Here is a 111,706-nt window from a genome sequence, read left to right as displayed (position 1 = left end):
AGGAGTGAGGGAGCTCCTGATTGTGAGACCTTTACTTCATACCAAGAGGGCAGAGCGGCCTCACGCCAAACATTCAGCTGCTCAGTTTCTTGTTGGGACCGCATGTGGTATTTGTGGTGGCTGCTTTGCATTCCCCAGTTCCCACTGCCTGTGGAGAGGCAGTGTGTTTTGTTGTGATTTTGTGTCGATTTTCCTCAGATGCTTGACCATCAGGAATGTGCCATTTTGTTACCTGTCATTCTACATTGCAGATGTCATAAAAGGCAGCAGATATTTTAACTTCAGCTAAATCTTTCCCAGTGCTGCTGTTGGAAGCAATGCATTGTCATGCTTTTCCTCGGATAAATAAGTGGAACTTTTAATTCATTTTAAATTCATTAACATCGTGTGCAGAAACTGGAAACCAGTGCCTTTTCAATTGCCCATGGGTTACGGGGAGCGCATGACACAAGGTATCGGGGCAATTCGGTAACGAAAGGGACAAACAGAACATGAAAGGGACCACAAGAGGTCTGAACACAGGCGGGTAGATGAAACAAGAACTGTAATTGAAGCTAAACTAAACACAAGGGAAAAAAACACTGAACACATTCAGCAAACCACAAGCAAGAAAAAAATAGATGTTTTATTGATCATGAAGGAAATGTAGGCATCCATTAGCTCAAATATAAGCAAATACACACAATAGCACACATAGTAACACACACAATAATCGAATAGCACTCAGGATTGCACAGGTACAGAGTGCGTCTATGGATGCCGTTCAAGTGATCAATACCTTGGAGAGCTGTATGGATCAAAGTGATTTTCGGTGCAAGAATAGTAGTTGCTACTATATAAAAGATGTGAATTTTAAAAATACAAAAAATATTAAAATATAGAATTATCTTTATACTATTATATACTGACATGGACAAATTTGTTGATAACCTTCCACAAAAAAAAAAAACCACAACTCTCTCTGAAATAACTTGAAACTGAACAAAAGTTTAATAGCATCCCTTATTGTTTATTCCATATCCAACACAAATCAGACTTTGCTTTTGATTATTGATTCAGTTGAACATTTTATACAATTAAACAAATGAAAATGGCACGGACAAAAAAGATGGTACCCTTAATGAAATATTTTGTGGCACCACCTTTTGCACCAATCACTGCCAACAAGCGATCTCTGCACTTCACAATGAGACGTCTGCATTTGCCAACAGGTAGTTTGGCCCCCTCTTCCTGAGCAAATTGTGCAAGCTGTCTCAGGTTTGAAGGGTGGCGTCTCCACACTGCAATTTTCAGATCTTTCCATAGATGTTCAATAACATTAATACCTGGGCTCATGGAGGGACATTTTAGAATAGTCCAATGTTTTTTCTCAGCCATTCCTGAGTGCTTTTAGCTGTATGTTTTGGGTCATTATCCTGTTGGAGGACCCATGACCTGCGACTGAGGCTGAGCTTTCTGACACTGGGCAGTATGATTCACTCCAGGATGCCTTGGTAGTCTTGAGACTTCATTGTGTCCTGCACAGATTCAAAGTGCCAGATGCAGCAAAGCAGCCCCAAACAAACACGAGCCCCTCCATGTCTCACAGTAGGTATGGGGTTCTTTTCTTTTAAAGCTTCATTTTTCCTTCTGTAAACATAGAGCTGGTGTGACTGGCCAAAAAGCTCCAGTTTTGTCTCATCAGTCCAAAGGACATAATCTCAGAAACTTTGGGGCTTGTCAACATGCATTTTGGCGAATTCCACTTTTTTATGTTTTTCTGTCAGTAGTGACCCCTCCTGGGTCGTCTTCCATGGAGCCCGTTATTGTTCAAAATGCAACGGATGGTGCAATCAGAAAGTGACATACCTTGACCTGGGAGCTCAGCTTGAATGGTTTTGGGTGGTTTCCTTGGCTCTTTTTCTACCGTCCACACTATCCTTATGATCAACCGGGGCTTGCATTTCCTCTTGCATCAATGTCCTGGGAGGTTGGCTTCAGTCCCATGAACCTTATACTTTTTAATAATATTGGCAGCTTTGGTCACAGGAACATGAAGCTGCTTGGAGATGGTCTTACAGCCTTTACCTTTAGCATGGTTATCTATCATCTTCTTTCTGAGCTCCTCAGACAGCTCTCTCCTTTGCTCTCTCTGGTCCATGTTCAGTGTGATGCACACAATGATACCAAACAACACAGTAGCATGTTCTTTCCCTTTAAATAGGCTGAATGGCTGATGAAAAGCTTGAAGGCACCAATGATGCTAATTAAGGTTAAACAATTAGTTTGAAACATGATTTTAATGCAAAAGGATAAATAGCCTCTTTAAGGGTAAAAACAAATCTGTCCATAGAATTTTATCATATCTTTGTAAAAGAAACAACATTATTTTCACAATTTTATTGGTTTACTCTATCACATATGAAAGGCATGCAGGTATACATTAGCTTTTAAATGAATCACTTTTCAGGAGAAATTAAACATTCTTTCAATGAGCTGTAAGGGTACCAACAAATTTGGCCACATTTGTATAATATCTAAGATATAAATATATAATACTATAATATCCTCCTGAGACCCAAGGAAAAAAGTGTCCTTCAATTGTAGGTTATTTGTCTTTGGAGGAAATAAGACATCTTAGAATTTAGATTTTTTCAAATTTATTCTTATTTTAATTTCACAGCATGTCCTCTTTAGTGCACAACAAGAATAAATACGTTTCCCAACATCAGTGAAAAAATAAATGCAAAAATACAATGTCCACTACAATGGACATAAATTAATAGGTCGGGTTTCAGGAGGTTATAATGTAATATATAGAATACATAAAATGTAAATATATCTGAAAAATATGTAAAATATAAATTATATATACACTCACCTAAAGGATTATTAGGAACACCATACTAATACGGTGTTTGACCCCCTTTCGCCTTCAGAACTGCCTTAATTCTACGTGGCATTGATTCAACAAGGTGCTGAAAGCATTCTTTAGAAATGTTGGCCCATATTGATAGGATAGCATCTTGCAGTTGATGGAGATTTGTGGGATGCACATCCAGGGCACGAAGCTCCCGTTCCACCACATCCCAAAGATGCTCTATTGGGTTGAGATCTGGTGACTGTGGGGGCCATTTTAGTACAGTGAACTCATTGTCATGTTCAAGAAACCAATTTGAAATGATTCGAGCTTTGTGACATGGTGCATTATCCTGCTGGAAGTAGCCATAAGAGGATGGGTACATGGTGGTCATAAAGGGATGGACATGGTCAGAAACAATGCTCAGGTAGGCCGTGGCATTTAAACGATGCCCAATTGGCACTAAGGGGCCTAAAGTGTGCCAAGAAAACATCCCCCACACCATTACACCACCACCACCAGCCTGCACAGTGGTAACAAGGCATGATGGATCCATGTTCTCATTCTGTTTACGCCAAATTCTGACTCTACCATTTGAATGTCTCAACAGAAATCAAGACTCATCAGACCAGGCAACATTTTTCCAGTCTTCAACTGTCCAGTTTTGGTGAGCTCGTGCAAATTGTAGCCTCTTTTTCCTATTTGTAGTGGAGATGAGTGGTACCCGGTGGGGTCTTCTGCTGTTGTAGCCCATCCGCCTCAAGGTTGTGCGTGTTGTGGCTTCACAAATGCTTTGCTGCATACCTCGGTTGTAACGAGTGGTTATTTCAGTCAAAGTTGCTCTTCTATCAGCTTGAATCAGTCGGCCCATTCTCCTCTGACCTCTAGCATCGACAAGGCATTTTCGCCCACAGGACTGCCGCATACTGGATGTTTTTCCCTTTGCACACCATTCTTTGTAAACCCTAGAAATGGTTGTGTGTGAAAATCCCAGTAACTGAGCAGATTGTGAAATATTCAGACCGGCCCGTCTGGCACCAACAACCATGCCATGCTCAAAATTGCTTAAATCACCTTTCTTTTCCATTCTGACATTCAGTTTGGAGTTCAGGAGATTGTCTTGACCAGGACCACACCCCTGAAACACATTGAGGGGAACATGCAGGAACAAAGGCAATGCAGCACATATGCACAATGAACCAATGAGGAACAGAGCAAGGGCAGGCAGATATAGGCTGAGTCCGAATTCAGAGGTGGCATCTTTCTAAGGCTGCATTTGAAGACTGAACGCATCATGGCAGTGGGACATGGTTGTCCCATTTTGAAGGCTCCTTCAAATGCGGTCTAGAAATGCGTCCTCCATCTATCAAGTCCAAGGTATCCACCCGATGGATCCTTCGCTGCCCAACATATCCCAAGATTCATTGCACAGAGGTCAAGTGTGTGTATCCCGGCTAGACTATAAGAGGGGCGCTTCGTCACTCCTGGGGATGGGCAGGAAGAGCTGGTGATGGCCAGACCGTCCCATTTGACAATGCTTTCTTTTTGACTATCGAAGAACGCAGCCTACAAAGGTTATGCCTTCCTAGACCTCTTCCTTTGAAGCATGCAGTCCCAGACACAGCTAATGAAGGCTAGACAAGAAAGAGGTGCAGGCCATTGACAATTAACCAAACACTGGAGACACAGGTGAGGGTCATAATCACCAATACTACAGACTCAAACACTAAGAAAGCAATGCACTAGGAGATAGTAGGAACTGGGATTACAGAACATTACTACAAAACTAGGAACAGTGAATGTAAGACATCAGTGAAAACTAACAGGCACAAATAAGAAGCAACAAAAATAATGTGAACACAGAACTAACAATTTAAAACTTAAATTGCCCAACAAGTCTAAAGCTTGCCTCTACTCAGCCTCAAACTCAAGATGGTATGGTTCTCAGTAAGGGAACACACTAGGGATGGTGAAAGGATCTAAACACAGAGGGAATGGGATGGCCAGTGACCCCTGCTGGTTAACAAGGACACGAACAGAGCAAGAAAGTACCCTAGGTCTTTGTTATTTAGTATCAAAATCACAAATAGGACACTATAAAATAAAGGTAACTATTACTACACTGAGCAAACTGAATATTTGCTTGTAGTTCTCATCCTGGCATCAGTTGTTTTTTGCCTAAAGCGCTCTTCTGCTTTTTTTTTCCACCTGAAGTGTTCTTTCAAGAATTGTGTTGCTAAATATTTGTTATGAACATGTTGCATCTTGAAAGTAACAATTTTTCGTGATGGTTTTCCTAACCAAACGAAACAGCGCGTGTTTATAAAGTAAAGAAGTTAAATATCCTCCTGAGACCCAAGGAAAAAAACTGTCCTTCAGTTTTAGGTTATTTGTCTTTGAAGGAAATAAGACATCTTACAATTTAGATTTTTTTCAAATTTTTTTTTATTTTTAATTTCACAGCATGTCCTCTTTAGTGTACAACAGGAATAAATACGTTTCCTTACATCAGTGAAAAGATAGATGCAAAAACAAAATGGACATAAATGAATGGGTGGGTTCTCAGGAGGATATATACAAGTCACTGGCCTTAAACGCCTTTAAACTGACAATGCGGTAGAATGTCCTCATTTCAAGTTCTTGGGGATTGTTTTATAATCACCACCTTGTGAAGGTCAACAAAAAAATCATTTACAATAAAAATGGAGGTCCATGTATTTCTTTGTCCTCTACAAATAGCTGTAGACAGCAGGTCTGTGGAGTGATTTCAAGACTGTGGCAACTCAGTAATCAGATGTGACAGCTCCTGTGAGCTGTACAGTGTCATAATTGAAATTTTCTGAAAGTTAGCATATGTTTCTGTACTGCTATTTGTTAAGATGTCTAACTGGGTAGAGTATAGTCAACACCAATTCAATCTGCCTGTTGCTTGATTGATTAACCAAATCTATGTGTTTTGGCCATTGCGTAACAATTGAAGGTGTATTTAATAGCCCCTCTCCAATGACTGGCAAATCCCCAAGCCATTTTGAGTTTATGAGTTTAGGGCAAGCATTCAGGTTTGACTCTGTAACTGACATCCCCATGGAGATGTCATACTGATTGATGTCTGTGCCGTCCATGTCGACAAGGAATCTCTGGATCTCCTACCATTGAAGGGGGTGCAGTCTCAGAGTAGATTGGCACAGTTCCAGATGGATATGGGTGAATTCATGTGCATACAGAAGAAGCCTCAGATATAATATTTGAAATGCACAGCACTGTGACTGGCAGATTAATGTAGATGTAATTAGGCTGTAGAGAGTAGCATAGTGATTCAAGACCCATATTTGTATTAAAACTGAAACTAAATTAAGTTTCTAGATGTGGCCTACTGCAGTACGTGCAGAACAAATCAGGCATGATTTATTGCTTTTATACAATCTCCCGCTTCAAAGATGGGTCATGTGGATTATTGTAAATTTTGCAGGCTATGAACCTGTTGTAGCGAAAATAACAGCATGGTATACTATAGTTATTTGAAACTACTGCAAGCAGGAGATAAAGAAGATGAGGAAGATGGAATAGAAAGGGAAAATATCCATGGAGATAATCTAAGGCATATCAAGGGAGACCAGCCAGGAAAATCTGTCTGGAACATTCTGCAGGTGTTGAGGAATAGATAGGCTCTTCAGCAGCAGAGCAGGGTCAGTCAGATCAGCATAGCGATGTTTTCAGGATGTGGCAACCATTAAAAGATCATAAAAATTAAATGATTTTCCGGGGATATGGTTTGGGAGCAGTTAAGAATAATGACTCAGATGTCAATTCAGGTAATTTTGCTAGTCAGAAGAATGTTTGACTTTCCACATAATACTTAATTTTCCTTAATATTTGTATTAGATTTTACCTTTGATATGGTGTTAACATTGCATTTTAATAATTGTCCTTTAACTCACATCAGTGTGTTTCTATTAGAGAACGTGTTGGATATTTCTAGAATAAATTAATTGAAAACAGAAGTGTGAATTACTAGTATGTGCTTAGTTCCCAGACAGTACACTATTTCTACAGCCAATCAAATGTCTTACGTGGGACATTTCTGCATGGATTCCTTTATCCTCCATCTACAGCTTAATTTTTTCTCCACTTGAAGACCTTGGTTGTTTGGACCGCCACAACATTTCCCTTGTGCTATAGCACAGCCACTAGGTGAAACTAGCTCAATAGTCTATGCAGGCAGTGATATTTTACTTGGAAAGGAAACGCTGTTTATTCTTGGTCCATTTCACTGACGCCATATTTTTTTGGTAAATGGGCCCAAACCTTTATAAGGATCTCATACATCTCAGGCCTCTTATTTAAATGTAAGAGAGGATGAAGATGTTGAGTGAAGCAGTGAGAAGACACAAGATTCCATGCACTTTCTCCCACACGTTAGATTTGAATGGGATGCTGAGAGCTTGGAGGCAGACAGGGACACCAGGAGGGTGTGGTTTTGATTCCCAAATGCACCATGTATTTATTGAACCTTAACATGCTGCAAATTTCCTCAAATGACAATGTGGGTCACAAACCTCCATCTACTTCTTCTGTACGTTTGCATGAAGCCTGGAGCCTCTCCCCAGCAGCAGTATTTACCACCACTCCTTTGTGTGGGGCCCCCAGAGTTTGGGCCCCCCCTATTGGCTACAAATAGTCACTACACTAAATATTAAATTACATGCCTTATTTAGATTATACTGAAGCAGCGTGTTCTGCTAGCCAGCAAGCTAGCTACAATCTTCTTACTCTTCTTCTTCAATCTTCTTACTTTTTGAATATGGCCCCAGAAAGCTCCGTGATACACAGTCCCATGGGACTGCAGGACTGTGTAACATGGAGGAGACATGCAAACATCTCCAAACATCATCTCACCATCATATTAAATATATGACTATATTAATATATTAATGGGTTCTTTGTGTTTATGCATATCAACACATCAAGAGCCAGAGAGTGACATAATTAAGATTACAAAAAAACACAAAACCATTCTTCAGTAAAGCCAAATTTACACCAAATTGAGGCCTACTCACACTTCACTAAAGCAAATATTTTGGCTTTAATATTTTGGCCATCATTCGAAGTAAACACGATAATTTCCCACACATTTTCTATGTTTTGTTCTATCTGCCACGGGGAATAAAACCGGTATTCATGTTTTAGGTGGCCACAAAACGCTTTTTCAACGATGAACAGCTGTGGCGTAAATTTTGTGAGATAATATGCTCAACGCGACAGAAATACACTGCACCTAAGTATTATGCGCAATTACAAGCGGTATAGTGGTCCCTTGCGGCCAAGAGGTGTCAGACTTAAATATAAAGAAGAAAATGAGCGCTTTACTAACCTTTTCTCAGCTTCAATAACAGAAATATCCTCCACGTAGCACGTACCTTATTCCTTAAATGTAAAATTTTGCGTTAGTTATCAAATTCGTGTTTCCTAAAAAAACTATTGTTGCAAAAATAAATATTTCTGAATGTTAATGAATGACTTATGAATTCTGGATGTAAAGGTTAGAGCCTTTTGCTATTTTTTTCCCTCTTTTAATTGTCAATCTCGCCATGTATTTCCGAGGATATTTAAGTCAACTAAATTTTGATAAGATTAAATTTATAGCATTAATTAATTATAAGGTGCCCCCTAAGCAATTTTGTTTTAATTATAATTAATTCGATGTCCTACATTCTAGTCTTCCTGCATCATTAACTCCGTAATGGTCAAGGACAACTGCATATAAATTACGAAGAGGCAAATTAAATCAATATGCTACATGCAGAATCCATTCCTACTTCCATGGTCCAGGTTTTCCTGGAAATAATAGGAACTTACTTGAAATTGAAGCCTACAAAAAACTACTGTTGTGCGGATTTTATTACTCGGTTTGCCGTTGAAATGTGGAAAAACCAAAGCCTACAATGAAAATCATGACCTGGAAATTCCATAAGAGAAAGTTGCATTTGGGTTCACGGCAATATTGATATTACCCTCGTGTGTGATTTAGGAAAGCAGACATTTTTAGCCCTGGATTTTTTAACAGGGAACACGGAGTCCTGGGAATGCCCGTTTTGCGGACTGTTCATTGAATGCATATGTGCGGCTGCGGTCGTGGAGCTCTCCCTCCTGGGCATGCGCGGTACATGTACAGGCGTTTAAAAGTTGGGGCAAAGATCTTTCAGCTTTAACTTAAGAATTCTTTCTTCGCAGACAACTTTTCGTGCCATTAGGCTGGACGATGATATCAGTGGTGCTGGCGACGGCGCTCGCCGGATTTGCGGCCGCCCTGGTCTTCCAGAGGATGTTTTACCCCTTCTTTTGGGATGATTTGATTTATTACCTAAAAGTTCGGCAAGTTGGAGGACTGATGAGGTTAAGGATGAAGAATGGTGTTGTCACTTTCATCGACTGCTTTGTTCACCAGGCGAGGAAAATCCCCGATAAACCCTTCATCCTTTATGAGGGTCAGGTTTTAACATATCGGGAGGTAGACATAAGAAGCAACAAAGTGGCACAGGTATTCAGGGAATATAGTGGTTTGAAAAAAGGAGACATCGTCGCGCTCCTGATGAACAATGAGCCCGATTTCATCTGCGTTTGGTTCGGACTTTCCAAGCTGGGCTGCGAGGTCGCATTTTTGAACTTTAACATCAAATCCAAGTCCATTCTTCATTGCTTCCAGAGCTGCGGTGCAAAAACTCTCATCGTAGGCAGAGGTATTGGAGAAGAGCATGTATGTTGTTCTTCACGCTGGCGTTAAGTGTCCTTGTCGCAACGTTGTTCTTGCATTGTCGTGCGCTGGAGCGGATCAGCGGAGCTACAGCAGAGGCGTGCTACGTGCAGCTCTCTGCCTACATGCGGGGGTGTCTGTGGTGCGCACGCGCGCGCGGGTCTTTAAATTTAGAACCGCGTGATATTACTTTGACATGTGTATGAACATGCGTGATGGCGTAAGACAATTTTAAAAATGTGATAAGTACTCTGGAAAGTTTACGGGCGGAGTGTTATTGACTGTTCTCTCGAAACTAGGGCTGCTTCTTTTTTAAATAATAGGCTAACTGCTAAGTAGTAGACAAAATTAGTCATTATAATGTATCTATATCAGAGCTGACAGCATAAAAATAACTTGCAAAAAACAAAGTATGAATTCTTATAAAATATCCATTGAAACAAAATAACATGATTATACAGAATTCTATAGAATTTAATGACCATACCAGCTAATTTCGTTGTCCAGGCAACTGTACAATGACAATAAAAAGTCTTGAAGTCTTACATTTAGCTGTATTGAAGATTATTACCTGCAGTGTCTGCACAATGCACATCTGATTGTGGGTCTGAATCTGTCACTTAATGTGCAGTATTCCATGTGCATGACAAAATGACTATATGCCATTAAGGAAATGTATCAGTTAAAGGGGCCTCGGTGCTAAAGGGGTTACAAAGGATCCATTGAGTCTATCACTGTACCATTCTCTATTGTGTAGTGCATGCATGCTATAAAATATCATATCTGGGAGCTCACGGTGCATTGTGGGATGGGTTGTGGCTTCAGGTGGTTTGTGGCTGCTGTTTCATCATGGTGTTTCTCTTGGCTGGGGATAATACTTGCTGGCACAAGCCTGGGTGCATTATTTTCAGTATCATGATTCGTAAACTTAACTCAGTCCTGGATAAGCTTCCATTTCCCATGGCAAGTTTACTTTGGGATTCTGGCCAACGACATTAAAGCAGGATTTTGTGCATTGGTAAATAACCGTACTGCATTTTGTATGGCCTGCTGAAAAATGCTGGGTGTGTATAGTTCACACTGCACTAATCCTGCTGTGCTCTAAATGGCTTTAATCATAAATGTCTATAAGCATTTTCTTTCTGAATGTATTCATTAAAAATATGTTAAGATTAAAACCACAAATTGCTGAAAGCAAGGACAGAAAAAATAAAGGTAAACCAGTTCATTTTGCAGTAGTCAGGGTTTTTTTTTTTTTAATAAATGTATTCAGTGGCCACCAGGGGGAACCTTTTGCAGAAATGAAATGTGGCTTCTTCCGTTACTGAATTATTTATAAAAGCACCATGTAGCTGTGAAGTGTAAAAACTCAATTCAGAAATGCAGCAGTAATAGAGTAATAAACACGATTACCATGAGAGCCTGAGACAAAGGAGCTTAAAAATTATTTGCATATCTATCCGTAGATTATTACCTTGAATGTAACAATGTAGATAGATTCAAAGATATAAGAAAAAATATGCAAGGATAAAACGCAAAAAATTGGAAATGTTTTAACTGATGTTACATAAGTCTTGCGAAGTTTAACTCATATTTTATTCTAGAAAGCGAGGGAGACGGTAATAATTATTGAAGCAACCCAGAGAGGAAGGCGTGCCTAAGACCTTTTGAGTCAGTGAGCAGAGCATCCTGGGAGATTCAGTCTGCCAAAATCATTAGCATGGAAATATCTAAATGATGAATTAGTGAAGCAGTACCCTGACAGCCTTAGGGCTGATTTTGTGCCTTTAAATTGAAAAGCAGCATTGCAGGCAATTTGTCTATTAGAATTATTAAGATTAAATAATTAGGGAATAACAAGGGTGCAATACAGACTCATAATAAAACTGAGTCAACCCTGGACTGCTTATCCTTCCCGGCTGTATTCATGAAGCAAGCTTGGGGAAATTCTGTAGCTTTGACCTTGTCTATCTCAGTCCCGTTGGGACAGGAGCAGGAAACAGCCATTGTACACAGGCTGTCTGCCCCTTTCAGGCATGTAGGAAGAATACTGAGTTTGGAGAATCCGTCACATTGAATCAGGTCATGTTGAAACAGGCTTTTTTTTCTCTCACCTGTCTGTCTGGTTTTGACTTAGCTGACTGTTCATGGCGCAAAGAGGAAATTGCTTTCTGAAAATCTCGTTGCGGCTGCGTACGCTAATGTTTTTAAAAAAGTTCAACAATAAATTATTATGTGCTGTGTTCTATCTTCCCCCCAGACTTGGTCATGTCCCTGGAGGAATTGCTGCCCTCTTTACAGAGCAGTGGGGTTGACTTGTGGGTTGCAGACGCCAGCTCGCCTTGCCCGGGCGTGAACACTTTACTGGACAAGCTGGAATGCGCTTCAGGCGAGCCACTTCCCGTAAGGGGGTTTCCTCCCGCTGACATCATGTCCAACTTCCTGTTCATCTTTACCTCAGGAACTACAGGTATACAGTTTATGCTTTTTCTGGGTGGGTTTTAGGTAGGCGCTGTGATCTGCTGCAAGGGACCTTTCAGTCAAAACTGTGGCTTTAAAATTGTTTGGGGTTTTCTGGCCGGTAAAATATTTGCACTTGCAAAAGTCATCTTATACCTTTTTTGCCCATAAGATGGATTTAGAATGAATGAATGAATGAATGAATGAAACTTTGTTGTCATTAAACATTCAGTACAATGAAACAGACTGAAATCCAGGGTTAGGGGGTTATAACTATGACCAGAGCTGGCAATGTTAAATTTGCCATATTAAATTTGCTGACACTCTGTTATCACCTTTAAAATGTTTAAAATACTCCCCCTACAGTGCAGAACTGCTTCCTTGGTTGCTATGATCATACATATTCACATTTGCAATGGAAGCTTTTGTTATCTTTAATGATTGTCTTCACAGTTATTAATTCGAGTTCTCTGTTTGTTACCTTGTGATTCAAACTGTCACTGTCCGTAGGGCATTCACAAGCAAGAGAACTAGCTATTCCTGACTGCCGTGTTCTTGCCTTTGCAATTGCATTATGCTTCATGCTGCTGGTGTGGCTGTGTGCATCATTGCTAGGGGATACAATTGGAAGTGATTATTTGCATCATAAGCAGAATGCATTTTCACCGATGTCTTTATCCATACATATCCACTTCATAAACTCGATGTCCTTCGTCCAAACTGGCTGGAATAAGCAATGTCTAACCTGTACTGGAGGATGGTCTGACTTCATTTTCTTCACTTCACTCCTGTGTGTTTTTTTGGTAACACTTTCCTTGACTCAAATACTTAAAGTAACTCAGTTAAAACTGATGAACAAATCACAAACAAAAATAGTAGCTACTTCAGATAAAAGATGTGTCGTGATTCATTAATGATGAACAAATATGAGCACAGTATTTCACTTGTGTTATTCATTACTTGCCCCTTCAGTAGTTACTTAGTAGTTCCTTCACCAGTTCCTTCAGTTGGTGACAAAGGTTTACATAATTAACAGATATAGTAACAAATATAGTAACTGCTTGAGATAAAAGATGTGTCACAATTCGTTAATGATGGACGAACATGTGATCGTTTTTTCACTTGTGCTATTCCTTAGTGGTTCCTTCAGTAGTTCTTTTGTTAGTTAATTCAGTAGTTCGCGAAGGCTCACAGAATTAACAGAGACAGAAACAAATATAGTAATTGCTTGAGAAAACGTGTCACGATTCGTTTACGAGGAAAGAACGTGAGATCCGTCTGCAACTAGGACTTAGTTTGAGGTAAATTAATACATAAGTAATCATAGTGCTACATTATTTGTGCCCCTTCAAATAAAGTGTTACCATGTTTTTTACTATGCACTCCCTTCAGCGGTCAACCGCCAATGCACGTAAGGAGTCTGACAACATGGACGTATAGAATACGCTTTATTTAATGAAAAGGTTAGCAGGAGCTAAACTACATTTTATGTGCCATGATATACTTTCTTGCTATTCAGATATGCATAAAGTCTTATAATGTTTTTGTAGGTTTTACACACAGAACATTAGTACATAGTACGTTCCATAAATGAACAAATGTTGTTAGATGTGTTGTACAGAACATACAGCGATTGGTGGAAATCAAAAGCACTGCAATAACTGGAGTGTCATGTATCTCCACAGCGTATGAACAGTAGGGTTGCGAAGGGGTGGAACATTTCTGGAAACTTTTCGGAAACTTTCCATTCCATGGGAAGTTGAGCTGGGGAATTTTACAACTCTAATTAACACCGTGGACAGAAATGCTGATGGCTTTTGTTTACCCTGAAATACCTGTGCTGTCTTTCAGGCCTGCCCAAGGCGGTCCGTGTCGGGCACCTCAAAGCCGTCATGTGCCAGTGCTTTCTGAAGATATGCGGGGCCATCGCCAGTGACAATGTGTACATCGCTCTCCCACTGTACCACATGTCGGCCTCCCTGCTGGGAATCGGCGGCTGCATTGAGCTGGGTAGGGGGCTGAAGACAGATGGCGGTCATGCGAGTAGCTCACGTCCCACCGCTCGTGTTGTTTTTGTTTGATCTGGTTAAGACGTCCTTCCACCTGACAGCCATCCAAATTAGGGTCCCTGGTAATGATACAGGTGATCTAGAGCCTATAACTACAGCATACCTACAGTAGGAGAGGGATTTACGTTTACTTAATTAACAGACACCTTTATCCAAAGTAACATAGAATTGAGAAAGCAGGTTCTGCCAGCGTCTGGAGCAGTTGGGGTTAAGGGCCTTGCTGACGGGCCCAACAGCTGCGTGGCACGACAACATGGATGGACCCATGAAAAGTTCTACCAAATGGGGCACCTTCCTTCTCCGGACCAAAGTTACCATTATCCACGCTCACAAGCCCCTTTCTCTCCCCCATGGTCGGGCCTACCCAGTGTGAAATCCCTCTGCTGAGAATGGGATTTGAAACGGCAACCTTCTGATCACAGGCACAGGGTCGTAACTCACGAGCCACACACCACCAAAAACAAAAGGGATGCCCATGACTCACATATACTGTGCATCAACTGCCAGCAGTTTTCAAACACCAATAAATCTAGTCTTTGTACCAATTGCCCAGGCAAACAGCATTTGGCCCATTTCATTCCAGAACCTTGTTTTTGCCTCAGGAGCCGCATGTGTTTTGAAAAAGAAGTTCTCTGCAAGCCAGTTTTGGAAGGACTGTCAGCAGTACCATGTGACTGTGTTTCAGTACATCGGGGAGCTGTGTCGCTATCTCGTTACCCAGCCCAAGGTAAGTCGGCTCCTCACGTTGGCGCCACGCGTGAAGCTGCCCGCCCCCCTGTCATTAAGAGCTGTCAGTTAAAAATAAACAGTGAGACCTTCTAAGGGGCCATTAATGGCCCTTTTTCAGAGTGGATAATGGCGGCCACTCATGCAAGAGGCAGCTTTGGAAAAGCCTGGCAAATCGAGTAGTTTATTTAATCTCGCAATTAATTTAATATGGCGGGATTACAGATGGTTTCCACATGGTGCCCTTGTGCTTTAGTCTTATAAAGGCCACTTGTTGCAGCGCCACCATGTGGTTTGGTATAATATAACTATTACAGTTACAGTTAATTATAAATAAAGGCAAGGGTGAGTTTGTTGGTTTGTTGTTTCTGGGGTCCCACTCAAAAAGTAATTTCGAGAACCCCCCCCCCCCCCCCCCCAAGACGTTTAAAAAATAAAATAAATAGCTAGTGAGTCAAGTCAGAGGATTGTGGCTAGTTAGCTGGTCAGCAAAACATGCTGCGTTAGCATCCCCTAGATAATGAATGCATTTGTTTAATTTTCAGTGTAGTGACTGCTGGTGAATGGCAGTGAACACTACTGCGGCAGAAAGGCGAAGCCTCTTTCACTGCTTAGTCTCACTGGATTTTAGTGTGAATCATCACGTCAATCTTGGGCGGGGTGGGGGGGGGGCAAGTCATGCTGTCTCACAGTTGCAGTGAATCATGGATCCGGGGGGTGGGCCTGTTGGTAGGGTGTCGAGGAGACAGCTCACAGCGTGCGACTCGCAATCGGGAGCGGACTGCGGCCGGATGTGTGGAGGGAGTTTGCCAGGCGTTTCGGGAAGATTCGCATTTACGAATCGTATGGCTTGACCGAGACCAGCATCGGCTTTGTGAACTACACCCGGGAGGTCGGGCCCATCGGCCGCGCTGGATACTTCAACAAGGTCAGATCTTACCACAACATTGATGCGTTTTAACATCTAAATAGCATCATTTCGTATAACCAGTTTGGAAATGCTAGATTTGAACCCTTTTCAGCTGATCAAATATGCCACTACTGCCAGTAAAGGGTATCAGCAGTTAACCCTTGTTTTATTTGCTTTTGATGTCATCCCATTAAACATATATGTCACAAGAGGGTTAATGAGACATGCCAGTGATCAAGAGGAAATCGAGCAACAATGTTGTTCATGGGAGTTTTACTTAGACAAAAAATGTTCTGAGGGCAGAATGAAAAATGATTGGTTCAGAGAAATAACCAATCAGATTGTAGAGGAGGTGGGTCCAAGCAACTAGAGGAGGCAGGACCAAAGAATCCTCTAGTTCACAGGTGTCAGGTTTGGATGCTGTACAACCGAATAGTTACTTCAGCATTAGTTCAAATACAAGAACTCGTGGCCATAGGTGGAAATTAGCGGGAGAACATTTCAAACTGGATTTAAGGAAGCACTTCTTTACACAGCGTGTAGTCAGAGTATGGAATAGTCTTCCTGATAACGTAGTGCAAGCTGAATCCTTGGGTTCCTTTAAATCAGAGCTAGATAAGATTTTAACAACTCTGAGCTATTAGTTAAGTTCTCCCCAAGCGAGCTCGATGGGCCAAATGGCCTCCTCTCGTTTGTATAGTTCTTATGTTCTTATGTTCTTATGTTCTTATGTTCCAGTCCTGGAGGGCCGGAGCCCTGCACATTTTTGGGTTTCCCCTCGTTTAACACACCTGATTCAACTTCTTGTGCTAATTACCACATAGCTGTTGAGCTGAATCATTTGTGGTGGAACAGGGAAAGAACTAAGTTACACAGGGCTCCGGCCCCCCAGGACTGCAGTTTTACACCCCTGCTCTAGTTGCTTGGACCTACTTCCTCCACAGTCCAATTGGTTAGCTCTCTCAACCAATCATCTGTCGTTATGTCCTCAGAGCATTTTTGCACAAGTAAAACTTCCATGAGCATCAATGTCTCCTGCACCTTACTTTGAACTCTGATCGCACAATTTTTAAACAGGTGTTATTTGTTCTTGTCTTTAATGTCTTATTATTGTGTCACATAGCACTAAAGAGCCTACTATCTTATTTCATTTTGTGTTGTGCAATATACACTGAAATTGACTTGGACTTTCTGACATTTATTTTACAGAGGAATTTGCCCTTTGAGATCCTGAAATATGACCCTTTGACATACGAACCGATCCGAACGGACGTGGGGCGCTGCGTGAGAGCTAATAAAGGTTAGGTCTATGACACTGAAATCCATTTTCTCAATGTCTGCCATTTTTGATTCTGTCCGTGTCCCGCCAAAACGGTGTTCTGTTGGGTTCTGAAGGAGAGACCGGCATTTTGGTCGCCCCCTTGTCGGCCACCAACCCCTTCCTGGGCTACGCGGGGAACCAGACGCAGTCAGAGAAGAAGCAACTCCGGCATGTCTTCCAGGAGGGCGACCTCTACTTCAACACTGGGGATCTCATGGTCCAGGACCATTGGGATTTTGTGTATTTCCAGGATCGGATAGGAGACACCTTCAGGTACCACAGTCAAGCTTTGTTTTTTCAACTTTTGTGAAAGAAAAGTGTATAGGATTGGGGAGACAGTTGTTGAACAGGGTCAGTTGTTGAACAGACGTATAATAGACTTCAGCAACTATCCCCAGTTATAAGTGTCTCCACTTCCACTTGCTTAAGGCCCCTAGCAACAACTCTGATGCTTATGAAACACAGGACACCAAAAGCACACAGATTAATGAGTAAATATGTGCCAGATTTGATTCAAATTGTCCCCAGTCTCCTCTACTTGGCTGATATTTATTGAGTTTTTAGGGGAAAGGCTTCCATGAATGTTCTTTATCTCCATGCGCTGCTTACAGACCAATTCTGCAGTGGGAATATATTTCTGCGATGGTTCATTTTCATGCTCCTTGCTTCTGGTCTTCCAATCAGCGTGCTTGCAGCTGCTGGCGAGGTCCAGTAAAGTCTGGAGGGGAACACCGGTCCCTTATCCCCACCACAGTGTGTGAACCACCTTTTTGTTGGAGCAGAAGCTGAGACCCATTCAGACGGGGGGGCGAGGGGGGAGGGTATTTGTGAAAGCCTCCGCGGGAAGAAAGGAGGCCATTTCCCATTCACAGCAGCCCGGGTGACGCGGGACCTGCTCCGGTGACGGCCTGTCAGTGACAATGCAAGCGCTTCAATGGCGAGCTAATGTGCTCACGGCGGAGCCGGACACATGTATGCGAGGGCCGAGCGGGAAAGGCCGAGCGCCACTGAAAGCCGTTGCCACGGAGGGGAGCGTAGCCAATGGGGCTTTCCATTGAGGGCGTGCCAGCAGGTCAAACGCTTGTGCCCAGGGAGATGTCTGACAGTGGCCAGGGTCATAATACAGACAGTGTGCAGGCAGTAAGTACTTCATTACTGCTTTGTAGCACCTCACTGTGGCCCTTGCAAGACGCACGGCTCAACTCGCCATATTTTCCCACCAGGTATTTGTAACATCGAGTTAAACACAGGAAGAAATACACTTTACACTTAAATTTATTTTTGTTTAGTACACGCTTAAGTCCAAAGCACCGTGCAAGTGAGGTGAATAGCACAAACATGTGCCATCAAGGAGCCGACTAGATATACAGTAAGTGCAACTAGGCTGAGCGTCTAGTGAACGTCCAGGCACAAGTGTAAGCAGTATTGGAGTAGGAGCTACACGACGACATAGAAACAAAACAAGAATCTAAGAAGACAGCTATTCAAATCAGCAGAAAGTGAAGTATTAAGAACATTAAGGGAACAGGTGGCTCTTGAGGTGTTTCTGGATAGAATCTGATGAAATGCAGCAGTGTTTCTCAGTCCAGTGCTCGGGGAGCCCCAGTCAGTCCATGTTTTCGCTCGCTCCCAAGTCCCTGCCAGACAATACTGAAATAAGACGTATGTGTTCCCTTGAGATTGCTTCTCTTTTAAGGGTTTAAATTACAGTGAGTCTTAAAATACAAAAATAACGATTCAAAAGACCTAGAAGGAAGGCAGGGCAGTAACCCCTTCACATTCGCAAACTCTGTATTGTGGTTTTGGTTATTTGCAAGTTGGCTGTGGACAATTAAACGGGAATACGTTTGGCGCTTATTGAAAGGCCGCAGAAACTCGCAGACGACGCTTAAGCCAAAAACAATACTGAAAATGATTTGGATCACATAAAATCACATGATACATGTACAATATATTAGTGATACATATTTGTTAGTGTAAGTGTATACTAGGCCTATATCTTTAATATGAAATGGTTTGGCTTGAGCAAACCGCGCATTTTTGTCTCGTCAGTTAGCCGCACTCATGCGTTAGCTGCCTTTGTCACTGTGGAATCTCACAGTAACTCAAACTTTTCAGTGCCGTTAATTTAGCATTTTTAATAATGGATCCAAAACGAAGTGCTCCCAGTGCATACAGTAGTAACTTTGTACATACAAGGGCATAGCTTAGATGTTTGTATATTATACAAAAAGGTCTATATAGGAAATGAGAATGCAATTTAACATGCAAAGTGTACAGTACAGTACTGTTTGTTTAGAAATTGGGAACAAATAGACTTATGTTATTGCTAGCAGACTGTTATGGTTTGAGATTGGGGGGCCAAGTATGATTCCTGAAGTGTCACGTTCGCGGGGATCTTCCACCCCTAACCCTTGCTCATGTGAAGGGGTTAATGTATTGCTTTGCATTTTTATTTATTTATCCGATGCTTTTATCCAAAGCAGCACCCTTTCCTGTAGAAATAACTGGGTCAAACAGTGGAAATATACTGAAAGCACTCTTTCAATGCTGGGATTTGAACCAGTAACCTGCCGGTTATGGGTACAGCATCCTAGTCACACACTGCCCCATATTCATCATGAATGAAAATGAATATGAAATCTAATGCTATCAGCTGATTATGAGTGTCACGGCCTTTGGTGACGTGCCGTTTCCTTCTGCACAGGGACATGCATACAATGGCAGCACCAGGTTTGGGCTCATGAGTCTTAAGCCGTGAATGTTTTTTTCAGTCATGTTTTGTTTGTTATATGTTTAATCTATAATGTGTTTTTTTTTTGTATAGATTCACAGCCGCAGTGGAGACAGAACTAATGTATTTTGAACAGAAAAGACAGACAAAATCTTATCCTTTTTTAATCTTGAATTCTGACTCATCGGCAGGGTTCTGGGCTAAGCCTCAGATCTCCTCAAACCTTAGAACCTTCCCTGCCTACATCCCTTCGTTCGCAGTTCCAGTTCCTTCATCAGTAAACCCAGTGGACTCTGAGGGTTCAGTGTTTCCCTGACGACCAGGCGTTTGCTTTTTATGCTCGTCTGAGCAGCTCATGTGCTGCTGAATAACTCCATGATTGGCACATTATCCGTTTGCACAATCCAGCTCCAAAACCAAGGGTTGATCTTTGAACACACATGTAACTATCTCGTGACATCCAAAATGTTCGGACATATGAGTCCTGTATCCTTAATACCCACCCAACACCCACAAAAATTTGCTGTATTTAAGAAGCGGGCGGGGAATGACCTACCTGCCTGCTGTCAATGTGATTATACTTAACAGAGTTTATTTCAGTTCCTTGCGCAGTCTCTTGTTTCATATGCAAACCAGTAGCGCCATCTAGTGTTCAGTTTGCGACCTGTTCTGAGAAACACAGTCGGGAATGGGAAAACCGGCCTCCCTCAGCGGTCTCGGTGATGTACATTCTCCGTTCCAACGAAGCTTTGAAAAACCCATTCGTGACTGGACCACACAAGCTATTCAAGTACAAAATGGAGAGAGGATTTTCAAAAGTCATTACCTCATTCGGGAAATGAAATATGATACAAAAAATATACTGTTTTATTTAATGCTAATCCCAGAGACTGTCAGATTCGATTTGAGGGATCTCCTATTGTACACAAATGTGACATAAATGTATCAAAAATACTAGCTTTTTAATAGCTGTAAAAGATGATGCTGTTAAATGGAAAAATGCTTTAGCTTTCTGTCTCCCTTAGGATAACAGCAACTGCTAAGAAGAAAAATTATATAGATAAGCGGATGAATGGATGGATGGATATACTGATGGTTTTTATACTATACATTCAGGTGGAAGGGAGAGAACGTGGCTACGACAGAGGTGTCGGAGGTCCTGGGTGATGTGGATTTCTTGCAGGAAGCAAACGTGTACGGCGTGACTATTCCAGGTGACAAAAGTCATTATGAATTTCATCGTTCAGTGGAAATTAAAGAAACTTTTTAGCCAGAGAATAAACCACAGAAGTGTTAATTGTAAAATCTGTGCTTTTCCCTTTCCTTCATTGCTTGTTTTGGTTGCCAGTCTCAAGTTGTGTTTTGTAGTCTGGTAACTGTAACATCTGCCCGTCCATACTTTTTAGATTCACCCTCCTTCGATACGAGCCACGTTAAAGGCTGTTTGCTATGGGGTATCTCACGAGGGGGCTAGCTGTACCTAGTACAGGTTAATGCTTAGATGGCAGGTTCTCAGCTAGGCCCTGAAAGCATTTAAAATGGCTGTAGGGGCTATACGACATTTCACATGGAAGATCAGCACTTGCCTTACACGATTTTACGCTAAATCAGACACAATAAAACTGTTCCCTTGTAGCCGGTTAGCTATAGCTAGCAGGATTACGCGGTATAGCTTGAGCCAAGCAAAACTTGTTACGATGTTCTTTCCTGGGGCCCAGGGTACGAAGGCAGAGCCGGAATGGTGGCGGTCGTCTTAAAATCCGACCAATCGCTGGATGGGAAGAAGCTATATAGTCACTTGTCGGAAAGGCTGCCTGCATACGCCTGGCCGCGGTTTCTGCGGGTTCAGGTAAGCGTGTCATGGGGGGGGCGGCATAATCCCATAAAACTGAAACGAGGCTATTTCTCCGCTGAAGAAAAAGATACTTTTAGAGAAATGTTGACTCTTCATAACTCGAGACCAAACATCAAACCATACTGTGGTCTTTGGTGAACCCTTTCTGCTGATTCATAGTATCTATTCACATAACAATATAGCGATTGGTTATGCTGTTTGTACCAAGCGCATTATTTTTCAGTAGACAGAGATGAGTTTCACAGTGCTATTTTTGTGCCAGTCTGATAGAATAGGTGCATCATTCCAGCTCCCCTACTAGACCATGGCTGTATATTCCATCAGATTGCAAACATTCGACTCATCTTTTCATCTCCCCCAAACATCTGGGAGACATCTGCAACCCTCATTGCAGTTGTAGCGGATGAAATGAGGGAGACTAGGCTAATGCCGGCTGGAGCGTCCTTCTACGGAGAGCGGAACGTCAGTGCTTCTCGCTCGCCAAGGATTCGCGCTTCTATTTAGGAAGGAGCTTGACGAAAACTGGGGTGATTTGGGCCAGATGTCTGCCTTGGCGTTTCAGAGTCGTTAGGGGTCTGTGTGGTCAATGGTAACAGGGTTCTCAGCTCTGTGTCCTGACCCGCATGAACTAATAGAAGCCTGGCTGAGCTGTGTTTTAATCTTCAAAATAAAGACTGATGTTCTTGGTCGATGTTCATAGTGTGTGAGATTGAGTATTTATCTCTAGTGCTGAACCAAAGTCTATTAGCAGGGGGCGCTGTACTGTTAGTTCATATTTTTCTGACTTTTTTGATGGGAAACATTAAAACGTTGTCCCTGTCTTCCCCATGCTCCTCAGGTATCCCTGGATGTGACGGAAACATTTAAACAACAGAAAGCAAAACTGGTCCAAGAGGGGTTTTCTCCATCCATTGTTCAGACGCCCCTGTATTTCCTGGACACGTCCAAAAAAGATTACATTCCTCTCACCGAGACTGTGTATGACAGCATCATAAGTGGAGAAATAAGACTGTAAAACAAGCTGTAAAAGAATATAGCTAAAAAAACAGGGATCCATTCATAAATGAGTAATTGTCTCAACTTAGAAATGATTTTGATAATAATTATATAAGACATTGTCTTATATAAATTCAAAAATATAATGATGGGAACAGGTTTTAAACTTAGCAACTGAATGAATAAAATTAAATTAGCTCATAGGGATTGTTTTTCTTTTTTAATGGATTTATCCCAGCATGCATTTGAGTTGCTCTAGCACTTTTTAGGTGTTTTTTTTTCACTTTTTTATGGTTTATAGTTATATTGTTGCTGACAGCCTCAACTTGTGCTGCAGATGAACGGAACGGTGTTTGTCCATCTCATTTTGGCAAAAGACGACAGATCACATGTAATTCGGGGACCTTTGATGTCTCTTCCAGCAGATTTTTAAGGGTTTTTGTTGAGACGTGTTCACATATAGATAAGATGTATACTATACACACACATGTGAAATGCGTCAACTGGAGAAGCATTTCACTACATTCCATCAAATCTTCCGCGTGAAGTGTAGCTTAGCAGCGTAGCTTAGCAGCGAACGCCGAGCTGGAATTCGTTTGCTGGATGATTTGTCTGAGTTTTTTTTTTTTCCTGGGGCTGCATGTGCATCTGCTTTAGGCTCAAGTAAAAATCTTATATTTTAACTCTTTAGTATGTTACCATTCACACTACTTGCAAGTATTTAAATGACTGTTGAAATAGTTGTAATTCATCTAAATTTTGTAAACTTGGTTACGCATTTTCCATCTGTATTTTGCTAAATAAAGGATAGTACAAGTTGTGCGATTATGAATTTCTTGACCACTGTTTTGATGAAGTTTAATTATGTCTCCTTCATAGCTTCTCAGTTTGGAGTAATGTGCCAGAGCTTCCCAACCAGAAAAAGATCATAATGAGGGAAATGTCCCCCAAAAATTCAATTTTTCATTGACTGGTCGTCATTGGAATGAGTCAAACTGGGAAGTGTGCAGAGGCCAAAGGGTTAATAAGCATTGTCTGACATCTCACCTGTGTTTTTGGGCACCCACTTCAAACACCAGTGTGTTGTGCTGTGGAGTTTTCTTTTTAAATACAAGCCATTTGTGACCCATTTATCTAATACCATGTCTCAAAACAGAATTGTGAAACATGTTGTTCCTGTTTTACTTGGTCACTAAGCTTAATGTTTCATTTTACTGCTGTGATCTTTTTTGAAAACCAGAACGAAAGAAAACACTCTTAGTTTACTTACATAAATGTGATCACTAAAAATGTTTATTGTCCACTGTGACCCTGTAAGTCGTCACATAAATGTAGTTGTTTACTTGGGTGAACTGCATTTGCGTTTCACCTCAATCACCTTTTTCTTATAGACTCACAGTCACATGACCTCCACAGGGCACTAGAGGATCATGGGAGTTGGGTTCTGGTTGGCCGCGTTAGGGTAACGCTACAAATGTTTATTTAAATCCACAGAATGGCCACTTTGAAGCTGTGTTTGCGGACGGCGACGACGATGATTTTTACGATGTTTAGCCGTCTTCTGAGGTCCCTTGAGGGTATAGGTGTAATAGGGATGATGAGAATAATCAGCCGAGATGGGCCGCTGCGCATAGGCGGAGTTTCACATTTTTGCCTAGGGGGGGCACCTACCGGTTGACCACGAACTCAGTTTTATTTATTTATTTCTTCTACATACAGTATACCATATTTTCCACTTTCAATTATTTGTAGCCTATATAATTTATTCTTAAATTAAAATACATTTTAAATTAACAATGACTGGTAGGCTACACAAAGAGTGGAATAAAAACTTATATCTTACCTAATGTATAAGAATCCGCCTCTTTTACCGATTTGCGTAGATGTCCACTATCTTCTCTCCTGATAAATTTGTAATCAACTCGTTTTCTATGTGCAGTAGGGAAAGATCGGAAAATCGGTCCTGAGTCATTGCAGATCGGAGCCAATTTCTGATTCTTCTCATCACTGAGAAACGTCTTTCTGAGGCAGCAGAACTAACGGGCAGTGTGAGGGCGAGCTGAAGGAGTCGGTAAAAGTTTGGATATTGATCCTTCCGCACTTCATTTGTAAGTTTTTCAAGGGTGCTCGGCGATGGGATAGCACATTTAATAATGTCCATTTCAGCTGCCACTTTTTTTTTTTAATTAAAATTAATTTTGCCATAATTTACTCATTTAAATTATATGATAATGCAAATAAAATGAGACAATGTGAAAAAAAAGATTTTTTTATTCATGTTTGACAAAACTGATTGTCTCTGGTCTGGGGGGGCAGTGTCCCCCCCGGCCCCCCCTAAACTCCGCCTCTGCCGCTGCGGCAGTCTAGCAGTCTGCTTGGAGACCCCCTTGAGTGTCATTCATATCTCATGCTCGCCTCATGCATTAGCATTTGCAACAGTCAGTGGCTCCAAATTTACAGACTGTAGTCTGCTGAGTGCGTTCTGTTGGCTGCAGTCAGTAAGTTACCAGACAGATATGCTCCCCAGGGGCCTGAGTCAAAAGCAATTACAGTAACACTGCATAAGTTCCATGAAATATAATTACAGTTTGCAAATCTTCCCTTGGTAGAATATACTCTGTACTGGAAGGTTTAAGGTTTGGGGCTTCAGGTATCGTACTTCACCGCTCGTGAGCTTCAAAACCATTGATATACTTTAATTACATTACAAATAGTCACAATCAATACATATATATAGACACACACATTATATACAATTGATTTTTTAAAGTCCTAACGAAATCTCATCCAATGATTATGAAATACACCAGGGGCCAGTGAAACAATATCTTTTCTATTATCGCGATGTACAACTGAGGAATTGTTTTATCTCCTACAGAGAGGATGGATGTTGTGCAAACATTTTTTGTCCTTGATATGTGGTGCCAAGCTGGAGGGGCTGATATTAATTGATGTCCTTCTACATGAATGAAGATCTCATATCTTTGCCAAAGAATTACTACTTTGGGACTACAGTGATCCTGACTTCTCAAAACCAAATCCAGACCTCCGTGGCCCGCTGGAGCTACTCATCCCAAAGGGATCAGGGATGATTCTTTCACACACAGCTCACCTACGGGGTCGTCGGCACCCTTTCTCTGTTTTGTATGAATTTTTGTTCATCTGCAAATACAAAGGATGAAGGAATTTGCATGGGGACTGAGTGCGAAGGTACGGTATGCGGCGAATCTGTCCCAAGAAACTTCTCCCGTTATGCTCGACACCAAGCCACTGCCGAGGGAGGGCTCCTTCGGTTTTTTAAGCGCAAGCTCCAGCAAATTTGCTCAGCCTTTTTGATCAGTACAGCTGGGCCCTATATTAGCCTGTGAGTTACTGGAAAATACTCAAATGCAACTGTTCTCAGTTTATGTTTATTTTTTAAATATTTGTTCCTAATTTATATCAAAAGTTACATTTTAAACTGTGCTACTGCAATCCACCCTATACTGCCAAAAAAAAAATTACAGTTCACTAGTTTTTTTCACCAACATAAAATTGGACAGTCCCTCTCTTTTGGGGGATAAAAGTCCTAAATCGTTAAAAGTCCTAAAACGCATATACGGACCGCATAGAGTTGATCACCTATCGTATGTATGCATGTGCGTGTGGTAAGCATATTGAAAACACATTTAGCACAATCTATTTGCATATGTGCTGTTTTTTCTCTCCGAAGAATACAATGGGATGTCCCGCAGGCAGCATCCGTGAATCGTACCCACATCTGCGAGGCATTACAGGGCCATACCTCTATGGGATTTCACTCTTCGCCTCTGTCATTATCCTCCTCATTTAGCCAAGCAGTAACTGTGTGACATGAAACTCGCCTGAGCCGACAGAGCAACCCAGAAAAAATAATTTAAAATGGCTTTTATAATTGGTCTACAACATTTCAAGTATTTTCTTCTGCTTGACGACTATAGGTTCTCCACTTATTGTCTTCCAATAATCATCCTGATATTCAATATGAATTTATCAAGCAAATATAAACCTACTGTGTTTCTCAAAGTTGTTGGATGTATACAGCATTTTTTTTCAGTAATGTCCCGTCTTCTTTCTCCTGGCACAGTTACCAAGAAATTTAACCAGATTTATGGTAGTGCAAAGTAATTCACTCCTGAGTATGAGAAAGATTACTGGATCCATATGAAAGGCTCAGAGCTGGTCTTAGCAAGTTCACAGTTGATTTCTTTACAACACAGTCTGTCCCGTTACCACGTAACTGATGCATTCCTGAAAAAACTAGCGTTCACTAAAATTGTATACTAAAATACACATATCCAATGGGAAAATGGGAATACAGTGGTACCTTGGTTCTCGAACTCACTAGAACTCGAATTTCTTGAAAGTCGAACAAACCAGTTTGACCTAGAACTCAATCTCAATATCAGAAGTCGAACCGTGAACGCTGCCCTAATATAAATTGTACGCGCCAGGAAATGAGTCATACTACAATGCAATTCTTACTTGAATGCCTTCTTCACAGACTGGACGATTAACCAAATAAAGCAGCGCAACATTACAGTAACTAACAATAAATAAACCACTAACTTACATGTACTATTACACCATTTATGACATTTATTTTTACTTTATTTTACCAGGTAAATTAACTGAAAACCAGTTATCACTGCTTTACGTGATATTCGGGAGAAATAGCAGATTATGCCAAGAGGGTCTAGCTGCAGACGCCTGTAGAGTGGAGCTCCACAGGAAACATGTGATCTTTAAGGATGTAAAGTGGAGCTCCGGTTAGGGTTAGGGTTAGGGTTAAGGTTAAGGTTAAGGTTAGGGTTTATTCGCTGTGACACAGAGTTGAGGCCACGTGTTTCCTGTGGAGGTGACATATTTCCGGTGGAGCTCCACTCTACAGGCGTCTGCAGCTGGACCCTTCTCGATTATGCATCGGAACTGCCTGGGATACAAATGTCATGCATGTAACTAAACTCTTCAGCCAATAAGGGTAAAGGTGTGTCGTCACGGAGGCGGTTCCAGTTTGTGCAACCGGGTGCGAGGTCGCAATGCATCTAACCGTAATGCATTGCGTCAGGATCAGAATGCGTTGCTTTAAGCCAGTGCTGTAAGTAAGTCGAACGCACCCAATGACCGGACGAGGACTTAATACACAGGACTAATGACAACAACCAGAAACAGCTGATCACATAGGGATCCCACACGAGGTTAACGAGGGGGCGTGGCACACGGAAGGAGCACGATCGGGGCAGGACAGGCGTAATGTTGGGATAAGATCTTTATCGTTTTGGAAGCCATTAAGAAAAAAATGCTCTTCTTGTTTATCCTGTTCATTTTGTGTTTAAATGCTAAAAAAATCAAAATATTTAGGTGTAATTTTGGGGGGCTGGGAACCAATTCATTGGTTTTCCATTATTTCTTATGGGAAAAATTCAATCAGAACTCGAACTTTTTAGGATTTGATCCGTAGTCCAGAACGGATTAAGTTCGAGAACCGAGGTATCACTGTAAATGGTATTATAATACATCAATAAATTACAGTGTATCATAAACATCTCCTATGGGTTTTCTGAGTCTCAAGAGAATTACTTACTAATGGTGTTGACCAAAGCTGCCAAACTCACTAACTTGTCGAATGCAACGGCCAAAACGACACTTCGTGAACCATTTGCTGTATTTTCTGACCCCACTAGGTGGCACTATTAGTCGGAAGTAGTGAACTGCAGCCGTGCAGCTGGGCATGCACACTACACAAAAAAACGGATCACGGTATGTGGAGGGGCACTGAAGGCAGCACTGCTACAGTCAGTCTACGAAAGTTAATGTAAGTTCAAAGGAAAGTTTTGTTCAAGTATTGGACATCACTATCATTCATTTGGAAAGCGGCAGTTTTCCATGCAAGCAATGTGTCTCATTAAGACCATATCGCTTTGTAGCTGGCATAGTGCTTTTCTCTCCAACTGAAAATCTAGCAATACACATGCGATTTGGTGTTGTTTTGAACCTGGATACTAATACATCAATCATGTTACAACAGTTTTGCAGTGTGATATCACACGTAGTGGCAGGACTGACTGTATAAGCAGAAAGAAGATGCATCAAACAAGACATCCAGCTATAAAATGCTGTAGCTCCTACAATTTCAATTGTCTCAATGTTAGTCATTTTCATTTAGCTGTAAGATGTAATAAATTAAAACTAACAAAAGTTAAAATAGTATTTTGCGACATACCGGCCAGATTATGACAATAAAAATGCACAGTAGTATTGAGAGCCTAATATATCCCTGTCGTGTTGTTTGCAGAACCTTCTGTATCAAAATTCATCAAGGATTTGTGTGAAAGCTACGTTTGATAATCAACTACCATAGGCCTAGTTTAAAATACAGGAAAAGCAATGTAGGCAGCAGTCCTTGTGTCTGCTCAAGTACTCAAAGCAAGTTTAAATTTGCATTTAACACCATGGTTTAAAATCTGCATAAGGTGTTTGCTATTTCTCATTATTATAATTACAACTGTAGGTATACCACTAATTACCGTGTCAGCAGCAAACATTATTTACTAAACTCTGTGATACACCACATCGTGCCAAGCCTTCAGTGATATAACCGTTTTCAGAAAGAGTTTTCCTCCAACACTGAAGGAGCATTCCTTGGGAAAATTTCCATGTGCGCTTCACACTTAAGACTGGATTCCAGTTACACCAAATCAATGAAATCTAGCTCAAACTTTTTACAATTTAGACAAGCACACGCTCAAAGAAGCAATTTAGCATCACCCATTCAGCTGAGCAACATGATTTACCTCCCAGTAGCAGAACTGTGGGAGTGCTGTGTGGGTTTATGGGGGCAGGGGGGGTCGGGGCTGATTTGGTCTCTACTGGGACGTGTGGTGGTGAGGGGGGGGGGGGGGCTGAACATCTGTCTCTTTTGCATGAACAATTTACAGTACCTCCCTTCCGAGTCCTGAGTAGGATGAGTATTTTGAAAGTGTGACACCTGGTACAGTGGTACAGTTAAAGTTTTCAGTTAATATAAACTCACCTAAATTATTATTAGGAACACCATACTAATACGGTGCTTGACCCCCTTTCGCCTTCAGAACTGCCTTAATTCTATGTGGCATTGATTCAACAAGGTGCTGAAAGCATTCTTTAGAAATGTTGGCCCATATTGATAGGATAGCATCTTGCAGTTGATGGAGATTTGTGGGATGCAAATCCAGGGCACGAAGCTCCCGTTGCACCACATCCCAAAGATGCTCTATTGGGTTGAGACCTGGTGACTGTGGGGGCCATTTTAGTACAGTGAACTCATTGTCATGTTCAAGAAACCAACTTGAAATGATTCGAGCTTTGTGACATGGTGCATTATCCTGCTGGAAGTAGCCATCAGAGGATGGGTACATGGTGGTCATAAAGGGATGGACATGGTCAGAAACAATGCTCAGGTAGGCCGTGGCATTTAAACGATGCCCAGTTGGCACTAAGGGGCCTAAAGTGTGCCAAAAAAACATCCCCCACACCATTACACCACCACCACCAGCCTGCACAGTGGTAACAAGGCATGATGGATCCATGTTCTCATTCTGTTTACGTCAAATTCTGACTCTACCATTTGAATGTCTCAACAGAAATCGAGACTCATCAGACCAGGCAACATTTTTCCAGTCTTCAACTGTCCAATTTTGGTGAGCTCGTGCAAATTGTAGCCTCTTTTTCCTATTTGTAGTGGAGATGAGTGGTACCCGGTGGGGTCTTCTGCTGTTGTAGCCCATCCGCCTCAAGGTTGTGCGTGTTGTGGCTTCACAAATGCTTTGCTGCATACCTCGGTTGTAACGAGTGGTTATTTCAGTCAAAGTTGCTCGAATCGAATCAGCTTGAATCAGTCGGCCCATTCTCCTCTGACTTCTAGCATCAACAAGGCATTTTCGCCCACAGGACTGCCGCATACTGGATGTTTTTCCCTTTGCACACCATTCTTTGTAAACCCTAGAAATGGTTGTGCGTGAAAATCCCAGTAACTGAGCATATTGTGAAATACTCAGACCGGCCCATCTGGCACCAACAACCATGCCACGCTCAAAATTGCTTAAATCACCTTTCTTTCCCATTCTGACATTCAGTTTGGAGTTCAGGAGATTGTCTTGACCAGGACCACACCCCTAAATGCATTGAAGCAACTGCCATGTGATTGGTTGATTAGATAATTGCATTAATGAGAAATTCAACAGGTGTTCCTAATAATCCTTTAGGTGAGTGTATGTGTTCAGTAATACTTTATTTTCTCTTCTATATAGTGTTCAACGGGCAATAATGTATATAGAATGGTATCAAATTGAGATTCAACACACTGAGATGATTTTTCCAGAAAGCAAATTTTCAGAAAGTGTCCCATTTTAACAATATTCACCCTGCGTCTTTTCGAATTTTACCGATGGGGATCACGCAGGTCAGCAAATCGTATCGAGTGCCCAGTGTCCATCACTGATGATCATGCAAATGAGGGGATCCTGTTCCGGTTGACAAATTTTACCAAGTGCTAGTTTTTGAGCACAGGTGATTTATGCTAATTTTACCAAAGAGACCCCGCCCTGATTGGCAAATTTTCCTAGTTGATCACTTGCCCCTTGAAAATACTCTGTACAGCTCAGTTTCCTGATAATGCTGAAACAGAACCATAGCCTGTGTAACAATTCAAAAGTAAACAAGCCCAATGCGATGAACTGGAATCTTAACCAGGCTGCCCCCTGCTCCGCATTCACTACAGCTGTGTCGGTCTCCTGGACAAACAGCTATGGAAGAGCGATGGATGGAAGAATTGGTGGGAAAAAGAAAACATGCAAAACATAAGAACATAAGAAATTTACAAACGAGAGGAGGTCATTCGCCCCATCAAGCTCGTTTGGGGAGAACTTAACTAATAGCTCAGAGTTGTTATCTAGCTCTGATTTAAAGGAACACAGGGTTTTAGCTTCCGCTACACTAGCAGGAAGACTATTCCATACTCTGACTACACGCTGTGTAAAGAAGTGCTTCCTCAAATTCTTTTTAAAATGTTCTCCCTCTAATTTCCACTTATAGCCACGACTTCTAGTATTTAGACTAATATTGAAGTAGCCATTTGGCTGAAAAGCATCCAGACCTGTTAGAATCTTATATACCTGGATCATGTCCCCCCTTAATCTCATCTGTGGGAGGCTGAACAGATTCAGCTCAGCTAACCTCTCCTCATAAGACATTCCTCTAAGACCAGGAATCATTCTTGTAGCCCTATGTTGCACCCTTTCCAAGGCGCGCAATGTCCTTCTTAAGGTATGGTGACCAAACCTGCACACAATATTCTAGGTGGGGTCTTACCAAGGAATTATATAATTGTAGCATCACCTCCCTTGACTTAAACTCCACACACCTAGAGAAGTTACCCAACATCCTATTGGCCTTTTTTATTGCTTACCCATAATGGCGAGAGTGGGACATGGAAGCATCAACATACAAACCGAGATCTTTCTCATAATCAGCTACCTTTATTTCAGTAGAACTCATAAAATATCTGTACTTTATATTTCTGCTCCCTGCATGGAGTACCTTACATTTATCTATGTTAGATTTCATCTGCCAGGTATCAGCCCAGTGGCTAATTAAATCAAAATCCCGTTGTAGCCTCTGTGCTGCTAGTTTAGTATCTGCTACACCACCCATCTTGGTGTCGTCTGCAAATTTAACCAGTTTACTGTATGTAGGCTATTGGTGTCAATATCATTAATGTAAATTAGGAACTAATCGTTTAATTTTATGTAATTGGAACCAGTGCAACGCAATGTTGAACCGTAAAACTCTCAGTAAACCCTCGAGGCAGCAGGTAGATTGGTGTTTATAAGAGATTAAACCGGGACAGCGTCGCTGCATCCCCCTGGAAGTACACGAGCTGAAAGCCGGCCGCAGATGTGTGCGGGCCGTCGCCTAGGGGCTGCACGGTAATAACGGGCCGGATAATCCCGTAACCCGTCCCCTTCCCTCGCCGGAACCATACACGTGTGTAGCGGAGAATTTGATTTGCGGCCACTGACTGGCAGCAGAGGCTCGGAGCGCGTCTGTGCGCGGCTCTCCTGCGCTGCTCCCTTCTGCTTTTTCTCTCTCTGTATTTAATTCCGTCCGACCTCGGGGTGCTTCGTCAAGCCACTTAATCACTCCATTGGTTCTCTGCTGTTTACGATGACAGCGGAGTCCTTTAATTCCTGCAGGGAATGAAAGTTCCGTTTCCGTAAATATTTATGTCTTTGATGTATGCAGTTATATTTTTTTCAAAATTGGGGAATTCCGATTGTAGACTCAGCCTTCGCAAAATGCACTGCTTTTGACAAACTGTGAAGCTTGTTTTCCAGGGATAAATAGATATATATATATATATATAAATTAATCTAAGAAAGGTGAACAGAGGAAGCTGTTCACTGGAAGCCTTCTCAGGATGGCCACATGGATTTTTCATTGCTTGGTTGCATACACGATGTTTTCAGGAGTTTTTGTAGAAAATGCTGCGGGACAGATTCCGGTAAACCAGGCGAATGAGGGGTCGCAAGGCGCTTCGGGCAGAGTGCGGAGACGCGGACGGCAGGAGGATCTGAGAGGGTAAGGGGACCGCAATTTTATTTGTGCCTCTTGCTTTGTCTACCTGATGAAACATCCCCACAAAGATTTATTTCTTCTCATTTCTGCTGCGAGCGGTGTTTAATAAAGAGCCAAGCATATCAGATGTTTATCACCCAAATCACGTATTTGTTCAGGTAGCCTAAAAAAGTTCAAACCTACCGCCGTGTATATGTTGCCGTTTACTGTTATGCAACATTACTTTCCTTTTTGAAGAAAAAAAAAACTTTGAAGCGTGAGAAAATAATTAGCCTGAATATAACACAGATTAAGCAGTCTAAAATTTGTAAAAAGTAACTATCCATCATTTTTGCTTTTTAATGTAGTCATGTAGTAATGAAACAACATCAGATCTAAATGTATCCATTGGCTTTCTCAAACGTAAGTTTAGCAGCGTACACTGTACAGTATTTCGTCGGGGAATTATTGTTAAAGTTTAATGGTCTAAGTCCCGAGCATCAGACCTCTTCGGGTGTTTTGTTTGGCTGTATGATTGGTGTGTAGCTTATTCATCTAAAATACTATAATTGGCTGCTACAAAAATGCAAAATTAAAGGTGGAAGCCAGAGCTAACGAATACTCTTGCCAGGTCACATGTGGAATGAATTCACAAACCTGTTTACAAAGACATCTAGCGTTTCCTCTGTATTGCAAAAATGATGGATCAACGCCGACCGAATATGCTTCCTCACAATTAATCACATAGTTTCTCGTGTTTAGCGGGCGTCTTAGATGCTTTCGGTCTTTTGCTGTTTCGAAATAATTCAGCACCAATTTTTACTCCAGCAAGGCTGGATCATGCGTACGAAGAAAAAATGTTTATCCGCTAGTTTTAGGGGGCTGTTAATACACCACCACGCTATCCAATCAGGCTTTAATTAACACAGTTTCTTATATGTTTCCGATTGTGGCTTTCCTGGATCTTACTTCCTAACGTAAGTATGGCATTTGCATTTGGCCAATTTTGCATGGTTAACCCCTCATAAAACCATTCGTTTTTTTAATTACCGTTTTCGAAATGAGGTCTGCCGCTAGTCCTTTGTGTATGAATGTCATCAAATAACAACCGTATGTTTCCCTAACTGCCATGCAGGCCAAACGTGTGCGGATCGCGGTTTCATTCTTATTGCTGCCCGGGATGGAAAACGCTGCCAGGAGGCAACCAGTGCATCGTGCGTAAGTATACTGACAGATTCTGGCAGGAGAGCGCCGCTCTGTTGAGGAAAATGTTAGATCACCGCCAGTGGGCACCAGTCCTTACTGTGGAAGAGTTTCATTAAAAGTGATTAAAATATATTCACCGAGCATCTATTTGCCTAGCTGGGGCAAAACTAAAGATGAAAAATCCTATGCTTTTCCTCTCTAAACTCTTGATTGCATTGGTATATAAATCAGGCCGAGCATTTTATTAGCTAATATTTGACGTATCTAATGAATTGCTGTTTATATGAAATAGATGCTTCGTGTTGGTCGAAACAGATGAGGCCCCCCAGGCTTGTTTAATCTTACAGGGTATAAAAACACGCTCAGGCCGTGGGTCTGAGTGAAGGCAGCTGCCCGGTGAGTCGGGTGACAGTCGCGGCCTAAGTGCACAGGCGTGGTGGTACGTCGGCTTTTGTCCTGCTGCTGAAATGATGGATTATGACTATTGACGTACGTCTCAAACCGTTAATCACTGGTCCATGTCAATTAATCTGCACTTTTGGCGTGCCAGTATAAATTGTGATGCCTAGCTAAGCTTGCAACCGAGTCTGAAAAAGCACTGGAAGCAGCGATATGAAATATTCCCCGGGCCCCCTGCAGCGCTGTGGAGCTCGAGGTGGAACCACCAGAGACTCCCTAACTCGTAAATTACCGCGCGCTCTGGATGCGCTCCAAAACGATGCAGGTCTCGCGCGTAAAGCACGAGATACACATTTTTTCGTCTGTTTTGTCGCGTGGAGGATGGAGGTGGTGAGCCGTAGAGTTCACATCGTACAGTAGTTGACTCACATATCCCTTCTTCTCACCCGTATTTCTTTTTATTTGCAGCGATTTGTCGCCACAGTTGCGGTGACGGATTTTGCTCTCGCCCGAATGTGTGCACGTGCTCCAACGGGCAGATAGCGCCGACGTGTGGGGCAAAATCCGGTGGGTTACCCCCGTCTCCGTACCCCAGGCTAATAAGCGGCTGACTCAGACATGTTATAACCGACAATGTTCGTCATCTTACCGTTAATACCACATGACAGCCAAGCTTTAACCGAAAGTACGCAATTCCTCATTTTTATTGATTTATTGTTGTTAGTCAGCACAACTGCATAATATCCACTGTTGGTAATTGTTAGTAAGGTAGGCTACTAATGAGTAATTAAAACAAACGTGACAGGGTCACGGAAATAATAAATACATTTATTAAATGCATTGAATTAATTAATTTATTCATTTAATTTTCCTTGGTGTAGTTTTAACGGGAGACTTTTGAATGTTTCTTTTGGTAGTTAAAGATGCGGGTTAAATCAAACGTCGTGTTAAATCGCATGCTATGTTAGCTGTTAGTCACCTTTTTGTGTTGGGATGGGATATCAGTGGTTTTCTTTTCGATCCGATTTCAGCTTCATCCATGGTTGGTGTCGCTGATACCGACATTAAGATAATACTGATAATTTAAATGTTCAAATTACTGCAGGGAGCAGAATAGTGATGCGCGGGTCGTCTCGTAACCCGCGGACCCCGCGGGTAACCCGCGGGTCGGGTTGGGATGGGTAAAGAAATTGTCACTTTATTTGCGGGGCGGGCCAAATAATTTCATAAAAGCGGGACCCGCGGGTTGAAAAAATACCCGACCCGCGCATCACTAGAGCAGAACATGTTCTACTGCCTCCATCCATAAGGGGGGGAGGGGTCTGGACACTCGGGAAATGGAACATAAATTTATTTTTGCAGAACACAGAAGCAGATTAATCAAGCTTGGAGAACCAAAAAAATAAGAAGTATGACGCTAATGAAGAAAAGGACTTGTCCCACAGATTTGTAAAATATGACAAACATGTATGCACTTAAGGTAATATATATGTATATAAGGTAATGCAGAAGCCTATGAATATAAAACTGAATCCTTTATGAAAAAAGAAAGTTCTTGAAGTATATGTTTTATGTAACCTGCAGTAAGTGCATGGGCAATTCCAAATATTTAGGGGTCTAAGCATGCAGTGCTGGAATCCTATTGTTTTTACAATTGTTTTAGTTTTTCCAAAATTGATGAATCTGTCATTTCCATTCAACTGCAAGTATACTTAAACCTTATCGTGAATGTGCTTGTCACCAATTAACAAGATCAACACAAACCATAACACCGGTCCAACCCTAACAATTATATATACACTCACCTATAGGATTATTAGGAACACCTGTTGAATTTCTCATTAATGCAATTATCTAATCAACCAATCACATGGCAGTTGCTTCAATGCATTTAGGGGTGTGGTCCTGGTCAAGACAATCTCCTGAACTCCAAACTGAATGTCAGAATGGGAAAGAAAGGTGATTTAAGCAATTTTGAGCGTGGCATGGTTGTTGGTGCCAGACGGGCCGGTCTGAGTATTTCACTATCTGCTCAGTTACTGAGATTTTCACGCACAACCATTTCTAGGGTTTACAAAGAATGGTGTGCAAAGGGAAAAACATCCAGTATGCGGCAGTCCTGTGGGCGAAAATGCCTTGTTGATGCTAGAGGTCAGAGGAGAATGGGCCGACTGATTCAAGCTGATAGAAGAGCAACTTTGACTGAAATAACCACTCGTTACAACCGAGGTATGCAGCAAAGCATTTGTGAAGCCACAACACGCACAACCTTGAGGCGGATGGGCTACAACAGCAGAAGACCCCACCTGGTACCACTCATCTCCACTACAAATAGGAAAAAGAGGCTACAATTTGCACGAGCTCACCAAAATTGGACAGTTGAAGACTGGAAAAATGTTGCCTGGTCTGATAAGTCTCGATTTCTGTTGAGACATTCAAATGGTAGAGTCAGAATTTGGCATAAACAGAATGAGAACATGGATCCATCATGCCTTGTTACCACTGTGCAGGCTGGTGGTGGTGGTGTAATGGTGTGGGGGATGTTTTCTTGGCACACTTTAGGCCCCTTAGTGCCAATTGGGCATCGTTTAAATGCTACGGCCTACCTGAGCATTGTTTCTGACCATGTCCATCCCTTTATGACCACCATGTACCCATCCTCTGATGGCTACTTCCAGCAGGATAATGCACCATGTCACAAAGCTCGAATCATTTCAAATTGGTTTCTTGAACATGACAATGAGTTCACTGTACTAAAATGGCCCCCACAGTCACCAGATCTCAACCCAATAGAGCATCTTTGGGATGTGGTAGAATGGGAGCTTCGTGCCCTGGATGTGCATCCCACAAATCTCCATGAACTGCAAGATGCTATCCTATCAATATGGGCCAACATTTCTAAAGAATGCTTTCAGCACCTTGTTGAATCAATGCCACGTAGAATTAAGGCAGTTCTGAAGGCGAATAATCCTTTAGGTGAGTGTATATTTTTTGTCAAGCCTGGGGGGACTAAGGGTGCTGGCAGATAGATCATTCCATTTCCCTAGTGTCCGGACCCCCCAGTTTCTCCCCCCGCATGGATGGAGGTAGCAGTTCATGTCCTGCTCCCTGCAGTAATATGGATATGTAAATTACTAGGTAAAGTCGATACTTTTCTGTTAAGCAGTTTTTAATATGAAATCATCCAGTTACAAAGAATCAATATTTCAGTATCAATTTGTATATCCCTATTGTTGTGTCCTGATGCCGCCATTCTGATGAGTGAAATGCTTTTATCAGGGTCAGACAGATGATGGTTAGTGAAGGCGGTTTATCGTGGTGTTACAGCCGCTCTCTGTGTGTGAATGTGCCCCACAGGCCTGCAGTGTAAAGTCCAGTGCATGAACGGGGGAATCTGCACTGAGGATCGCTGCCAGTGTCTGAAGGGCTACACCGGAGCCCTCTGCGCCCAGTGTGAGTCAGCCTCGCCGCTGCCTCTTCCAGTGCATAACCTGGTTGCCCTGTCTTGGCGTGGCAGGGTCTGAAAGCTGACACTGGTTCACCTGAGTTCCTGTCTGGCTCTCCAGGAACATGATGATGAATAACCCTGTAGTAGTGAGAGCTTTGTAGGTACCTAAACTCTCTCCATCTATTGTGATGTCCATGTTGGTGGTCCTAGGTTGATCGACGGTTTGTGTCTCTCTAGGGAAATTCCTTTTTGACTGAGGATCTTCATAAACTCCATCCATCTATTTTCTGAGATCACTTGTCCTATTCAGGGACAGAACCCATGTGTGCAAGAGCTTATGGGTGCAAGGCAGGGAACAACCTAGGATGGGGCACCAAACCCATCACAGGGCACACTCACACACAAGCACAGGCAATTTGGTTACTCCAGCTAACCTCAGTATTTTTCTGGACTGTGTGGTTGGGGACAGGAGTACCCAAAAAAAACCCACAACAACATGGGAGAACATGCAAACTCGACACACAAGGAACCATGGCGGGGACTTCAACCCAGGTCCCAGAGGTGTGAGGCAACTGTGCTAACCACTGTCACACCGTGCCTCCCCATTCACAATGTCCATTTATTGGATTCCATGATGTATTTTGCTTTCCAGACACAGGAAGAGCCACTCTCTGGAAGTTGCAATCTGCTCTAATGTGGCCTGTAAGGGTAAAGAGCTGAGTTTGGAAACCATTTGGTCAGTGGAGGGTTGGTCATCTTAGTACCTGCAAGAGACACTGGTAGTGCTGTACCTGAGCCCAGCAGGTGTTAAAGCCACATGCTGAGAAGTCCTGCTTTGAAGGTGGTGGGAGCGGGGCAGGGGGGGGGGGCTGGGCAGTTTGCTAAAGGACACAGGGGAAACTCATGGCCAGGGTGCTTTGAAGGGGTGGCGATCACAGTGTGGAAACATGGTGTGGTTGCCTGACCAGCTGGAAGACACCCGATTCAGCCTGGTGGACCTCCAAGGCCTCCCCGTGGCACATGGTGTCACCCACAGCCAAAATCACCTTAAGTGTTCCGCTCCCTCGGCTTGTCTTAATTAGCTTATCAACGGTTCCTGTCATCTACATTGGGCTCGTCACACGGGGAATACTTCAGGAGCCGTGATGCTGATAGCGGCGAGGTGGACCTCACTGCCGACCCTGATTGGCTGTCCTCTTTCTTTGCAGCTGTGTGCGAGACGGCCTGTCACAATGGCGGCCGCTGCGTCGGGCCAAACCGCTGTGCCTGCGTCTACGGCTTCACGGGACCCCACTGCGAGAGAGGTAGGGCGGGAAATGCCCCCACCCACACTCTGACCACACCCTGACCGCACTCTGACCACACTCTGACCACGTGACCACCACTTACCGTGTTTTTTAGGACGGGACAAAGCACAGAAATAAGTTGAACTCAGGTTTAGGGTAATTATCTGCCCATCAAATTTGGATAAACACCTGAAATACGGTTTCTTTAGGAACATGGTGTAATGCTTGCTGTAGACAGACGGTAAGGGCTGGAAACAAAAATGACCACACTCGCCTCCTTATCTCCTAGCTGTGTGAGGAGTTAAGTGCACCCACTGTGCCCACGGTATTTGTAATTAAAAAATGTTGGAACACCCCACTCGTAATTCCGTTACGCATCCCTGCCACGAGTCTGACTTATCCTTTCGTTCTTATTGCCTTGGACCGTTTCGGTTTGGCTGCAGAGTAATTGAGTTATTAAACAGATACCAGGCTGTTGAACCGCAGCACGTTCTCCACATGCACGAGAGGCTTTTTTAGGTATTTCTTTTCAGCAGGTTCCGGTATGTTGATTTGATCTGACTTCCCGTGGACTGCTATAGATGTTTGAGAACAGGATGTAAAGTGATACAGCTTCCATTTAATTAATAGTAACAACGACAACATCGTATATGTAGCTGAAGTTTTTTTTTTTAATAACCTGGTGCATGATATACATTAAGACACCTGCTTGACAGATGATAGTTGGTGAACCTGAGATTTCATCACAGCTTGGGAGGATGTTGAGGAAGGACAGATGTGACCTATCCTGTGTGACTGGTGACACGCAGGTCCTGTAATGACTTCGGGAAGGGATCCTATATTCTAGACATTGTTGTCATTTTACGGATATATTTGTCCCTCCTTTCGTTTTTCAGCCAGCTCCCCCCTCTTGCACCGACACACTGATTTCCTCCCTGCCGATCTCGTCTTGGTTCTGTCCCCAGGCGACAGGCTTTCCGGGGCGGCGCCCCCTCGTACCCAAAAGTACCCATTGCTCCCTCGGCCTGTCATCGGATCCACTTTAATCAGAGGGGGCAGGAATGCCTTTTTGGTTCTCCCTCTGAGCTGACTGAAATGCTGAGGCCACTTGATACTGGCCCAGCATCATTGGCTTTGTGAATGACTTTCTCTGTCACAACGGGTGGCTGTTGGAAGATATTCCTGCAGTCTTATTTCAGGAGAGGAACCTGCGCCCCCCTCACCCTGCCGGTCTCGTCTGTGTGATTTAAGAAAGAGGATGTGTTGGTTCACAGTATTAAGGGACTGTGAACACTGGGGCTGGGATATTTTATATAATATATTTTTATTTTTTTCATTATGGTAGCTGCAGTCACTCTGGTGAATTATTCTCAAGGAACCATGCAGAACATCTTCTTTGGCACTTCCAAGTAGCCGGTGGTCTATGCTGATTCTGGTCTGTTTAAATCAGTCCGGCCTGAGTGTAATTTAAAAGCAGTCTGGTGTTTTCTTTTGCATCTGTGAAAGTAGCCACAGTCTGTGGATTGTTCTTTCTGAATCCCTGGCCTGTTTTTTATAAATCTACCCCAGTCGTCTAGTTCAAACCGCCCACCGTGTTCAGACAAATTCTGAAGTCCTCTGTGCTTTTTGACAATGGCGGGTGTTTATTTGTCTGGGTTAAATTTTTTGCAGCTTGAACTGCAAGACTGAAATAAGCTGATGAACAAATTAATACATTTCACGTGTGTCTGTTTGTGATCAGAATAATCGACCGTTTCCAGGCATCACGTACGTTGGATCGGAGAGGTGAAGTTTAGTTTAACTGAGAACAGAGACAGAGCATATTGAAAATAAACGTGTTGCCCAGTAATGTCATTCCCTGTCTAATCTCATAAGTGTTTATGTATTCAGTGTTTGTCTCAAAGCATACAGCACAACTCTGGTTGCACAATGTATGGCATATTTGAATCAGAACATTCACCGTGTATTTCTGTTTATTAATTCCATCTCATTTCCTCAAGAATCAGTCTGTCTTTACAGAAACCCGGTGACACCAAATATGCGTGAATCGGTCCCTAATAATCAGCTCAGGCTCCATCCATCTATCTATACATCCATTCATCCATCTTTCAGCCTCTTATCCAGTATAGTGTTACAGGGAGGTTCATAACACAGAAATTAGGAACTCAGTGGTGTGATGCAATTTTCATTAATTACACATGTACCCCAGTGTCCTCCCCCAAGCAGGCCTGGATGTTTTTGGATTTATGGGATGCTGACGTACGTTCACATTCTCCACTGTATGTCGGATGAAAGATTTTTAGCTACGGAAAGCGATACCCATGGATGAGTCCTGGGCTTTGATCCCTGTGGAACACTCGAGGGTCATTGTTGCACAATGGAGGTGCAGTGTGGTTAAGTCGTTTCTGCTACCTGCCAATAATACCCTCCATTCATTAATCACACTTCTACCACAATGTCAGGAGATTAACTTTTAGGGTTTACTGTTGGTGATAGGATCAGACACCATGTGGATAAGCATATGTACTCTCTGGAGTACTTGCAAGGACAAACTAAACCAAACCACGTGACACAGACAGATCAGAACCAGACCCAAACTCAAAACCAGGCTGGTATTCAACTGCTTCCCCTTTTTAGGACAGCTAAAAATACAGAAATTTAATAAATGTAGAAGAGCCAGTTTGGCAGGACTGAATAGTCAGGCACTCACTCTACACTGTTCAAATTACCTGTGGGGCCACTAGGGATAGGTGTAACAAATAAGTACATGTAGTTAGACTCTTCATCCCTTCCCCCTCTTCTCCAAAAATCCATTTGTGACACTGTAATGTTTCTAGAGCAAAACATCAACATTATTTTGGAGCAGACCAGCAACGAAAGGCTGTGAGGGCAAATGGGTTGGGATAAGGAGGCTGTGAATCACAACCTGGTTACTAACACAGGGAAAATCCTAACAAAACGGACAGTGAAGAAAGATTTCTTAAAAAATGATTAGTTGCTTGTGGGGACTACTGATGAGTTACTGGGAAGAATTTAATGACTTTTATGACTAGCCAGTCTGGCACTGAATTTCTTTATGAATTCAAATTCTTCATAAAGTAATCAGTAACCATATGACTGCTTATGTTGTCAGATTATTAATTATTGTCACTTTACTCAAAGTATTAAGTCAGTCATACGTCTGAGCAGGTGGCTGGCATGCATAATGTAATGTACTTGAAGTACATTAGGCATTTATATCCAAGGAAATTTACAGTTTGGTAAGCAGGGACAACCTATCCTCGCAGCATTTAGGGTTAAGGGCCTTGTTCAAGAGCTCAAATGATGAAATCACTCTGCTGACCAAAGGGCACAAACCAGTGGCCTAAGTGTAAACACAGTGTTTGAACCCATGGAGTCCCATACCATAAAATGCACATGCAAAATATGCTCTGAAAGTTTACCTGGGGGTCTTGTGGGATTAGGAGCATGTAGTGACCCAACATACTCTTTATTTGTAGCATTATTTACTAGTATTATTCTGATATTTAGCCAAGAGGTCCTTGGTTCCTGAGATGCTCCTGTAGGTGGCTGTGAACATACCTCTGCTGGCAGAAACTGTGAGTGTAATTCAGAGTAATGAGGAGCACATGTGCCGTTTACGGTTTAGCTGGAATGGACCACGGAGGGGCTTGGGCTGCAGTAGGAAACGGAGGCTCGGACTGGCCATTCCCGTACACTCATTTCCACTCTGTTGTCAGCAAACTTAGGACCAAGACTTGGGACGTAAAGAATTACGTTACTGTTACACTCATAGAATTCTCAGGAATACGTCGTGTATCAGCTTGGAAAAAGTGAGTAACGCTCAAGACGGCAGCGTGCCAGAGGTGAACTGGGGCATGAAACCCATTGGAGGAAGACTATTAAGAACTTGTGCTTTTGATTAAGCTGTACATAATACAGACGACGCAAAACTGGTAGCTTCTTTGTCGCTAATGCTGTAGCTGGATTTTGTTAAATCATGGACGTGTTTACTGTTGTTTTCTTGTCTTTCTGGATGGAGACACATGGAAAACGAATAAAACTCTCTATGTTGCTATTAGGAAAATGTTTTTGTTTACAGTTAAACCATCTTACTGGAAAGCTAGTATAGGGTCATGCCATGTAACTCATTTCAAGGGCGAGAAATCAGATATTAAGAATGCTGACTGATCTCTTAGGACAAGCTGAATTGCTTGCATATGTTTGGTGTGTGTTAAGTTGGCAATGGCTTGAAACCTGAAAATGAATAAATGGTGTTGTTTTCACATAGTTGCAGAATATATACAATTTTTCATACATGAAATACTGTGGCTTGTCTCAGTATTGTAAGTAAATCAAGACATTCCTTGATTCTTCCCATCAATAAAACATTCAAAGTTCATTGAAGAATATCCCATAATATTGCCTGGGATTATGAACCTTCTAAACCTTTCAAATGAGAGTATGAGAGCTGGTCAACAGGTTTCAAGAGTCTCTTGAAACGTAATTAATTCCCTCTCCTTGCCAATGGCTGGTAAGTGAGCCACAGTAAAGCTTATTCCAGTCGGTTTAATTGTTGCCTTAAAAATACCTCCAAGATCAATTATCAGTAATATTGTGGGTAATGAGCAACTGCTGGACAATGTGGGTGTAGTTTGAGGGAAGCGGAATGTGAACCTGGACACCATGCGCGTCCGGGCCGTTATGGGATGCATCCGTGAGGAGGCTGCACTGAGAATGCGCAGATATGTGGCACAGTTTACGAACAAACAAAAAGGCCATTGTGCTTGCAGCATTGACCGGATGCCTGCAGACAGCCGCTAAGGTTTAGCTTTTGTTCTGGAATTTGCATTGATTTCATCGAACAGTGATAAATCAGATGGTTGATTAAGTTGCTGGTTTAAAAGTAGCTAAGAACTTGCGTAGATTTAGACTCTTGTGGGTCATGTCATCCAATGGAAGTCATTTTCACAAACATCGCCATCGCACCTAAAATGTGGGGATTAAAGCTTATTAAAGCCAACGTGGGAGTAAAGCTTTTGAAATCTATTTGTCTGCTTTTTTGGAAATTGTTCAGTGTCCCAAGGAAAGTTTATTTAACAAACCACATCTTTGAAACAATCTAGCTTCATGTATTAATACATCAATTTCTCCTTATGTCCAAACAGCAATTAAAGTGTCAGTTAAAAGGAGTGTTCGGCTTTTGACTCATGAATGCTGCCTTACAGCCTGATACAGATGGACCTGGCCATTTTGACAGTTTTGATCTCACAAATCCCTGTGGAAATCTGTCTGATGATGAGAAGAACTTGTGCTATTGTTTACGGAGCTAATTAAATGTGTAGCTTTTATGTTGACATTTACAATAGGGTGCATAAGCAGTTATGTTAACCCACGATTGACAGGTTGTTCCAGCACCCTCCGGTGAATTATCATGGATTCAATACAGACGATCTTTAGACCCTGGACCCTCAGCTTTGACAAAGGGCCTTCTAGCCAGAATGCCTGTCTTTCCTGTTTTCCTATTTTATACAGTTGGGTAAGCCTTGAGGTACAAGAAAATATCCTTGTTTGTAAGATGAACCTTAAGGATTAGCCAGTGCTGCCTTCAGGCTACTCATTACAGGTACAACCCTTAATAGTGCAGTAATTTGGGAGAGAGGAACATAAATCCTGCAGGCAAATTAGAACTAACCTTGGCAAAGAAGTCAGAAAAAAAGTTTGAAATGAAATCCATTGACTGACCACAGCCTGTCTCTCCAGCAATGGAAACCTTAGCCCGAGAAGATGAAAATTTCATTAGTATTATAATGGTTTCTCCATATGAAAAGCACACAGATTAAATTAAAATGATAATCTAGTTTATAAAAATCTGTTGACACGGCGGTGAACTCTACTTATGGTGGCCTGTTAGGATTGAGGCGCAAGACTTTATCACACCAATAGAATGCCAGTCCTCTGTACCATCATTTCATGTGGTTGGCAGATACAATACATTCCTTTATAAATTTCCATTCACAGACACACATGGTTCAAAATTTGATGGACTGGAAGATTATTCAAAGTCATTGTGGATCAATTATAGCGTATGACGTTATCCAATTGGTGCAGGTGATCACGAGTAAAGACCATTTGTTGCTTGCTGCTTCCCACTGGCATAGAACTCAGTGAGGACAAGCCCACAATGAGCTGGTAATTTTCTCAGCATTTTAGGAATAGTATGAGTCTGAACTTTGATCATGATGATTTACATTTTTCATTACAAAAATTTGGTAACCTGGCCACAAGGTATTTCTAAGGATTTAAGTACTGATGTTTTAGATTACATACCATATTTTGTGATGAAGATTGTTTATCTTCTAAATTGCTAATTGGTTTGGAATCAAAGACAAATTTGAAGCTTTCCCAGACTCACCAGCAATGCATTGCGTGTATCCATGCTTTCCTGCTAGTGTCTTTGCACAAGAGAGACCGCGAGTTTCACAAAAAGGGTAGAAACCTGCTTTTCAGCCCTGTTGTTGCTGACACGCCATTATTCTCTGCCTGTCTCTGTGTATGGGTACATGTGTGTTGGAGCCTGGAGGCTCTACATGAATTTCTCCTTTTGGGGTAGACATGGTAACACTTTCCTCATGCCAGCAGTGGATGTCAGGTTTCCAGACCCTCTTCTAAAGCTCCTCGATGTTGCTCATCATCACTGTGACCACATTGTCAGCATTAAGAAAGAAATAATATGATTAAGGCTCATTTACTACATGACGATGACCTGTTACTTTACGAGAAAGATCTTTTCTGTGCACTAGGGTATAGGAGAGAAACTGGGCTGGTTTGTCTGCTATTTACATGATTCACTTGTGATTGGCTGTTTGAAGGAGCGGGCTGTTTGTGTTAAGGACCTGATGTACCTAATACACTGGCCACTGAGTACAGTATATATGCACATTCATCTTCAATACCACGTACACTGCATGTGTGTGGGAGGAAACCTGCATGAACAATGGAAGGAGCGCAAACTCCGTGCCCACAGATACAAGAGCTGAACCCACTCCCTTGGAGGTGTGACGACATCACTAAGCAATAATTTGTCATGCCTCCCCATACAGTATATGATTTTGGACCAGTTAGCATTGTAACATCGTAACATTGTAACATTGTTTACCAGCTACAATGAAGTATTTGTTTAGACTGTGTTTTTGGTGTGACAGATGCCTCCCATCCCGCATTGGGCCATGAAACCCATTTGCGCGTTATCTTTGTAAATGTTTAGAAGATTATTTCACACGTCATCCAAGAGTGAAACAATTTGAAGTTAAGCAGGGACCATTAAACTTTTCTGCGTTAGTTTGCACCAGGTAGACAATGTAAATAAAGACTGGCAGCACATTGTGGAAATTACTACTACTAATTTAATCTTCTGTAAAGAAATGTGCAAATTGAAGAAACTCAGTTTGGAGAAATAGTCGTATTTGTGTTTACCTGCCTGTGTAAGGTCTCTTGTGACTGTTTAAATTTTTTTAATCCCATTTTTATACTGTTTACATTTCAGCTGGACCAAACTAAACTGTTTATCGTGCAGAAAACCAACATCTGACATAATCCCTAAAACAATACTGAATCCTCTGCTTTACTTAGTTGTTATATCGGCGAGAGCTACAAGAACTACAAGTCGGCATGCCAGCGTTTGTAATATTAGGTTACCGTGTTTACTGACATAAATTTTAAACCGTGTGCATTCTTGCGATGGGAGCCCCAAGGTCAATGGAAGCTTTTGTTTGGACTGAGCCTCATGTCCATTTGTGACTTTAATCCATAAGGGCTACATAAATAATAATTCTCGAGTTTATTCATAAAACATTAAGCTATTTATGTAATGCATGATAAGAGTTATTTATGCATGCAGACCGACATATAATTTAGTGAATAATGATATAATATACCCAACATATTATTAATAACATTTAGGTTCATGTGGAAATACAATGGACTATTTTTTTTTTGTTTAGACAAACCTAAAATAAATAGTTTATTTCTACTGCTGTTGTATCGCTGATATTTTAAAACTGGAGTGCGGGAATCCAAACGATTGTGTAATTACTGTAAGTTAAACTATAAAATAAATTTGCTTTGCAAAAATGCCCCATAAAATGTACTATCAAAGGAAAATCCAGCCAGAGAATTAAGTCCCTTATTTTAAGTCCTTTCATTTTGCCATGATTATGAAAAGTGTTTTATGTGGAGATCAGTTAATTTGTTTGATATGAATGTGAATTTCTTGTTCATTTCCCATATCACGTATTCAATATGGCATACAATTGTGTTAAATCAACATATCCTGCTAGGTATCTTTATTTAGTGTATTGTAGGTTTGTTTTTTATTGAAGTAGGTTTTTAAAATACTTAGACAACATTAATAGTGGTGATTTCGATGGTGCTTAAAAAAACTTATTCTCAGGTGTTGGAACTGGTACTTTCAAATATTGTTTAGTCTACTTAACCTTGTAAATAAATATGTTATCCTTACAACCATCGTCCATATCCAGCCTGTTCAGTGCTGGATTACATAGACCCTGGAGTCTGTCCCCGACACAGGGCAGGGGACACCCTGGGGTGGGATGCCCACTGATCACAGGGCACACGCTCACATACGGTCACATGCCAAGGGCCAATCAGAGACCCTGAGCCGTGTAAACCACACTGTGTGAGGAAATCCGTGTCGCCACCGAAAATGGGAGGGAAAACGTGAAAGCCATGCAAGCTCCTCACACACAGGGCCAGGAGTGGGGAAGCAAGCTTTATATAGAAATACATTTTAGGGATAAACATGTGGCCCTCTGACACGACGTTTCCATCTCCCAGACTACAGGACGGGGCCCTGCTTCTTGCAGGTCACCAACCAGATGTGCCAGGGCCAGGTGAGCGGCATCATGTGCACCAAGTTGCTGTGCTGTGCCACCGTGGGCCGGGCCTGGGGCCATCCCTGCGAGATGTGCCCCGCCCAGCCGCAGCCCTGCCGCCGCGGCCTCGTCGCCAGCGCCCGCACTGGAGCCTGCCAGGGTGAGCCCCACCCTCACCGTCGCTAATTCCATTGGTAGAGATATAGCAATGAGTTTGCAGTGAATAAGTAATCACTATATGCAATGTGGATAAAGATGTAAATAAACCTACTAAAAGGTATATTAGTGAAGTGCAGAAGTGGAATTTGAAAAATGTGCAGTGCAGTACAGTGGGGGGTCAGATGCAGGTCACCAGCTGGACAGGGGAATGAAAGTGGCTCAGAAGCAAAAAGGCATAACACATTATAGCCATGTTTATTATGCATTATGAATCTTCTATAAAGCTCTCATCCACAATGCACCTGGGCCAGCGTGTATGATGTTGTGAGACCTGAAACACCCTGTGAACCCAGGCAATATCAGGATGTATCTTTCACCTTCATAATGCAGTATAAGCCATTATAATGCATCTTGAAGGTGCCTATAGTGCATTATAGATGAAAGCTTCATGGAATATTTATAATGCTTAATAAACATGGCTATAATGTGTTATGCCTTTTTATAAATAGTTATAGCTGGGTTTATAATACTTTATGAATGCATTATAATGCATTATGAAGATATTGATAATGCATTATACAAGAGTGCTTTAAGTAAAGTGTTACCGGGATGTTTTTTTCCAGTGCTTTTGAGATGGGCATCACTGGGGTTGCTTAGCACATAATACAGACATAATAAGGCCAGATTTAAGTCATGTTCCAACTCCAGGAGCATTTTTTAAATTGAAAGATTTTATTGCCAGTCTTGTGATGACCGTAGCAGATGTGCGGTGGGGGGAAATGCAAAGGTAAGCGAGGCCGTTATAAAGGTCACGTCACATGGTCCCTCAGGGGTGTCTTTGTCTCAGACCGCATTTGTTTACAGACTGCAGGTCTAAATGCAGGCGAGGGAAGGAGCCAGCTGTGGCGATCGGATGTGCCGTTTCCAGCAGCTATGTGTGTGTGTGTGTGTGTGTGTGTGTGTGTGTACATGTCACTGTTTTATTTAACAAACTGCAGTCCTCTGTTGCTGCCAAGGGAGCGTGTCACCACAGCTGTACATTCATGTGTTTGCAGGTAGGGTTTGCAGGATTCGAAAGTTGTACAGTTGTCATTTGTAGAAGTGCAATTAAATAATTGTTTACGTGTCTCCCAGTCTTAAACAACATATCACAATAAAGAACAATATATAGTAAATAACACAGGTTGACATACATCCAGCTCCAGGAAATGGTTTTAGCTGCGTTGTTTGGGCCTGATTTTTAATGACCCCCCAAACGACAGTAAATATTATAAAGTGGCACCTGTTGACAGCAGAGCTAATTGCACCAAAGCTGCAGGATGCATTTTGTTGAGAGTGAAATACCGAGTCTTAGAGACTGACAGGAAATAATGCAACGCTGGCTGGCCTCTGTGAGTGTTTCTAGGCTGGTATTCGGTCCTGGTGTGAGGACCAGTCTTTATTTTTTATTGATGTCGGACATTCCCAGTGATAACCGATGAATTAAGGGCTGTTCTTTGCTATCCTTCAGTATGCCTGTTATCATGGATCTCGTTTGATGATTGGAAAAATATGAACCCTACCCTCCACCCTTGAACCCAGAAAGCATGGTCCTCTATAAACTGGAATCATACAACCCTATTGGCCGTTACCCCAATGGCCGCCCCCTTGCCCACTCCCTTTGATCCATCACCAGCCCTTATGAGCAGCATTGGGGAGGTATTTTGCTTTAATTGACAGCACAATCACCAAACTGACAAATCACTTTTTAAATCACTAAGTCATTTAGACTCAAATTTTGCATGTCAGAACATAAAGAAAGAATAAGAGACTGTTTATCCCACAATTCTATGAAATGGTGTCAACATACTGGTGCAAATTTTTCATTGTACACATTGCACATGTTTAACTACACATACAGAGCTCCTCTATAAGCTGCCACCATCTTGTACAGCCCTGATGTTTTTCAATTAGCTGCTGGTGAAAATGGTTGATGACCTTTCAGTGGCACAGCGCTTTAAGAGAGATCCGCCTTGGACTTCCGTGTGCCCGCTGTACCATCTCCCTCTCCCTAATATTCCTCGTATCCCACCCGGAGACAGGATTCCATCCTTTCGGTATGAGCTCACCTTTCTGGCTCTTGGGGGGAATGAAACACCCCCTTGTTGCCTCCTCAGGGTTGGCACTCGCTCCTGCTCCACGCCTCCTCCATCCTCTTCCCGTTCCCCACCTTCAGGGATGAGCTGACACCTCCCCGCCAAGTCGGCGCTTTCCTCGCCCCGTCGCGACCGGCAGGTTCTTAGACGTGGTCCCGTGGCAGTAGTTTGGGGGGGGGGGGGGCTGCGGCAGATATTACATGGACATGAATGCCTCCTCTGTTTCAGCGGATGCTGCGGTGGATGTCCTTTTCAGGCCCGAGCTGATGGGATTTTTAGTTTTCGTGTCCCCCAGAGAGGGCCGATTAGGTAACGGGGAAGTCGACCTCACCATAGGGGGGGGGGGCGCCCCTGAAGGGTTTACGCTTTGGGGAGAGGAAACCAAAAAAATGTGCAGGCAACTCTGAAAAACATCCTGAATAAAGGCGATGATATTAAAGTACAGTCAACCTCCCTTATTGGGACCTCTGATATACGGGCACCTCCCTCTACGGGCAGCTCAAGGCACCCGCATGCGCAAATTCATTTTACACAAACAGCAGCTGTTGTTATGAGCCCCAGTCTAGGGTTTGGGCATAAGAGTGAAAGGGAAAGGGGACGTGGAGTAAGGGAAGGACAGGGTGCGATGGACAAGGGAACACACGTGGACAAAGGGGTATTTTTAAAATATTTTTCTGTTTTTTTTTGACACGCCACGGACACAGAACAAATAAACCCGGTAAAAAAGGACTTAAGAGTGACTATAGCGAAAACAAAACTCAGCTTCCGAACGCAACCCAAAGCTAACTTACCTAAGTGCAGAGAAAACAAAAACACAACGACAAATTCTACACCTTACTCCCTATTCAAACAACAGCATACAACATAAACTCGCAAAACAAAAATGGCAGTCACTCCCGATATTTGGAGGAGTAAAGAAAAAATCATCCAGCTCACTTGATGCAGGTTAAAAACTGGATGACCACTGCAAGAATAAACCAGGATGATTCGCTACCTCAGACTGAAATAACATCATATTATAAGCCTTGCACCTCATAAATATTAGGTAGAATGGGGTCTGAGTATAAGGTCAGGTGTCCATGCAGCACTCCTAGAACATTTCTTTGTTTGGGGGGGGGGGGGGGCGTGGTTATGAACTTTGTTCAATGGCCTAGTGGACATGTGGCTGCTGCCAAGCAAGGGATTTGAACTGGCAACCTTCTCATCATGGTACAGAGGCCTAATGAGGTGATGAATAAGGATATTCTTACAATGTCATAATATTATCAAAACAGGCTATAATTTTATTATTATTATTATTATAATTATTATTATTAGGAAATAATTTGTCTAGCTGGACTTTATACAGTGTATATACAAATGTGTGATTGGTATCTTTTTTATATCATTTTATTATATCCATTTTAGGGGCGATTCTTGGATTATTTAAGGTGGGGGACATAAAAGCAACCATAATTCATATGGAGGGGGCAGCCTTATCATTAGCCAATGATATGTTTTAAATCGGTGAATGACAGGAAGGAGGAGCACTCCAGGGACCAATCAGCCTTCAATGCTGCTATGCCCCCACCCCTGTATACAGCCCTGATTCATTCTTTTTAAGTACCCATGTGGGCTTTATAAATGGGTATAACTCTGCATGTCCTAGTGGCTTTGATCTGAGATGATACACATTCTTCACGGCTTTCTGCGGCATGTCTGATAGAAAGGATATCCTCGGGGGGTGGGGGGGGGGGGTAATGAAGCCTACCTGGAGATTAATCCTCAAGTTAATCCACATGGACGATTTCATTCTGTCTGGTTCTGAAGACAGGATACCAAAACAACATGCCATGCAGGTCTGTAAGACTTGATCCTGGCTGGGGAATAGGAGTGTATAAGGGAAGAGGTGTGGAGATGGGTTAGGGTTAGGGTTAGGGTTTTGTTGTGTTTTGACAAAAGCAGCAGGAACGAGTGAAAAGGCGCCCATTTTGGTACCAGCAGGGGAAGAGCGTGGATTTATGGAAAGGGCTAGACAGGCTGGGCTTCGGGGTTTGAAAAATAAATGGCAGACTTGTGTGTAATGACTGAGAATACGAAGCAGGTGAACTCACCAGGATAAGTGGGTAAAGGATAGATGGATGGATGAACTGAATGAGTTAGCTTGTTACCTGGCATTGCCTTTCTCCTTGACCACGCCCCGATATACAAAACACCAAATACAAAATCATAGAAGTGGTGCAGGCAGATTTTTCAGCTACAGATTACAGTGGTGTGTTTTTTATGCATTTAGGGTGACACGTTGCTTGAACTGGCGTCCTTGTCTTCCAGACGTGGACGAGTGCCAGGTCATGCCAGTGCTGTGCCAGAAGGGAAGGTGCGTCAACACGGTGGGCTCCTACGAGTGCAGATGCCCCACTGGGCACCGGCAGAACGAGGCCACGCACAAGTGCGAGGGTGAGTGCGGAGAATGGCTCTCCACCTTCATCCTCCTGAATACTGAGAACTTTAATCTGCTGGTTTATTTCCCCTTTATATTTTGTGTATATCAGTCACTGTATCTGTGGTTCAGAGAACCAGAACAATAGAGAACAAGGAAAAGTTTGTGGTAACTTCTATAAAAATGAACACCCTTTACTGACCTGTTAACTTGTTACAAAGTGATAATGCTGCTGATAATGTTGATATCATTTTCACATTCATACCTTTGCAGTTGCAATCTGTTTGCATTTTAGTGGTTTGAATCCCACGACAAACAGCAATTTGGCTGTTATTATCATTGAATATAAGTTTTTTTTTTTTTAAATCTCTGCAGTCAGTTTGATTCTGTTCCAACTTAAGTGATAGTAAGAAATGTTCATTGAAATATTTATATGCTTTTTTGTTCCTTGCTTTTTGGCTCGATGCCTGCAGAAGGGCCCCAGGAAGTGTCTGAGGTACTGACACCTGTTATTAAAGGAGGAGATTCGTTACATACCAGGAAGTCACAGGCATGGTCACATGACTTCATGGCAGCAGTTGATTTTTTTAAAAGCAGCCCTTGTCACGGCAGAAGTGTTGCTAACACAGTATGTATCAATTCAAGGGCACTTCATTCTGAGTAGATTTTAAAGAGGCGGGCCATTAAGATTAGTTTTCACTGACATCTATTTTACAACTGTATATTTTTAATGCTGTCCTAGACAACCTCGATTCTGAAGGCCTCTGTATGATGTCATAGGAAATGTACCTTAAATCAATTAAATTAGATGTTTGTAGAACCTTCCAGGCTCTTGGGGTCTTACTGAGGCAGTCTGTGTGAGCCACATTCCTCTTTCAGAACCTTACCTGGTGTTTTAAATCATTCTTTCTCCTTGGACGTATTGCTGTGTTTAAATGATTTACAGACTGATTGAAAACATCAGTCTCTCTAGCCTTTAGTAACAGTATTAAAAATATATATCAAGGTATAGCGTTTGGAACTAGTGTTATATATATAAAAGATTTTATACATAAAATGTTTTGCTTTCACAAATTCTTTTTAGGTGTGTGAGTGCCTAGAATTTATTTGAGATGCCTTACACTGTGCATTTCAATGAAGTTGATGGGAAAATGACTGAGGTTCAGGCGAATGGAGCATTTAGAAAACTGTGAAGCTCTCAGCTGCCTTGTTCTGCTATGGGAGTAGCTACACTGTAACAAGCTGATGTATTTAGTTTGCCATGCAAAGTTTATATATAGATATAATGAGTTACGATAACGTCAGCGACAGGCATTATTGCACAGGATGAAGCAACAAAGAAGAGACATGAGGTTGTGGTGAGGTTGTGAAAATAAAACGAGTAGAGAGAGAGAGCGTGCCAGGATTGGGGTCGCGAAGATAAATAACCATCTCTATTTATCCATTTTAATGAGCTCACTAATGAGAGTGTATCTTCTTATCCCAGCACCTTTCCTGTGTGAAATGATAACATACTCAGTCAGGCCAAGACTGAATCATCTAAGGGGCATTTGGATGGGTGACCATTAAATTTAACCACTTGCACCACAATTTTACTTATGAACTTATGGGCTGTGAGCTAAAACACGCTAACAGGTCTGGTGTGTGGCTCAACGGGTTAGAGCACTGTCTGGGATCAGGAGGTCGACGGTAGAACAGAGCCATTTTATTATTCACTTCCTGAATATGACCCTTAAACCCCAGTTGCTCCAGGGACTGTCTGACCCAGCTTTCTCAAAGAAATATGTGTAATAAAGTGTCTGCTGAATAAGTAAAACCCACGGCTTCAGGTGGGAGCCTCTCACAAAAGACTTCAGTGCTGCAGAGGGGCCATGTGACAGACGGCTATCTGGCATGCTTCGCTTGACAGATGTGGACGAGTGTGCGACCGCTCCACACCTGTGTGATGGGGGGATGTGCTCCAACACGCCTGGCAGCTACACCTGCGTGTGCCCGGCCGGATTCACGCTCTCTGCCGACAGAACGCGCTGCTTGGGTGAGTCAGCCTTCAAAGACCTCATGTATAACTCAGACTTACCACTAGGGTTCTTTCCGGCAGACAGATCGTATGTCAAAGTGGGTCTATGTCAGAATAGGATAATCACACTCATTCTTAGGTGTGAAAATGAGACTGGGAGATGCGTGCGAGTTTGGCAAGATCACGCCGCCATACGGCACACAACTTTCTCGTGGCCACTATTGTACAGCACGCATTGCTCACTACGTAGGGTAGCGTATGACCACCCAGAATTTATCTTTATATAGAATGACTTATATATATATATATATATTAGTGCTGTCAAACGATAAATTTTTTTTATCAGATTAATCACAGGGTTGCTGTGGATTAATTTAGATTAATCACGATTAATTATCATTCATTTTTAATCTATATTAATCACAATTCATTTTGCATGAGCAAACGGACTCAAGAAAAAAGGGAACATATATGCACTTGTGTATTGAACATCTTGAACACGAGTCGGATGCATTCCATCTGCCACAGAAGTGCAATACCATGGACCCATATCAAAAAGCAAGATTTTTTTCCTTAGCCGGACAACTTGTCATATTTAAGGTACCTCAGTTTAAATGGTCTTTATCTTGGTTCACTTACAATTAGCCCGAACTACCGTAAATCCGACAAATAATCCGACTAATCATGAAATCCAGTTAACACATTATGCGCGGTGCTTTACATATAAAACTCCGTAGCAACACGTCCACAGATAAGTTGGACGGTATAATGTGTGCGACCGATTTAATGAGCCACAAATGAGAAGTAGTGCTTAAACAGTATAAAACTACAACTTTCCCTTCTTTTGATAAAAGGCGCAGCCATCTTGGATTCTGAACTCGGGATCCTCTGTGCTGCTCCAAGATATTTCTCAGATCTCCAAGAAACGGGAGCGTGTATGTCACTTCCGGCTTCAAAACTCCGGAATCCGTCCAATAGAGTCGGAATACGAGTTCACAGGGCAAATGGAACGCACCAAAACTGGCCGAAATGGGTTGACAGAGACATTTCAGGGATTTTGAGTCATTCTGCGCTGCAGATGGGTTAATTGCGTTAAAAATTTTAATCAGATTAATCATGATGATGGATTAATCCGCGTTAACCCGTCAATTTCGACAGCCCTAATATATATATTTTAAACTTAGGTCATATGTGCAAGTTGTCATAAGTTCTATAGATTGTAAACTGTGCCAGGTAAACTGTCTCTCTCTCTCTCTCTATATATATATATATATATATATATATGGGGTGGCACGGTTCACAAAACCCACGGTTCGGTTTGTATCACGGTTTTAGGGTCACGGTTTTCGGTTCTGTACGGTTCTTGTTGTTTTTTCTTTTAATCTTTAACACTTCAGAAATGTACTTCAGCATATGATATATAGCTTAATTATCCACAATTTAGGATACAGTATTAAAAAAGTTATGTCATGTAATCATGCATAAACTGAATTTGACTTGACTTAAAGCACATTATTAAAATTATTAAACATTATTAATCCCAGAACAGTAATAAAATAAAAGTCTTGCCTTAACATAAATGCTAAAAGAATGGATCGCTTTAATCGCTATTTCAGTTGGGTATGGGCACGCGGTCTTATTTAGAAAACATACAAAAAGAGACGCATATAATGTTTAATCATTCGTTTTGTATTTGTCCGGTCCACGGGGTTAATTTAATTGGGGATCGTTAAAATGATAGATCACCTATCTTGATTAAGCCTGATTCAGTTCGTTATATATGTATATATAACGTGAAAAAAAATTGGTATTAATTATATTGAATGTTCTTGCGTAATCGATAAAATCAGTTTCTGTGTATGTACAAGACATCAATCTGTAATAGTGCAAAATATGTCCAGTTGATATGTCTAGTATGATCATCTGGCAATAGCCTGTAGGTCTGTGTGGTCAGACACTGTGCAATAAACAGAATTTTTAGGAACATGGCAAATGTTCACATTGCAGCATGGAAGCAGGCTCACTGTTACAACGCTGACCGGGGAAGCATAGGCGAGGAGACCTAGGATCGGGGGAATGCGGGGTTTAATGAGCAAAAGGAACACAGACGAGCGGTAAAGCAGAATTACAATATAATGACCGGACTGGAGAAAGAAACGGAAACGCGGACTAAATACAATGGAGTAATGACAAATTTGACAACAATCAGGAACAGCTGGTAAACACAGGGAATCCACACAGGGTTAACGAGGGGGCGTGGCACACGGAAAGAGCGGACGATCGAGGCATGACACTCACTGGAGTGCTTAATTTTCTTTAACAAAGTGCCTAACCGCACATTAAATTCACACAACAAAGGCGCACAACAGCGTTCAGATGTTGTGCTATCGGTTGGCTAAAATTTAAACGTTTTCTTCAGAGACAGGGTGGTAACGCCGAAAACACGAGCTAAACGCAGCAAACGAAAGGCTACCGGAAATTACTTAGCTGGCTGAACTTTTACCGGAACTACGTCACACCGATCTGTGCATATAGCCTATTCTTTCGCGCGAAAGGGAAACACACTGACGTCACATACGGGGCACGAGGCTACATTGCGCATGTCATGAACCGTCGAACCGTGCGACGCATGCATGCTCCGAACCGAGACAAGCGAACCGAACGGTTCGGTTTTTTTTCATGAACCGTGCCATCCCTAATATATATATATATATATATATATATATATATATATATATATATATATATATATATATATATATATATATATATATATGTATGTATATATATATATATATATATATATATATATATATATATATATATATATATATATATATACATACATACACACACTCACCTAAAGGATTATTAGGAACACCATAGTAATACAGTGTTTGACCCCCTTTCGCCTTCAGAACTGTCTTAATTCTACGTGGCATTGATTGCCGAAAGCATTCTTTAGAAATGTTGGCCCATATTGATAGGATAGCATCTTGCAGTTGATGGAGATTTGTGGGATGTACATCCAGGGCACGAAGCTCCCGTTCCACCACATCCCAAAGATGCTCTAGTGGGTTGAGATCTGGTGACTGTGGGGGCCATTTTAGTACAGTGAACTCATTGTCATGTTCAAGAAACCAATTTGAAATGATTCGAGCTTTGTGACATGGTGCATTATCCTGCTGGAAGTAGCCATCAGAGGATGGGTACATGGTGGTCATAAAGGGATGGACATCTAGCATCAACAAGGCATTTTCGCCCACAGGACTGCCGCATACTGGATGTTTTTCCCTTTGCACACCATTCTTTGTAAACCCTAGAAATGGTTGTGTGTGAAAATCCCAGTAACTGAGCAGATTGTGAAATACTCAGACCGGCCCGTCTGGCACCAACAACCATGCCACACTCAAAATTGCTTAAATCACCTTTCTTTCCCATTCTGACATTCAGTTTGGAGTTCAGGAGATTGTCTTGACCAGGACCACACCCCTAAATGCATTGAAGCAACTGCTATGTGATTGGTTGATTAGATAATTGCATTAATGAGAAATTGAACAGGTGTTCCTAATAATCCTTTAGGTCAGTGTATATATACACACACACACACACACAGACACAGACACAGTGGTACCTCAGAACTCAACCTTAATCCGTTCAGAACTCCGGATCGAATCCTAAAAAGTTCTGATCGAATTTTCCCCATAAGAAATAATGGAAAACCAATTAATTGGTTCCCGACCCCAAAAAATTACACCTAAATATGTTTTTTTTAGCATTTAAACACAAAATGAGCCGGATAAAATAATAAGAGCATATACTGTACTAAACACATCTAAGCACATTTATCAAAACAGTCATTTGTAAAGTAAGAAAATAAATGTATCCAAACAAAGTGTCCTGCCCCGATCGTCCGCTCCTTCCGTGTGCCACACCCCCTCGTTACCTTGTGTGGATTCCCCGTGTGATCAGCTGTTTCTGGTTGTTGCCATTAGTCCGTGTTTCAGTTTGTTTCCCCAGTCCGGTCATTGTATTGTCCGTCTACGTTTTGCCTGCCTTACCTGCAATTAAACCCCGTATTCCCTGATACCCTGACCTTTGTCTCCGTTCCGTTCTGTCCCCACTGGGCACGACATTATTATTACAATAATTAAATGTATTAATGGTTTATTATTAATGATATTAAAATAATTAATAAGAAATCTTTATTTTTAAATGTATTTTATTATATAATAATTACTGTTACTGTCTATCATTGTCTAAATGTATTTTTACTAAATATATGTATTCAGCTAGTGTTTTTTCCCAAGAATTTCTTTGAAGATGGATGTATAATAATAATAATAGCATTTTGGAAAGTAACACCTCCTGACAGAGCTTGCCAGTGGACATGAAATGAACAGCATGACACATCAAACGATACATATGAGTTGTGAAATAATAAAAATAATAGGAACTCAAGTGGAAAGGCAGCAGTGAAAAACCATAAAACATTGCATGTTGATTTATGTAAAAATGTTTTAAATGGCCCTGGGACCGTGGCCTGCGGCAGAATTGTTTCCGTGGCGATAATATAGTATTCAGACCCACCGCGCAGCCAGGATGGGGGAGGAAAGTAGTGTAGTAGCCTCTGCTGATTGCAGGCAGGACGTGGCAGGCGTTTCAGGAAAGGGGCTGGCAGTGACATTGCAGTGGTTATTGGGGCTTTAGCCTGAAATCCAGCTCAGGCTACCTTTCCAAGTTGCTGCGGCATTCCATTGAAGCCCAATCATCTGGCCATTTCCTATGGCCGTGGGTACGGTAGGCACTCAGTCTGCTGGAAGTGACTGTAGCTGCTCCATGTGTCACTCTGCTCACCTCTGTTCTTTCAGGTGCGACATTCACTGTCATGTATCTGCATCTTGCTGGCTGCTAGCTACTTCATACTTCCTTTCTGTTGTGTTAAATTGAACAATTTATTGTTTTGGCTACTGCAGGGGCTTTTCAGACCAACATTAATTGTGTTTGTCATGGAATAGTTCACTTCACTGCAAGTGGAAAAAAACTTCATTAAATCATTAAATTTGAATTGAATCTTATTTTAAGGTTTCCATTTATGTAAGGATGGCATTGGAAATTATAATTAAATATTTTCCCCAGTTAATTAAACACAATAGGGAATATTTTTGTATATGTGGCACATTCTTGCTAAATATATAGATTTAATTACCTGTTGCCTATCAAACATCACAAATCAGTTTAAATTAGGTAAGATCAGACAGCAAGCTACAGTTAAAAAATAATATTAATGTTGGAAAAGCTGAGCGAATGATAGTAGAACCAGTTCTGTCTTCCAGGTCTTTGTCATTGTTCTTAAGAAGGCAGGTTCAGTGAATCCCTGGTAATCATGAGGAACAACAGACGAAATTGCAGGATCTCTTGTTAGACAGTGGGAGGTCTTCCTCCCCTATAACCAAGTCTCCTGCTACACTCGGGGTATTATTGCCGTCATCTTGAGCTTTCCCATGACCCCCTTTCATCACGCATCGTATTAATGGCGTGGCCTCATCCTCGTGTCATCACCACCCTCCCTTCCTCCAGGACCTTCTGCTTCAGTTCTCAGTACAATTATAAGCCTGGAGAGCACTGTCTCTTCTGGTTGTGCAGCAATTACAGACCTATTTTATTACCCGGCAGGTGATTTTGTTGAAAATAATCTCCCCTCTGCCCACCCCTTCCCAAACTGCCGAGCGTGTCGAAACGCGTGCAGAATGCCGGCGGTGCAATGGCTTCCCGACCTCTCAGGGGAGCCCGGGTGATCGTGACTTCCAGTTCCCTTGTGGTGCCGGTGGCTGGACTTAACCTGCAATTACCTTGCAAAAGCCAGCATTAACATCGCATTCCAGGTGTGAATACGTCTCTCAGAAGGACAGGGTGGGATTATGGTTCCTTCCATCCTCAAGGCCAGGGTAATTAGCTTCCCACTGCTAATCCGCTTTTCATTTTACTTTACTGTTTTGATGAATTGTATCAATGAACAAGTGTTACATTTGATGGTTTTATCTGAATTTGTAGGGCCAGGCCTATAAAGGTGGCTAAAAGACAAGTTAGCATACATTGTCGGTGAAACCAGACAGAAGTGTGCAAAATTAGCTAAGTGTGAATACATAACATGGTATGTACATGGTACAGTTAAAAAATAGGACTGATGAACTAGCTGAACTTATTTATACATACTTATTTGGTGATATTAGGGTATCCGGGTGAAATTGTAAGGTTAGCATTTCCTGAAGGTGCGAGCAGCTGGTTGCCCACTGACCTCCATCCTCTCAGGTTACTATTCCTCCCCCTGCTCTGTTCTGGACTTCTTTGCTCTGTGCATGCATGTGCACATGTCAAGCACCCTGCTGGGGAAGGATGTTTTATAAAAATAAAAAAATTTATTTGGAAATAACTGATTCACTTTTTATTTTAATTAGTATGTTTTTTGAGATGTTTTTAACTTATCATTTTCCACGGGGCAGTATTAAGAAAGATGTATTTCTGAAAAGCCTAAGGAGGAATATTACAGAGTAGTAAGCCACACCCACACTGCGGTCTGGATATCATTTACATACTTACTGTATTTTGTTTTGAATTCATTTTGTCTGGTGAAGCAGGGAGAGAAAAAGGAAAAATGGAGGGGAGGGGTACAGCAGAGGGGAGGGAAATCTGTCTCAGGTAAACAGCCCCGGTTGCGAGTCCACAGTCCAGACGCTGAGCATGTGCAGGGCTGCGTACGCTTCCTCTAAGCGTCTCCAGGCCGGGTATTACACTGCGCTAACAAGCTCCAGATACGGCCACCGCCGGGCCAGGGCGCCGCACTGGGAGCCGCTGAGAGGCTCATGGTCCATCGCGACAGTGAACGGATCGTTCTTGGGGGCCCTCAGCCAATGAGGAGGACTTGCATACGTTGCATACCTTTCTTAAGCTTTTCATAATGTATTGATTTATTTTTGTATAAAATATATAAAAAATACAAAAAATCCATCTATCTATCTATCTATCTATCTATCTATCTATCTATCTATATTTGTGTGTGTTCCTGTAAAGGCAAATAGGTTGCTGGTGTGTGTGTGTGTGTGTGTACATTATGTTTATATTACATTGTGGGGACCAAATGTCACTAACAATGTAATAAAAACCTGCAGCCTGTTTTTTTAATGTTGTGGGGACCATTTTCCAGGTTCCCACAAAGATCTGTGAATGCAATCAAACCGTAAAAATGCCAGAAGTCTCTCTTAATGTCGTCAAGTTGGGAAGTAGAGTTTTCCCCATAGAAATGAATGGAGAGTCCCCACAAAGATATAATTACAAACCTGTGTGTGTGTGTGTGTGTGTGTGTGTGTTCCTGTAAAAGCAAATAAATAGGTTTAGCTGGCAGACTGAATCAGTGCGAGCTGCAGATTCGGTCATTTTGTTTTCCTGGGCCTCTTGGCTCCCTGAGTTACGCCAGAACCCATAGTTCCAGGTGACCTAGAGGTTCCATCCTCCAGGTAAGCAAAGCCTAACTTAGCCATGCATGCATGGTTACCAGGTTATCGTTCCCATGATGGGTGGGCGTCGCATGCCTCCATGTGCCTAACAGGAGAAGCATGCTCTCCTTTGGAGCCTCCCCCCTCACCCTGCCAGGAAGCACATGTGCAAACATGACTCTGTGTGGGTCTGCAAGAGTCTGGCGGGTCGCAGCTGAAGTTCCCTGACCTACATACGGTGCGGAGATCTCAGACAAGTGCCTTTTTCACACCATACTGTCAAAACTATGAGCCCATCAAGGTTTTGCATTTGGAGGGAATAAAATTCCCCGCCTTCAAGCTCTGGCGCTGTCTAACTTTCTTATCAGCTGTAACCGGCACTGAAGTTCCGTGGGCTTGTATATCAGCCAGTGAGGGCTCGGCTTTCAGGTCCGACCGGCACCAAGATGTCGATCCCATCCAGAGCCTCTGGCCTCTCAGTCCTAATGGCAGATGGCTGTAAGAATTCTCAAGTTCCCCATGGTATCACCTCCTGGGGGAGAGACGGTATTAAAGCGGCAGTCAGGACTTTTCACAGCAAAATGTTAAGGACTCGGGCCATGTGATCACTAGCTGAAATTAGGCCACAGGGGGATCATGGGATTTATCAGGAAGCTTGGGCATTAATTGAGAGGGGACAAATAATGTATTAGTAGACTATTACACACTTAATGTTTAGATTATTAATAATAATAATCCCAAATCTTACATCCTATAGCTTACAAAGGGTACACACAACAATTAAAGTCAAAGATACAATAAAAAGTTAACTAAATTAACCAGAATCTAAGTGTTAGTTATGTATGGATCCCATGTTCGTTCATCATTAGTCAATCATAACACTTCATTTCATGCAGTTACTATATTTGTTTATGATTTGTACTTGAGTAGTGATTAGTTAATTTGTTATTTGTGCCCCCTCAAATAATCAGGCAGTATGCAAACCAATTAAATAAAAGGCCTACGTTTTTTTAACAATGGAACAATGGAACAAAGAGAATGATGTGATGCAATAATGTCTCCTGTGCACTAGACTGTGATGTCATAATGATGTCCTCTGTCATGTATGCCTCAGACCAGCGAGTGGGATCCTGCTACGGGAGCCTGCTGAACGGGCGCTGTGCACAGGAGCTGTCGAGTCACTTTACCAAGGTCCAGTGCTGCTGTGACTCGGGTCGGTGCTGGACGAGGGGTACCCTGCCTGAGATGTGCCCTGTCCGTGTGTCTGGTAAGACAGGGCTGTACTGGCTCCCCAAGGGTCCCAAAAAAATCCTACTTGAATATAATAGCACACTGGCCCTATTGAACACTAAGCCTTTTTTCACACAGCATATGACCCTCTTTCTGGTTATTTTAGTCAATATAATCCCAGCCTCAGCACGTCTGTGGGTCCTTGAGCAAGGCCCTTAACCCCCAGCACCCTGGGCGCCCCAACAGGTGGCTGCCCTTCACAGACAACTTACTCTGCAAAGAGCAAGTTGAGGGAGGCGTAAAAACAATTTCCCCACGGGGATCAATAAAGTATCAATTATTATATTATTATTATTATTATTATTATAACCAACAGTCATCCAAACTACTCATGAATTTTGTGCATAGGGGCATTGTTGTTCATTATTTATGGATATATATATATTTTTTAATTGTATAATAAGCAATATACAAAGTACTTGTGCATCTCTGCTGTAAAACAGGAGTTGTGAACCCTGATCTGTGGGCATCTGCAGCTTTTAGACTTTATATTCGTATTGAGCTATCATCTGGAATTATATCTTGGATCTTTGTATTCATTAACAAATATAATAAAAATTTCACAATATGAAAAAAGCAAGGGGAAGTTGGGGGGGGACAGAAATTCTCCTCTGTCCTCCATTAATATTTTATCTACATGGGGACACAAATAGGAACTCAGTTAATAATTCAGAAATCCCAGCAGCCCTGCTTGCCAAATAGTGTTACTCGTACTCATACTTTCACCGTTCCGGTCTCATATTGAGGGTGACTGAGGCCCATCTCTGGTGTGCCAGTTTTGAGGCTCACATTGCCGCCCATAATCCACACGTGACCACTAAAATAAAGGAAGCATCGGAATAAAGTCAAGCCAGCATGGCCGCTTTGATACACTCTGGCATGCACTGTAGTGTCCGGGCTGATACTGTGAGGGGATGTGACATCATTCCTCCAGTGATTCCATCGTAATTTGGTATTTTACTGCCAGTGGTTCAATATAATATCACTGGTGTCAATCTAGAATCTGGCGTAACTGTTCATTTGGATCGGGATGTTCAGCAAACCCGTTGGTGAGCACTCGTGTTCTGTGGATAGGGGCTTTTCAGGATAGAAATGCTTCACTGTAGGATGGATGGCTGCACGTTGTTGGAAATTACCTCCTAGGGGTTGAGTGGACATAAACCATGTCACTCGGCACCTTAACAGAGCTGCCAGAACGCTTCACCATGGGAAACAAACACTGGCTGCAGGCTTCCTTTGGCGTCCTCCCCACATGTAACCCAGACCTTACGTGACAGCAGCGTGAAGGGTGACTCATTTGACCATGCCTTTTTTCCAGTGCTCAGTAGACCATGCCCTGTGCTATTTCTACTACTTCAATCACAAAATAACTCCAGTGTTCCACCCTGTGATGGTGCTCAATGATGTTAGATGATGATGTTCCTCCCCTCAGACTTCCATCTGCCAGCTTCTTCAGAGCTCCTCCTCCATGCATGGTGGCTAAAGCAATGGACAACATGTTTTTACATTATTTTCAGCATGTTGGTGATACTACTTACTTAAGGAAGCACCTGCCCTTAATCTACTAGAGATTCCTTTATTTTAATAGTTACTTGCATATTGTTCACCCTTTAATAGTTTGGTACTGGCCTAATGTGATTCTGCCTTGTTGCGCACGCAGAGGAGTTTCGCCAGCTATGCATCGAGGGGGTCCCCGGCAGGTTCCCGATTGCGGACCCCGGGATCGTTGGTGGCCGAATCCCCACAGATCCCCGTGATCCAGCTGCACACGACCCAATGCTTAATGGTCGAGGGGTTCCCCCCACCAATGGGAATGGGCCCAGAATCAACTATCCTGATTACGGTAAGGGGGTGGGCGGGGTTTGGAACTCAGAACCATGTTTTATTATTAAGAGCAGGGCACAGTAAAGCATCTACTTTCCCAGCTACCCTGAACCAGACAGTGGATATCTGTCAGAAGCTGCCCAACCTGTGCCTGAATGGCCGGTGTGTGCCAGTTCGGTCCAGTTACTACTGCGAGTGCAACGTGGGCTTCACGCAGGACGCCCGAGGAGACTGCGCAGGTGATGCAACATTGCAGCGCAGGCGTGAAACAGTCAGCTGGAGCATGCATGCACATTATTCCAGGGAACTGTGTACCACTAATGAGCCTCACACTGTACATATTGTACCATTTTACAGTGGATTATTTAATTTGGGGGGAATTGCAGACATTCAATTGGATTTAATTCTACAGCTGGATACTTTTAAAGCCAATTAGGATACCTTCCTCCATGTTACAATGGCAGTTCTCAGGATTAGAAAATGTTACCTTTGGGTCTCCTTCCTGTATGGCTACACCTCGCATAGTCATTGGAGAAGTGAAGGCCTCTGACACTGACTGCTGCTCATGACTTTCTCCAAACAGATGTGGACGAGTGCTCCTCCGACCCCTGTGCGAATGGGGACTGCGTCAACACACTGGGCTCCTACTACTGCAAGTGTCACTCGGGGTTCCAGCGGACACCTGCCAGACAGGCGTGCATCGGTAAGGCGCATTGCCTTGGAGAATGTCACATCCTGCCTCGAGATGCAACGATTGTATTGGCCAATACAGCTACAATCTGCCGTCGGCCAATGGTTAAAAATGAACCAGGCGTACCAAACAGTTAGAAAAATATCTGCTGTGTGGAATTAGTTTAATGTCATTAGACATGCAATTTGCAAAAATTGCTCTGCTAAATTTTCAAGTGCAGGATCTGCTAGTAAACATTTCAAACCAACAAAATTATCTTCTCACCTTAAGGTGAGTGTCGTGACAGAAATCAACTTCAACAAGCTATACTCACCGACTTTACTGCAACCCTGAAAGTAATTCAGTCTGGATATTTTTTTACATTTAGTCACATTTGAATTTGTTTATTTTTTAATATATTTTTTATTTTTATACCATGTGTCAACACTTTAACACTTAAAATTGTCTGTCCATAATCTGACATTACTTTACATTGTGTACAGAATTGCACATGTATTACGTGTTACTTATAGTTTTTTAGTTAATTTTTGTCATGTTGTGCATGAAGAAGTTTACCACTTCTGTTGACCACTTTAGTATATCAAACAGCAGCAGTACTGTTATACCTGTACATACCATGTTATGGGTCAAGACTGTCTGCAAGTGTGACATAGACCCCCTGTCATTGGACAAGGCTGTCTGTAAGTGTGACATAGATGCCCTGTCATTGGACAGGCTGTTTGTAAGTGTGACATTCACCTACCTCATTGGACAAGCCTGCGTATAAGTGTAACATAGACCCCCTGTCATTGGACAAGGCTGTCTTTAAGTGTAACATAGACCCCCTGTCATAAAACGCATCTTATGTATAACATAGAGCCACTGATAGAGAACCACAGGATTGGGACTCGTTGTGGTACCCAGCATGGCCCGTGACATTCTGTCTGCTTCCCAGACATCGATGAGTGCCTGCAGAATGGCATGCTCTGCAGCAACGGCCGCTGCCTCAACACAGATGGAAGCTTCCGGTGCATCTGCAACGCGGGCTTCCAGCTGACGCCTGACGGAAGGAGCTGTGTGGGTGAGGCTTCTCTGTAGGCCTTGTGCCAAAGCCCAAATTGGCCTGGAGGATCATGGGAAACCATGCGATCCATCCACTTCCTGACTGACATTAGCAAAATGGCGTGAATGAAAAGCACCCACCCGATAATCTACCCACCTGGCTTCCTTAACCGCTTATCCAGTTCAGGGACATGGTGACCCTGGAGTTTCTCACAAGAAATGTGAGGTAAAAGGCAAGGGGGGTGGGGACCCTGGACAGGAAGTGGTGGTGTAAGGCAGGGGGGGGCGAGACCCTGGACAGAAAGTGTGGGGTAAAAGGCAAGGGGGGCGGGACCCTGGACAGGAAGTGTGGGGTATAAGGCAGGGGGGGGCGAGACCCCGGACAGGAAGTGTGGGGTGTAAGGCGGGGGGGGCGAGACCCTGGACAGGAAGTGTGGGGTATAAGGCAGGGGGGGGCGAGAGCCTGGACAGGAAGTGTGGGGGGGGGGGGGGGCGAGACCCTGGGCAGGAAGTGTGGGGTATAAGGCAGGGGGGGGCGAGACCCTGGACAGGAAGTGTGGGGTATAAGGCAGGGGGGGGCGAGAGCCTGGACAGGAAGTGTGGGGTATAAGGCAGGGGGGGGCGAGACCCTGGGCAGGAAGTGTGGGGTTTAAAGCAGGGGGGGGGCGAGAGCCTGGACAGGAAGTGTGGGGTATAAGGCAGGGGGGGGGGCGAGACCCTGGACAGGAAGTGTGGGGTATAAGGCAGGGGGGGGCGAGAGCCTGGACAGGAAGTGTGGGGTATAAGGCAGGGGGGGGCGAGACCCTGGACAGGAAGTGTGGGGTATAAGGCAGGGGGCGAGACCCTGGGCAGGAAGTGTGGGGTATAAGGCAGGGGGGGGCGAGACCCTGGGCAGGAAGTGTGGGGTATAAGGCAGGGGGGGGCGAGACCCTGGGCAGGAAGTGTGGGGTATAAGGCAGGGGGGGGCGAGAGCCTGGACAGGAAGTGTGGGGTATAAGGCAGGGGGGGGGCGAGACCCTGGACAGGAAGTGTGGGGTATAAGGCAGGGGGGGGCGAGACCCTGGACAGGAAGTGTGGGGTGTAAGGCAGGGGGGGGCGAGACCCTGGACAGGAAGTGTGGGGTATAAGGCAGGGGGGGGCGAGAGCCTGGACAGGAAGTGTGGGGTATAAGGCAGGGGGGGGTGAGAGCCTGGACAGGAAGTGTGGGGTATAAGGCAGGGGGGGGACCTGGGTAAGTTGGCCTGATAGTGAATGGCGATAGTCGCTTGATTCATTTTTTATAGCAGCCTTCTACATGGTTAGGTCTTAATTTTTTATGTTAAATTCATAGACTGTCTGCAAGTGTGACATAGACCCCCTGTCATTGGACAAGGCTGTCTGTAAGTGTGACATAGAAAGAAGCTTACTGTCTAGAATTTTAGTAAGTTGGATTGGGTAACCCTATAGATTTACAGGTGTCCATTCTTTTGTTCTGAATTGGGACCTCAGCTGAAGAATAATAACCTCAGTTGGATTACTTGAGGACTGAGTGAGTTTTGGTTCCCAATGTTACAGATATATTGAGGAGGTCTGACTTTAGATCATTGGCAGTCTCATCTGAAAAACAACAACAAATGCACTGTGTGAGTTTCGGAAATTTGTTCTTCCATTGAGATTTTCATTAGTTTCATATGATTAAGCTAAAGATTCGGGTGTTTATTCAGGGTGGAAAATACCGATCTGTCTGACCGGACTGGCACAGCTTCTCCCTGTGTGCTGACTGTCTGTGACATGTCACCTTTGGCCTTACAAAATGTCTGCATCCCTGTCCCATGACCGGGCACCGCCAGACCACGATGAGTGTGCCACGACCAACATGTGCCTGAATGGCATGTGTATTAACGAGGACGGCAGCTTCCGGTGTGTCTGCAAGCCCGGCTTCACCCTGGCCCCTAGTGGGCGCTATTGCATTGGTGAGTACAGGGGCAAATTTTTACTGCATCTTTTTGTTCTTCAGCCCAAAGTCATGTTAGATACTAATAATGGGTGTAATATTTTATTGCCTAGAATAGAATAAACAGCTGGTTTCTATGAAATAAAATCTGTAAGAAATGCATCCTCGTACGAAGATGTTGCGCAAATTTGCTCAAAGGCCCGTCTGTTGTTGCTCCAAACTGTAGAATTCAGCTGTAATAAACTGCACATACTAAAAGGAAAACAGACTTTGATTTTAATAGATTTTAGTTTACAGTGATGTGCTCCAGGTCTTAATTAGCTGTGGTTTCTATGTGGCATTTGTTTAATTCCTGTCAATGTCACCATGAATGTCAAAGGCAAAGGTTGACAGGTGCATGTGGATGTTCCGGGTCGGACCCCTGCACGGTCTCTTTGCCCCCGTGACCGCGACAGGATCACCCTGTGTGTTTCCTCGAACCCGTGGCAGACCTGGAATGGGTCCCGGCATCTGTACATGTGTCTGTCGCAGAGGCACCACAGCAGCCGTCGGCTGTATTTCATCAGGGTTCAGCGAGCGTCCCTGTCATCACTGATCCCTTCTACCGTCACTCATGTGGACTCTTGTGCGTCCCCCCCCCCCACCCCGAGCAGATGTCGACGAGTGCCTGACGGCCGGGATCTGCATGAACGGACGCTGCATCAACACAGACGGCTCCTTCCGCTGTGAATGCCTGGCGGGGTTGGCAGTCAGCATGGATGGCCGCTTCTGCGGAGGTAACCCCACCCCTCAGGAAGCCAGCTTCACCCCAAAATCCAAGCGGCTAGTCCGATCACCTCGCCAGAATGACTCAGAAGTGACTGGAAACCAATTATCGCTCTCCATTTCAGACACACACATACGCAGTACCTGCTACGGGGCCATTAAGAAGGGCGTGTGCGCACGGCCATTCCAGGGCGCCGTCACAAAGTCGGAATGCTGCTGCGCCGATCCCAACTACAGCTTCGGAGAGCCCTGCCACCCGTGCCCAGGCCGGAATTCAGGTGTGACCCCGGAATTTCCCCTGGGAACACTAGTGCTGTCTTAGATATATCTAGGCAAAGAACCGTAATTTCAGCATTAATTAATTATGTTCATAATAAACTTACCCAGAAGTTAGATGTCACAGGATCCGGAATATGAACTATGCAAAAAATTGTAATGATACAGGCAGAAATGAAACACAGACCAGTCACAGTGCAGCAAGAGAGCAGCGACCTGTTATCTGTGTTACCTAGACCCGTGATCGCTCGTGTTTTGGCACCTTTTACTCACCTTTAGTGTTTAATGTAAGAACTCCTTACCACTACCTTTACATCCGTGCGCTTCCAAATTCCAGATGTGATCACAAGTGGTCCAAAGGCTGCAGAGGTAATTTAATAAGTAGGACATGGTTATGTTCATTTTCAGGATTTTGAATTCTCTTGTTTTTTTCCTTCTCTTTCAGCCGAGTTCCAGGCCTTGTGTGGAAGCGGTGTTGGGTTTTCTGTGGATGGGACAGGTAACTGTATGGTTTGCGGTGACTTGTGTCATTTTATGGGCTTTCTCCCTGTTCTGTTTCTCCATCACATTGCTGTCTCTTCATGTGTCCACGCATGTGGGAGCTGTCACTCGGTTCCTAGACGAATGCCTGTCCATTCTGCTTAAATGTCTCCGTGTCCCTCTCCCTCTGTGCTGGCCAGACATTAACGAGTGCGCGCTGGACCCAGATATCTGTCCCAATGGTGCGTGCGAGAACCTGCGGGGAAGTTACCGCTGTGTCTGCAACATGGGTTATGAGCCTGACCTGACCAGGAAAAGCTGCATTGGTGAGTTAAGTGTGAACAAACAGACATTAACTAACCCATCTGCTGCATCAAATGCTCGTTTCTTAAGCTTTAGTCCTTGAGTGTGACTGTTTATCTAGGAACCGCTCTGCAGGGGGCGCTAATGGTAGGTGCTTTCCGTGGAGGTGGGCGCTGTAATTCGATCCCGTGGAAGCCATGCTCAAACAATGGCCCAAGTGGATTGCTGTGTTTACTTAACCTGAGCTTCTAGAACATTTTTAGAAAGTTCCTGCTCAACAAGGAAACCAAACTCCCTCAAAAACAAAACAGAACCGAGCTTTATAGGGTTCCTGCTCTTACGCCATAACCATAGTGTGAAATCTGGTGCCCTTTTGTGTGGTGGAAGCTGAGACTTACAGTAAGGATTTCCAAAGGCAGCCTAATTTAGTGTAACCATAGCAGGAATTGCGTCATGATTAATGTTGTCTTTATCAGGAAAGGGGCTCTTTCAGGCCAGGTTACACACAAGCCAAGTAAGAGGGCCTTGAGTGTTTGTTTGAAGAACAGTGGATGTTGATGCTGTACCTACTGAAAATCAGCGTCAGATCACCTCATCGCTTAAAGAAGAGGGAAAGCTTGACGCTTCGCTCCTTTAATGCTGTTCTGAGCTTATCGGTACCTCATTACAGACTGTGTTTCAGTACTTTAGCAAGCTCATTTAATCATAAATACCAAAGAGATGTTTTCTGCAGGAGAGGTGAGTCACGCATTGAAGTGTGGAATTAGTGTGAAATTTCACAGCTCCTGTGCTTTCTGGAGAACTTCCTCACACCCAGGATGTTACATACTTATACTTTTATAAAAGCCAGATTTAAAAATCTGTCACAACCACATTCCTATAGATGAATGTGAAAATGGGTACAATTTAATCTTCAGTTTTGTTGAAAGCTTCTGTGCTGGAATCATGAAGCGCAGTTAGCAGAGACGGACAGGAAGGACCCGTCGCTCGGCAGTAGTCATTTCCCAAGCATCCCGTAGAGGAGCCCTGAACGTCCAAATGAGAGAGTCGACCCTCTTGTTCTCAGAACAGCTCTTGCAGGTTATTGGAAGTCTCCAAAGAAAGCGTGTATTATGTTAAACCTTTTTTGGAGCAGATAGGTAAACAGTTGATTATCAGGCCGCTCTCCTTATCAGAGCGTGTGATTATTCCACGGGCTGCACACCAGCCTGGCTTTTTTGTAGTTCTCTCCATCTAAGCCGTAGTAGTGAGTCATTCATTCCGACCTGCTTTTCTTGGAATTCCAAGCAGCACGTTCATCACGGCAGTACTGTCCTTCCTGCCCCATATGTTTTGTTGAAGAGCGTCACGGGAAATTATTTTAACAGCGCGGTTACGTCTGATATATTCGGGCTCCCTGTTCTGTAAGGTTTTTATTAATGTCAGTCAAACTGTTTGGGGGAGGAAAACTCGCAGATAGTAAAGTGTGGTGAGGAAAGCATTGTTAGCAGAAAACCTGGTTATTTAGGTTAAAATACATCTGTTGAAATATGGACGGGCTTCTTTTGGTCAATGGCTTGGTCAATGCATGATCAGTCTGTTTGTATGAGTTTCAGTCGTTGGGGCAGAGTGAGCTGGCTTTCATCTTTGTGTTTTATGCCGTATGCCATGACCATTCCTGTTTCTATGTATTTACTCGTTTCTGATTGTGTCTAACAGGCTTGCTCGCCTCAGAGCATCACCAAGTGCTTCCATATGTTTGCCTTTTAGATACTGATGAATGTCAGGTGAACAATCTGTCCTGTTTACATCTGCGTTTCAGATCTCAAACACCGATAAAAGATAGTTTGCTTTTTTGTTTTTCCCATGCGGCTTTAGAAATCAGTGCAGGCAGACAACCGTCTTCACGTTTACCTTTTTAGACATCGACGAGTGCCTGGTAAACCGGCTTCTCTGTGACCACGGCCTTTGCCGGAACATTCCGGGAAGCTACAGCTGCAGCTGCCCCAAGGGATACATCTTCAGGCAGGACTCAGAGACGTGTGAAGGTGAGACATGATGTCCTCGATTCACCATGACATAACAAAAACATGACGGACACCAAGACCCAACGGTGGAGACACAAACCAGGATATATTCTTGCTAATCTCATTATGTTGAGGTCATGTGAATTATTTACACTGATTTAAAATGGCTTGGTTTAAAGTTATACAATGGATCAGACTTGAAACCCGTTAAAAGCATAGTATCTGCGTGTATGAAGGATGTCATGCAGTTTAATGAAGTGAGAAGCTTTGAGAAGAATTGATGTTTAATCTGGTATCTGTTTGATCCAAACCTCGAACGTGCTGTGAGCTCATATCTTAACGCAGATGATTTTAAAAACCTTCAACAAAGTTTTTCCACCAATGTCAAAAATAAAAATTCTATATGTATTGTAAAATGTGAACTACACCATAATAATTATTTAATGTAGTTTATCAGAGCCATTCTGTCGGCTTTGATTCATATTTAAGTTTCCCTTTCTGTCACCCATCCCAAATGTCTTGCTCTTATACAAAACGAGGGAAATCTAGTGTGTCTTAAATGTTGAGTTACAGTTTCATGGCTACCTTCATAGTTATCACCAGGGATGCATATGACTGGTATGCAAGTAAGTATTTGCCTTTACACGTGATATGTGCAGCAATCGATTGTTGTAACAGAGCAAATGCGTACATATTTTACCTTTGTGTGCTGCAACGAGCTGTATTCTGTGCGTTTACCCGTCCCTCTGGGGAAATGACCCTTGGAGAGGAGACCTGCTACTGTGTCTAATTGCCCATGAAACAAGCCCTTCCTCACTGGCCTCACACAGGCAGCCTGGAAGCTCAGTCTCCTTCCAGCTGCCGTTTCCAAAAACTCCTGCTCGGCTGCCACTGAAGAGAGCCCGAGTTATTGTTTTTTTCTTTTCGAGCTGAGTGTATTTTTGGACGAGCTACAGTCATTCTTCCACAGCTGCCCTCCCAATCGGTGATATTAGCCGCTAAATTAGGGCCATGCCTTCCTGCTTTTCGGATCTCGGACTAGGCCTGGCTGTTCCTGGTGGATTTTTGGTTGACCACACAACAGGATGTTGGTTGGTCTGAAGTGCATCCAAGAGGTGCCACTCATGGGGCAGTGGCAGGTTTCCAGAACCACAGCCGTTTGATGACATGGCAGCCTGGGCCATCACCGTTATCCCATAATGCACTATATATATTAAATATAAAATATATATATTAAATTGGGACAAGTATGGTAACTACCCTATTCAACATTACGATGGATGAGCAAATATGAATGAAAATGCTGTAAAGTACTTGGGTACTGTACTAATGGGGGTGAGGTACTTGCTATCTCTTCCCTCTTATTTTGGATATCAGTGTGTGTGAAGATAGGTATTGTACTAATGGGGGTGTGGTGCGTGCAATCTCTTCCCTCTTATTTTAAATATCAGTGTGTGTGATGATGGGTACTGTACTAATGGGGGTGGTATCTCTTCCCTCTTATTTTAGATATCAGTGTATGTGAAGACAGGTACTGTACTAATGGGGTGTGTTACGTGGTATTTCGTCCCCCGCTCATTTTAGATATCAGTGTGTGTGAATACAGGTTCTGGCTAAAGGGTGTGCTACATGCTATTTCATCCCCCCCGCATTTTAGATATCAATGAGTGTGAGAGCAGCCCCTGTGCTAATGGGGAGTGTAAGAACAATGCTGGTTCCTTCATCTGCGAGTGCTCTCCCGGCAGCAAGCTGGACAGCACAGGTCTCATCTGCGTTGGTAAGTATCTGAGTTGGTGCCCATTGCTTACTGATGGATAACTATCCAGGCCTACAGGGTACAGAATAGTTTACAACACTGGATAATTTTCTGATGTAAATCAGCATATACTGGTCTGAACTTTTTTTGCTTTGCTGGTCCTGTTAGTTGTTCTAGATAAGGAAAAATGGCAGATAAATCAACACGGATGTAAGTGTTACATAAACACAGCACAGCATGGGCACAGATCCGTGAGGCCGCACAGGGCCTAAGAAGAGAAGAGTTGGTTTAGTAGAAATGTTTAGTATAATGCATCTGAGTAAAATAAGTACAACACCATTTATTATTATTTTGATCGACTCCCTCCTTAAACACCACCCCTGCCGCTCCTTTCCACAATCCACTGCTCCCTGCTCGCAGACAGCCTGAAGGGGACCTGCTGGCTGAACGTGCAGGACGGCCGCTGCGAGGTCAACCTGCATGGGGGCACGCTGAGGTCGGAGTGCTGCGCCACACTAGGGGCGGCCTGGGGCAGTCCGTGCCAGCCGTGCGAGATCGGTACGGTGCCCTGCGCCACCACCACCGCTAAGCCTGTGCTCTGACAGTGGCAGCCACAAAACAACTCGCCTTTATCCTTGTGGTTTTTCGCATGGGGAGTGGAAATCAGGAATGTTCGTATAATGCCCCGTTCTCTGCATTTAGCTTTGTCTAATTGCCTGATATTGTCTAACTGCCTTTCTAAGGAATATTTGGCATCTGGCTCATTAAATCTCAATTTTCAGTTTATACTGTTTTGCCTGCACATTGCTAAGGCCAAGACCTCCTCTAGCCTTTCCTGTGGTCTGACCCCCAGCCTCCACACCCCGCAGTCTTGCCGTTTCATAATTGCAGCTACCTCTTGTGTTCTGGCCAGGTTCTTTGTGGTTTCGGGGGTCGTGCACATTCTAGCTGTATGATCTTTGCCAGCACTGCTGACTCCAGTCCAAGCTGCATTTATCTCTGGCAAAGTAACAGCAGAAGGGAGAAAAAAAAAACACAATTACATCTGTTACTATGTACAGTTACACTATAACACTTTTCACCCTAATGTCGTTGGCAGATATTGAAATTTGCATGGCTCCTAAATTTGTTGTAGCTCAGGGGAATTTTTTTTTTTCCTCTAACTTAAGCTTTAAACTTTATTTATGCTTCACTCATATCATGTCACAATTGTCTTTGTTTATATAAAGCAGTGTTTCCTGCATAATTGAATGGAACTGTTGTGTGTATATTGTAAAACCCAAGCACTCTGCTTGGATGTGGGTCACTACTGTATATCTATATGTATATTTGAATTAATTGTAATTAATTGTTTTGCAGACCCCTTCTGCTCGAGAGGGTACGCACGGCCAAGGGGGCTTTCATGTGAAGGTACAGAATGCGCTTTTTCACCTCTTGACCGTGACCTTTGACAGGCTGTAATCTTTCACCATTTGCAGTTCAGTCCTGCCACTCCCCTCAGCTTCTAAGGACCTGTCATCATATGTCAGGATCCCTGTTTCCATAGAAACCCAGACACATCTACTGGCCAGACTGATCTTCAATGTACTCTGCCCCTGTGTCATTTATAGTTAACCCCCTGGAGTCGATGGGGATGCCGCGTATCTTTCTCATGTATTTCAGTTCATAACTCGCTGAAATCTTATGAAATCAGTTTGAACGCTGACTAAATCCGTAATCCTTATTGTAATGTAACTTCCTGTGTCACAGACGTGAACGAGTGCTTGGTGTTTCCCGGGGTCTGCACCAACGGCCGCTGCGTCAACACCAAGGGCTCCTTCCGGTGCCTTTGTCCCGAAGGGCTGACTCTGGATGGCACAGGCCGCCTCTGCGTTGGTGAGTGTGTCTGCTTTCACAGGGGGCCCAGGCTTTCACCCGTATTACTGACTTCACTGTAACTGTAGGTGCAAGGAGTAAGAAATTAAGCTATACAGGTATAAAGGAATGTGTTCTTTCACAATTCCCATCTTGCCATCCATTTTTCATTTTTTAAAGACTTACACACATACAGGGGTGAGAGCAGAGCTTGGGGTCTGAGCGCAGTCAGCTGTCTGTCTGGTGCCCCAGGAGCATTTTTCAGGGGTTTAAAGGCCTTGCTCACTTCACTTCGCTTCGCTTCACTTCGCTTCGCTTCACTTTACTTCAATTTCACTTCAATTTGTATAGCGCGTTTTCACAACATCACTTTGTCTCAAAGCACTTCACATTATCCATACCCAAGCCAGAGGCAACAGTGGCAAGAAAAAAAACTTCCTAGATGGAAGAAACATTGGGAGGAACCAGACTGACAGGGGAAGCAGGTGCTGGTACTTCAAGGACCCAATGAAGATGTAGCTACTCTACCAAGCACTAGATTCAAACCAGTGACATCACAGGCACAGAGACTGCTGAGCCCCACATACAAAACCATTTTTATACATTTTAGTTTGCTTCTATTGTGGCATTTGCAGTATGAATTAGCTTTAACGCCACTGGCCAGCCTGGATGTTGACCGTGGGCCTGTCCGCTTGCTCCTCCAGACGTGCGCTCGGAGCTTTGCTACCTGACCTGGGAGGAGGACGCCTGCGCCCAGCCCGTGGCCGGCCGCTTCCGCCTGGATGCCTGCTGCTGCACCGTGGGTGCGGCCTGGGGCATCGACTGCGAGGCCTGTGCCCGGCCCGGCAGCCGTGGCTATGAAGAGCTCTGTCCCCGCGGGCCAGGCTTTACCAACAGAGGCGATGTGCTCAGCGGCCGGCCCTTCTACAAGGGTAAGGGGCCACCTGCAGGCAGACTGATTTTGGCACTGGGATCTGCTCTGCAAGCTCAGGAACTTTATTTTTTACTGGGGTTCCTGATTACCTCCGCTTCACTGTCTGTGATTCTCTTTAGAAAATATGGCAAGAAAACACAGATTTTTTTCTCTGGATAATAAAGAATACTTTTATTGTACACAATAGATAAAATAAAACAGATGTATATATTTATATTTACAGTCCCACTCAAACGTTTGGACACATCTACCCATAGAAAGGTTTATTTGTACTGTTCTCTACATTTTAGAATAATTATAAAGACATCAAAACTATACAACAACATATATGGAATTATATGCTGACCAAAAAATAAATTTAAAAAATAATAATAATTTGTTGGGTGCGGGCAGCTCCATGAATTGGGAAAAGGTTGCTGATTCAAATCCCTGGGTCAGCGGAGTGATACCACCATTGGGCCCTTGAGCAAGGCCCTTAATTCTAGGTGCTCCAGGAACTGGCTGACCTACTGTCTCCTCTACACCAGTTTGATGAGGTGGCCTCCTGGGATGCTTGTCCAGCTGTCCTGATGGAGTTCCCTCATATGCTGAGCTCTCACTGGCTGCTGTTCCTTCACTCTCTGGTCAACCTGTATCTAAAACATTATCTGCTGGGTTTAGGTCAGGTGATCAGGTCATGTGATGTGATTCTATCACTCTCCTTTGTAGGCGGCTTGATGTGTCCAGACTTTTGACTGATACTGTATATTCAAATAACATTTTCATTGAATATCATTTGCAATTTTATTTGAATGTTATTATATATTACATTTTTGTGTAATTTCCTTTGTTGTTTGTGTATTTCATGACTAAAGTTACAAACTGAAATGTATGAAGGTCTCAGGTGTTTTTCCAGAACATCTTTGGAGATTGAGTGCTCTGAAATTTCACACATTTTAATGAAATACTGTAGCTATTCTGGATGGGACTTTCAGGGAATCCTTGAATAATATAGATTGATTCAGTATTTCTTCACATCGCGGCTGTCTCTGCTGGCCGGAGCCGAGCTCATCCGTTCACCATTTTTGCCATTTTGCAGATGTCAACGAGTGTAAGATGTTCCCCAGTCTCTGCACGCATGGGAAGTGCCGCAACACCATCGGCAGCTTCAGGTGCCGCTGCGACGGTGGTTTCGCCCTGGATGCCGAGGAGCGAAACTGCACGGGTGAGCTGGCTGGCGTGCACCTCAGTGGGGGTTACAGACAGAAAGTAACAGGATACAGACGGGAAATAACTGGATACAAACAGGATCTAATGGGAGACACACAGGAAGTACCGGGACCCAGACAGGAAGTGCACTGCAGGAATCACCAGCGGTCAAACTGGACACACGTCATCGTTAGTTTGACAGCCCAGGGTGTGACGGCCGGTGTTCTTTTATTTTCTCCTTCCGACGGTCCCTCTCAGACATCGATGAATGCCACATCTCCCCCGACGTGTGTGGGAGGGGCACCTGTGTGAACACGCCTGGCGGCTTCGAGTGTGACTGCTTCCAGGGCTACGAGAGTGGCTTCATGATGATGAAGAATTGCATGGGTGAGCACCCCCCCTCAGTAGAATATACACTATGTATGATGAAATGGTATTCTCCAGTTTTCACACACGGCCGGGCACCCTTACAGCACCGCGTCACATTTTATCCACCATAAGGGGTACTTACTTAAGTACTTTGTCATGGGCATCCTTTGGAACAATCATGCAGGGTTGGCACTTCATAACAGCACCCTTTTCCACTGGTAGGGCACTAGGACTGTTTATACCATTGTAACGGCACCTTATACGACACATGAAAGGAGGGCACTACGTGGCATTCAATCATTTTTCTTTCCATGTGAAGTGCAGCCAATAGCAGCCGACCTTTCTTTTATATCACTTCTGATTGGCCAGTTTGGTTCTACAAAGAAAAAAAAATGTGACTGTAACATTGGTTAAATAAGAAGGTAAAAGAGTGTTGATGGCTGATGGTGCTCGTTTGAACATGTCGGGCTTTGAAGTAATTTGCTGCTTGAGACTGGGGTGAGAGTTTGTTGCTTTTGGCTGAAGCCACATACAGAAAATAGTTTGGGGCAAAAAAAAAAATAGTCAAATCAGCCCTGAACAATGTTTTTTTTCTGGTTTTTCCCCTCCTATATTTAAAGTGTCTTTGACACCTTTCCATTAAACTTAGTTGTTTAACTGACATACAGTCAAAGCATATGAGATATTTTACTGGAAAAGTTCAGGTCAAGTACTGAGCTGCCTTGCAGCTGGATTTTTCCTGCTTCCTGAACCTGCAACGAGGCCACAGCCTTTACCATTTTGCCGTCTGTTGTCCTGCGTTTGACCTGCTCTTTGCATAATCAGTGGTTGTCATCTGAGAGTCAGCATTTGACAGCATGACCCCTCTGGCTACCCGTGATGGAACGAATGCAATAAAACTATGTTTCTTGGTTTCCTGGTAAAATACTACCTGCAGTTCTGCAACGTTAGATGAATAGCCTGCATAATGTTGTTGCCAGTTATTCTGCCCTTAAAGGCCTCTGTTGCATTTTGTGTTCCTGTTAGATATTGATGAGTGTGAGCGTGACCCTGGCCTTTGTCTGGGGGGTTCCTGTGAGAACACAGAGGGCAGCTACAAGTGCATTTGCCCCCCTGGCTACCAGCTCTTTCCAGACGGTGATGCCTGCACCGGTAAGTGGCCAATCAGTGGCGTTTGAATGTAGTTCTGTGGTTGCTAGGATGATCCATCACCCCTTGTTACACTCTGACATCATTAACATCACCATCATCATCATCATAGTGAAAGCTCAGGGAAAATAGGCTGCACCGTTTTCTAGAAGGATCACATAACTATTACTACAGCCAGATCTGGAAATTACAACCACATAAGGAGATCACCGTTCTCATGAGAGTATACCTACAGCCTTTTGGACATAAAATTGACCTCGCTTGAGGCAGGCCGCTGATGATAAATGACTTCTAAGGATGTCATATGTTTATACGGAGCAGTAGAGCATCAAACAGCGTCCCCCTGCCATCCTTCTTAGTGTGACCTCAACACCTGTGATTCTAGCAGCCACCTGTGTCTTTAGATAGGACCTCAGTCCACAAAACGAGAAGTCGTTGTAACATGTGAGCGCACTGTCATGCCAGCCCTGATTACCAACCTCCCCCATGGTACGGGTTATGTGTCCAGAGCCCTCGCTAATGTCACTAACGTGTGCCTGTGCTGCAGACGTGGATGAGTGCAGGCTCAGCGACCGGCTCTGTCGGCACGGGCGCTGCATCAACGTGGCCGGCAGCTACCGCTGCTCTTGTGACTCTGGTTACCAGGCCACCCCGGACCACCAGGCCTGCGTGGGTACGAGTCCCCCTCTGCCTTATTCTTTGATGCCTTCTAAGACACAGTGAGTGAAGTGTGCTAATTGGCAGTCGTGTTTTGTGTCCTGTCCCTGCTGGCCCTCACAGATATCGACGAGTGCGCCATTCAGAATGGGGGCTGTGACTTCCGCTGCGCCAACTCGGAGGGGAGCTACGAGTGCGGCTGCAGCAGCGGGTACACGCTGATGCCGGACCAGCGGAGCTGCACGGGTGAGCAGGCCGCCTCTCCGCTTCTCCGCTCGGCCTCCTTAAACCCATCTCATCAAATGCAGTCTGTGCTTTAATTCATCAAAAACATTAGCTTTAATTGCCCTCATTTTAAACACCAGCATTTATACCAGTGTCCGGAAGGTTGTGGGTTTGAATCCCATAGCCAGCAGAGTAATTATATCACTGCTGGATGTTGGCAGACCCTGCCTTTTCAGCCTAAGCATCCCTCCATTGTACGTCACATTGGGCAAAAGTATCTGCTAAGAAAATAAATGTAAACTCAGGTACGCTTCCCCATGATAAACATTAATGGGAATTAGACACTGAGGTCCCATCCCTCGCTTCACATTAGCTACACAAATAGGAAAGACGCACATCTTCTCTGGCATGTATCTACCCTGATTGCGACATGGACAGCTGAGCAGCCCAGAGATATCCAGGCTGCACAGCTGAAGGAAAGATGGCAGATGTTTGATCTCCTGAAGCCGAAAGCGGGCTCGCAAGTCTCACGCTCACAGTCAGCTCTTTTGTCTACCTGCAGATGTGGATGAATGTGAAGAGGAGCCAGATATTTGCCATGGTGGCCAGTGCAGCAACATCCCCGGGGAGTACCACTGCCTTTGCTTTGATGGATTTATGTCCTCTATGGACATGAGGACCTGTACAGGTACTTCATCTCATATGAGGTCACAGGATACTGTAAACCTTGTCTGACAGCTGCCTCGGCTGCCTTTTTATGTTTGTGTCAGATTTTTAGGTTTTGCCTATAGTTGTAATGTTTTGTTTATATTAATGACTAGTGAGGTCATACAGGTATGCAGAAAGTGAATGCTATGGCTGGTAGATATTTCTGAACTTCCTTAAATAATTGGCACAAAACTTAAAAGTAGTTTCAGCCACTCATGCTCAAAATGAGGGCACACAAAGTTTTTATGCCTCTTATTGATGGGACAGCCGTGCAATGGTCGAAGCATTCTTTACAGTGAAGTCGTAACTCACCTAGACGATGTGTGACAGCTAATCTGCATTATACTGCTCTCCAGTTGTCAAGTACCACACAGTTAAGGCAAGAAGCAAAAAAGGATTAGGGTGTGTGTGTGTGTGAGTGAGTGGGGGCGGTGTTTATGGCCCCACAGTGTGATAAAAACTTGTTATTTTTACATTGTGGGGACCATTTTTTAGGTCCTCACAAAGATCTGAGGCCACCTCATCAAAAAAAACTAAAAATACCAAAAGTCTCGTATTTTGTTTCATTACTTATGGTTAAGGTTACGGCTTGGTAGGGGTTAAGGTTGTCATGTTGAGATTAGAGTTCTCCACATAGAATTGAATGAAGAGTTCCCACAAAGATATAATTACAAACCTGTGTGTGTGTGCGTGAGAGAGAGAGAGAGAGAGAGAGAGAGACTGAAAGACCAAGCTTCTGGGCTAGTTGATTGGGTTAAGCAGTGACCATTCCATAACTGACCTCCTAGTTCTCTGTGTTAAAATACAAAGAACATGTACTCAATACACGTCCTTACATCACTGAAAACTGATGTGTCGTCCACAGCCAGTACATTGCTTTGTGCCCTGCTTGGGGTCCATGTGGGCATAGCAGAGGGACTTGCAGAGGGTGTGATGTGTGCGGAGGAGCTCCCACATTAGTGCCAGGCGCTGCCTCCACCTGGTTCCTGCCCCACATGTCAGCAGGGTCCATGCTGTGAGATCATGTTTCTGTCTTTCCAGATGTGAATGAGTGTGACCTCAATCCCAACATCTGTTTGTCTGGAGAGTGTGAGAACAGCAAGGGATCCTTCATCTGCCACTGTCACAAGGGCTACTCAGTCAAGAAGGGCTCGACAGGCTGTACAGGTGAGACCTGCACAGCTGTACCCTGAGGGAACCGGTTATAAACCAGTACAAACCTAATCAGGATGTTGTAAAGCAATTCACAAGATCCAACAAAAACAGAATGGTCTGCACTATCTGGTACATGCATTTCTCTATTTTCTTAGCGATTTGTTCATCTAACCCTGTTGCTAAGGGATTAAACCAATTTTAGCCAGTTGAAACTGATTCTGGTTTATGCCGATTTCATTTGGATTTGGCTGGATTCATATGGTTCAAAAGATCAAAATGCATGTTTTCACGGTTGCTGTATCAAAGCTTTACATCAGATACAATTATTTTAAATCAAGCAAAATGGTCCAACATTAACAAACAAGTCTAAATTAGCTTAAACTTGGGTACATAAGATGAATGATGGCATAATTTCACAAATTATATGTATATGTAGCATTTTCAATTTGTAATTTATAGATTTTTATAATTAAAACTATTATTGAAGTCCAAAACCTTGAACTGCTATCCATCTGTTGAGCTAAATTATATGGAAATTATTGTATGATCATGCCATATATAACCCAGTCCTGTTTAAATCATTCCATACCTGATCAAACCAGTTCAGAGAACTTTAAAGCAGTGTAAACTGGATTAAATCACTCCAAACCAGACTAAACTCTTATTTCCAAAAATCAGACACCAAACAAATAGCCACCATTTGAAATTGTAGAATAATAGTTCTGTAAAGTGAGCATAGTGAAACATCCCCCTCTTTTAGATCTGGACGAATGTGAAATGGGGGCCCACAACTGCGACATCAACGCTGCCTGTGCGAACACCCCAGGAGCCTTCCGCTGCTCCTGCCAGGAGGGCTGGGTGGGCAGTGGGGTCGCCTGTGCTGGTAAGCCGTGTTTCCTGCCACTTTTCTCAGGCTCTGACTGTCTCTTCCAGACTCTCTCTAACCGTTTGAATTATAGCACCGGAGAGATGGCTCAGAGTAGTGGGAGCCAATTAGCATTTCCCAGTATACTCACGAGCCTTGTACAAAGCCCCTCTGTATGTCTTGTTTTAAATAACTGGTCTGTGGACCCGACTGTCACGTGTGCCTTTACCTGTGTTTGTACTTGCCATTGTGTAAATGACCCACCGTGTGTGTGCCTTAATGCCTGGCGTCCAACCTCCCTGTGTTTCCTCATTATGTTTTGCGGGAGATCTGGTGGTTGTTTGTGTGCGGTCCATTTAAGGGCTGATATTAAAGAGTATGTTGTCTTTCAAACAAGTGTTGTCTCTGTTGTTCCTGCTGCCGTAATGCCCAGGTTTACAGTACGTTATAAATGTCAGGTTAATTTCTAATGAATGAACGCATGAAGCTCTGTCTTTAAACCTTAGCGCTGTGTAGCAGCAGTGGGTGGATGGTCTCTGAACTTCCTGCACCTTTGTCCTTTTCAACTTTTGTCCTCCTACAGCCATTTTGGAACCAAAACGGACAGCCTGACATTTTATTTGGCACCCCTGTTCTGACTGAGGGTTTTAGACCTCATTCCCCTCGTTCACTCAGGTCAGGGATGTCTCACTCACTCGGGACTCCAGCTCTGCCTGGTGTCAGATACAGGGAACAGGCAGCACTGGCCGCACTCTTAGCGGGAAATTGATGGGGGAGGTAGCAGGAAGGCCGTGAATGCCACTCGCAGACAAAGGGGGCGCAAGCTGATTGGACAAGGAGAGCTCAGCTGCTCCCGGCATCTGAAATGAAAGGGTTAGGTTTAGGGTTAGGTTTAGGGGGATGCTGACAATGCCTGTAATCCAGACATCCACCCTTAAATGATCACGTAAGAATGCGACTGTGCCGTGCTGCTTTCTCAAAGGTCCTGTGATGGTGCCCTGCGCAGTATTGTGGTTTCCTGGGAAATTTCCTGCCTTTAAGCTTCACGCTACAAAATGATTGCAGCAGAAACAGGGGAGTTTTTGAATGCTTTAGCTCAGCCTTTATCTATATCTGTCTGTCTGTCTGTGTTTGTTTCGTTTCATTTATTTGCTTGTTTGTTCATGTGGTTGTTTGTTTGTTTGTTTGATTTATTAGGGGCATTGTGCTGCTACTAGGTTTGAGATCTGTACCTGCATCCAGAAGGTCATTGGTTAGAATCCTGTGCCCAGTAGAGCAAGGCCCTTAACCCCAACTGCTCCAGCTGGCCAACTGTGCTCTCTGGGCACAAAAACTTGCTCTCATCTGTGCATCCATGTGTGTCTGTGTCTTTCATGGAGAGAAAGATGGGATGTGTGGAAACCATCCAGACAAAACAGATTATCGCTGTGCTATTCCGGAACATTGCCACTCTGTGGAACCAGTGCATTCCAGGCAGTCTGCAACTGCTGAGCTAATCTGACCGTGCAGCCACCTGCTATCTCTTGCTGCACAGATGTGGACGAGTGCAGCAGCGGGACACACCGGTGCAGCGCCAGTGCCGAATGTCAGAACATGGCGGGCTCTTACCGGTGCTCGTGCACCGAGGGCTTCACTGGGGATGGCTACACCTGCACGGGTAAGGCCGGCATGCTGAGGGAAACGGGATCCAGCGAAGTATTGCAGCACTGACCCCACTCCCACGTATCCCGCAGACGTTGACGAGTGTGCGGACAACGTGGACCTTTGCGAGAATGGCCAGTGTCTCAACACGCCAGGGGGATACCGCTGTGACTGTGACATGGGCTTCACCCCCACCCCCGACAGCAGATCCTGCCAAGGTTGGAGCAGGCCTGTAGCTCCTCCCTCTGCATCAGCATATGATGGGTTCACATATTATAACGCCTCTTTCCTGGCTAACTAGCCCAGGAACACTGCGCTTTTACCTAAACGCCTGCCAATACAGTAGAACTACCAGTTCATTATCTCAAATCTCCCTAAACTTGTTGCCATGATTCCATAGAACAATTTCTTTTGTTAATGTTTTTCTCAGTTACAAAGCTTTTTTTCACAGCTATTTTACATTTGTAAACACAAGTAATATATAATATGTCATACATGTGAAGTACATAAATCATCCCACTTGCAAAACATTGCACAAAACCAATTTATGCTTCTGTATCCTCTCCATGACGTCTGGCAGACATTGATGAGTGCTCCTTCCCAAACGTTTGCGTGTTTGGCACGTGCAAGAACATCCCCGGCATGTTCCGGTGTTTCTGTGATGAAGGGTACGAGCTGAACAGGTCCTCGGGTAACTGCACGGGTAGGTGGCCCCCGTCTGTTCGCAGTATCACCAGTGGTCCCTCTCCTATATATCTTGACCATTTCCCTTTGATCTGCACTACATGTGCATGGCTGGCTCGCGTTAAACAGGCTGTAAAGTGCAGACTGGGGTAGAAATGACTCGGTAATTTTAAGGCAGGATCTCCAGGTTTGAAGGCACAGTAGAATCTGTTTGTGATCTTACACGCTTCGTCTTTCACACAGCCTATCGTTCCCTCTCTTTTTCTATTAATTACTCCAGAACATGACAAATGGAAATTATAATTTAAAATGTGGGCTAAATGTCATTTTAATAACACTTTGTTTTAATGTTAGCAATAATAACTGGCAGAAAAAAATGTTTGTCGCAATTACAGGTATTTAAGATTTTATCATAATTATGCTCCAGTAAGTTTTGGTCTGACTTGTGTGAAAACAGATTAATCTTGTTTAATGAAAGGAGTTTTGTAGGAATTTTGCAAATGTGTGATGTTTTTTTAAATTAATTATATTAATTGACATCCATCAGAACTACTGACCAAGGGAGAGTCAGTAAAACCACATCCTCATTAAAAAATTACACTTTCTGACAACCGTACGTGTTGTTGTTGTGCTGCAGACGTGGACGAATGCCTAGACCCCATCAACTGCGTGAATGGACTGTGCGTCAACACCGCCGGGTCCTACGACTGCAACTGCCCGCCAGACTTTGATCTGAACCCCACTGGCGTGGGCTGTGTTGGTATGTCTGGGCACCCAGCATCATGTGCCTTTCATAGAGGATGTGACAGTGTCTGTGAATGTGTGTAATAGTACAGCTCAGTATCTGAGGAATTTCCCCTAATCATCCATGGTTTAAAGGTAGCATTGATAAAACAGCTGTTACTTCCAGAAATATATGTCCATCTGCACCAGGTGTTTGTTGCCTGCCAGTGAAGTTGACCATAATTCCCAATTTGCAAAGACGTAATTCAGAATGTATTTGAAATATGTCCCCTCCCACACCCTGTACTGGCCAGATACTCGAGCGGGAAACTGCTACCTGGAGTTTGCTTACCGGGGCCGGGGGAACCTGGTCTGCAGTGTGGAGCTGGGCGTTGGGGTCAGCCGGTCCTCCTGCTGCTGCTCCCTGGGACGTGCCTGGGGAAACCCCTGTGAGCTCTGTCCTGTCCTCAACTCCTGTAAGGCCCCATTGGTTTCCAAGGAGACATGAAATATTCCTGGTAGTACTGCTGTAGCATCCATCAACTGACCTGTCATGATTTGATGTCCTTACAGCGGATTACAACACCCTTTGTCCTGGAGGGGAGGGTTTCAGACCCAATCCTGTTACTATTATATTGGAAGGTAAATCCATTGCTTCCTTACTCCAGAGCTATATTCTGGGGTGGGGCCACAGGGGCACTGGCCAAAGTTGAATGCCGATTGGCCCTCAGAGTGCCTCCTCCCCCTGTGACTCAATTATCCAAAACATATCATTGGCTAATGACAGAGGGGCCAACCTTACATGAATTAAGGCCTCTGTTATGCCCCCTATCTTAAAAAAATCCTAGACTCTTAGTGTCCTCATGGGCTGCCGTACCTCCCAATGCAGACATCGATGAGTGTCAGGAGCTGCCAGGGCTGTGCCAGGGTGGTGACTGCGTCAACACATTCGGCAGCTTCGAGTGCGAGTGTCCGAACGGATATTACCTCAACGAGGGCAGTCGTATCTGTGAGGGTGAGTCGTCAGCTCAGGTAGGAAATTTGTGCATGTGATGACAAGTCTTGATCCTGGCCAGTGTCTTATCTGCAAGGCTGGATCACAGAGACAAACTATTGTGATGAATGTTTGTGTCTTATTCAATCAAAAATAAAAAGAGCAAAGTTGCCTAGGTGAAAAATTACCTGTTTCCCCTCCTGTCTTTTTACATATTACTGGTACCAGCTAATTTCCTTACCATCCACAAAATAAATGCATCTACAAATTAAATGCAAATAGTGATAAACTATGCAGTAATAGAAATTTTCCAAGGAAGTAATTTATTTTCATGGTTGTCTCACACTAATCTGCTTCACATCCCGTTCCAGATATTGACGAATGTGTGTTCAACCCTGGAATATGTGGTCCAGGCACCTGCTACAACACTCTAGGTAACTACACCTGTGTGTGTCCCCAAGATTACATGCAAGTCAACGGGGGAAACAACTGCATGGGTGAGTCACATGAATGATCATTTGTAATAATATCCTTTGAGACTGAGGACTGAGCCATGAGGTACACCTATCCTATTGTGTCTGTTTCTCCAGACATGAGAAAAAGTGTTTGCTACAGAAACCACAATGGCACAGCATGTAGCAATGAGCTGACCTTCAACATAACCCGGAGGCTGTGCTGCTGTTCCTACAATGTGGGCAAGGCCTGGAACAAGCCCTGCGAGGCCTGCCCTGCCCCTGGCACTGGTCAGTACCAGAGATACTGAAACCATTCAAATAATCACCTCTTGTGGGGCCATTTTGAAAACCATATAATTTCTTCCTATCAAACTGGATGATAATGATATCAGAAACGCATCAATGTTGTTTGTAATTCAACCTACAATTCAAAAGGTTTCTGTATACTAGTTTTATGTACTATACTGACATTTAACTTACTTAGCAGATGCTTTTATCCATTGGTGTACAATTGAGACAGTCTCTGGAGCAACTGGGGTTAAGGACCGTTGCCAAGGGTCCAACAATGACATCGTTCTGCCAGCCAAGGGATTCAATTTAGTGACCTTCTGATCACAGGCACAGCGTTCTAACCTGCTGTGCTACACATCACCCGCATATTTCAATATTTGATTTAAAAGTAGAAACTGAGAGCAAGCAGTATAGAAAAGGTTTATACAATTGATGATTTTGCCAGGTGGCTACCGTACTCTGTGTGGAAACATTGTCCCTGGCTTCAGATTAGACATCGAGACAGGAAAAGCTGTGGGTGAGTAAGGCAGCACATCTCCCGAATTCTGGCTGTCCAGGTTGGTGGCTTGATTCTTGTCCAGATGGGCTGTTGCCGTCTGACTGATGGTTAAATCTATAGCCTTTGCCGCCGCTTGCAGACATCGACGAGTGCCGGGAGATCCCGGGGATATGCGCCAGCGGTGTGTGCATCAATCAGATTGGGAGCTTCCGCTGCGAGTGCCCCACGGGATTCAGCTACAGTGACCTGCTGATCATCTGCGACGGTGAGTTGGGCAAGACTCCTTCACCTTTCCTTACCTTCCTTGCGGCGAAAGACTCCCTGCAATGTGGAGCAACATTTTAAAGTACTTCAGGCGTCAAGGAGGGGACTTGGATGGCTTCGCCTTTGGATCCCTGGGCCAGGAAACACCCCAGACAGGGAAATGGGGTCATGTTATGTTTTGTCTCTTCGCCCTTTTTGGTGTTGCTCTCTTCATCTTTCAAAATATTAACCCACCGTATGTCTCGCTCTGTTCTGAGCATCCCCAGTGCCTCGTGTAGTGCGGTTCCACATTAAAGCACAGTCAGGCTGGGGGGGGGGGGGAAGGGGTGGATAGAGTGAGGCGGGGGCAACATAATCTCTCCCCTCGGCCTTGCAGCTGTCAGACTGCAGTCGGCTTTGAATCATGTAGGGACGTGACCAGTCTTTTGAACTGGTCCAGTTTGAAATAAGGCCAGTCTGGGAGTGGAGTGAGGGGTCGGGAGGGGTCAGGGGCACATACTTGTAACACCACAACAGTGGTTTTTGCTCCTGGGGAAGGCTGACTCCGAGTGAGCCAAAGATGAACCTCTCTAGAGCTCACCTGAGCCACACTCCATAGAGAAACAGTATATAAACTGCGGACAAAGTTAGTTTTACGCACCAAACTCATTGGGCATGTGTCTGTATATTAGAATGACAACTAGGGGCCATTTTTAATTCATCGATTGATTTTCTGAGTATGATAAGACACTGTTAAGCGGGCCTTCCCATCACCCCAGCATGTGTATCACTCGCAGATATCGACGAGTGCAGCAGCAGAGAGGGCCTGTGCCAGCGAGACGCCGACTGCATCAACATCCCGGGCAGCTACCGCTGCGAGTGCTCTGACGGATTCAGCGTCTCTCCCAGCGGGGCCTGCTTGGGTGAGCCGGCCTCCGTAAAGGCTGGAATAGCCATGTAGCCACGTACGCAACACTGTAGCTGACAGCCCGCAGTGACATTTCCGGGGAAGTGTGTGTCAAGCTAGAGTGTGCGGTACAGCGTAGATACTACACAGAAGTGTAAATCAGCCTTTACGCAGCACACACTGCTTAAGGGATGTGTATTGTACTTCAGCAGTGTGCAAACTCCCCTATAATTATTATATTATATTATAGTGTATTCCTAGTTCTATATTCTCTCAGCACTGATGAGCCCATGTACCACATTAGTACGCTGGAGACCTTGCTCTTGCTATATTGTTTTTTCTCCAAACAGAAAGTGATATACTACTAATTTTAATAATTGCTGGCCTTGGCATCCCACTTGGACCCTTACATTATCACTCCTGGGGTCATATTGTACCAACAAACCTGCCCTCTATCTGGCTATCCCCATTGGTGGTTGAGTTGCCGTGGCGAGGGCAGCACATCCCACGTCGGTGTTTGTGCTCTGGCCCAGAATGGCTGGTGTATTCATTAGCAGCTGTTTGCTTTCTTATTATGGGTCATTATGAATACAGGGCCCCCACAGTGTGCCCTTAGAGGGGGAGAGATGATGCTTTCACAGGAAAGGCGGCTCTCTCACCCCATCGAGTGACTCTCTTGTTCTCCTCTTCAACGGCAAGACCGTGACGAGTGTGTAGAGAACCCCAACGTGTGCAGCCACGGGGAGTGCGTGAACATCCAGGGGGCGTACCACTGCCTCTGTCACCATGGCTACAGGGCCAGCTCCAATCAGAGGATGTGCATGGGTACAGCTTTTGTCTCTTTTTTCTGTTTCCCGTAGCCTTGATGATGTCACAGCTAAGCTTATGAACCAATTAGAGCACACGCTCCTCATTTTACAATTTTCCTTTATATTTCTTTGTGTCATTAGTGTGAATAAAGCTGTCTCCTTTCCCCTAAAGATGTCGATGAATGTGCAAGGCAGCCATGCGGAAACGGGACATGCAGAAACACGGTGGGTTCATACAACTGTGTCTGCCACCCTGGCTTCGAGATCACGCACAATAACGACTGTACGGGTGAGTCCCTCTGCTGGACGGTTGAGGTATAGCGAAGTCCAGCAATCCAGCCAGTAATTATTCTAGTACTTGTGCTTGTGGTTGATGTTGTGCAGACATCGACGAGTGCAGGACGCCGTACGGCGTGATGTGCAGGAGCGGTCAGTGCCTCAACCATGTGGGATCCTTTGAGTGTCTGTGTCACCTGGGTTACAAGCTCACTGCAGATGGAAAGAACTGCATCGGTAAGTCTACCGGCACACTGAGCGCTGCCACACCGGGGCGGCCGGCCGCCAGCACGTTTAACCGCTCCCCTGCTTCCACAAAACAGACGTGAATGAGTGCACGATATTTCCTGGAACCTGTGCCCCCGGAACATGCCAGAACACAGACGGTTCGTTCCGCTGCTTCTGCCCAGCAGGTTACGTCAAACAGGACGAACACTGTGAAGGTAAGGGCTGCTTTCTGGACCTTTCTGTCAGGACGATTCATCAGGCCCAATGAAATCGATACATATTGAAAGTTTTCATTCGCTAACTTTGGAAAATGAAACCCTGGGCCGGATTTAAATGTCACAGCTCTGGTCATAAATGTTGTAGGAAAGCACTTTTCAGTTTTACAAAAGTGGATAAAATCTGTTCCAAGTGGACATTCTGTAAAATTTATCCACAAGACCTCAGACAGTAGTATTTGGTTGTTTAATGTGTTTCCTAAATATACAGTGACAATCGATATACCAGCTTCAGTTCAGCAGAACCCAGTCCTGACATCACCCCAGCGCTGGCCCCACAAAGAGGCTTTGTAAATCAGGGGGCCTTTTTTTGGGCCCAGACTCAGAGCTCTGGCACGTTAACATCCCCCTTCATCAGAAATAGACAAGCGACGTATTGCAGTTAGGAGTGAAATTTGTGCCTCTGCTTCACAGATTTCAACGAGTGCGAAGATCCTAACATCTGCCTCTTTGGCTCCTGCCTCAACAGTCCCGGCAGCTTCAAGTGTGTCTGCGGGCCTGGCTTCGTACTCTCGGAGAACGGCCGCAGGTGCTTGGGTAAGCCCGCCCGCCCCCAAACCCAAAGCGGCCAATCAGGAATATGAAAGATTTTTACCTCTGGTTGCTATGGGTTATAAGAACTGTGTATGCAGCTGCATATTACAATACTGCTTATTTTTAATCTTAAGCTCTTTCACATTGTTACGTTCAACACTGCTAAATCAATTTTAAGAATGCACTTTTGTTCACTATTCAGCCATATATATCAATATTATATTCGTATTTTATTCCACATAATATGTAGCATTGGTAGAGCTAACAGTGACAATAAAGATATTCTATTCTCTTGTTATATTTTACTAGAACAAACACTGGCTAAGTACCATGTGTCCTTAACTGCAAAGTTACTTGGCGCCCGATAATAGAATAACAGTTTCATCTGAGTAGTTAATTATAATAATTATGTTGTGAGTCTCTACGTCCCTGGGTCTCCCTCAAGAGCCATTTCTGGATTATGCGCTAAATCCAACCCTGCTGGCCATAAATCTTGCAGGAGATTTAAATGGGCCCATACACTAAATATTTTTTTTTTTTTAGTGTTGGTCATGGCCTACCACTGCGATTTTTTGGATGGATGATATATACGCAGTAATATTAGCTACACTGGCTGTTCCTCCGGTGGTGACCCACTTTGAGGAGAATGCCACCACAGTGACCGGCGCGCGTTCGATCAGTGGGCCTCCGCTCTTCTCACAGAGACCCGCACAGGCTTCTGCTTCAGCAAGTTCACCGAGGGGATGTGCGCTGTGCCACAGGCCTTCAACAGCACCAAGGCCGCCTGCTGCTGCAGCACCATGCCCAAGGAGGGCTGGGGAGACCCCTGTGAGCTCTGTCCCAAGGAGCAGGACGGTAAACCCTCTGCTTTACTGATGTTTTTACCCTTTTATTATGAGTCCTTGGCTCTCACAGCCCTTCTGGCGACCTTGAGTTGGAGTCACTAACTGTTCTGCCATTGTCATCTCCATGACAGTGGGATTTCAGGAGCTTTGTCCCTTTGGTCACGGACTCATCCCCGGGATTGGAGAAGCGCCAATAGGTACCATGTCCGGATAATGTTCCTCACTCTCCCATTTTTGGCAAAAAATAAAATGAACGCGAAAATGCTACTTTCATTTGCGCTATTGTTAACTGAGGAGATGTTCATGGTGCTTTTGATATATTAAGCGAACAGCGATGAGAGAAACCGGATTTGGCACAGGATATTTTTGTTTGTCCTAGAAATGTACAGGATTTTAATGATTTAAAGCAGGGGTCTCCAACTCCGGTCCTGGAGAGCTACCGTCCAGTAGGTTTTCTATCCTACCTGGCTTCTGATGAGCCACAGCTGTTCTCAGGTAAATACCAGGAGCAGGTGTGGCTCATCAGAAGCCAAGTGGGACAGAAAACCTACTGGGTAGTAGCTCTCCAGGACTGGAGTTGGAGACCCCTGATTTAAAGAGTGTGACTGAACTCGACCCTCACCTTTCTGTGGCTGGCGGGCAGACGTGAATGAATGCGCAGAGAACCCGGGCATCTGCCACAACGGGCACTGCGTCAACATGGACGGCTCCTTCCGGTGCCAGTGTGCCGTGGGCTACGCGCTGAACCGCACCGGGTTGCACTGCATTGGTGAGAAACCCTCTTCAATGCTCCGCGGCAGCCGAAGGCCGCACCCAGCTGCCTTTCCACAAGCTCGAGTCGTTTTCTTACATTTCTCAGAAGCTTTATCTTAGAATTTCTGTAGTAGAGCTGTCTTCGGATGAACATTATGCATGAGTTTGTTATGAAGCTCAGAATGAATTTGTTTTTAATGCCCAACCATTCGGACAGTAACTGCACTGTTTGATGCTTTCAGGTACACTAACGTCTTTCCTGCCTTGAAAATCAATACAGTGGACCATTTGCAAGCTAGTCAGTGATTTACAATCACAATAAGTAATGGAAGGGAAACTGGATGTTTTTTAGTTGAGAGACGCGGTTCAAGAACAGTGAATTAGCACGGCTCAGTGACTGTATGACTGTAATGCCACATCGCACACGCGCCGTGTTCCGGTTCCCCGGCAGACATCGACGAATGCGCCATGGGGAACCCGTGCGGAAACGGAACCTGCACCAATGTGATTGGGGCCTTCGAGTGCGCCTGCGAGGAAGGGTTCGAGCCCGGCCCCATGATGACCTGTGAGGGTAGGTGCACTGCAGGGGCTATAAAAAGGGCATCGCCAGTCCGGCGCCTTTGAGATTCTGCACTCTCTCCTGTTTCCTGCAGTTTAGTCACACACACGCCATTTTTCAGTGAATATCACGAAGGCCCATTAATGGCCGAGGAGGTTTTCATGGGAAGGCGAGTGTGAAACTTCAGAAGTTCACCGCAGACAGGATTTTTGCTCTGTACAAATGTTTGCATCTTTCTGCAAAGAGCACATTTAAAATAAGTCTAAGATACATCATAAAAACCTTACAGACAAGCAGAACGTTGCAGCCATTCAGTAATAGTTTTTTATTTATCATTGTGCAAGTAGGTTAAAATAAATTTATTAATGCATATTCCACACAATGACATGGTATAAACATTATAAAATACTTACAAAAGCTATATTCCATACCTATATACATAAATATATACAGTATGTATATATGCGTGTATTGCGCTCAGTTATCAGTAACATTATGGCATATTTAATGTATATAGTAAAAATAAAAAGGTCTGTCTCTGCGGTGGAATTCAATGTTAGTTATGCTAGTCTGTCCTCAGTAATTTTTCTGATTTTCTTACAAGATGTTCAGGCTTCTGAAGACCCAGCTGCTGTCTCTGGCTGTGTAAAGTGTTGCTTCGTGGTGACTGAGTTTTTACGTGTGCTGTAAGTGTGTAAGAATGCAGAGTTCCGGTGAAAACTGGGGGTCGCCTCAGCGGTTCTGCTCACTGCTCCCATGTTCCCCGTGTAGATATCAATGAGTGCAGCCAGAACGCCCTGCTCTGCGCCTTCCGCTGCGTCAACACGTTCGGCGGCTACGAGTGTACCTGTCCTGCAGGCTACACACTGCGGGAGGACGGCAGGATGTGTCAGGGTGAGACACCCTGGGCCGCCTCACGCACCCCAAGCTGGCCGCTTTCTCTCCATGTCGTATACTTGTAGGGCTATTCTGTCATGGAATGTTTGTTACCATGACGATCTCGCACTTGTTTCTGGAAGCTCAGCCTAGCAGCACCTGTACCTAATTTGGCTCCTTGACAACCAGATGTTTGTTATGTATTATCTGCCTTGTCAGTGCACCATTTTGGAAATAAATTTCAATACATTAATGTTAATGTTGTCATGGGAAAGCCCCGATGGGCGATAGCCTTGGCAACCTTTACTGGAGATTCTGCATGAAGTGGGTCATTTCTCAGGGGATCTGCTTCCCCGGTTACTACAGCGCAGTCGCGGTGTGCCGGAACACGCCTGGCAATCCCGCACCACTCACCCGGTTTCCCCCGCCTCCGCAGACCTGGACGAATGCGCACAGGGGCTCCACGACTGCGAGTCCATGGGAATGGAGTGCAAGAACCTGATTGGTACTTTCATGTGCCTGTGTCCCGTGGGGATGGTGAGAACGCCCAATGGCGAGATGTGTCAGGGTAAGAAGCCCTGCCCCCCCCACCACACCTTGGGGATCCAGTGTGGGGATGGGTAGATGCATGGATGGATGGATGCTGGAAGTGGGTGCTTATAGTACTATAGGCTGGGGGTGCCCAAGCCCCAGTCTCCACCAGCATTATTCCGGGCTGCGTGGGGGGAGTTTCCACCTGTAAACAAAATGCCTTGATCCAGGAAAATACAGATCGTCTCATTTTTTTGTATACATTTTGCATCCCCCATTCAGCTAATTTTATCGTACAATCCCCACCCACCCACCCACCCCACCCTCCTGTTCTGACCAATTTTATTTTGGGGGAGAAATTTGTCAGTTTGCTTTTGCCAGAATACATAAAATGCTGTACCCTGCTAATTTCTCACAGCTGTGTCACACCAACAGTTTGTAGCCCATAAACCTTTGACCTGGTGTTCCTTCCAGATGAGAACGAATGCCGCACCAGGCCGGGGATTTGTGAGAGCGGCCGCTGTGTGAACACCGTCGGCAGCTACATGTGTGAATGTAACAATGGCTTCCAAGCAGATCCTACACGCACCAGTTGCCTGGGTGAGCAGTATGTGCTCCTCTACCTTCCTTCCACTGGGCTGTAGGTCAGTGTGGCCCCGCAGCTGCCATTGGTTACTGTGGCCTAACCCCTGGGGCTGTACATTCTTTTGTCATCAACAACCGTCTTGAATTTCTGGCTTAAATTACTCAAACTAATATTTTATATTTTATAGCTATGACTAAGATTATTTTGTAGCCACCTTGGTTTTAATTAGCATTTCAGTTTCCCTAAAGTCAAGGATGGGATTCTTAACACAAGGTATCATAGGAACCATTCAGAAGTACAACAGACAGGAACAGTGTAACCTCTATAGAGGCCAAGGAACGGAACTGTCTGCCACAAGGTTCTGTGGATTTCACAGAGGGGCTGTCCAACTCCCTTGGGCTTCCTAGATTTCCGCCAGGGCTTCTGCTTCACCGAGGTCCTGCAGACCATGTGCCAGATGTCCTCCAGCAGCCAGAACCCCGTGACCAAGTCCGAGTGCTGCTGCAATGGAGGGCGTGGCTGGGGCAACCAGTGCGAGCTCTGCCCACTGCACGGGAGCGGCCAGTACAGGAAGCTGTGTCCCAATGGGCCTGGCTACAGCACTGACGGCACGGGTACGTCATTTACGGAACCTAACCCTTCCTCGTCATATTTGTGGGTGGACCTCCAGACCTCCCGTTTCATTGCCTGATTCCAAACTCCCAATCGGCAGATGTAGACGAGTGCAAGGTCCTGCCCGACCTGTGCCAGAATGGCCAGTGCATCAACACCATGGGCTCGTTCCGGTGCCACTGCAATCCTGGGTACACCACAGACATCGCTGGCACTGCCTGCGTGGGTAAGCCCCATCTCCCCCCCACAGCACCGCACTCAAACCATAGACAGATGCCTCCCTTCCCCTATCTCCGACGAGCTTGATATCTCCGTCGGCCCACAGACGCGGACGAGTGTGCCATGTCACCGAAGCCATGCAACTTCATTTGCAAAAACACGGAGGGCAGCTACACCTGCTCCTGCCCCCGGGGATACCTGCTGCAGGAAGACGGCAGGACATGTAAAGGTGATGACACCCGCTCCGGTGCAGTTAAATGTTTCCGTAGCCTCATGCAATACACCGTTTACATAGCTTTTATATCAATAACTGCATTTTCAGTGCTGGGTTGCAGTGATTCTGAGGCAGGGGCGGGTTTGTTGTTTCTGGGACTCCACTCAAAAAGTCACTTTGTGGCCACCCCTTGTGTAGTGGCTGTTTGTGGCTAACAGGGGGCTCGCAAACCCCTGCTGGTCTGAGGTCTATCTCTGGGACGGCCATACTCATATCCACAGCCACAAACAGACCAATCCACCTCACTCACACCTGAGAGGATACCCAGAAGAAAACCACAAGGACCATGCCAGCTCCACACCGGAGGCATGAGGCCGCATTGTTAACCACTGAGCCACTACTCCATTACGAAATGGCGCCATAGGCTTAATGTTGGTCAAATGAGATTTAAGACGGCATTACAACAGTGTCTCACACAGCAGTCGTGACACTTGTCCCATGAGCACGGGATGCAGAATCACAGCAGGTTGTTGGGTCACGTTCACCAGTGTCACTTCCGTCTGACCTCAGACCTGGATGAGTGCCTGACGAAGAGGCACAACTGCCAGTTCCTGTGTAGCAACACCATCGGGGGCTTCACCTGCAGGTGCCCCCCCGGCTTCTCCCAGCACCACACCGCCTGCATCGGTGAGTGAGCCAGGCTTTGGGGCACGTCCCGTGAGGATGAGCACTGTATCACATCTGCCTCACTGGTGTTCACAAGGATTATACTGACCACTTCAAGCACGCAAAATGCGCTACAGTTTCCAGTCTAATTATGATAAAAACAATGTGCATGTTGGTCTCTTCAGTAGTTTCACCCATATGGTTCTGTGGTATAAACCTTCAGTAACGGGTCACATTCACTGTGTCGCCAATATTAGCATTGCCGTGCCGAGACGTCGCACTAAACGATGTCATCCCATCTCCCGGTTAAATGCTATCATCAGCCAGCCGTTAGGTGTAATGGGCCGTGAAGTGGTGATTAAGTGGCTCACTGGTTTTGGTGGGGGGGGGGTGGTGGTTGGTTCCTCCTGCCCAGACAACAACGAGTGTGCAGTCGAGCCCAACCTGTGCGGCGCCAACGGGGCGTGTGAGAATTCGCCTGGAAGCTTCAGCTGTGAGTGTCAGCAGGGTTACAGCTCGGACCCCAGCGGATTGCGCTGTCATGGTACGGCTCTACCCCGACACCCCCAACACCTTGCCACTCTGGGGGGGCATTCCAATAAACCCACCCCATGAATAGTAAGGATGCCTAGTCCAAATGCTCCTTTCAAATGGGTCTCGACCTTACTTACAGTACGTTTCTTGTTCACCAGAGATCACGGATACAGTTCATACTACCGGTATCTGCTGCTAGTTTTACTAACCGTAAATGACAGGATGGAGGGAGGTATCCAGGGCTGTGTCGGGATTCCACATGGGGGCGCTCTTTCTCTCAGGTCACTTTACCTGGATCTCATTAGCAGGAAGCCAGTAGTATGGAACCGGCAGTAGAATTTGGATGCATTGTGAGCTAAAATAGACCAGTAACAGTAAAACCCAAAATGGGCCCTTTTCCGTTTTTATTAGAGTCCATATTAGAAACAGCTGTGCACTGGGGCTGCCAGCTCAGCTCACTGCAGCTGCAGTTATAAATCGCGGATTCCTCAGGTGGGTCACTGGCAGTTCGCTGATGAGGAGGGGGTGTCTCCAGGGAAGCGGCCCAGGGTCGGTACTGGTGCCCCTCTGATAAACATGTCCCCTGCCCCGAGGCATCTCTCTGGCCAGAGGGAATATCCAGATTCATTAGCCAAAAGCACACCAACACTTTCAAAAGGGTCTCATTTTTTCTCGCCAACCCCCCCACCCCACCCCGGCAGATGTTGACGAATGCAAGGGTAGCCACCGGTGCCAACATGGCTGCCAGAACACGCTTGGGGGCTACCGCTGCACCTGCCCCCAGGGCTACATGCAGCACTACCAGTGGAACCAGTGTGTGGGTAAGTTAGCATTGCTGCTTGAGTCGGTTTGGGTACGTTAGCATATAGCTCCCTTTAGGGCCAAAACCTGCACAACTAATAATGAAACACTACTTACACTATATTAGCACAGAGGGGCTACAGAAGAGCCCCATGTGTAGCTACAGTAATACATAGTATGTATGTATGATAAACATATAGCAAAAACATATAACTCCATAAGCATTATAATAAAAGTACATATGGTTTCCAATGGAGCTGGAAATTCAGCTTGGGTATATGATTTTGATGTATTTCTTGGAATACATTTCATGTCTCATAATCGTCTATTTTTAACTTGCAGAAACTCATAACTCACTTTAATTCCTGGGAGCTTGGCGTCCATGTGTGAATCTGTGCAGTGTCCTCACACGCAGTTTCTTACGATATAGTACTGGTAGGCTTGCAGAACACCCACGTATCCATCTCATTGGACAGCTGATATAAGCCTGGAAGAACAGAGGAATGAGGGAAGGATGAACACAATCAATCAGTTAGCAGATGCTTTTGTCCATAGTGACATAGGGTCAGAGAGCACGGTCAGCCTGTCCCGAGGGCAGTTGAGGTTTCAGGGACCTAAAGGTGATATGATGATTCTGACAGCCACAGGATTAAAACCCACGATCTACCAGACGTGGGCACAGATCCTAACCTACCGAGCCACATCAGCACCAAACAGTCACATGTATAATTGCTGTGTTTATATTCTCCTCTTTTAAAAGAGCATCAAAAGCATAAATGCTGATAACCTTGAAAACCGGCTTCAGTGTTTGGCAGCTCACACCCATTGTGCAGTAGATACAGTATGTGTGTCAGCCCTCTATAGCTGTTTCCTAATGGACACTGGTGTTATGCCAAAGCTAATGTAGCTTTACTGGTGCTTCAGAAAAAACAACAATCAACATTGACAACAGAGCATGCTTTCACTCTCACTCACACACACACACACACACACACACAATCAGGCCGGGAGAGTAGGGTCACAGTGCCCCCTGGTGGCCAGCCCCCACTTGTGCACATTGAAGGCACTGGCATCTGCAAAATAAATTAATCTCTTTTATTATACCCAAACACTAGGTCACACTATGACCTTTCACTGATTTTACACCTATTAATTCCCAGCAATTGACAGGGAGAACCTTTAAAATGGTTCTGACACTGTCAGTCTGTTCCATTAATTCAGTTGGGGGGGGTGCCACCCCTACAAATATACACCATGGTCCATCCCAGATTGCTGTAATGATAGTGGGAGTTCCGTGTCATCAGGATTTCGGGTTACGGTCCCACGACACTTTGCCACAGCGGGGGCATTCCGATTAAACCCACCCCGCGAATAGTAAGGATGCTAGAGGCAAAACTCTGAGTAGAATTAATCCATGCAAATAATATGAGTAATTTTTGCAAAAAAGGCATGGCAGTGGTAGCAAAGCACTGAGGAGTGATTTATAATCTGTGGTGTGTGCCTGTGCTCGGAAGGTCGCTGGTTCAGATCCCACGGTCGGCAGAGTAATGTTACCATTGGGCCCGTGAGCAAGGCTCGTAACCCCCAGTTACTTTAGGGATTGCCTGACTCTGCTTTTAGTCTCATTTTGCTTTAGATAAAAGTGTATGCTAAAAAAATAAAATGTAAAGGTTATGCCAGTTCTGAAAGTTAGCAGAGCAGAGCCTCTGCTGAGAGTACACAGTACTACACCTCTAACTGTAGATTCTATAGTTTTCATGAACACTCATAATGCATTTAAACCATTATGTTAAACAGCCCTTAGAAGTCTAGGGCCTGCAGTGACAGATCTCTGTAGTACATGCTGAAAATTAGGCACAAATTACAGTTAAACTGCAAATGGGGCGGAACCACAGGGGCACTGAGCCCAGCTGAACACTGATTGGGCCCCTGTCACTCACCAATCCAGAGATTATTATTGGCTAATGATCTGGCATCCCCCACTATATGAACCTTAAAAAAAACCTAAAATCACCCCAGACAGCAAGAGGATCTGGCTGCAGAACACTGGGCCACTATCACACAGCCTCCACAACATCCCCCCACATCTCCTCCAAGCACTCAGCTCCAGGTTTGTGCTCCCCTCTGGCAGATGAAAACGAGTGTTCGAATCCGGGCAGCTGTGGCTCGGCATCCTGCTACAACACCCTGGGCAGCTTCCGGTGCGGCTGCCCATCTGGCTTCGCCTTCGACCAGCTGCGCAGCCGCTGTGAGGACATTGACGAGTGCGACTCCTTCCGTAACCCCTGCAGCTACGGCTGCGCCAACACGGAGGGTGGCTACCTCTGTGGCTGCCCCCCCGGGTACTACCGAGTGGGCCAGGGGTGAGCCGGCCTATCGCCTGGGGGCGCCCTGACATACCTCATCATTTATCCTTTTTGTTTTTACACCTATACTCTTTATTTTATATTTGGTATTTTCAGCTTTCTACGGAAGTCTGTAGAGGACATACATAAACTTATTTTTTTCTTAGTTTTTTAAGCCGACATCTTTCAAACATCACCTGGTAACCATGGAGACGTCCCGGACTCTCCAGTTGGTTGGTAATGAAACTCACTACTCGTTCAGGCTCACTATAATTTCTCCGACGGTATAGCTGCAAATTTCTGAGGCTCCTTCTCAAATGACGAACACTAATATGACAATTTTCTAGCACCGACAGACACTGTTATTTCCTCGTATCAATGATTCGGTGCAATATATCTCGACTTTTTCCCGCAGTTTGAAGTCTAACTTGGTTTTACAAACAAGTGCAATTTAACCACTTATGATTCTGGTGCAATATACACTTTTATTTTTTCCTCTAACTTTTGGACAAAGGTACTTTAGATTGTACAGAGATTTTCTATCGTATTTAATTTTTATTTTATTTATTAGAATGTTTAACAGTGCCGTAATTTGTTTTACACTTCATTCCTATCTTTATACTTATATTGTATTGTTCTTGCAGTCGCAATGTGAGCAATTTACTCCGGGGTTGATAAAGTCTTCTGATTATGATTCTTGATTCTGATTGATTGTGGACTGTCCCAATCACAAAGTAAAATCTGATGCATTCGTCCATGAGGATAATACGAAACCTTTCACGAGATCATGGGAAAGTGACATGGGTTATGTCGAGATCATGAGAAAAATAAATCGTGATCTCTAGATAATGAAAAGAAAAAAAAAAAGTTATGCCTCTACAGACTTCCGTAGCTTTCTTTTTTGTTTTAGTCCTGCACGACAAGAGCTACTCCTTGGCACAATAACTTCCCTCAAGATGAATAAAGTTTTATTTAGTCTAATCTAATAGTACCTTTATGTTGGTTCATTTTAAGGAACAATGTTGCTGAACCTGAACTATAAAAACCCTTCAAAGGAGCCGTTGATCCTTATTTGATTCATTGGGGCTTTTTCAGAATTTGTGCAGCCATAAAGTGAAATGTATACTAAGTAATATTATTATTTATGGGGAGCTGAGTACTATATCTGCAGATATACAGAGTAACGTCTTTTTTAATGTGTAACGCTGTGTTGTGCAGGCACTGCGTGTCTGGCATGCTGGTTGGCAAAGGTCAGTTTGCCCCCCGGGGGGCAGAGGGGGAGGAGGAAGGTAACGGCCCGTCTGCGGAGGCCTGCCACGACTGCAAGGTCAGCAGCTACCGCAAGAGGAGCGGCAGGCAGCCGCGTGGCGCCGGCAGAGCCCAGCCATTGGAGGTAACCCTTCATACCAGGCTGCGTCTATCCTCATCGTCAGCAGTGATGGTGCACGGTCACTGCCCAGAAAGTTGTGGTTGTGTTGTGGCGACGGAGTGTGTAGCAGCGAAGAATGTGGATATTGTAAGTTTACACACCTTTCACACCTGTAGGTTGATCGCTCTAGAAATATTTAAGAGACCACAGCAAAAATTTTTGTTTCTCTCATTTCTTAATTTATGAGTATGCTTCTGTGTAAAATATACATTTTTTTGTGAACTCCAGCCTGGTTCTTCTACATTTCTCATTAATGAAGGGCTTCTTCCTTGCTTTATGGGACTTCAGTCCTGCCTCTAGGAGCCTGATATGAACTGTCCTAGGGGTGCACTTCACGTTTCCCATTCCTTTTGAAGGTCACTTGATGTCATCCTCCAATTCATGAAGCACTGTTGGATAAGTTGACGGTCATCTCTGGCATTGGAAAGTTGTTTCTGCCCTCTACCTGGCTGGTTTTTGGTCGTTCCCAGTGTCTTCTGCTACACGTTGTTCTTGTGTATTGTGGTCTGGAAGCAACCTGCTGCTCAGTGTAACCTTCTGCCAACAGAACCAGGATTAAACCAGGATTTAATAATGCAGATTCTTAAAAAATATGGAGAGGTCTCTTAACTTTTTTCCAGAGCTGTATATGAAGTTCACACAGAAAATGAAAGCTTAGTCTGCACTGGCTTGCTGTCATTCTCCAATGCAGGAGTCGTCATTCAGCCTGGCCAGCGTGGACATGGAGGTCCCCTTGAATCTGGTGATGAACATCTCCGAGCTGGACCCCAAGCAGCACATCCTGGAGCTGGTGCCGGCGCTGCGGCACCTCGCTGACCGCATGCAGTACGTCATCTCCTCCGGCAACCGGAACGCAGCCTTCCGCATCCAGCAGCGGGGGGGCCTCAGCTACCTGCACGCCGCCCGGCACACAGCCTCACCGGGCACCTACACGCTGGAGGTCAGCAGCCTGCCGCTCCACGCCAGCGGCCAGCTCCGGCACAAGGACACCCAGGCCGGGGAGCTGGGCAAGAGGCTGCACATGCGGCTGCGCATTCAGCTGCAGTAGTCGCCAGCGTCTGCACCACCAGCCAGGTGGGATGTGGGGACTGTCTGGCCAGCATTCAGCCAAACCTCACAGACATGGACGCATGTATCAGGATGGGAACGTCAGCGAAGCCAAGCCAGGGGAGCCGCACAGCCTCAGTCACAGCGCAGCACCAAAAGGTCACAGCAAGCTGCACGCAGGACGATGACCAATGACACATCACAGCCCGTCAGGCTGTCAGCTGGGAAAGGGCAGCCAAACGTGCCACGATCAGGTGACCTGAGCTGAGGTGCAGCTGGAAATAATAAAAGAGGAAAAACAGAGATAGTTTATAGAAAATATTATTAATTGGCACCAATACCCGAAACTTTAGCTGTTATCTTACCGGATCCAGCTGGGTCACAGCTGGACGATTCCCTCAGCTCAAGGAAACCCAGCCAGGCATTTTGAGTTTGTGGCCCAGAGTTATTCAGGAAAGCTTCTTCATAATGTAAAGCACAATCATCCTTATCGGTCATGATTAAACTTTCCTGATACCGATGCAGAATCCAGCTTTAACGTTGCCTAACCGGATGTTGACACATCTATCTTTGTTTATGTATAAATAAATATCAATATCAGTATTAACTTGACACAAGCAGGCCTTAAATGCTATTATGTCATGTAAATAGTCAGAATTACAATTTCAAAAAATCTGTTAGATCTTAATGTATTATTTATTATTTTCACAGGAACAGTGTGTGTGTTGTGTAACAATTATATGCACAGTTATACATTTTATGGGAGCTAGAGAATTCAGAGATTGAAGATGTGGAGGATGCCAGTGTACTTCAGGCAACAGCAGTCTAAACGTCTTAAGTCTTAGCTCCAGCCTGTTTTCTCAAAGCAAAAAGAATCTTGTCTTTCGCACGGTCAGGCCAGTGGGGAACTTCAGGTTACAAGCCTGTGTCTCATCGCAGCATCGGCTGGTGCCATATGAAGCTGCTGCCCCAGCCAAATCACATCGTATCCGATCAGCGACGGCTTTGGCATCTTCACGTCTCAGGTCTGGCAAGTGGCCAGCAGCCATAAAGACCACCGCTACATTTTACTGGCTGGAGGCAAAAATTGCAACTTTCTCCACTGGAGAAACACTAATTAGCAAAAAAAATTATAAAGGGTATAACTTTTACCCTGCTGCCTTATATTATATAACAGTATGAGAATGCATATACAACCAATAATAATGATGTAATGCTAATTTTAATCACCACAACATCTGTCATTCTTCTGCTCATCCTTATGAGGATAGCGGTAATGATACTTTTGTTAAATAAGCTTATAACTCAATTGCAAAAATATATGCCGCACTCTTACTATGTCCAAATTAAACAGAAGGATTTTACGTGCTTCTTAGGTTTGTGTCAACATTTTGACAAATTAGCCTAATGACCAAAAGCGATGACTTCATCTGGGCTGTTTTGTGCGATTGTTTTGAAGTGCATTTTGCCCAAGTCCTGAGAAACTGCAGAGCCAGATACTCCAGCCCCTCTGTGCTCGAACTGTGATGCTTAAGAAGACCAGTAGAGCTCTGCTGTTATTTACAGAAACACTGGAGCCATTTGAGACTGGAAATTGCCGGTGTCTAAGGCAGCATCCCTGTACAGATTTCCAACCTCAGCTTGCGACCCGTGAAGGATTTCTGGGACAAACTCTGAAAGTGACTTCTTTCCATTTACAGCTTTGGTTGTCATTTAGAATCTTGAATTACTGCAGTCTAACCGTTAAGATATTTGTATTTTATATACACACACAGTTAATTGTGGGGGGTGGGGGGGGGGGGGGGGGGGGGGTTGAGTATTTAATGTGTTTTATTTTAAATCCATTTTGTACAGGTGTCGTAGTGATTGGATTAGATTTATTTGCATATACAACCTGGTCTTTTCTATAAAAAAAAAAAGAGCTTTATCAGATTTTGAATTGTATCCAAATAATTCAGAGGCCTTAAGCAACCATGCAACAAGAGTTTGTTCTGTTCAGTTAATTTATCTAGTCTATGTCAAATTTCTTTCCACATGTACACTCACCTAAAGGATTATTAGGAACACCATACTAATACGGTGTTTGACCCCCTTTCGCCTTCAGAACTGCCTTAATTCTACGTGGCATTGATTCAACAAGGTGCTGAAAGCATTCTTTAGAAATGTTGGCCCATATTGATAGGATAGCATCTTGCAGTTGATGGAGATTTGTGGGATGCACATCCAGGGCACGAAGCTCCCGTTCCACCACATCCCAAAGATGCTCTATTGGGTTGAGATCTGGTGACTGTGGGGGCCAATTTGAAATGATTCGAGCTTTGTGACATGGTGCATTATCCTGCTGGAAGTAGCCATCAGAGGATGGGTACATGGTGGTCATAAAGGGATGGACATGGTCAGAAACAATGCTCAGGTAGGCCGTGGCATTTAAACGATGCCCAATTGGCACTAAGGGGCCTAAAGTGTGCCAAGAAAACATCCCCCACACCATTACACCACCACCACCAGCCTGCACAGTGGTAACAAGGCATGATGGATCCATGGTCTCATTCTGTTTACGCCAAATTCTGACTCTACCATTTGAATGTCTCAACAGAAATCGAGACTCATCAGAACAGGCAACATTTTTCCAGTCTTCAACTGTCCAATTTTGGTGAGCTCGTGCAAATTGTAGCCTCTTTTTCCTATTTGTAGTGGAGATGAGTGGTACCCGGTGGGGTCTTCTGCTGTTGTAGCCCATCCGCCTCAAGGTTGTGCGTGTTGTGGCTTCACAAATGCTTTGCTGCATACCTCGGTTGTAACGAGTGGTTATTTCAGTCAAAGTTGCTCTTCTATCAGCTTGAATCAGTCGGCCCATTCTCCTCTGACTAGCATCAACAAGGCATTTTCGCCCACAGGACTGCCGCATACTGGATGTTTTTCCCTCTGCACACCATTCTTTGTAAACCCTAGAAATGGTTGTGCGTGAAAATCCCAGTAACTGAGCAGATTGTGAAATACTCAGACCGGGCCGTCTGGCACCAACAACCATGCCACGCTCAAAATTGCTTAAATCACCTTTCTTTCCCATTCTGACATTCAGTTTGGAGTTCAGGAGATTGTCTTGACCAGGACCACACCCCTAAATGCATTGAAGCAACTGCCATGTGATTGGTTGATTAGATAATTGCATTAATGAGAAATTGAACAGGTGTTCCTAATAATCCTTTAGGTGAGTGTATATTGTGTGTATTTTGTCTTTTAAAAAGCAATTTGTCATATTTCCACTAAAGGAGAATATCTTGAGTGTTTGAACTGTGAAAATGACCCCAATCGTTTAGTACTGTACCTTAACCAAACACCTCAATTTGCCAAACTCAACTCTGGTCAGTTACATTCTTTCATCATTTTTAACTTCTTTTGTCCAAATCTTTCCATGTAACATTACTGTACATCTGCAATATTTATATTTAATAGTATTCTGTTAGGAAATGTGTTTACGGTCAATACCTCATAACCATCAGTGTATTTCAAGGAATGGTGCTTTGTAACTAATTCTAACAGCAAGATGCTACACTGGGTATTAAAAAAAGATTTAACTGTAAAATAGAAACTTTATCAAAAATCTGTACCTAAACTAGGTGCATCTTACTAGGGAAAAGTACTACCCCTGTTAAATAAAATGACAAAAAACAGCCTTTACAGTGTAAAGTAATATAATACCCTAACCTTTTGTCCCTGTGTCCATAGATTCAGCTACCTGAGCGGAATTTACGTTTCTTTTGAAGTGTAGCAAAATTGTCATATATGAATACATGAATATACATGTTAGGTAAGGACTCTGCCTTTCATTTACAGTCACATCACTGTTCAAAAACATTACAACTAACCCAATATTCCTGGTTACCATCTTATCCTGAACTGCATATATAAAACCAACCCATTAGGACACAAAGATTTGGTTTGCATCTTATACTTGGTCATTATTTAAGACTTAACTATTTTGACATAAAGAAAAGGTGATTTGTTAAACATTTGGCTATTTTTATAAATCTTGCAGAGCTCCAAGTTTTGACAGCTGAGTGACACTCCAGGCAGGATTCCAGTCCACAGCAGGGCACAAACCCAAGCAATCAATCACACTACGGACTACTCCGAAAACACCGACTCGCCTAACTGCACGTCATTGTACGATCAGAGGAAACGGCTGTATCTGGCGGATACCCACCACACACACAGCAGGGCAGGATTCAGACTCTCAACCTGGAGGTGTGGCACTGCCCTCATACAGAGCAACATTCTTTAATAAAATATATTTTCTAAACTGAACTAACCTGGCTTTCTCAATACGTTTACTACCAGTTTAAAACGAGCAGCAAACAAACTGGCCAAACAATACACAAATTAAGAAACATCATTTAAAACTTACAGAGCTAGATAAGATTTTAACAACTCTGAGATATTAGCTAAGTTCTCCCCAAACGAGCTTGATGGGCCGAATGGCCTCCTCTCGTTTGTAAATTTCTTATGTTCTTATGATAGATAAGATGCAGTTTTTGTTCATTTCTTTTTATATATAAAATGGAAATATGACAGCTTAAACATAAGAAAGAAAAGCAAAATCCACTGGCAGTAATTTCTACCAACAAAAGTGCCTTACATTATAATTAAAAGCTGAGATTTTTACGTTGAATTTGATTTGAACAGTTTCCATCATATATCTATATATTGTGGCGGTCGTCCCAGGAGTAGGAACCGGCTGGTATAAGCGTACAACATACACTCACCTAAAGGATTATTAGGAACACCTGTTCAATTATCTAATCAACCAATCACATGGCAGTTGCTTCAATGCATTTAGGGGTGTGGTCCTGGTCAAGACAATCTCCTGAACTCCAAACTGAACGTCAGAATGAGAAAGAAAGGTGATTTAAGCAATTTTGAGCGTGGCATGGTTGTTGGTGCCAGACGGGCTGGACTGAGTATTTCACAATCTGCTCAGTTACTGGGATTTTCACGCACAACCATTTCTAGGGTTTACAAAGAATGGTATGCAAAGGGAAAAACATCCAGTATGTGGCAGTCCTGTGGGCGAAAATGCCTTGTTGATGCTAGAGGTCAGAGGAGAATGGGCCGACTGATTCAAGCTGATAGAATTTGACTGAAATAACCACTCGTTACAACCGAGGTATGCAGCAAAGCATTTGTGAAGCCACAACACGCACAACCTTGAGGCGGATGGGAGTCAGAATAGAGTCAGAATTTGGCGCAAACAGAATGAGAACATGGATCCATCATGCCTTGTTACCACTGTGCAGGCTGGTGGTGGTGGTGTAATGGTGTGGGGGATGTTTTCTTGGCACACTTTAGGCCCCTTAGTGCCAATTGGGCATCGTTTAAATGCCACGGCCTACCTGAGCATTGTTTCTGACCATGTCCATCCCTTTATGACCACCATGTACCCATCCTGTGATGGCTACTTCCAGCAGGATAATGCACCATGTCATAAAGCTCGAATCATTTCAAACTGGTTTCTTGAACATGACAATGAGTTCACTGTACTAAAATGGCCCCCACAGTCACCAGATCTCAACCCAATAGAGCATCTTTGGGATGTGGTGGAACGGGAGCTTCGTGCCCTGGATGTGCATCCCACAAATCTCCATCAACTGCAAGATGCTATCCTATCAATATGGGCCAACATTTCTAAAGAATGCTTTCAGCACCTTGTTGAATCAATGCCACGTAGAATTAAGGCAGTTCTGAAGGCGAAAGGGGGTCAAACACCGTATTAGTATGGTGTTCCTAATAATCCTTTAGGTGAGTGTATATGCAATAAATTTTACGTTAATTGGATATGCATATATGGATAGCTATTTTTTCAATCTGAAAGCGAAATAAAAGTACCGTATAGCGCAGTAGCAACAGTTTCCAACCACAAGGCGGCAGCGTTAAACAAAAAAATATATATATGAAAAACAATAGGGACCCCTAATTAAAAATAAATCAGACTCTTCCATTAGTGCAGTATACCTGGACTGGACAGCGATGAAAAGCAGGGCAGCAGGCAGCGGGAAGTGGCCTGAGCACCGGACCGGCAGCTTGCTTACATGTAACCAGATGAGGGAGACAAGAAGGGGGAGTTTAAAATACAAACGGACGAGGACCAAAAAAGCCTGTAACAGAGTAAACTGTGGCGAGCGGGAGACACAAAGCAGACCCGTGGGGGATTTTCGGGACGCAAGGCTCAGACAATAAGAACAAGGAGGTTCATGCATGGATGTTCAGGAAAACATTATAAACGCGAATGAACAAGGATCGGGATGCCGAAATGAAAATCTGACAAATAAGATCTGTTCAAACAAGTTGGGAGATACCAGTTTCTGTCATTTTTTCCCAATGTTTTTATTTAAAGCCTACATGAAAAACAGGAGAACAATTAGACTTCGATCTAAGCAGAAACTCGTGGGTTAAAATGACAGATGTACGATGCGTGCGCTTGGAGTAAATACAGTTAAAATACATTTTACATTAACATTTTCGTCCCAACGTAACAGAGCATTTATTTTGGGATCTTACTGATAAAACGAAAGTTGACAAAATAAATAGGCCTACATATACGGAGACGCTGAATTAAATTATCAAAATTAAAATCTACCTAATAATGACTTAAATCTTTCATTCTTGACGTTTCTCATAGACGTCTGCGTGCCATTTAGCCCCGTACACGAGGACGAATTGTTTATCGAGTAAATAACCTGTAAATTTATATACAAATATCAAAACATACAATAGTAATAAAATAACATCACTTACAAATAAACATGCGAATAAAAAAACATGCATTTTAACATTTATAACGCGCTAAAAAAAACGCGGCGAACGTTTTACATTATATAATTAATGTAATTCAAAGCTATCCATTCTCATGCGAGGAACAGCTTCCATATATCT

The 111,706-nt window shown here is 43.9% G+C and overlaps 2 protein-coding genes across 3 annotated transcripts; both read left to right on the top strand.

The window, feature by feature from the left end:
* The first annotated feature begins 8,837 nt into the window (after window positions 1-8,837).
* Window positions 8,838-23,487, top strand: LOC111861033 (long-chain fatty acid transport protein 6). The gene is made up of 10 exons (XM_072714781.1): window positions 8,838-9,576; window positions 11,851-12,060; window positions 13,902-14,060; window positions 14,722-14,846; window positions 15,579-15,773; window positions 16,965-17,055; window positions 17,151-17,349; window positions 20,927-21,024; window positions 21,529-21,659; window positions 22,504-23,487. The coding sequence occupies exons 1-10, from the start codon at window positions 9,099-9,101 to the stop codon at window positions 22,678-22,680; spliced, it is 1,863 nt and encodes a 620-aa protein (XP_072570882.1). The 5' UTR covers window positions 8,838-9,098; the 3' UTR covers window positions 22,681-23,487.
* A 9,257-nt stretch (window positions 23,488-32,744) lies between these two features.
* fbn2a (fibrillin 2a) lies at window positions 32,745-106,552 on the top strand. Of its 2 annotated transcripts, XM_023845307.2 has the most exons (65): window positions 32,745-33,296; window positions 34,408-34,490; window positions 35,346-35,444; window positions 38,235-38,330; window positions 39,534-39,629; window positions 48,468-48,665; window positions 53,110-53,235; window positions 55,128-55,253; window positions 63,843-63,995; window positions 65,679-65,861; window positions 65,944-66,081; window positions 66,426-66,545; window positions 67,468-67,593; window positions 69,404-69,526; window positions 70,161-70,283; window positions 70,398-70,550; window positions 70,994-71,047; window positions 71,229-71,354; window positions 73,233-73,358; window positions 74,995-75,114; window positions 75,514-75,651; window positions 76,453-76,503; window positions 76,843-76,968; window positions 77,652-77,879; window positions 78,960-79,085; window positions 79,328-79,456; window positions 80,465-80,590; window positions 81,135-81,260; window positions 81,368-81,490; window positions 82,032-82,157; window positions 83,219-83,344; window positions 84,093-84,215; window positions 85,732-85,854; window positions 85,931-86,056; window positions 86,419-86,541; window positions 87,160-87,282; window positions 87,560-87,721; window positions 87,819-87,887; window positions 88,135-88,260; window positions 88,611-88,736; window positions 88,830-88,982; window positions 89,431-89,502; window positions 89,624-89,749; window positions 90,525-90,650; window positions 91,334-91,459; window positions 91,616-91,732; window positions 91,828-91,956; window positions 92,043-92,162; window positions 92,637-92,759; window positions 93,459-93,611; window positions 93,733-93,798; window positions 94,245-94,370; window positions 94,806-94,925; window positions 95,685-95,807; window positions 96,226-96,357; window positions 96,795-96,920; window positions 97,314-97,520; window positions 97,619-97,744; window positions 97,844-97,966; window positions 98,522-98,638; window positions 99,033-99,161; window positions 99,853-99,972; window positions 102,084-102,315; window positions 103,516-103,690; window positions 104,418-106,552. In XM_023845307.2, exons 1-65 carry the CDS (start codon window positions 33,136-33,138, stop codon window positions 104,772-104,774), a joined length of 8,580 nt encoding a protein of 2,859 aa, XP_023701075.2. In that variant the 5' UTR covers window positions 32,745-33,135; the 3' UTR covers window positions 104,775-106,552. The 2 variants fall into 2 exon arrangements, with proteins under 2 accessions (XP_023701075.2, XP_023701077.2); XM_023845309.2 differs by lacking the exons at window positions 32,745-33,296; window positions 34,408-34,490; window positions 35,346-35,444; ... (1 more) ...; window positions 39,534-39,629; window positions 48,468-48,665 and adding an exon at window positions 49,609-49,719.
* Window positions 106,553-111,706: the final 5,154 nt, after the last annotated feature.

The sequence above is a fragment of the Paramormyrops kingsleyae genome, chromosome 7, assembly GCF_048594095.1.
Source record: "Paramormyrops kingsleyae isolate MSU_618 chromosome 7, PKINGS_0.4, whole genome shotgun sequence".
Classification (NCBI taxonomy): Eukaryota; Metazoa; Chordata; class Actinopteri; order Osteoglossiformes; family Mormyridae; genus Paramormyrops; species Paramormyrops kingsleyae.
Note: the sequence above shows the minus strand (reverse complement) of the source record. Positions and strands in the feature narration are given on the sequence as shown.

What these genes read in the sequence shown, in the direction of transcription:
- LOC111861033 (XM_072714781.1), top strand. Translation starts at nt 9,099, where the DNA reads ATGATATCAGTGGTGCTGGCGACGGCGCTCGCCGGATTTGCGGCCGCC. An exon ending in ATCTCGTTACCCAGCCCAAG is followed by an intron (nt 14,847 to 15,578) that starts GTAAGTCGGCTC and finishes GCCTGTTGGTAG; the next exon opens with GGTGTCGAGGAGACAGCTCA. An exon ending in GCGCTGGATACTTCAACAAG is followed by an intron (nt 15,774 to 16,964) that starts GTCAGATCTTAC and finishes TTTATTTTACAG; the next exon opens with AGGAATTTGCCCTTTGAGAT.
- fbn2a (XM_023845307.2), top strand. Translation starts at nt 33,136, where the DNA reads ATGGCCACATGGATTTTTCATTGCTTGGTTGCATACACGATGTTTTCA. An exon ending in GTGCCAGCCGTGCGAGATCG is followed by an intron (nt 75,652 to 76,452) that starts GTACGGTGCCCT and finishes ATTGTTTTGCAG; the next exon opens with ACCCCTTCTGCTCGAGAGGG. An exon ending in CGAGACAGGAAAAGCTGTGG is followed by an intron (nt 89,503 to 89,623) that starts GTGAGTAAGGCA and finishes CGCCGCTTGCAG; the next exon opens with ACATCGACGAGTGCCGGGAG.